The 144,179-nt window shown below is 39.9% G+C and overlaps 1 protein-coding gene and 1 pseudogene across 6 annotated transcripts; one reads left to right on the top strand and one right to left on the bottom strand.

Annotated features, from left to right (window-relative positions):
• Positions 1–25,809: 25,809 nt before the first annotated feature.
• FEM1C (fem-1 homolog C) lies at positions 25,810–130,857 on the bottom strand. 6 transcript variants are annotated; one of them, XR_010319296.1, is made up of 6 exons: positions 129,163–130,695; positions 106,338–107,444; positions 94,251–94,330; positions 87,241–87,337; positions 52,914–53,665; positions 25,810–52,180 (listed from the first exon to the last, which is right to left on the bottom strand). XR_010319296.1 is itself a non-coding variant. In XM_064276161.1 (5 exons), the coding sequence occupies exons 1-4, from the start codon at positions 129,704–129,706 to the stop codon at positions 87,281–87,283; spliced, it is 1,788 nt and encodes a 595-aa protein (XP_064132231.1). In that variant the 5' UTR covers positions 129,707–130,695; the 3' UTR covers positions 25,810–53,665; positions 87,241–87,280. The 6 variants fall into 6 exon arrangements, 4 of the variants coding, with proteins under 4 accessions (XP_064132231.1, XP_023404770.1, XP_003404535.1 ...); XR_010319295.1 differs by having other exon boundaries at positions 25,810–53,202; positions 53,613–53,665; XM_064276161.1 differs by having other exon boundaries at positions 25,810–53,665.
• On the top strand, positions 65,146–65,266 carry LOC111751853 (U6 spliceosomal RNA; annotated as a pseudogene).
• Positions 130,858–144,179: the final 13,322 nt, after the last annotated feature.

Here is a 144,179-nt window from a genome sequence, read left to right as displayed (position 1 = left end):
ATTTTGCAGGAAAGTAGAAGGCTTGTCAAGAAAGGTCATTGTGGTGTCAGAGCCACATCACATGAAAGTGCTACCAGTGAAAATCAGACCAATCTACATCTTGCCAATAAAGTGTACCTACCAGTTTCTCTGCCATCTCCTGAAAGCAAATTGACCTTAAAGTAGCCACCAGAAAGGTCTGCAGGACAGCCAATTTGTCAGCATTCATGTTGGGCTTGTTTGCCAGCAACCTCAGCTGGGTTTGACCTCCAGAAGATGAATGGGAGCACATTGTCTGAACGACTCAAGGGGACTGAGATAAAGAGCCAAGTCTTAGGGGTCCTCCAGTTGACAAGGAGAGAAATCCAATGTAAAGTAGCTCAAGGTAAAAAACCAAGTGGAATTTATGGATCACCTAACTGGGAAGTCCAGGATTTTCAGAGAAATCCAGAGAACTTCAGGCAAGGCTGATCAGAGCTCTGCTCCTCTCTCTCTCAACTCTGGTGCCCGGAGTGTTGCAGTCACTCTGCAGACTGGAACCTCTCTTTCACGGCTCTTGTAAGTCTTGGGGATGTCCCTGTTGGGCTTGGCTTACACCACTTGTCCTTCCCTTAGTCTCAGGTTATTTTGGCTAAGTCTGGGGCTCATAACCAGCCCATTATAATACTTCATTCTAAAATTTTCTATGTGGGGCTGCCCACATATACATATGAACTGGGAGTAAGACAGGAATAGTTCTCCAAAGATGCTGACTAAACAAGACAAGATGTCTACTATGATATCTTATTCCTCATCTATATCACATGTTGATTGAAGGCAGAAACCATGTCATGCATCTTCATGTTTAAAGCAGCCAGATAAGTCCTCATTTCTAGTAGGTGCTCATTTCCACTTGGTGATCAATTAATTGACTTATACAGAACAATAACAAACTAGGGGATTTCCTCTGAACAAAGGCCATGCAATGGCAACCTGTGGAGTGAAGACAAAGGACCTCATCAAAGGGTGTTACCAACTCACATAGGTTATTAATGAATCTTCTATAGCTATCTGCATATTTTGGAAAGAATTTTAACTTCAGATATGAAGCTCAAAGGTAGAGGGGCTTGGACATCTGATTCTATCTAGATCTAGATACACAACCACCCAGAAAAACATTTTTGAACGGTGAACTTGTGGCTGAGTATGTACATAGATGCAGTGTATAGCTACTTACACAATATTTTGACAACTTTCACAAGCACTTTTGAGTCCCTAATTTCTCTCCAACCAACTAACCAAAGCCTATGTGATTGATTATTACAGAAAAAACATTGGAATGGGTTCTAGTCGCTGTTCCGATATGTGTGACTTTAAGCAAATCACTTGGTCTCTCTGAGAATCGGTTGTCTATATAAAGTAAGGAATTAGTTCTCTTTGAGTTCTGCATTCTGTAATCCATGACTTACTGAGCTTTCCAACAGAGTAGTGACTCCCAGCATTGGCTGCACATTAGAATCAGCTCACAGGTTTAAAAATAACCCTAATGCCTAGGCTACAACCCAGACCAATTAAATAAAAATTTCTGGCAATACCACCCAGGCATCAGTATATATTTTAAACTTCCCCAGGTAATTCCAATGCATAGCCAAGGTTGAGAACCATTATAATACTTCATTCTGCGATTTTCTAGAAGAGCAACCCAAACAGGGTCAAAAAAAAGCTCTAGCCAGTCAACATCATTCTAAATGGAGAGAGCCTGAAAGCATTCCCCTTGAGATCAGGAACCAGACAAGGATGCCCTTTATCACCACTCTTATTCAACATTGTATTGGAGGTCCTAGCTGGAGCAATTAGGCTAGATAAAGAAATAAAGGGCATCCAGATTTGTAAGGAAGAAGTAAAAGTATCTCTCTTTGCTGATGATATGATCTTATACACAGAAAACCCTGAATAATCCACAAGAAAACTACTGGAACTAATAGACAATTTCAGCAAAGTATCAGGATACAAGATAAACATACAAAAATCAGTTGGACTCCTCTACACCAACAAAGAGAACATCGGGGAAGAAATCACAAAATCAATACCATTTACAATAGACCCCAAGAAAATAAAATACTTAGAAATAAATCTACCCAGAGACGTAAAAGACCTATACAAAGAAATCTCAAGACACTACTGCAAGAAACCAAAAGAGACCTACATAAATGGAAAAACATATCTTGCTCATGGATAGGAAGACTCAACATTGTGAAAATGTCAATTCTACCCAAAGCGATCTAAAGATACAATCCAATCTTGATTCAAATTACAACAGCATTTTTTAATGAGATGGAGAAACAAATCACCAACTTCATACGGAAAGGGAAGAGGCACCAGATGAGTAAGGCATTATTGAAAAAGAAGAACAAAGTGGGAAGCCTCACGCTACCTGATTTTAGAACCTATTATACCACCACAGTAGTCAAAACAGCCTGGCACTGGTATAACAACAGATGCATAGACCATTGGAACAGAATTGAGAATCCAGACATAAATTCACCCACCTATGAGCAGCTGTTATTTGATAAAGGCCCAAAGTCAGTTAAATGGGGAAAAGACAGTCTCTTTAACAAATGGTGCTGACACAACTGGATATCTATCTGCAAAAAAATGAAACAAAACCCATACCTCACACCATGCACAAAAACTAACTCAGAATGAAGCAAAGACCCAAGTATAAGTGTAAAATCTAAAATGATAAACATCATGGAAGAAAAAATGGGGACAACACTAGGAGCCCTAATACATGGCATAAACAGTATATAAAACATTACTAACAATGCACAAACACCAGAAAAGAAACTAGATAACTGGGAGCTCCTAAAAATCAAACACCTATGCTCATCCAAAGACTTCACCAAAAGAGTAAAAAGACAACTTACAGACTGGGAAAAAAAATTTGGCTACAACAAATCTGATCAGTATCTAATCTCTAAAATCTACAAGATACTGCAAAACCTTAACAACAAAAAGACAAATAATCCAATTAAAAAATGGGCAAAGGATATGAACAGACACTTCACCAAAGAAGACATTCAGGCAGCTAACAGATACATGAGGAAATGCTCACGATCATTAGCCATTAGAGAAATGCAAATTAAAACTACAACGAGATACCACCTCGCCCTAACAAGGCCGGTATTGATCCAAAAAACACAAAATAATAAATGTTGGAGAGGTTGTGGAGAGATTGGAACACTTATACATTACTTTTGGGAATGTAAAATGGTATAACTACCTTGGAAATCAATTTGGTGCTTCCTTAAAAAGCTAGAAATAAAACTACCATACAACCCAGCAATCCTACTCCTTGGAATGTATCCTAGAGAAATAAGGGCCTTCACACGAATAGATACATGCACACCCATGTTCATTACAACACTGTTTACAATAGCAAAAAGATGAAAACAACCAAGGTGCCCATCAACAGATGAATGGATAAACAAATTATGGTATATTCACACAACGGAATACTACACAACGATAAAGAACAATGGTGAATCCGTGAAACATCCGACAACATGGAGGAATCTGGAAGGCATTATGCTGAGTGAAATTAGTTGCAAAAGAACAAGTATTGTATGAGACCACTATTGTAAGAGCTCAATAAAAGGTTTAAACACAGAAGAAAACATTCTTTGATGGTTATGAGGGTAGGAAGGGAGTGAGAAGGATATTCACCAATTAGATAGTAGACAAGAATTATTTTAGGTGAAGGGAAGGACGACATACAATACAGGGGGAGTCAGCACAACTGGACTAATCCAAAAGCTAAGAAATTTCCTGAATACAACCAAACACTTTGAGACACACAGTTGCAGGGGTGGGTGTTTGGGGACCATGGTTTCAGGGGATATTTAGGTCAACTGGCATGACAAAGTAAATGTTCTGCATCCCACTTTGGTGAGTGGCATCTAGGGTATTAAACACTAGCAAGTGGTCATCTAAGATGCATCAATTGGGCTCAACCCACCTGAAGCAAAGGAGAATGAAGACTATCAAAGACACAAAGAAAACATGAGCCCAAGAGAAAGAAAGGGTCATATAAACCAGAGACTCCATCAGCCTGAGACCTGAAGAACTAGATGGTGCCTGGCTACCACCAATGACTGCCCTGACAAGGAACACAACAGAGAATGTCCGATGGAGCAGGAAAAAAGTGGGATGCAAACCTCAAATTCTCATAAAAACACCAGACTTAATGGTCTGACTGAGACTGGAGGGACCCCAGAGATCATGGTCCCTGAACTGTCTCTTAGCCCAAAACTAAAACCATTCTCAAAGCCAACTCTTCAGACAAAGATTAGACTGGACTATAAGATATAAAATGATACTGGTGAGGAGTGTGCTTCTTAGCTCAAGTAGACACATGCGACTATGTGGGCAGCTTCTATCCGGAGGTGAGATGAGAAGGCAGAGGGGGACAGGAGCTGGTTGAATGGACACAGGAAATACAGGGTGGAGAGAAGGAGTGTGTTGCCACATTGTAGGGAGAGCAACTAGGGTCACATAACAATGTGTGTATAACTTTTGCATGAGAAAATGACTTTGACTTGTAAACTTTCACTTACAGCACAATTAAAAAAAAAAAAAAAAAAGCCCTGGCAAAGCGCACCTTCTGGAGACACCCCTGAGTGGCCAATGTGGCCTTGCAGCTAGTGGCAACTGCCATGAGCACCTCACTTGCTGAATTAGAAATTATTTTATCTTATTGATACCCCTAGTGCCATCTGGCACTCAGCATATTCAAGGCAAGCTTCCAGAATTAGGGTGTTATTATATTTGGTGCCGAATTCTTAGTACAAATGATTTACCTAATGCCATTTCAGCCAAAGGATATTTTTCACAGTTACGAGAATAGAAAACTTCAAGGTATCCCACATGTTGCATAATGAATTAGGAAATGAAAGGCACCGAACTAATAGTTTAATCATTTCCCTCTTCTTATGTAATAACACATATTTTTGTTCAATTATATGAATCATCAAATTCTAACAGCAGAATGCATTGAAAACCAGGGAGAAATATATCCTTGGCAATTAGCTGCTTTTAAAAAGAAAAAAAATCATAATAAGTTGAGCTTTCTGTGGTTCGATAATCCTAGCCAGCATATCATTTTCAATGATAGGTTGGTCTGTCTCATTGAACCTTTTTTCCTAGGGAAAAAAAATTGGTATACAATTTCGTGATTCATATCCATACCTCCTGCCTCATAATCACACGTTCCACTCACGCCTGCCTCCTACATACAACGGCTTGCTTTTTACCTTGGTTGTTTGTTCCTTGTCTTTGCTTTTGTGAGCTGATAACCTTTGAAAGTAGCAAGGCAGAAATAACTTGGGTTGAAGTTTCAGGAAGTTACCTTGTCTTCATGAAACCCCATTCATTTAAAGGCTTCCAAAAATATATCTGGCAGGATTCAAAGACATGATATAAATGAAGTCAATGGAAAGATGAGTCCTCTTCACTCCTTTTATCCCAAGCATTGACTACCAAGGAAACATTGCTGTGATTAAACAAACTAAATGTCTCTTGGTTAAACAAAGTTAATATCATGAAATATATTTTCCTCTTTGTATAGGGAGATTCCTGGGTATAAGGGGATCCTGAGCCTACTTAAATGGCTTGAAACCCAGTATTTTCTATACTTCATTGTAGGTTTCACTTCTATAAATCCAAACCAAGCCCATTGCCATTGAGTCAATTTGGACTCATAGCGACCCTATACAGCAGGATAGAACTGCCCCATAGGGTTTCCAAGGAGTGGCTTGTGGATTCAAACTACTGACCTCTTGGTTAGCATTCGAGTTCTTAACCACTTCATGACCAGGGCTAGGAATGATCCAAGTCTATCTCTTCTACAAAGCCCCCCTTTCTTATAGTGATTTCACATAATAATGTGGATTTTGGCTTCTCTTAATTAATCACATTATCTAGTAAAATCAGACCCAACACTCATGTGGCAACACCTTTCTGGAGTTGAGTAGTAGCTGCCCCTTTTATCACTTCCCTATACTGTCTCCTGTTCTCTCCCAGCCCTAAACAACCACAAATCTACTTTCTGTCTCTATAGATTTGCCTATTTCAAACTTTCATATGAAAGGAATCATACAGTATGTGGTCTTTTGTGACTGGCTTCTTTCACTCAGCGAAATATTTTTCAAGGTTCAGCCATGTTGAAACTTTATTTGTTTTTGTGGCCGAATAATATTACATCTTATGAATACATCACATTTTGTTTATCCGTTTCAATTGTTACTGGACATTTGAGTTTTTCCCCTTCCTAAGGTTCCAAATATTTTTAAATTTGTTGTCCAACATTAGAAAAATCAGCAGATTGCATACAAAAATCTGGATTTCCAACTTCTCTTGAAAACAATGACATTTAGCAACATGGGGCCCATACTCACACGAGGCAACAGTTGGTTGGAGCTGATTTGGGTGCCCCCTGGGACAGGGCTTCTAGTCTCCAATTTGCCACAATTCCTTCTCAGCCTATTTAGAATACCAGCCTGATCCCAATACACACTGGAGCTTGGGACTCCTAATCTAAGATACTCAGGGCACTAATTTTGCTTTGTAGCTAGTCAGGCTCTTCCTATGAACACATGCTCATGAGTATTCAAAATTTCATACTGACCCCCATCTTTCAGACTGACAAATGAAGGCCCATCTGATAGGCCTATGGAGCCATTCTCTACACAAATTACTGCCTATGACCTCATTTCATTTTCCTTCTGCCTTCTTCTCATCTGTTTAAAGTGAAAGCAAGCCAAAACCCTAAAAAAAACAAGCTTTTATCCTCACTCTCTTCAAAGAAGAGATTAGAGAAGGTCCCTGGGTGGTGCAAACTGTTGGAGCTCAGCTAGTAGCCAAAAGGTTGGCAGTTCAAACCCAATTAGTGGCACCTTAGAAGAAATAGGCCTGGTGATCTGCTTCTGTAAAGATTAAGCCAAGAAAATCCTCTGGAGCAGTTCTACTCTGTAACGCATGGGGTCTCCTAAGTTACAAATCAACAACAAAAAACAAATTAGAGCCTAAATCGTAAGAACGACTATTGCCAAACCATCTCAAATTGGAGTATCTCCTCAGGACAAACACCCAGCTGTGATTTTACTTGGCCCAACAACCCCCAGGATCACCCGGGGAAAACTAAGGGAATTTCCCAGGTTAAGCAAGGATTTAGCACTTCTGGTTCTGAAAGAGCTTTTAGATAAAATGCAAGTTTCAGAAGCCCTCTGAATATTTTGTTTGGAAAACAAATATTGAGGGACCTCCGGGATCATTCAGATAATTAATTGAATCTACCCCCTTTCCACGCAGTTACCTTATTTAGCGTAGACTGGCCTCTATAACTGAGCAAGACAGGATGAACTGTAAACTGACTGAACTCTCCTTGACCCTTTAGGTAGCAAAAACACTAATGATAAATTTGAAATGCAAATTGTTGGATGGGGCCTAACCTACGATAAGAGAACAGGGTCAGTTTCTTCAAGTGGAAGTGTGTGCCTAATTAATATGTCATCAGATTCCTCAGGTCTTAAAGTCATCTGATTTTCCTCAGATAGTCTTTTCTGAGAGAAAACTGAAAATACATATATAATTGCACAGACATTGGTTACGGTTTGACTGTACTCTTCTTCTTGAACTTTTGAGAAACACTATTAGATGCACTAGGAGCTTGAGGCTTCCTAGTTTGTTTTTAATACAAATGAGTAAGATGCTGTCCCTTTACAAGGTACCTCTTTAAACAAGCAGAGGCTTCTCTTTTCAACAATCCCATGAACTATCTGGTTAAAACTATCTCCTTAGCCTGATTCATGACTAGAATTTCACCTAATACAGTTACCTAGACTTTGTGTGTGTGTGTGTGTGTGTGTTATTATGAGGAACTAAAAGCATCCAGCTGAACAGGCATTGGAGGAGCAAAAGGTTAATGTTTTAATTCGTCAGTGCCGCCTTCTCCCAAAGCGCACAGAAAGCAGCCCACACCAGCGGCTGAGTGAGGGACATATGGGAGGTTAGGGCGCTGGGCACAGACTCAGGTGGGCCTGTCCAAGGGACTGGCACAGGATAGGTAAGCTGCTCTGGGCGTGGGGCGTGGGTGGGCTCCGGCAGACCCAGACAAAGGCCCTGCTCCCACGTGCTGTTACCTAGTGACTGTAACGACGATAATACAAAATAATAAGAGCTTCTAGGGTTGCAGTCCTTTGAGGAACCGAGAATGCTTCTCAGCTGGGGTTCCTTGCTTTAGAGACAGATTAGTTAATTACTAACTTGAGTGGAGGAGTCCCTGGGTGGTACAAACAGTTAACACGCTTGGCTGCTAACCAAGAGGCTGGAGGTTTGAGTCCATCAGGAGACACCTCAGAAGAAAGGCCTGGTGATGTACTTCCGAAAAATCAACCATTAAAAACCCTCCGGAGCACAGTTCTATTCTGACACATGTGGGGGTCGCCATGAGCCAGAATCTACTCCAAGGCAGCTGGGACTGGGAACCCAAGCTGGGGGCTGCTCACAACTCACCCCCTCCTTCCAAGGGCACACGCCCCACACACATCTACTACTCACCTCACTCTTCTCTCCATCAGGGAAGTCTTGGCTCCTGTCATTTCTTCCGCCCCAACTTGCTAGGCCTCTTCAGGTCCTATAGTCCAGATGTTGCAAGCTCATGGCTTAGGCGCTGAGTCCTGCCTGCAGAAGATTTTGTTCATCTAGCAAAGTGTTTTGATTTATTTGTCTTTTTTCTGAAGTTCTTCACTCTGGCAGACCTCCTCCTGCTCATTGTCTTGTACTCGAAGCCACTTCACATGTTCCTCTCTGGTCCTAAAGGTGAGTGTGGCCCCCAGGCCTTTATCACCTGGCTCCAAGGTCCTAACTCTGCACCTTCCAGGTACCCACTCTCACCACTCTTCCTTATGGTATCCTGGGCACAGGTACTCACTGTCCTATCACCTGACTTTAGTCTTGTTGACAGTATAAACCAAAAAAAGAAAAACCAAACCTGCTGCTATCCAGTGGATTCTGACTCATACTGACCCTATAGGACAGAGTAGAACTCTGTTTCCAAGGCTATAAATCATTACAGAAGCAGACGGCCACATCTTTCTCCTGCAGAGTGGCTGGTGGATTCAAACCACTGACCTTTCTATTAGCAGCCTAGTGCCCAACCACTGGAGCCCTGGTGGCGTAGTGGTTAAAAGTTCAGTTTGCTAGTCAAAGATTGGCAGTTCGAACCCACCAGCTGCCCTTTGGAAACCCTATGGAAACTCTGTCCTATAGGGTCACTATGAGTCAGAATCGACTCAATGGCAATGGGTTTTAGGCCTAACCACTGCATAACCAGGGCTCCTGTTAATGGTACAGTGTATGCTTGTTCTCAGTACTTTTTGTCTGTATGTGCTTTGTTTCCTCTTGGAGACAGTGAGAGCCTTGAAGACATACATGGACTTCAGTTTTTTTTTAGATGGAGTGTTCTTAGGGGGCATGGAGAAGAAGGAGATGAAAGAGAAGACAAGAAGTAAGAGGGTAGAGGTAACAAAGAGCCAGCTCATGTCTTTCTATAACACCCTTCGAGACATACAAAAGAGATCCATTATCCCCATTCCACAGAGTGAATCATTGAGGTCCACAAATTATGATAAAATCCATCATACACCATCAGTGGGTGGGGCCTGGATCTGAGCTTAGATTTTCAACTCAGAGCTCTTATTACTAAGTTGTCTTTTCTCCCTTTGAAATATCTAGATATTTCCCTAGAAGCAAGACAAAGAAATGGAAATATTTCTACTATCTGTGTAAGGGGAGAAAACAGCGAAAGCCATTAAAACTTCCCTTTCAATCAGTCATGATAGAGGCAAATAAACAGAGTGGAGCAGACTTGCCAAATTAAGCCACTTGGCTCAGCAAACTCCTACCATTGTTTTCTGTGCTTGTCTTACACCTGCAGAAAAGTCCAGACGTTCCTGAGTGCCTCACTCAGTACCCAAGTATTTACTGAACACTCCTGGGTGTTTTGAGTATGCTTGGTTCAAAATTCCTAGCAGACGAAGTCAACCTGGAGATGTTCTAAGCTGTGGAATACAAGCTGCCTTTGTTTAGGAGGAACAAATCTGTTATTTTCTGTCTTATTCTCAGGGCTCTAGGAAAACTATAAGAATGGCAAAGTCCCTCTCACACCTGCTCTCCCTCCGCCAGTCCCTGGAGGTGGGGCAGGATAACAATTCAGAACTTCCTGCCAGACTGCTGATGGAGGCTGGGCTAATTTTAATTTCATCTAGCAAAATAAACAAAAAAAAAAACCAAACCCACCACCATCAAGTGGATTCCTACTCATAGCGACGCTATAGGACAGAGTAGAACTGCCCCATAAAGTTTTCAAGGAGCGCCTGGCGGATTCAAACTGCCGACTTCTTGGTTAGCAGCCATAGCATTTACCCACTACGCCACCAGGGTTCCCAGCAAAATAAGGACATATAATCTTTCTCAAACTTAGCAATTCCAGCATCAAGTGGAGAGGGACTTATTTGGGAAAGGACAGAGTCTGTGTTTGGAGTGAGGGGAGCTAGGGTGCAGCTGAACCCTTTAATCTTCCCTGAGCAGAGTCAGAGCAGGCAGACCTTTGGTGGCCACCAGGTGGGAAAGCTCTTGGGGTGGCTTACGGTCTCCAGCATCACCCTGATAGTGCGGTGAAGCTGTTGGTGCCAAGACCTCAATCCTGGAAGCTATGTCAAACCTTCCAGGGGAGGTCAGGCAACAGGTAGCCCACCTACTGAGAGCTTTGTGCCTCCCTCCCTCTTACATTGTGTGGCCCTGCTCTCAATAATTGTCCAAGTAAGAGCCTCTGATGTTTGTGTAATGAGCCCTGGTGGTGCAGTGGTTATGCACTCAACTGCTAACCCCAAGGTCAGCAGTTCAGACCCACTAGCTGTTCCATGAGAGAAAGATGTGGCAGCCTGCTTCCATAAAAATTACAGATTTGGAAACCCTATGGGGCAGTTCTACTCTGCTCTATAGGGTCGCTATGAGTCAGAATCAACTCGATGGCAGTAGTTTGGGTTTTGGTTTGGTTGACATTTGTATAGACTTTTGGTTATAGGGTCACATTTGGGCCAAACCCATCTCTCTGAGGTGAGTCTAAACAAGGAGGCTGAGGCTCAGAGAAGTTGAACAGAGTCCAAGGTCACACAGAGGCAGTGTGGGCAGTAGAACGCTTACTGATTCTAAGAGCAGTGTTATGTCAGTGCCATAGGACTCAGGCAAAGCATAACAACAAGATGAACGGGGAATTCACCTGAGCTCCAAAGCGGGAGGCCCTGAATTCCAAAATTCCAAATAATTAAAGCCACCTTGGACAGTTTCTTAATCCTGCCAGGCAATCACTACTCCTGCCAAGCCTCAAGACACAGCCTTACTTTTTCCCATGTCTACATTTAGGGTGACACATTCTCTCCTGACTGTGTCCTATTAGGTGACAGTGTGTTCTGATAACTTAATGAGATCCCTGAGTGATGGGTCAAAGGTTAAGATTTGGGTTCCATTTAAATGCGCATACCTCTAGGAAGCCTCCGAGGTAGGAATTCAATGGCGGCATGTCAAAACACCTGGGCTGGCTGATAAGGGGCAAGTTTGTTGAATTTAATTATTTGAATAGATACTTTATTAAAATACTTCAAAACTCAAAATATGTCAAAGTACACATTGAAAAGTTAACCCCATTTCCCCCACCATTACCATCCAACCTGTTTTCCATCTCCCAAAAATAACTGTTTCTCAAGTATCCTTCCAGTGTTTCTTTATGCAAATATGCATATATACTCTTCGCCATTCCTTACACAAAATGTAGTAAACTATATACACTGTTCTTTCGCATTTAAACACAAACAGAAACCTGCCTCACTCATAATTATAACTGCATACATTTTTTTTTTAATGTTTCATTATGTGCTTCCTTCACAATTCATGTAATCAGTCCCCTATAGATGGACCCTTAGGATGTTTCCAGTCTTTGCTATTACAAAACAAAGTTGCAATAGAAAGTCTTGTACATATACCACGTGACATGTATAACCCACTGAAGTCCAGTCGATTCTGACTCGTAGTGACAGAGTAGAACTGCCCTTTAGACTTTCCAAGGAGCGCCTGGCAGATTTGAACTGCCGACCTCTTGGTTAGCAGCTGTAGCACTTAACCACTATGCCACCAGGGTTTCCTGTTACATGTATACAGGTATATACACAGGAAATTTCCCAGAAATGAGGGTGCTGGGTCCAAGAGTAGGTGCATTTGCAATTTTGAAGAACATAATCCAATTCCTAGGAAACCCTATTTTTTTAATCCAATTGAGCTCCATAAGACTGGTCTGTTTGCTTCCAAACAGGCACTGTAGGAGAGTGTCTATTTGGCAGGAGAAATGTTTCAGGATAGATAGGTTCCTATGCCAGGGGCAGCCCTGAGGACACCATGGGAGAAAGAGGCAAAAATGGGGCAGAGATTTTTCCGTGCTGTACTAAGTGGCACCCACAAGAACAGTGGAATGAGTCTGAGATATAACATCCACTCAAGTTATTAAAGATCCTAGAAACTGTTCCGTAGCACGATTTCCCTTTGGGAGACTTCTGTCAGAACAGAACTTGAACAGCTTGCTACCTAGGCCCTTAGATTAAGAACTCAAAATGATTTGAGGTCGAAAAGACCAGTGTTTAAGTTTATGAGAGTTTCAGGGTCAAGGCCAGACACTGTTTTGGCTCAAAGCCTGGTTAATGGTGGGAGGGCAGTGGGGCCAAGCAGAGGGGAGTCCTGGGAGTCAAGACTCTTGTGTTCTAAAACCATCTCTGCCTTTCTGTGACATGTCTTGTAAAATGATCCTTGCTTTGCCTCCTCTTGCAATCATTGAGGGACTCAGGCAATGAGAATGGAAGCGCCTCACAAACTGTAATGTACTCTTCAGATATTGGAGTTATTATTAATGAAAGGCACTGTCTAGTAAGAATGCTGAGAACTGTGGATCTGGCAAGGTAAATGAATGAAAAGTAGGCTATGAGAGGCCGAGTCACGCGGGTCCATGGAGGTTAATCTGGGTCTTTTGTGTAGAACACACATGCCAGACTACTGTACACATTGCAGACAAGTGCCCTGATTAGAAACTCTCTGACTCCTTCCCCCAACTTTAGTGGCCTTTGATAAGTTTATCACCAACAGGAGAAGGCCATTCTGTTTCTTCCATATCAAAGGCTGACTCATTTCCCTCTTCTCCGAAATAAGCACAAAGACTGAAGCCAGCCTACCAAGAAACAACAAATCCCTCAGAGAGTGGCATCCTTCTGGATTGTTGGTGGGCAAAAGGTATCTATGAATATTCATTTACCACTCATTTATGAGTCTTCTGTGTAAAGACCCTTTGAAAGCTGATGAGAATTGGAATAAAAGGGTTTGATTAATTTCCGAGTCAGCTGGCCCCTACCCCAGAACACATGCAGTGGTTGTCATAGTGAGCTGGTTTACAATGAAAATGTTTCTGCAGATGTGTGGGCTTTGCACTGCAACAGCCTCCCACTCTCCAACAAGAATAAAACAGACTCTAGGGTTGGGCTGGGCCCTTAAGGGTTTAGCGACCGATCTAAAAATCCAAATTAAACTTCAGCCCCTTGAGGGGACATCATCAACAGTCACATTTTCTAAGATCACAAGGCCTGAGTATAGGGAACATCTACTTGCAATTCTGCCCTTCTTCTGTGCTTATTTCGCTTCCGTCCATCCTTTGCAGACTGTTTCAGACCCTGTACCTCCCGGTGAGGTCTTCCTCGACTGCTCCATCTCACAGGAATGTTCACTGCTCTCCAATCAATGGTACCTCCCATTAGGGAAATAATTGCACACCTCGCCACCTGTCATGCCTCTCTGAATTGTTGGTCTGCTTTAATACTGCGTTTCATTATCATTTTTTGACTTGTTATATATGTTCTTTCTTTGTTGCCTCATTTATTTTCTCATTGCCTCACTCATTTTCATTCAACACACATATATTGAACATGTAACATGTGCCTTGACTAAGTGCTGAGAATTCAAAGATCATAATGATGATGATATGAAAACACAGAAACAATAATAACAATAACAATATTTATTGAATACTATACCCCAGCTTCTAAGTTAAGTAATCTCCATGCTCTCCCTCATTTAATTCTCACAACAATCCTTGGAAGGAAGGTTTATTATTATTGTCCTCTATGGATGAGAAAATGAAGCTCAGAGAGTTTAAGTAATTTGCCTGAAGCCACGCAACTACTTTATGGTGAAAAGTGACTGGTAAATCCTCAAGAAGCCGCTGGCTTAGTGGGGAGAAACACAAGCCTGTCGGAGAGCTGCTTTGGTCAAGGGCGGGTGCTCTGGGAGTACAGAGGAGCACAGATTGTGGTGAGGAGGTAAAGCCTGAGCTGAGTCATGAAGGATGAGTAGGAGTGAGCAAAAGAGGGGAGCCAGCTTCTTCAGAAAAAAGGTCTTCCCGTGCCTCTTGCTGAGCCAAGCTACCCTCCTCAGTCCTCCTAACTCCTCACCTTCAATCCTAGCCTCTCTAGACCCTTTCTAAATCAGGCCTGTCCTTTGGGGTGGGGGCAGCTGGGATGACCACCCAGAATCCTGAGTTTGATGGTGGATAGGTAGAAGGAGTGCCATAGGACATTGCATTTTACTAAAATATCCTAAGTGTCCTAAACACTTATTTTTTATAACTATTATTTTATAACACAAAAACACACACACTTTCATATGTGTGGTAGATATGCTGGCTAGGTTGTTCTGGGCTCTGCACCTTTTGATAGTTCATCTCCTTGGAATTCTTCCCCAAGATCCTCCACGGTCTCCCTCAGACTAAACTTTGGTGAAACTCTTTCAATTCTGGTTCCAGACTGTGGAAAACAGGCACAGACCCAACTGTAGCCGACCTGAAATCCTTCAGAGGTAGCTCAAGGAGATTTTCACTCTCATTTCCGTCAGTGGTTTTCATAAGACTGTGTCTGAGGGGTAGAGTATATTTTCTTTAAATTATAAATAACTAGAACATGGAGGGGAGGTGGCACTGGGAAATGTGGGCAGCGATGGGTAAATTTAAAAAAAAAAAAAGAACTGTAGCAAAAATGTAAAACCTCTGTGGCTTCAAAATGTTATATAAATTTGTTTTAAAGCGATAACATAGAGGAAAAGGTGGTCCCTTTTATTCTCAGGTGGCCTGTGCTATACACATGGGTCATGATTAGCTTGTGCTCTATGCACATCTTCTGAGGAACCTCTGGATTCCTGCCAATGTGGACATTAAACATGGATCCTACCAAAATCATGGTGGCTGTCAGAGCTCTGTTAACCAGACCAAACCCAATGGCGACTCACAGTGACCCTATAGGACAAAGTAGAACTGCCTCATAGGGTTTTGAAGGAGCCACTGGTGGATTCAAACTTCTGATGAGCTTTTAGCCACTGTGCCACTAGGGCTCCAGAGGTCTGTTAGGAAGGCACAAACTCTGGTGAACAACCTGTTACTTGAAGAGACAGCTAGGTGCTTCCCTTATTCATGGTTTTAGGCCCCTTTCAGGTTTACAAAAAAAATAAAAAACCAACAACAACAAACCCACTGCTGTCAAGTCAATTACAACTCATAGTGACTCAGAAAGGATAGAGTAGAACTGCCCCATAGAGTTTCCAAGGCTGTAATCTTTACGGAAGCAGACTGCCCCATCTTTCTCCAGTGGAGCAACCATTTGGTTTGAACCACCAACCTTTAAGTTAGCAGCTGAGCACTTTAACCACTGCATCACCAGGGCTTCTTTTTCCTTATGAAGCAGACCCTATTAAGTCTTACCCAACAGCCATTCGCCTGCCCGCCTCCTTTCTAACAGAACCCACATTTTGTTCACCCTCCTCCAAGTATCCATGCATCTTTGAGGAGGTGGCTCTAGCCCCTGGGGTGAACCATGATTGGTCTAAGCCTGCCGGCTCCCTCTTTCTGGTTCCCAGGCTTGCCCTCAGATGCCTGAGGATGACAAGCAGACATCTGATCACCTGAGCCCTGGCTTCTCTCCAGCCTGGAGCTGTGAGTCCTCTCTGGAAGGCTCCAGATGACCCAATCCTCTTGCTCTCTGGGTCACTCAGAGAACATGGTGGGGAGGGGGCAGTGCCTGGTGACAATGCTGAGAAAATGGTAAAAATATGAATCCAGGATTGAACAGAGAAAAATTTCACATCAACAGTGAGGAAGTCTCAGGGAAAAGGGAAATAAGAGACTTTCTAACAGTGTCTGAGACAACAAACTCTCCTTACAGATTTGCAGGGACAGAAGACTAAAGCATGGGAAGGAGGAAGAGGATGAAATTATAAGGTTCATTTGTTTTGTAAAAGATACCATATACTGAACATTACTACAACCCAAGCACTGTGCTAAGGAATTTATAGAGATTATCTCATTTTCTCCTTACAGCAACCCTCTGAGATAGATATTTCATTGTCTCTGTTCCACAGAGGAGAGTCAAAGAGGTTATATAATTTTCCCAACTCTATGCTCCTGGTAAGTGGCAGAGCCAGGATTCAAATGGCGTTCAGCTGACTCAAAAGCCCATGCTTCCTTGAAAGCAGAGACTCAAACAGGTATTTTTACACCTATGCTCAATGCAGCAGTACTCACAATAGCCAAAAGTGGAAGCAACCTAAATGCCCATCAGTGGATGAATGAATAAATGAAATGTGGTACATACATACAATGAAATACTACTCAGTCAGTAAGAGAAATTACGTCTTGATACATACTACTACCGTATGGATGGACCTTGAAGACATTATGTTGACTAAAATAAATCAACCACAAAAGGACAAATATTGTATGACCTCACTTATATTAAAAAAAAAAAACAGGCATATGTATAGTGACTGAAGTTTCTTAGTGGTTACCAGAGGCAGGAGGCAGGGCAGGCAGGACTGACTGTTGGCAGCTGAGACCTCGCAGTAGCAGAGGGTAGTGGATATAGCATTGTGGTTCAGGCTCTGGAGCCAGACTGCCTGGGCTTGAACCTCTAAACCTCAGAAATTTCCCCAGTTATTGAAGATCTTTGTTCTCTATGATGGCTCCAGGCATACCTACCTAACAGGCTAGGCTAATGAAGTGACTCTTAAATGGGCACTGGCCAAGCCAGAAAGACTGACCATGTGATATCAGCCCAACCTTGGGGGGGGTGGTCATGGTTGGGTTTAACTATATGGGCAATGATTCAACCAATCATGTTTACATAATGAGGCCGCAATATGAAAGCTCTGGACACTGACCTCTTCATGAGCTTTCTGGATAGTGATAGACATTGATATACAGGGGGAGGTAACATATCCTTTGGAATATGGAAGCTCTGCATTGGGAATCCTCCTAGATCTCACCCTAGGCTTCTCTTCATTTGTATCCTTTTTGCTATAATAAAACTGTAATGATAAATATAGTGCTTCCCTGAGTTCTATGAGTCATCATAGCAGATTATCACACCCAAGGGAGCAGTGGGAGTCAAAAGGTCTGAAGTGAAGGAGACTTGGTGACTCCTGAGCTTATGCCTGGCACCCTGAGAGAGAAGTGGGAATCCCCAAATTTGTAGCCACCAGGTCAGAAGTGAGGGTATTGTGGAGAACACCATGCTTGCACCTGGTGTTTGAAGTTTTGGGTTAATTTGGCAATCTGGAAGACCGTATCCTTTAGCTTGTGAAACCTGACCTAGCCCTGGTGGTTAGGGTCAAAGAAATAATTACTGCATTTACAGTTGGTATTGGAGGGGATATTTAGATTTAAAGTTAGTTGGTATGTGTGGGAGAAGGCACTCACAGAGAGACACCCTTTTAGTTGGGATCAGAACAGAAATAAATTGATTCATTCACATGGTGCCTGGCTTCTCCTAAAGTGAGCATCCATGGGCAGGCATTCCAAAAGACTATTTGGAACTGGCACAGTATCACTTCTGCTGCATTCTGTTAGTCAAAGCAGTCACAGAGCCGGCTCAGATTCAAGGGGAATCGTCAGAGACCCCACTTCTTAATGGGAGAAGTATCAAAAATTTCTTTAATCCACCTCAGTGTTTATAGAGATTAAATGTGTTAGTACACGTAAAAGACTTAGAACAGTCCCAGCACGTAACAAGCACTATATATGTGTTTGCCCTTGTTGCTATCATTTTATTAGTAGTAGTACCTAGGAGGAAACCCTGGTGGCGTAGTGGTTAAGTGCTACGGCTGCTAACCAAAATGTCAGCAGTTCGAATCTGCCAGGTGCCCCTTGGACTCTCTACGGGGCAGTTCTACTCTGTCCTATAGGGTTGCTATGAGTCAGAATCGATTTGACGGCAGTTGGTTTGGTTTTGGGTTTGGGGCACCTAGAAAAGCCTTGCTGGCAAGATCAGGGAACCAGGACCTTTCGCAGTTGACTGTTGGCCTTTCTTAACAACCTTTCCCAATAAACGGGTGGTTCATGCCTGAAAGAGGAAGATGTAACTCCGGACTGATATCTCATCCTAGCACAGCAATCCTGGCTTAGAGCAGCCCTATGACTTTATGTGGCTCTCTGCGAGTGACTTTTAGGTAGAGGTGAGAGCTGCACCCTTGCCTGGAGCCGCCATATAACACCAGCTGGCTTGCCCATCTGCTGCCCTGACTTATCACCGACTCATGTTGACACATCTGACTCTGGTCACCTCCTTCACAGGACATTCTGCTCCACAGTTTCCAGGTAAAGCCCTCAAGAAAAAGGAAGATTGCATTTTCTGTCTCTGTTGTATTTTATGGTAAATATTTTCTCTTTCTTTCTTCAATTCAAGATCAAACTATGGAGATTTGAGCACGTATGCATGCATTCATTCATATATTCAATTAACATTTATTGAGCACCAACTGTATAGCAGGCACTGGTCTGGATCCTGGGAACATAAATATGGCTTTGAACAAGACAGAAAAGTCTGCCTACATGAAGCTAATGTTGTAATGGAGGAAGCAGATAATGAGCAAGTATAGAAAGAATAAGGTTCTGATCACTGCTCTAAAGAAAATAAGCAAGGTGATATGGTATTAGTGAACTATGAGAGTCTCCTTAATTTAGGTGGGTGGTTGTGGGAGCCCTCTTTGAGGAGGTGATATTTGAGCTTATGCCTAAGAAGCGAGGGTGTGCCAGTCTCATAAAAATCCAGAGAAGAGAATTCTCAGCAACACGGGCATCAAGGGTAAATACACTGAGGTGAGAAAGGCCTTGATGTGCCACAGATCTGAGGCTTAGAGTCCAGGGGAGGAAGGTTTGTGAAAAGACTCAAATCTAGGCAGGTGAGATCCTGCAGGACAAATTACCCTGAAAGCCCAACTCAAATGAGAACAAGAGAATTTGTTGGCTCATATAACTGAGAAGTGGAGGTAGGACATGGGGAGGGAATATTCATCTGCACTCAGAGTCATTAGAACTCGGTCTTCTTCCAGCTCTCAGCTCTCCTTTGTTCTGAGTTGGTGTCAGGCTCAGGAAGCCTCTCCCTAGAAGTGGATCCCTTATATGTAGCTCCAAGTACATATCTTTACAGCCAACAAGCTTTCCTGCTCTAGCAAAAATCCTGGGCTTGAGTCTTATTGGATGAACTTAGGAGACATGTCTAACTCTGAGCCAGTTGCTGTGACATGCAGAAAGAATATGCTGATTGGTAATGCTGGGGTTACATTTTGACCCCTGAAACAGCATGGGGTGGGGTAAGGTGACCACTTGAAGTAAGAATCAAGGAGGATAATTCCCCAAAGGAAAATGGAGAAGAAGCTATCAGAAGAAGAGGGCATGGATGGTGAATATGCAAGGTCTTGTAGATCATGGTAAGGAGTTAGAATTTTATTCTAAGGGCAATAGGAAGCCAACAAAAGGTTTTAAGCAATGGAATAATCTGCCAACATTTGGTCTGGTGATATTTCAAAAAGAATATTTGGATAGCTGGGTAGAGAAGAGACTGCAGGAAGATAGGCTTGGAAGCATTGAAATCAGGTGGCTATTGCAGAATGAAAGGCCTCCAGGCAGTGGCTTGAACCTTGATAATACCAAGAGTCAGAGAAACATGATCAGATTTGAGATACTTTTGTGGTACAGTTGACATCACTTGCTGATGGTCTGGAGGTGGGGAAGTCAGTGAAAGAATTCAAGCATAATTCCCAGGGCTTTGATTTGAGCATCTGGGTGAATCATGATGCCATTCGCCCAGAGGGGAAAGACATAGGAGGTGGGAGGACAGGAACATGTCAGGAGGGTAACAACCAAGAGTTACATTGTGGATGTGTTCAGTTTGAGATTCCTGTAGGATTACCAAGTAGAGATGTGAAGTAGGTGGTTGGGTGAACAAGTCTGGAAGACAGGAGAAAGTTCTGTGCTGAAGTTGTAAATCCAAAAATCATCACTATACAGACATTATTTAAATGTGAAAGACTGAATAAGGGGGGGGCATGTAGAAAGAGAAGAGAAGAGAGCAACAAATTCTACCCCCAAAAATTACTACTATCTCAACAACTCTCTAATCTGCCCAAACTCATCTACTTAAGCTTTAAGAAGATATGGGCTCTTCCACCTCAGTACTTTTTTCTTGTGCTGTTCCCTCTGCCTGGTATGTTCTCCTCTCTCTTCTCAGTATCCCTGCATACTCTTTCTTTAAGGATCAGCTCAAGCCACCCTCGCTAGGAATACTTCCCTCATTAGCCCTGTTAAAAATGTCAGCCTTCTCGCTTCCATGATATATTATTTGTCTATTCATAGTCTATTCGTTGCCATCTATCTGGCATTTGTGGAATACTGTCTTGTGCTATGTGTTTGTATCGTATTCCTCCAAATGGATAATAAACACTTAGAAGGCAGCTTACAAGTTTTGCATTCCCCCACTGCTGGCAGGTTGCCCAGGAAAAAAAGTTAAAGCAAAGATCTTTTGATCAATGTCAATATTTCACTTAACTTTCTTTTGGAGTTTTCATTCCAGAAGCTGGGACCTACATCCTCATAGTCCTAGGCTTGGTGAGACAGCCACTCAGCAATTGTTCAATGCTTTGAAATGCTTATGGCAAATAGATGCTTGCGATAAATAAAAAGAATATGACTCAATCCGTATTGAAAAGAACCAGATGAAAGTAGCTTCCCACAGAGAAAAATCACAAAATTAAAATGAATGATTATAAACCACTTAAGCTATTTCTGCATCTATCCATGAATAATATTTCACTTAATGGAAACACATCTCAGTGTATTCCCGCCGATTTAATACTTCCTCTTCCCTTCCTAGCCCAGGTTCTGTAACTTATAATAGCCCAAAGTCATTCAAAAATGTTTCTGGATAGTTAACCTGGATTCCTAAGCCCCGGAGGGCTCAACCAGCAAAGGAGATTCTGGACAGGCCACGTTCACTTTTTTCCAGTTGTACCACTACAGACCACTCCCCATTCCACCTCTCCCCCAAACTACCTCTATGTTCTCTAGTTGCATTTATCTGAACCTTGAACCCCAATAGTCCTTATCTGTCCCAGATGCTCCCCTTGCTGGGCTCCCGACAATAGTTTCCCAATTAGGCAAATCACCCTTTGATCCCCAATTCTCTTGTAAACTTCAGGATGTACACCCACAAGTTTGTGGACTCTGCAGGCGGTGACAATCTTGAATAAAATTCAGTTGCTCTGATTCAGTTTTCCAAAGTTCATCGAGGCATGTCTGTCTTTTCTCCAGAGGTCATATTATTTTCCTCTTTTGACTCATGTTCCGTTTTAAAACTAATGCAATTTGAACCTATCAGTTGAATGTGACCTTGCTTTTTACCCAGATCCCCAGCACCACCCAGCAGCTGGGACCTAGCTTACAGAAGCTGCACAGGGCAGTGCAGGGGAAAAGGACCCATCCTGAAACAGGGATTCTGGTTCTACTACTTGCCATTGCTGTGTGATCTCCACCTAGTTCATCTGAGCCTCAGTTCACTCATATGAAAAATGGAGATAAAAATACTTTGAAGTGCCATTGTGAGGATTAAATAAAATAACATGAGGAAAGTGCCTCAAATCAAATCTTGCACCTAAGTAAGGGGTCACCAAATATTAGGTTGGATCTGATGAAACTGTCATTTGTATAGATGAAAAAAGGCCAAATATTATCAATTTCATATGGTCCAGCCTGCCATTAGCCTGCTAGTCAAGCACAGAAAAGATCAACATCCACTTGGCTGGGATATTGGGTAAAAAGGAGTTGGGACCACAGAGGTAGAACCTCACAATTGGCTTCTAGGGTGTAGAACATTAACTTTATGAACTAAATTTTGCCAATTGACCTAGTTGTTCCATGAGACTATGGTCTTGAGCCTTAAAACTCAGTAAATCAATCCCACAAGGTATTTGGGTATGTCCAGGAAGCATCCAAGAAGTCCTTTGGCCTAAGTTTGTCTGTGCATATAGATTCCCACTTTCCTACTACCGTCGAGTCCATTCCAACTCCTAGTGACCGCATAGGACAGAGTGGAGCTGCCCCATAGGGTTTCCAAGGGGCGCCTGGTGGGTTCGAACTGCCGACCTTTTGGGTAGCAGCCATAGCTCTTAACCACTATGTCACCAGGCGCTCCTTGGAGACTCTATGGGGCAGTTCTACTCTGTCCTATAGGGTCGCTATGAGTCAGAATCGATTCGACAGCAATGGGTTTGGTTTTTTGGAGGGGGGAAGTATCCATAACTGTGCCCACTATGAGCTTTACTGTATATATGAATATGTACACAGCACATACAAACATGTAAACACATATGGCCACAAATGTACCTATATATGCACATACATGTACTCCCCTATGCCCTCCCACACACATACAGCCTACATATCTCCCTATGTAACCACTCACGTATTTTTTAATTGTTATTACTGTTGTTGCAAAATTGATACGTGTTATACCGTTTACGTAGTTGTCCTTTAATTTTGCATACCTCTCAGTGTCTTCATTTACCTTGGTTACATTGTGCTGATTTTCCCCATATGGTGTCTTGCCTTTCCCATCACCTGTTTTCTACCTAATAAGTGATTCCACCTCCCTCTCCCTTCCATCCTTGGTAACCACCAAAGAATATTGCTTTCTGTGTGTATACCTACTCATGACTTTTTATAAAAGTGGTATCATGCGATATCTGTCCTTTTGTGTTTGACTTATTTCACTCAGCATCAAGTCCTCCAGATTCATCTATGTTATGTTTCATGTATTCATCGTTATTCTTTATCATTGCATAGTATCCCATTGTATGTATATACCACGTATTTGGTTGTTTCCATCTTTTTGCTAGTGTGAATAATGCTGCAATGAACTTCAGTGGACATATGTCTATTCATGTCACTGTTCTTATATCTCTAGGATATATATCTAGGAGTGGGATTGCTAGTTCATAACTTATTTATATTTCTAGCTTTTTGAGGAAGTGCCATACAGTTATCCTTAATGATTGCACCGTTTTATAATCCCACCAGCAGTGTTTAAGAGTTCCAATCTCCTCACAACCTGGCCAGCATTTGTTTTTTTCTGGGGTTTTTTTTTTTTTTTTGGATCAGTGCCATTTTTGCAGGAGTGAGATGGTATCTTACTGTAGTTTTGATTATAAACCCTGGTGGCACAGTGGTTAAGAGCTACAGCTGCTAAACAGAAGGTCAGCAGTTAGAATTCACCAAGCACTCCTTGGAAACCCTATGTGGGTCGCTATGAGTCGGAATCGACTCGGTGGCAATGGGTTTTCTGAATGGAAACCCTGGTGGTGTAGTGGTTAAAGAGTTCGGCTGCTAATCACAAGGTTGGCAGTTTGAATCCACCAGGCGCGCTCCTTGGAAACCCAATGGGGCAGTTCTACTTGTTCTATAGGGTTGGTATGAGTCGGAATTGACTCCCCGGCAGCGAGTTTTTTTTTTAATGGCTAATGATCTTGAGCATCCCTTCATCTGTTTGTTAGCCATCCGAATGTTCCCTTTGGTGAAGTGTCTGATCATGTCCTTTGCCCATTTTTTGATTGGATTGTTTCTCTTTTTGTTGAGTTGTTGAAGTTTTCTTTATATTTTAGAGATTAGACCCTTGTCAGATATTTCGTTACAATTTTTTTCCCAGTCTGTAGGTTCTCTTTCTACCCTTTTGGTAAATCATTTTGATAAGCATAAGTATTTAATTTTTAGGAGGTTCCAGTAATCTAGCTTATCTTCTGTTGTTCATGCATTTTTAGTTGTTTTTGATAATGTATTTATGCCCCAAATTAGGACCCCTAGCTTTGTCTCTATGTTATTTTCCATCCAGGAACTTTATAGTTTTAGGTTTAATGTTTAGGTCTTTGATCCGTTTTGAGTTAGTTTTTGTGGATGGTGTGAGGCATGAATCCTGTTTCACTTTTCTGCAAATGAATATCCAGATGTTCCAGCAGCATTTGTTAAAGAGACAGTCCTTTCCCCACTGAATGGACTTCGACCCTTTGTTGAAGATCAGATGTTCATGGATGGGATGGATTTACTTCTGGGTTCTCAATTCTGTTCCATTGGTCTATGTGTCTGTTATTGCGCCAGTACCAGACTGTTTTGATTACTATGGCTGTATAGTAAGTTCTGAGATTGGGAAGTGTGAGGCCTTCTACTTTGTTCTTCTTCTTTAATGTTGCTTTAGCTATTCGGGCCTCTTTTCTTTCCATATAAAGTCGGAGATTACAATTTCCATTTTGTTAAAGACTGTTGTTGGGATTTGGATCAGGATTGCATTAGATTTATAGATTGCTTTGGGTAGTATTGACATTTTTACAGTGTTAAGTCTTCCATTTCATGAGCATGGGAAGTTTTTCAGCTTATGTAGGTCTCTTTGTTTCTTGCAGTAGTGTTTTGTAGTTTTCCTTGTATGAGTCTTTTGTGTCCCTGGTTAGGTTTATTCCTAGGTATTTCATCCTTTGGGGGACTATTGTACATGGTATTGTTTTCTTGAATTCCTTTTTGGAGTTCTCCTTGTTAATATAGAGACACCCAACTGATTTTTGTATGTTGGTCTTGTACCTTGCCATTTTGCTGAACACTTTTATTAGCTTCAGTAACTTTCTTGTGGAACCTCTGGTATTTTCTGTGTATAGGATAATGTCATCTGTAAATAGGCATAGTTTTACTTCTGCCTTACCAGTTTGGATATCCTTTATTTCCCTTTCTTGCTTTATTGCTCTGGGTAGGACTTCCTGTACAATATTAAATAAGAATGGTGATGATGGGCATCTCTGTCTCATTTCCATTCTCAGAGGGAATGCTTTCAGTCTCGGTTGAGAATAATGTTGGCTGTTGGTACATATATGCCCTTGATTATGTTGAGAACTTTCCCTTCTATTCTTATTTTGCTGAGAGTTTTCATCAGGAAACAGCGTGGGACTTTATCAAATGCCTTTTCTGCATCAAATGAGATGGTCATGTGATTCTTCTCCTTTGTTTTATTTATGTGGTGAATTATGTTGATTGATTTTCTAGTGTTGAACCACCCTTGCATCCCTGGTATAAATCCTACTTGATCATGATTTATTATTTTTTTGGTATGTTGTATTCTGTTGGCTACGATTGTGTTGAGAATTTTTGCATGTATATTCATGAGGGATATTTGTCTGTAATTTTTTTTTGTGGTATCTTTGCCTGGCTTTAGTATCAGGGTTATACTGGCATCATAGAATGAATTAGGGAGTGTTCCTTCCATTTTTATGTACTGGAATAGTTCGAGTAGAATTGGTGTCAACTATTCTCTGAGTGTTTGGTGGAATTCTCCAGTGAAGCCATGTAGGCTAGGGCTTTTTGTTGTTGTTAGGAGTTTTGTTTTTTTTTTTTTTAAGACATCTTTAGTTTCTTCTTTTGTTATGGGTCCGTTTAGATTTTCTACCTCTATTTGTGTTAGCTTAAATAGGTAATGTGTTTCCAGAAATTTATTTCTTCTAGGTTTTCAAATTTGTTGGAGCACAATTTTCCATAATATTCTGTTATGATCCTCTTTATCTCAGTTGGTTCTGTTATAACGTTGCTCATTTCATTTCTTCCACTTTGGTTATTTCCATCTCTTTTTTTTCTTTGTCAGTTTGATCAGTGGTTTGTCAAGTTTATTGATCCCCTCAAAGAACCAGTTTCTAGTCTTGTTGATTCTACTGTTTTTCCATTTCACTCATTTTTGCTCTGATCTTTATTATTTCCTTTCTTCTGGAGACTGTGAACTTCTTTTGCTGTTCCTTTTCCAATTGTTCAAGTTGTCAGGTTAAGCTATTGATTTGGGGCCTTTCTTCTTTTTTGATGTGTGCATTTATTGCTGTAAACTTTCCTCTGAGGCTTGCTTTTGCTGTGTCCCAGAGGTTTTGGTATGTTTGATTCTAAGAATTTTTAAATTTCATTTTTAATTTCTCCTATGACCCAATTATTTTTTAAGAAATGTGTTATTCAGTTTCCATGTTTTGTTTTGTTTTGTTTCCTTGCTCTTTCTGTTATTGATTTCTAGTGTTATGGTCAGAGAAAAATGCTTTGTATTATGTTGATTTTTAAAAAAATTATTGGTGCTTACTTTGTGGCCTAGAATTTGGTCTATTTTGAAGAATGATCCACGTGCACTGGAGAAGAATCTGTACTGTGCTAATGTTGGGTAGTGGATTCTGTATATGTCTATGAGGTCAAGTTGGCTGACTGTGCTATTTAGATGTTCCGTATCTTTATAAGGTCGCTATGAGTCGGAATCGACTCAATGGCAATGGGTCTTTTTGTTGTATCTTTATTAAATTTCTTTCTAGTCGTTCTGTCCATTGTTGAAAGTGGTGTGTTAAAGTCTTCTATTATTGTAGAGCTATCTATTTCTCTTTTTGATTCTGTTAGTTTGTTTTATATATTTTGGAGCTCAGTCATTCGCTCCATAAATATTTATTATGGTTATGTCCTCTTGGTGAATTGACCCTTTGATCATTATATAGTGCCCTTCTTTGTCTTTATAATGGATTTTAACTTATCCAAAATTATTGCCTCTCCTGCTCTCTTTGAGTTACCGTTTCCTTGATATATTTTTCCATCTTTTGATTTTTAACTTATTTATTTCTTTGGGTCTCTTGAGGCAACATATTGATGAGTCATTTTTTTTTTTTTTTAATACATTCTGCCACTCTGTCTCTTGACTGGTGCATTTAATTCATTTACATACAGTGTGATCAACAATATGTATAAATTCATTGCTGTCATTTGTTATACTTTTCTTTGTGATGTTAATGGCTTTTTTGTTCCTTTTACTTTTCTTGGAAGAGGAACTGTGCTGAGTTCCTTTTGTATATGGGTTTTCTGTTCCTATCGGTTGTTGCTGTTGTTTTTGTGTTTACTGAGTCTTTTTCATTTTCTTCTTTATTTTGGCGAGTAGATTTATTAATTTTCTTTGTGGTTACCCTGAAATTTACCTTCATCCTCTTAAATATATAACTTTCTGGTTATATCTTGGAAGCAACTTGACTTCCTCTCCATGTAGAAGTTCTGTAACTACACCTTTTATACCCCATTTTTGTTTTGAAGCTGTCTTCATTTACAGCTTAACACCTCTGGTTTCCTATAGTCAGTTTTGTAGCTTTGTTTTAATTTTGTGAAATCTTTATCTGGTTGGTATCTCAATGATTCTGTCATGTGTTTTTGTCTCAGGTTTTTGTCTGATTTTGTTGGTTCTCTCTCGGAAGGATTCCCTTTAATATTTCTTGTAAAACTGGTCTGTTTTTTTTACAAATTCCTTAATTGCTACTTATCTGAAAGACAATTTTTCTGGATATATGATTCTTGGTTGGCAATTCTTTTCTTTCAGGGCTTTATGTATGTCATTCCATTGCCTTCTCGCCTGCATGGTTTCTGATGAGAAATTGGTGCTTAGTCTTATTGGTGTCCCTTTGTAAAAGATATTTCCTTTTTCATGAGCTGCTTTCGGGATTCTTTGTTTGTCTTTGGTTTTGTCAAGTTTGATTATATGTTTCGGTGAATTTCTTCTGGGGTCTATCCTGTATGGGGTTCGTTGGGCTTCTTGGATGGAAACCTTCTCGTCTTTCATGGTATTTGGGAAGTTTTCTGACAATATACCTTAAAAAATTCTCAATGTATTTTTTTCTCTCTTCTTCTGGAATTCATATTATGTGTAAATTATTCTTCTTGATGGCATCCCACATAACTCTTATGTGTTCTTCATTTTTCTTCACTCTTTTTTCTGATTGATCTTCAAACAAATTAGTATCAAGGGTTTATTCCTCTATTTCACTGATTCTTTCTTCCATTGATTCCATTCTACTGCTATGTCCTTCCATTGTGCTGTTGATTTCTGATATTTTATTGTTAATCTTCTGAATTTCTAGCTGTTGTTTTTGTATGGTTCCTCACTGTCTATTGAGGTCTGTCGTTTTGTTCTGGTATTGTTTTCCTAAATTCTTCTAGAGTTTTTTCTGTGTCTTCCTTTGAGGTTCTATTTGAGTATCGTAAATATAAGTCTTTTGAATTTCTTCTCAGGTATTATCACTTCTTCAGGAAGGTTTTCTTTTCCTATATTTTGCTCATTTATCTGAGCCATCTTATCCTGTTTCTTCATATGATTTGTTATTTCTTGCTGTCTCCAAAGCACTAAAGTGTTATTTTATTCATTTATATATTTATTGATTGATTGTATGTTTGTTTGTTTTGTCCTGATTTTTTTTTTTTTGTTTTGTTTTGATATATCAGGGGAGGTGGAGTGGGTGTGCTTGGATGGTTGCCAGTCTAGTAGCAAAGGATCACTCACCACCTATCACTGGGTGGGTAGGATGGCAGCAGGCAGAGGGCAGGGTGGGAATGTGCTGCCACTGGTTGTGCATCTGGCAGCTCAGGAGTGGGTATTGCAGCTTGCCAGTTGGGTGGGCAGCAGGGGGGTGATGGCAGCTGGGGTGGGTGCATGTCACCATTCACAAGTGGGGCAGGGCTAGGGGGAAAGGGAAGTTTGTACCATGATCCCTGGGTGGGCAAGGCGGCAGGGGCAGGGGGCTCATGCCACTGGTCACCAGAAGGGCAGGGGGAAGGGGAACATGTTCCCCTGGTCACTGTGTACAGGTGTCAGGGCTCTCCCCGTAGGCTGCAGTCAGCAACTGGGACCTAGTGCCAACCAATGCAAGGGGGCACTGCTCGGAGTCTGGCCTGGTTGGGGACCTCCTGCTGATACTCTTTGGATCTTTTATTCTCTGTGCACCACCCACCCTAATGGTCAGGGACCACCACTGGTGAGTGTTCCTGTCTGGTTCCTGGCTCCCCTCCTGCTATATGGTCACCAGGATTCCTGGAGCTCTCATCTACCTTCCTGTATTTTCCCATCTTAGATCTGGTTCATGTCCTGCTCACCTTGCTTCTCTCCAGGTTTGTCTACACAATTTCTCTGACTCCTATTCAGAATTATGTGAAGTTGCCTTCCTGTGCTCCTCACCTAGGGTCACTCCTCACTTTGTCTCAAAATGGCCACTCTGTGCCAAGCCAGCTGTTAGGATACCTCCAGTATGTAACTCTCCTTGTTCACAGTTTTTGTTGAGTTTTTCCTTCCAGTTGGTGTTTGATCTAATTCTTCATCCTTCCTTTTGATGTTCAGAGTTCCGGGATTGTCATCTGTATCTGTTTCACTTGGTTTCTCGGGTCTTTTTTGTTGGGGGACAGCATGGTATGTCTGACTAAACTGCTATCTTGGTCTCCACCTATTAGGTACTTTAAATGCTGGGAGATTTTCTTGACTGTTAACTAGTTAAGCATAGAAAATTTAAGAGACAGGGTAGTAATGTGGTTAACAAACTAGACTGTGGGGACAGATGGCCTGGGATCAAATCCTGGCTCTACTACTCGCCAGCTATATGACCTTGAGTACGTTTATTGAGCTCTCTGAGTCTCATTTTTTTTTCCCTCCATGGCATGGGATAATACAAGTTTGTTATGAGGATTAAATAAGTTAATATATGTAAAATTCTTAGAACACTGAAGTGTTAATATCACTATTTTGATTTAAAATAGGCAATCTGGCCAGATTACCTAGTGAAACCCCTTTCACAATAGAGCCATCCACTGGGTAGAAATCAGAATGCCATCAATGGAAAATCAGCCTCCAGCTCTTGAGAATCCCTAATATAGCAACTGGGACTTCCCATAGGAAGGTTAAAGGTGGTGGATGTCACCAGTCAGGAGTGCTCAGTGAGGATCCACCCAGCCAGCAGCATTGCATCTCTCCTTAGCATTTTAAGGACAGATGGGACTCGCATATCCACAGCAGAAGTGATTTGCACACTCCCTGCAGAACACCGTGGAAAAGAGATAGCAAGAGATGAGAAAGAAGGGGTATACAACAACCACAAGTCAAGAAGAAGCTCATTCTGGTAGAAGATGAAAGCATTATTTGAATTCAACATTTATTTAGAAATTCAAGTTAATTAGGACAGAAACGTCATATAGAAAAAATAATTATGTCCTATGGGTTTTCCCATAGCTACTTTCATATATATTATGTGACTAGTTTTACACAAAGGACTTGTGAGTCAGATAGGCAAATCTAGCATTATTTCCATTTAAAGATGAACTGAAGAAGTAGGGAGCTTAAATGACTTACAAGAACCTACCAGGGCAGTAGGTAACGAGCAGGAATGTGAGCCCATTATAGGCAAGCCTATTTCATCTTTCTCTTCTAAGCACCAGGCAATAGACCTGGTGTAGAGGTGGGCTTCATTTCACAGTAATTGAGCAATTGAATGAATAAACGGAATACACCTAGAGCATACAATCATGATGCCTAATCCAGGACTCTGATGCTCATGCTTTGTGGGGGCCTAAACCTGCAGTTGACAGGCTGTAACTCAGAGGCGTCTGAAAAGGAAGGGTTTCAGCAGTTTGTGCTAGAACAGATTAGGTGTCTCATACATATAATTGGCATGAAAACTCCCCTACCCCTGTCAGCCTTACTGACAAGTGGAACTGTCCATTCACACTTATCAAGCTGCTGTTTGTAACCCATTTGTTCCTCTGTAAAATGAGGAATAAAGCTTGCCTTTTAGGTGGTTTCAAGGTATCCTTCCTAAGCAAAAATATGTATGTGCACGTATATGGGTATACATATTTTTCTAGTAGGTACACCACTTTATTAGTCCACATCTCACTACGCACAATTCAGGACAGAGCACTTCAAAAATGAGGATTTTGCACTGAACACATTTTCTTCTTGGACATTTGAGGAAAAAGAAAGAAAATGTGAGGTTGGGACCTAAGTGTCCCAAAACTTCAGCAGCCTCAGGCATTGCTTTGGACTTTCCTTTTATGCGAAGGGTGTTCTTTCTCTATTCCAGCGGAGCAGGGATTTTGAATTCTAAGTGTCTAAGCCCCGCCTTCTCTTCCAAAGGGTTCTTTTTTTGGGGGGGGTGGTGTTCAAAGCCAATGGAAGTGTGAGGAGAGAGGGTGGTTCTCCAAATGGAGTGAGTTGGATGTTGGATGAGTGGCTGGGAACTCTGGAGGCATCAAAACTGCCCGGAAGAGAAGTAGGTCCTGTGCAATCTGCTGTTAATTGGTGGTCCTCAATGGTTGCCAACAACAACTCAAACATAGTAACACAGTCTTGACAAGACTTCCACAGGGCCTCTTGTTACTGGTGACACACAATGCTTGCTCCAGAGACAAGTATTTGCAGTCAGTGATTCCAGTCTGTCTATCATGAGAAGTGAAGAAAGTTCTTCAATTGAATCCTTGAGAATTTTCTCTTTAATTTTGAAATTTCACCTCAGTATGGAGGAGGGTTTTATTTTTTTGTTTTTTTCATTTTGCAACTTTAGGAAATTTTATTCTTTAATTTCTTTGATGGTTTCTTCCTATTATTCACTCTGTTCTCTCTTGGAACACTTAAGAGAAGGATGTTGGAATTTCTGGATCTGCTTGCCAAGTCCCTTAGCTTTTCTCATACTTTATGTCTTTGTCCTTTGCACCGTTGTCTTGGTTATCTACTGCTGCTATAAAAGAAATGTCAAAAGTGGATGGTTTGAATAAACAGAAATTTATGTTCTTACAGTTTAGGAGGTAAGAAGTCTGAGTTCAGGGTGCTGGCTCTAGGTGAAGACTTTCTCTGTTGGCTCTGGAGGAGGGTCTTTGTCTCTTTGAGCTTCTGCTCCTGGGCAGCCTTCGCATGGCTTGGCATCTCTATTCCCCTAAAGATATCTCCAAGCTGCTCCAGGAATGACAACAGATGTAGCTCCTTTGGCCTGTTTCCTGCCTATAGAATTCCAAGAGGCAGACAGCCTTTTCTCCCTTCATTCTTTCTCTGTCCCCTTTAGTCTAAACTGGTGGATTTTCTGCTGTCGTAGCTGGTTAGACTCATCAGTCACAGGCTTAATCCCTTTAACAAAAGATTGTGTAGCCATGCCCTTGTTGAAAATTCTAGGACACATGTCCTTAGTTTGTACAACAAAATTTTCCAAATCTTTAAGTTTCACGTTCATTTTGCACAGTTCATTTTTAAGTCCATCTTTTTCCTCTCACATCTTAGTATAAGCAGCAAGGAGAAATCATGCAGCCCTTTAAGATCTTGCTTAGAAATCTCCTCAGCTAAATATACAAGCTAATCGCTTATAAGTTCTACCTTCTACCAAACATTTGAACATAATTCAGACAAGTTCTTTGCCACTGCATAAAAATCATTTCCCTTCTTCCACTGTCCAATCACATGTTCATCATTTTCCTTTAAAGTCTCACCAGAAGCACATTTATAGTCTGCATTTCTAACGACATTCTGTTGCTGGCGCAATATATAATCTATAGGACAATAGAGACTCTCTATAGCTCTCACTTCCTTGTGAGGCCTCATCAGACCTGTCTTTGATATCCATAATTCTACCAACAGTTTCTTCAAGGTAATCTAGGCTTTCTATTATCCCATTCCTCATTGCTCTAAACTCATTACGACCCATAGCAACCCTATAGGACATAAAACTACCCCAGAGGGTTTCCAAGGCTATAATCTTTATGGAAGCAGACTGCCACATCTTTCTTTCTTGGAGTGGCTGGTGGGTTCGAGCAGCTGACTTTTTGGTTGGCAGCCAAGCACTTAACCAGTGCACCACCAAGATTCCTTGGCTTTACTATTAAAAGAAAATTACTATTAGGCACCTTAAAACTCTTCCAACCTCTACCCATTACCCAGCTCCAAAACTACTTCCACATTTTAGATATCTGTTAGAGCACCATGCCATTCTGTTAGTACCATATTCTGTCTTAGTTATCTAGTGCTGCTATAACAAAAGTACCACAAATGGGTGGCTTTAACAAACAGAAATTTGTTTTCTCACACTCTAGGAGGCTAGAAGTCCAAATTAAGGGTGCTGGCTCTAAGGGAAGGCTTTCTTTCTCTGTCAGTTATAGAAGAAGGTCCTTATCTCTTTTAGCTTCCACTCCTGGGTGATCTTCATGTGGCTTGGCATCTCTCTTTCCCCATCTCTGCTTCTCTTACTTGCTTCTTTAATCTCTTTTGTTTCTCAAAAAAGATTGATTTAATGGGAAAAAGATAGTCTCTTTAACAAATGGTGCTGCCATAACTGGATATCCATCTGCAGAAAAATGAAAAAAGACCTATACCTCACACCATGCACAAAAACTAACTCAAGATGGATCAAAGACCTAAATATAAAATCTAAAATGATAAAGATCATGGAAGAAAAAGTAGGGACAATGCTGGGATTCATAATACAAGGCATAAATAGTATACAAAACATTACTAACAATGCACAAACACAAGAAGAGAAATTAGATAACTGGGACCTCCTAAAAACCAAACACCTATGTTCATCCAAAGACTTCTCCAAAAGAGTAAAAAGACTACCTACAGATTGGGAAAAAGATTTTAGCTATGACATTTCCAATCAGTGTCTGATTGCTAAAATCCACAGGATCCTGCAAAAACCCAAAACAAAAAGACAAATAACCCAATTAAAAACTGGGTAAAGGATATGAGCGGCACTTCACTAAAGAAGACATTCAGGTAGCTAACAGATGCATGAGGAAATGCTCATGATCATTAGCCATTAGAGAAATGCAAATCAAAGATACTATGAGATTCCATCTCACTCCAACAAGGCTGGCATTAATCCAAAAAACACAAAATAATAAATGTCGGAGAGGCTGTGGAGAGATTGGAAAACTTCTATACTGCTGGTGGGAATGTCAAATGGTACAACCACTTTGGAAATGGACTTGGCGCTTCCTTAAAAAGCTAGAAATAGAACTATCATATGATCCAGCAATCCCACTCCTTGGAATATATCCTAGAGAAATAAGAGCCTTTACACAAACAAATATATGCACACCCATGTTCATTGCAGCACTGTTTACAAAAGCAAAAAGATGGAAGCAATCAAGGTGCGCATCAATGGATGAATGGATAAATTATGGTATATTCACACAATGGAATACTGTGCATCGATAAAGAACAGTGATGAATCTGAAACATTTCATAACATGGGGGAATCTGGAAGGCATTATGCTGAGTGAAATTAGCCAGCTGCAAAAGGACGAACATTGTATGAGACCACTATTATAAGAACTCAAGAAATAGTTTAAACAGAGAAGAAAATATTCTTTGAAGGTTACGAGAGTGGGGAGGGAGGAGGGGAGAAGGGCATTCATTAATTACATAGTAGACAAGAACTATTTTAGGTGAAGGGAAAAACAACATACAATACAGGAGAGGTCAGCACAGCTGGAATAAACCAAAACCAGTTTCCTGAATAAACTGAACACTTCAAAGGCCAGAGTAGAAGGGCCAGGGGTTTGGGGACCATGGTTTCAGGGGACATCTAGGTCAATTGGCATAATAAAATCTATTGAGAAAACATTTTATATTCCACTTTGGTGAGTGGCATCTAGAGTCTTAAATGCTAGCAAGCGGCCATCTAAAATGCATCAATTGGTCTCAATCACCTGGAGCAAAGGAGAATGAAGAATACCAAAGGCACAAGGTAATTATGAGTCCAAGAGACAGAAAGGGCCACATAAACCAGAGACCACTTCAGCCTGAGACCAGAATAACTAGATGATGCCCAGCTACAACCGATGATTGCCCTGACAGGGAACACAACAGAGAATCCCTGATGGAGCAGGACAGCAGTGGGTTGCAGAGCTCAAATTCTCATAAAAAGACCAGACTTAATGGTCTGACTGAGACTAGAAGGACCCCAGAGGTCATGGTCCCCAGATCTTCTGTTAACCCAAGACTGGAACCATTCCCAAAGCCAAATCTTCAGATAGGGATTGGACTGGACTATAAAATAGAAAATGATACTGGTGAGGAGTAAGCTCCTTGGATCAAGTAGACACATGAGACTATGTGGGAAGCTCCTGTCTGGAGGGTAGATGAGAAGGCAGAGGGGGACAGAAGCTGGTTGAATGGACATGGGAATACAGGGTAGAGAGAAGTGGTGTGCTGTCTCATTAGGGGGAGAGCAACTAGGAGTATATAGCAAAGTGTATATAAATTTTTGTATATGAGACTGACTTGATTTGTAAACTTTCGCTCAAAGCACAATAAAAATTAAAAAAATTAAAAAAACAGAAATAGCATAATCCAAAAAAAAGAGAGATCGATTTAAGACACATCCTACACTAATCCTCTCTCATTAACACAACAAAGACAACCCATTCCCAAATGGGATTATAACTACAGGCACAGAAGTTAGGATTTTACAACACATATTTTTGAGGGACACAATTCAATCCATAACAATTTGGGATTATAACTACAGGCACAGAAGTTAGGATTTACAACACATATTTTTGAGGGACACAATTCAATCCATAACACTGTGTTCTGGGACAATTCCTTAGCTCATTCTTCAAGCTTACAGATTTGTTTTTCAATTGTGTCCCTTATCCTATTCATTTCTTTAGATGAATATTTTTAGCAGTAAACCTCACATGAAGAGAGTTATGAAGAAAAATTTTTTTTTAATTTATAAGTTAATTATGATCAAAATAAATTGAGAGATTTGCCATGTTCTTGAGTAGAAAAAAACCCAGTTAGATAATTGAAAATTCTTCTTAAATTCACTAATAAATCCAAAGCACTCCAAATAAAACCACAAAAGAATTGTTTTTAGTAGATGAGTTATCTAAAATTAACCTGGGGATGTTTTAAGATGGTAGTTTTTTAAATCTCTCCAGTTTGAAATGACACTAAATGGATAGTAAACGAAAACACACACACACACAGGTGGAAACCCATAAAAAATTAAGAGAATAAAGAAGAAAATGAAAACAGATAAGAGATTTCAACACAATTTTGGAAGACAGGACCATACAGAGCAGAGGTGAGTGATTTAGCAGGGAGGAGAAAGTGTTTATCTCGATCACATGGAGAGGGTTACCAACAGAAAACCTGAGATGATCAGAATTTGGACATAGCAGATACAGTGAATGGCTGATATGAGACGGGGAGTTAAAAATAGTGGGTTGTTGAAAGTTTGTTTATGGAGTAGCCAACCAGTCTCTTATACCTTTTGCTTCATCTCACACAGTCAGGCTACTAATTTCCCAGGCTATAAACTAAAAGCTTTTTTTCTGTATTATTTGAATTGGAAAGCTTAAACTCAAAGAATGGAGGTAGCAGAGGGGGGAAAAAAAAACACCAAAAAACCAAACCCGTTGCCATCGAGTTGATTCTGACTCATAGTGACCCTATAGGACAGAGTAGAACTGTCCCATAGAGTCTCCAAGGAGAGCCTGGTGGATTCGAACTGCTTAGGTTAGCAGTGGTAGCACTTAACCACTACACCACCAGGGTTTCCAGCAAAGGGAAGGTACATGGGAATCTGCAGAGAAAATAGAAGGGCCTTACAGTCATCTTTCCCCAGTATGCAGAGAACCAGGCATGTTAAAAAAAAAAAAAATCAGAAGACAAACAACCCAATTAAAAAATGGGCGAAGGACTTGAATAGACATTTCTCCAAAGGAGATATACAAATAACCAATAAGTACATGAAAAGGTGTTTAGCATCATTACCTGTCTTAGTTTCTAGTACTGCTATAACAGAAATACTACAAATGGATGGCTTTAACAAAGAGAAATTTATTCTCTCACAGTCTAGTAGATTCAGGGTCAATTCAGGGTGTCAGCACCAGGGGAAGGCTTTCTCTCTCTGTCAGTTCTGGGGGAAGGGCCTTGTCATCAATCTTCCCTTGGTCTAGGAGCTTCTCCAAGCGGGAACCATGGGTCCAAAGGACACACTCTGTTCCTGGTTCTGCTTTCTTGGTGGTATGAGGTCTTCATGTCTCTCTACTTGATTCTCTCTTTTATATTCAAAAGAGATTAACTTAAGACACAACCTAATCTTGTAGATTGAGCCTTGCCTCATCAATATAACTGCCATAAATCTCATCACACTAACATCATAGACAGAGGATTTACAACACAAAAGAAAATCACATCAGATGACAAAATGGTGGACAATCACACAACACTAGGAATCAAGGCCTAGGCAAATTGACACACATTTTGGGGGGACACATTTCAATCCATAACAATGGCTATTATTAAACAACAACAACAACAACAAAAGTGTCAGTGAGATGTAGAGAAATTGGACCCCTAATTGATCACTGGTGGGAATGTAAAATGGGGCAGCCAATGTGGACCCTCAAAAAAGTTAAATATAGAATTATTATAAACCCATTGCCATCAAGCTGATTCCAACTCATAGCAACCCTATCTGACAGAGTAGAACTGCCCCATGGAGTTTCCAAGGAGCGCCTGGTGGATTCGAATATGACACAGCAGTTCCCCTCCTGGGTATATATCCAAAAGAATTGAAAACAGTGACACAAACAGACTCATATACACCAGTGTGCTTTGCAGAACTGTTCTCAATAGCCAAAAAGTGGAAACAACCCAAACGTCCATTAACAGATGAATTGATAAACAGAATGTGGTATACACATGCTAAAAAACAAACTTGTTGCAGCAAAGTCAATACTGGCTTATAGCGGCCCTATAGGACAGAATAGAACTGCCACATAGGGTTTTTGAGGAGCAGCTGGTGGATTTCAACTTCTGACCCTTTGGTAGCAGCCAAGCTCTTAACCACTGTACCACTAGAGCTAATATACATGCAAGGGCATATTATTCAGCCATAAAGAGAAATGAAGTTCTGATAATGCTACAACATGGATGAACCTTGAAAACTTTGTTAAGTGAAATAAACTATATAGAAAGAACAAATATTATATGATCCCACTTGTATGAACTATCTAGAAGAGGCAAATGCATAGAGACAGACAAGAGATTAAGTGTTGCCAGGGGCTGAGGGAAGGGAAGAATGGGGAATTATTGCTTAATGGGTACAGGGTTTCTGTTTGAAGTGATGAAAATTTTTTGCAAGAGTGGTGATGGTTAAACACACACACACACACACACAAGAATTTCAGAAAATTCTTTTTGGGAAACTAAATGGTCTTAGAGAGAAAGCTTCCACATACTGACTCCCTGCTCAGTCAATCCTAAAAGAAGTCCACAAGTCAACAAGTGCTGCCCCCAATACAAAAAAAAAAAAAAAAAGCCCATTGCTGCCAAGTTGATTCTGACTCATAAAAACCCTATAGGACAGACTAGAACTGCACGTATACTTTCCAAGGAGCACCTGTTGGATTCGAACTGCTGATCTTTTGGTTAGCAGCCATAGGTCTTAACCACTATGCCACGCCCCAACACAGGTCCTCCTTGTTTAGAGGCTCACTCTTAAATATGAACAGAGAGCCAAAGCACCACAAATGGCTGAGAAAAACCTCTAGCATGAAGAAGACCAACACAAGGACAAAAAAGAAGAAAATAATCTAGAGGAAACAACTAATACAAAGAAATATGGAAAAAAAATTTAAATAATCTTTAGGCAAATAAATGAAGATATTATATCCTTATACTCAGAAATAAATGTCAGAAACAAGGGTAAATCAAAGAACGAGAGATAACTCTTGGAAATAAAAACTTAATCAAAATGGAACATTCAATAGAAAGGTTGGAGAATAAAGTTAAGGAAACCTTCCAAGAACTAGCACACACACACACACAAAAAGACATAGCATTAAAAAAAATAGGAAAGAAAAGATAAGTAACATAGAGGATGACTTCAAGAAGGCCAACATCTAACCAAAATGATTTCTGGAGAAAGAAAAGAGAAAATAGGAGGAGGAAGGCATGAGGTAATATGGCAAGAAAATTTCCCAACACTATGTAAAGCAAAAATCTCTAGATTGAAAGTGTTCATAAAAGGATCCAATGAAATAATTGTAAGATTTCAGAATTCCTGGGAAAAATAGAAGATCTTAACAGTGCCCAAAGTGGTGGTGTAGGGGGAGTCATTTACAAAGAATCAGGCAATGAGAAGAATTGAATAATTCAACAGCTACAATTAATATTAGAGATAATTAAGAGAGTACCTTCAAATATTTGAAGGAAAATTAGTTTCAACCTAGGCTTCAAAACCTTGTCAAAGTATGATTCCACAGAATGGATAAAATAAAAAAAATTTGGAAGCATGAGTGAAATTAGTCAGATGCAAAAGGACAAATATCGTATGAGACCACTATTATAAGAACTCAAGAAATAGTGTAAACAGAGAAGAACATATTCTTTGATGGTTACAAGAAGGGGGAGGGAGAGAGGGAGGGAGAGGGGGACTCACTAGATAGTAGAGAAGAACTAATTTAGGTGAAGGGATGGACACACACACAATACAGGAGAAGTCAGCACAACTGGACTATACCAAAAGAAAAGAAGTTCCCTGAATAAACCGAACACTTCAAAGGCCAGAGTAGCGGGGGCCGGGGTTTGGGGACCATGGTTTCAGGGGACATCTATGTCAATTGGCATAATAAAATCTATTAAGAAAACATTCTGCATCCCATTTTGGAGAGTGGCATCTGGGGTCTTAAATGCTAGCAAGCGGCCATCTAAGATGCATCAATTGGTCTCAACCCACCTGGAACAAAGGAGAATGAAGAACACCAAAAACGCAAAGTAAGTATGAGCCCAAGAGTCAGAATGGGCCATATAAATCAAAGACTACATCCACCTGAGACCAGAAGAACTAGATGGTGCCTGGCTACAACTGATGACTGCCCTAACAGGGAACACAACAGAGAATCTCTGATGGAGCAGGAGAGCAGTGGGATGCAGACCCCAAATTCTAGAAAAAAGGCCTGACTTAATGGTCTGACTGAGACCAGAGAATCCCGGAGGTCATGGTCCCCAGACCTTCTGTTAACTCAAGACAGGAAACATTCTCGAAGCCAACTCTCCAGACAAGGATTGGACTGGACTACAAGACAAAAAATGATACTGATGAAGAGTGGGCTTCTTGGATAAAGTACACACATGAGACTATCTGGGCAGCTCCTCTCCAGAGGGGAGATGTGAAGACTGAGGGGGTCAGAAGCTGGCTGAATGAACACAGAAACACAGGGTGGAGGGAAGGAATGTGCTGTCTCATTAGGGGGAGAGCAACAAGGAGTATATAAAAAATAGCAAGGTGTATATAAGGTTTTTATATAAGGTTTCGTATGAGAGACTGACTTGATGTGTAAACTTGCACTGAGGGAAAAAAAAACTATTTCAGAAGGGTAAGAAGTCTGAAATACCACCTCTGTTTCCTCTTTTAAAAAGCAACTGCAAGATTTAACAATTGTCTTACGACAAACGCTCTGTTGATGTCAACTAAAACAGCTGTATAATATAATAAATATATGATATTATACATATATGTATATATATAGTCATGGATTGAATTGTGTCCCCCCAAAATATCTGTCAACTTGGTTAGGCCATGATTCCCAGTATTGTGTGATTGTCCTCTATTTTGTGACTGGTGTAATTTTCCTATGTGTTGTAAATCGCAATCTCTGCCTGTGGTTAATAAGGCAGATCAGATTATGTTAAAGGGATTAGGGTGGGATGTAACACCCTTGCTCAGGTCACATCCATGATCCAATGTAAACAGAGTTTCCCCAGGGTGTGGCCTGCATCACCTTTTGTCTTACAAGAGACAAAAGGAAAGGGAAGTGAGCAGAGAATTGGGGGACCTCATACCACCAAGAAAGAAGAGCAAGAGTGTGCATCCTTTGGACCCAGGGTCCCTATGCTGAGAAACTCTTCTACTAGGGGAAGATTGATGACAAGGCCTTCCTCCAGAGCAGACAGGGAGAGAAAGCCTTCCCCTAGAGCTGACGCCCTGAATTTGGACTCATAGTCCACTAGACTGTGAAAGAATAAATTTCTGTTTGTTAAAGCTATCCAGTTGTGTTATTTCTGTTATAGCAACACTAGATAACAGATACACACACACACACACACACACACACACACGCTCCCCACTTATTGACATGGTTAGGTTCTAAAGACCTGTAAAAATCAGCCTCATGTGACAATGGCGTTAAAAGGCAGAGACCATCACTACACCACAGCCTGAGTTCAAGCAGGTCATTAAGCCACACCACAAGGTGGCATTCCACTCTGGAGAGGCCCACAACTGGGCTAACAATGCTGAGCTACACACCTCCAGCCAGCTGTCCCAAGGCCCCACCATGATACCCCACAGTGTCCTGCGCACCTTGAGCCAGTTGCCCAAACTGCAGAACACAGTTGTGTTCCTCATGGCCAGGACCAGCAAGTATTCCAAGAGAGGCATGGGTACCAGCAAGGGCAGCACCAGCCTTGATTGTAAGAAGGTGGCTCTGAGTGCAGGTGGGACCCTCGCCTTCGTCATCCTGGGCCTGGTGGTGCTCAAGCATCCTTGGCCATTGACCACCAGCATCAACACCTCTTAGACACCATTCCACTGTGCTCCATCCCCCATTCAGCTACATGGAAATAGTGGAGAACCACCTCTCTCCTCTTTTTCCCTACAAGGCTGCATCTGCCAAGAAGGGCTGCTCTGACCTGCCCTCCTCATGCTGCTGCTGAATACCTTCGCCAAGCAAATGACATGAGAGACTGTGTAAAATCTCAGCATTTGTTACTCCCAGATTTACATCATTAATGCACAAAATAGTCAGATAGTAGTTTTTTACTACTGTTGTAAATGCAAAATGTAGAATAACAAGATAGTTGGTGAGGAGTAGATATATATATATATTTTGCTTCGTTTTCTTAAAAGCTTCAAAGAGCCAATAAGATAGTGAAAGTTTACCAAGCCAAAATTTGGAAAAATATTAGAAGTAAACACTCAAAGTTGCTTTTGCTCCAACCAGGAAGAAACAACTGCAATATGAAACTGTTGTATTTGGCAGCCTCACTAGGCAAAACAGACAAAAGGGCCTGTGAAGTGGACAGCCTGATAAATACCCACATATTAAGTTGGATCCCCTTGTGTGGTGCAATGAATTACTTAATTGGCCTTCCTCTTTGTGACTCATACACAATGAATGTGTAGGCCTATGCAAATAAGGCATACAAAACCCTAACGAAGGGATTGGTCAGTTTTGCCACCCTGCTAGGATTAAAATGAGCCATCCCAGTGGCAGGAGGAAAGGATCTCACCACCATGAAGAAAGAAGAGCTAGGAGTGGAGCACATCCTTTGAACCTGGGATCCCTGCACTGAGAAGTTCCTGGAACCAGAAAATCAAGAGAGAGAACTGTAAAACGAAGATGGTAAGAAGTGGCAGCACAGAAACGGTGGCAGCAGAGGCAGGAGACTAGCTGGAGAAGGCATGGTGGGCTTCCTGGTCCACAGAGCAAGAAAGCTGAGTCTTTGTTCTGAGTCTTACTGGTAGAGTGGGGTGCCTCTGGGTATTTATTGACAGAGCTAAAAGAGCTTTGTAACACTTGCCCAAGTAGAGCAGAGGCCAGGCCAAGGGCCAGAGAGAGACCTGCCTGCGGGCACGCCTAAGAAGAGGCTGTCCTGAACAAAGAACTGTAATATGAGCGCTCCTGAACCTGAACTGTAACCTGCTACTTCATTTGACCTTCATTTGCTGATGTGGCATGACTCAAAATGAAAAGAAACAGCTGCAAACATCCATTAATAATCAGGTAGAATGTATGAAGTATGAATTGAGGAAAATTGGAAGTCTTCGAAAATGAAGTACCCACTGCGGTCGAGTCGATTCTGACCCATAGCAACTCTATAGGACAGAGTAGAACTGTAGAATGCATAAATGTCAATATCCTAGGCGTTGGTGAGCTGAAATGGACTGATATTGCCCATTTTGAATCAGACAATCATATGGCCTATTATGCTGGGAATGATAAATTAAGGAGGAATGGCATTGTGTGCATCATCAAAAAGAACATTTCAAGATCTATCCTGAAGTATAATGCTGTCAGTGATATGATAATATCCATAAGCCTACAAGGACGACCAGTTAATATGACTATTATTCAAATTTACGCACCAACCACTAAGGCCAGAGATGAAGAAATTGAAGATTTTTACCAACTTCTACAGTCTTAAATTGATCGAACATTCAATCAAGGTGCATTGATAATTACTAGTAATTGGGATGTGAAAGTTGGAAACAAACAGGAAAGATCTGGAGTCAGAAAATACGACCTTTGTGATCAAAACGATGCCAGAGATCAAATGATAGAATTTTGCAAGATCAAAGACTTCTTCACTGCAAATAACATTTTTCACCAACATAAATGGTTAGTATTCATGTGGACCTCACCAGATGGATTACACAGGAATCGAATTGACTACAGCTGTGGAACGAGGCAATGGAAAAGCTCAATATCATCAGTCACAAAAAGGCCAGCAGCTGACTGTGGAACAGACCACCAATTGCTCATATGCAACTTCAAGTTGAAGCTGAAGAAAATTAGAATAAATCCATGAGAGCCAAAGTATGAGCTTGAGTATATCCCACCTGAATTTAGAGACCATCTCAAGAATAGATTTGACACATTTAACACTAATAACTGAAGACCAGACGAGTTGGGGGTTGACATCAAGGATATCATACATGAAGAGATCATTAAAAACACAGGAAAGAAATAAAAGACCAAAATGGATGCCAGAAAAGACTCTGAAAGTTGCTTTTGAACGTAGAGTGGCTAAAGCTAACGGAAGAAACGATGAAGTGAAAGAGTTGAACAGAAGATTTCAAAGGGTGGCTGGAGAAGAAAAAATAAGGTATTATAACAAAATGTACAAACACCTGGAGATAGAAAACCAAAAGGAAATAATAGTCTCAAGCTGAAAGAATTGAAGAAAAAATTCAAGCCTTGAGTTGCAATAGTGAAGAATTCTATGGGGAAAATATTAAATGATGCAGGAAAGCATTGAAAGAAGACGGAAGGAATACACAGAGTCATTATACCAAAAAGAACTGGTCGACATTCAACCATTTCAGGAGGTGGCATATGATCAAGAACTGATGGTATTGAAGCAAGGGGTCCAAGCTATACTGAAGGCATTTGTGAAAAACAAGTCTCCAGAAATTGAAGAAATACCAATTGAGATGTTTCAACGGGTGGATACAGCACTGGAAGTGCTCATTTGTCTGTGCCAAGAAATTTGGAAGACAGCTACCTGGCCAAATGACTGGAAAGATCTGTATTTGTACCCATTCCAAAGAAATGTGATCCAAGAAAATGTGAAAATTATCAAACAATATCATTAATACCGCGCACAAGTAAAATTTTGCTGAAGGTCATTCAAAAGCAGTTGTAGCAGTATATTGAAAGGGAACTGCCGGAAATTCAAACTGGATTCAGAAGAGAACGTGGAACAAAGGATATCATTGCTGATGTCAGATTAATCATGGCTGAAAGCAAAGAATACTAGAACGATGCTTACCTGTGTTTTGTTGACTATGCAAAGGCATTCAACTGTGTGGATCATAACAAATAATGGGTAACATTGCAAAGAACGGGAATTCCAGAACACTTAATCGTGCTCATGAGGAACATGTACATAGACCAAGAGGGAATTGTTCAAATAGAACAAGGGGATACTGTGTGGTTGAAAGTCAAGAAAGGTGTGTGTCAGCGTTGTATCTTTTCACCACACCTATTCAATGTGTATGCTGAGCAAATAATTCAAGAAGCTGGACTATATGAAGAAGAACATGACATCAGGATTGGAGGAAGACTCAACAACAACCTGCAAGATGCAGATGACACAACGTTGCTTGCTGAAAGTGAGAGGATGTGAAAAACTTCACTGATGAAAATCAAAGACCACAGCCTTCGGTATGGATTACATCTCAGCATAAAGAAAACAAAAATCCTCATAACTGGACCAATAAGCAACATCATGATAAATGGAGAAAATATTGAAGTTGTCAAGGATGTCATTTTACTTCAATCCACAATCAACACCCATGGAAGCAGCAGTCAATAAATCAAAAGATGCATTGGATTGGGCAAATCTGCTACAAAAAACCTCTTTAAAGTATTAAAAGGAAAGATGTCACTTTCAGGACTCACAAGTGCCTGACCCAAGCCATGGTGTTTTCAGTCGCCTCATATGCATGCAAAAGCTTGACAATGAATAAGAAAGAGTGAAGAGTTGATGCCTTTGAATTATGGTGTTGATGAAGAATATTGAATATACCGTGGACTACCAGAAGAATGAACAAACCTGTCTTGGGAGAAGTACAACCAGAATGCTCCTTAGAAGTAAGAATGGCGAGACTATGTCTCACATACTTTGGACATGTTATCAGGAGGGACCAGTTCTTAGAGAAGGACATCATGCTTGGTAAAATAGAGAGTCAGTGAAAAAGAGGAATACCCTCAGTGAGAGGGATTGACACAGTGGCTGCAACAATGGTCTCAAGCACATCAACGACTGTGAGGATGGCATAGGATCGGGCAGTATTTTGTACTGTTGTACCTAGTGTTGCTATGATTTGGAACCAATTTGATCTCATCTAACAAGTACACTTCCCTAATAAACCTTATAACTGTATGGTCTGTGAGTTCTGTGTGGCCATTGCAATGAACTATCGAACCCAGCAGAGAAGTAGAGAATGCCATGGGAGTCATAATCAGTGAAAAATTTGGAGGGTAGAAGCATGTCTGACCTCTACCTCAGGAATCAGCCTTGGGCTGTTAATCTTGATTCTCCTTCCCTCCTGTTATGTTATAGGTGGTCGGACGCCCACACCACGCCATTTTTACACCTTCTTTCATGCCTTTCAGGTATATGAGTCACCTGTCCACAAGAGAGTTGGTACTGTTCACCTTCAATTACAAGAGACCCATATGTTACAGGACTAAGCAATTTTAGCAGATTACAAGCAACAAAATGTACAAATAAACCTCAGGCCTAGCTACCATCTATTAAGAGGGCAAGGCAAAACTCAGCTCAGAAGTAAGAAGCTTTGTCTTCAGCAGCTGGATGTGAATGGCCATATCCAAGGCTATCTGATTAGCACCACCGTCCTTCAGTCATGGCTTGCGAGTTGCTATGGTGCTGGAAGCTATGCCACCAATATCTCAAATACCAGTAGGGTCACTCATGATGGATAGGCTTCAGTGGAGCTTCCAGACGAAGACAAACTAGGAGGAAAGGCTTGGCAGTCTACTTCTGAAAATTAGTCAATGAAACCCCTATGGATCACAACAGAATATTATAGTGCTGGAAGATGAGTCCCCTATGTTGGAAGTCACTCAAAATATACAGTAGCCACAACAGTGGACTCACTGTTTCATCCTGTTGTACGTGGGGTTGCCATGAATGGGAGCTGACTTGACGGCAACTAACAACAACAACATCTGATAGGCAAGCTTATGCTGTTTGCATGGAGATGATGGAAAACAGGTCCGTGAGGAAATCAGATCTTTGCATTCCCATTCACCCTCAAACCCAGTCAAGATGAATCAGGATGTGGCAGGTGGGAGCAGTTAATGAGCAGACCCAGGTGCTCAGCTGACCTGGGTCTATTCAGCTTTTTTTTTCCCCCATTCACTTCTCGTTTCAATGTTTATACTGCAACTGTTGATGTTGCTTCTGCTTTCAAAACCTCCTGGCACGTGAGACAATGACTGCGTAAGGGAACATTGGTTATGTCTGGGCTGCCTGAGTGCTTCACAGGCTGGGAGTGGCTAAGTTTTCAAGACAACACAGCACTCAGCTCATGCCAGAGCTGAAAACTGCAATGCCAGCCTACAGTGGCTTGCAGATACTCAGTGGGCGTGAAACACACCAACTTTCCCCATATGTCTCAATCTATATGGAGGTTCTCGTTTTCCCAGTTGGGCTGAGTCAGAAAATTTAGACCTGAGTTCTAATTCTAGTTTTTCTTCTACATAGCTCACTTGAACTCTCTAGGCCTCAGTATCCTCAGCTGGAACCTCTAGTGATTCGCTAACATCCCTATCATTCTGTGTGGCTGCACTTTTGGTGTCAGTTGCTATCTGGTTGTTGGACCTTGGAAAATATTCTCTCTGGGTCTCTCTCCATTTCATCATTTGTAAAAGTGGGACCAATACAATAAGCATCTCACAAGGAGGTTGTGTGTTTTATGTGAGACAATGCCATGGAAGCGCAAAGAACAGTGAGTACATACAATAGGAACTTAATAAATGTTAGTTTCCAATACCTCCAATATTCTCCATCTGTGAAAGAGGAATGACAGCTGCCTACCTAGCTTATGAAAATTCAGATAAGTTATGGAATGGTCTGGAAAGTGCTTGGAATTAAGAAAAGGATATGCAAATGACAGGAATTATTGTTACGCAAAAATGGACTGAAATTAGAGCTTAAGGCAGAGTGGTAGCAGATTTGATGTGCCTGACTAATTCATTAAACAGAATAAAACTACAAACAGAGAAATCTGTTCAAACCCCTGGACTTGCCTCAGATGAGAATGAGAAAGGGAAGGCAAAGGAGGAATCCCAGATGGTTCCCTGGCTCACTCAGCCCAGAACACAGACCTTGGGGAGGGAGGGGCAGGGGAGAAAAAGTGCCTGTTGGAGGAGGGGGAGCCACCGAAGCCAATGGTGAGCTGGGAAGAGAGGTGACGATGGTTAAAGAAGGGGGTTATTTCAGACCTGCTTACTGGGGCTTAAAGAGGGTTTTGGCTCTTGATAAAATGAGGGGAAGGAGCTAGAGGGAATTTCGCTTCACTTGTTATGAAAAAAGGGTGAAGAAGGGAATCACCGCATAAGATATTGTGCCTGTTTCATCTTAGAGGTCCTACAGAAAACAGACACTTGTTTATACAATGGGGTCTTCTCCTGGGGACCCAGGGGAAGCAGGAGTCCCAGGCTGGACAGAGACCAAGCTGTTGGGCAGAAATTGGACTTGGCTACAGATGTTCTTCTCCTACATTATAAAAAATCTCACACATACAGCACAGTTGAAAGAACTTTCCAGTGAACGCGGATATAACCCCACCTAGATTCTCTCATTTACTGTACTTTCTTCATCCCATACCTATACATCCCTCTATCCATCCATTACTCCATCTTACTTTTTGTGCATTTCAAAACCAAATTGCAGACAATACACTTCCCCCTAAATACTTCAGTATGTGTATCATTAACTAGAGCTCAGTATTAGTTTATAGAAATCTCCTTTAGATGTAAAAATTTCATACAATGAAATGCACGTATATTGAGTCTACAGGCGCTAAGTTTTAACAAATGCATGCACTTGTGTAAACCAAACCCTTAAAAAAATATAGAACTTCCAATCACAGCAGGCTTGGCTACAGACTTGCCACAGCTAGGTGACCTTGGACAAGTCCCTGCTTAACTTTGATCCCAGCAAGTCCCAAGCTTTTCTGATCACAGAACCTTTTTTCCAAGTGGCATGTCCATAAATGCTGTCTTAGAAAATTAAGCCAAAATGGAATATTAAACACCATTTAGATCAAGCCCCCATATTACAATTGAAGAAACCTGGGGACTGGAAGTCTTTTATCCTAGGTCACGAAGCTTGTGGAACCGTAGTGACAAAAAGCTAAGATTTATGAAGTAATCCCTCTGGACAGGAAATAAGCTAGGTGTTATATGTATGCTTGAAGTTGTCAAGGATCGCATTGCATTGGGCAAATCTGCTGCAAAGGACCTCTTTAAAGTGCTGAAAAGCAAAGACGTCACCTTGAAGACTAAGGTGCACCTGACCCAAGCCATGATATTTTCAATAGCATCATATGCATAAGAAAGCTGGATAATGAATACTGAATAATACTGGATAAGGAAGACTGAAGAAGAATTGTTGACTTTGAATTGTGGTGGTGGCAAAGAATGTTGACTATACCATGGACTGCCAAAAGAATGAACAAATCTGTCCTGGAAGAAGTACAGCCAAAATGCTCCTTAGAAGCAAGGATGGCAAGACTGCATCTTACATACTTTGGACATCCTCAGGATGGATCGTTCCCTGGAAAAGGACATCATGCTCGGTAAAGTAAAGGTTCAGCGGAAAAGAGGAAGACCCTCAACAAGATGGACTGGCACAGTGGCTGCAACAATGGGCTCAAGCATAACAATGATTGTGAGCATGGCGCAGGTCCAGGTACTGTTTTGTTCTGTGGCACATAGGGTCGCTATGAGTCAGAACTGACTCGACAGCACCTAACAACAAAACATGACAGAAAGGAAGCCCTGGTGGTGTACTGTTTAAGAGCTATGGCGGCTAACCAAAAGGCTGGCAGTTTGAATCCACCAGGCTCTCCTTGGAAACCATATGGGGGAGTTCTACTCTGCCGTATAAGGTCTCTATGAGTTGGAACTGATTCAACAGAAACAGGGTTTTGGGTTTGGTAAGACAGAAAATTCTGGTAGTGATCTAACTTTAGGCATTGCATTTCTCGAGTCAGGGTTTCATGTGATGTTGCCAGGGAATCTGGAGAACATGGGTCATTCTCCCCTTCTCCAGCCCATTTCTTCTTGTCTTGACTCCCTTCTCAGGCAGCATTCAGCCTCACGGAGATGACCACCAGCAGATCCTGGTTTATACCCATCCAGGTCAGCAATTTCAGAAAATGAGATTGAAATCATCTGGCAAAAATCCAAAGCTTGGGTTGTATTGAACCAGTTTATTTCAGTATTTGAAGAAAGATGGAATCTATTGACTGGCCACAATGGGTTATGGGCCACCACTATAACCAAGTACGGGTCAGCTCCTCCAGAACTCCATGGCCTAAAAGGAAGAGAGGTATGGTACCCCTAGGAAAATCAAGGTGCCATATTTAGAGGAAAGGGGAAGTGGATGCTGAACAGCAAAAACTAGTTAACAAAAACAAGATTAACAAAATCAGTTGGTGATGTGAATTGATTTGAATTGTTGAAAGTGAGTTTCCTAGAATAGTAGCTGCCAGATGTGGTTGATCATTTAAATTTCTTACCTAGTTGTTTCAATACAGATTTCACAGCCACACCCAGAACTACTGAGTCAGAAACCTGGCTGTCAGGGATCTATATTTGAAAGTCCTTGGGTGATTCCAATGGATAGTTTTTGAGAGCAATTGTCCAAGAAAGTAAAATTGTTCAGGAAGAGGTCTGGTCATGGGTAAAGCCCACCTGTAGAAAGGGCTAAAGCCCCAGGTTCCCAACCTTGGTTGCATTTTAAAATCACCTGGAGAAGTTTTCAAAGTTATGGACCCTGTATTCCCCATTCCCCATTGCCATCGAGTCAACAATTAAGTCAGAATCTCTGTGGTTGATGCCCAAGCATCATTCTTTATCACAAGCTCCCCCAAGTGATTCTAGCGTGTATTGGTGTTAAGAAACCTTGGCTTAAGTTCTAATGAGAGACTTAGAATTCATACGCAGGAGAGGAAGCTCAAACTAATATCCATTAGGACAAAGTTCCACTGAAGCTCCCAATGTCTCGTATAACCACTAAGAAAATGCCAGTTCCCCAGTTCCCTAATTTAATAAAGGATTTGGATTTAAAAGGCCAGTTCATTTATGTATTGCACTTCTCAGAAAACATACTTGATTTCTCAAAGGAACTGTCACTACTTAAACCCAGGGATCCAACAGGAAGGTCCCCAAGTAACTATAGTCCATTCCCCCTTCCCCAAGGATGCCAGGTGCTGTGTCCTGCACCTTGCAACACTACTTCACTTCTCTCAGAGATTTTCTGGTATCAGTGAAATTTTTAATAATGCTTCTATTTTTTCCCCCCATAGGAAACCCTGTAATGGTGGTCATTCTGATGCCAGGCCATGAGGGAGCTACCTCTGTTCACATGGGCCTTGTGGTCATCATTCCCTACTGTGGTGGGGCATAAGAGGTAGGATGTGAAAGATCACTTGCCCACATGACTAGCCTCTGCCTAACTCCCCAACTATTTGTCTTATCACTCTCACTCCTGCCTACTAAGCTCAGGCTACCAAGGCCTGCTTTTGTTTTCTTGAAGTAGCAGGAAACTACCCCAAGATCTTGTCTCATGCTGTCACTGCTGCCTGGAGAACTCTCCCTCACACCAACTCCTGTTAATCTCAAGGACCTCAGAGTCTTCTGTTGATGTCCTCCCCACTAATCTAAATTATGTCCCCCCCTGTTATTCTATCTCGTGGCTCCCTGTACTTCCATTTGCATATTACATCTAAATATGTATGTTTATTCATATAAAGTCTGTCTTCCAAACTAGGCTAGAAGCATCATTAAGACTAGGACTATATTGTGTTTGCTCATTATCATATACTAGTTCTAAGCACATGTCTGACACAGAGGTACATACAAACACTTGTTGGATGGTTATAAATGACTAAACTGCTACGTACTCATCACTCCATGGACCTATTCTACCAACTGCGTTTGAGGCATCTGGATTTCTTCTTTCTCCCATCACAAGTCATGTCCCCTCTCTTGAAGTCTCATAGCCAGCTTTCTGGGCTTCTCCTAAGACACAAACTAATCTCTCCCAAGTATCATGGTTATTTTTTCCTTTCCGCATTAGACTGTAAACTCCTAAAAGGCATGGGTATATTTGCTCATCTTTTTGCATACTCTGTAATATCTTTCACAGTGCTTACACTTTATACATGGTCTAAAGAATTTCTGAATGAAAAGAATAAAAAAAGCAAGCATTCAAACTCACGCACACACACTCCCAAAAAATGATCAGACTTACTGGTCTGACAGAGACTAGAGAAACCCCAAGAGCAAGGCCCCCGGACATCCTTTTAACTCAGTACTGAAGTCACTCCTGAGGTTCACCCTTCAGCCAAAGATTAGACAGGCCTATAAAACAAACAATAACACATGTAGCTCAACCACGTATGTGAGACTAAATGGGCACACCAGCCCAAGAGCAAGGATGACAAGGGGCAGGAAAGCTTGACGAATGGAAATGGAGAATCCAAGATGGAGAAGGGGAGAGTGTTGACACCTCTCAGTGTTGGCAACCAATGTCACAAAGCAATATATATATTAATTGTTTAATGAGAAACTAATTTGCTCCGTAAACTTTCACCTAAAGCACAATTTAAAAAATCAGCTCACTGAAATATAAAAATAAAGAAAAAAAAGCAAGCAAAGTGGTTGTCTTCTAGCTTACCTATCTTACTTTTCCATGTGCCTATATTGTTAAATTGCATCTTCAGATTCCTCATTGAGCAAAGAATAGTGGGACAGAAGAAGGAAGGGAGGGTGGAGGAGGGAGGCAGGAAAGGGAGGGAGGGAGAGGGGAGGGAAAGAGGGAAGGGGAGGGAGGGAGTGAGGGAGGGAGAAAGGAAGGGAGGAAGGAAGGAAGAAGAAAGAAGGAGAGACAAACAGAGGGGAAAGAAAAAAAGGAAAGGAGAAAAAAGAGGGGGAGGTAAGAGATGGGGTACAACATTTTATCATGATTATTGAAATCAAATTGAAGGCCCAGTAATTAAAAATAGCATAGGCTTTTTTCTCCACCCTCCCTTCTCTGCCATAATTGCATTTGATTACTTCTGCTGCGTGGCCTTTTTGCTAAAAATTGATGGACCTGATAGTGGTACTTCGTATATTAATTTTCGCAGCTCTTGCTCATGACTCCTCCTGATAAGTCCTGGAGGTGGTACAGAGTTGACATTGATGAAAATAACCCTATTTCACAGATGAGAAAGCTGATGCTTGCAGTGGTTGGCCAGTTCAGAGTGAAGTGCTAGCAAGCTCGACATCGAATCATGAATGGAATCAGCTCCAAGGGCTTCAAAATCTTTCAGTCAGTTCAGAAGCCTCACAATCTCTGGGTCTAATTGTGTTCTTTTGCTCAGTATGTTCTCAAGATATGTCTGAAAAAAAAATTTTTTTTTTCTTTCATGAATGTCTCTGCCTCTTCTGTGAGTTAAATATGAGATCTTAATGGTCAACCATTGTTTCATTCCATTTGACCCAATGCATAAATGGATTTCCAAACTATGTACCGAGAAATATTCAGTTAAAATGGCTGTCAGATAAAGTCAAAGTTTAAGTGGAGAATAGGTTAGAACTCTATTAATATATTCTGAATAAGATTGTAGGTATTTGTAGAAATGGGAGAATTCAATTGATTGATGAGAAGGAATAGCCTAAGGATAAAACCCAAAAGTCTAAGGATAAGTAGATGTTTAACCTTGGCAGCATTAATTTACTTCATAATAGTCTACAGAGAGTAAGTCATTCAAGTCCAACCAGCTTTTCCTCCATTTTCCCATTCACTTACCTGATCCTCTTGAGGGAAATACAGCATCAAAGAAGCTGAGGTTTATATGGAACCTTAAAGGGAAGAATGGCATGTAGTGAGAAGCCAGAAATTAGAAATCTAGTATCCTCTCTTCCAGGAATTAGTGTGAACTGGAGTAAGTGAAATCCCGATCCTGTAAAATAATCTCTACGAGTTCTTCTAGTTTTTATTTTCCGAGAGACAAGACAATCTGGGTTAATTTCCCCCTTAATTCAAAAACTGCTCTGATGTAAAATACTCCTTCTTAGTTTAGACACGTGAATGATAGAGAACTCTGCTTCCCAAGGCATTCACCCCTCATTGGACTAGTTATGGTCATAGAATCTCCTCTCTGTAATTTCTTCCCAATGAATATTGTGCACCAGAATAATCCAGAATGAGGGACCTCATCTGGCCATGTGATAACCATTAAAATATGCAAAGACATTATCCTGGCCTACCTCAATTTTCCACGCAAAACCCGTTCACTTTCTTTCACTCTACGTAAATTATTTCCAGACACCTTAGCACTCTTCTTGCCTTACGCTGGCCCCTCTCTAGTTTATCAATGCCCATCTCGAAATATGGTTCCTAAAATTAAACTGTATATCCCAGATATGATCTCAGAAGATGATTCAGAGAGTATCTTCAGTGATCTAGGAAAAATAGTTCTAGTATTTCAGTTTCATTAGTAATGAAACAAAAGCATGCATTGGCTATTGATAATGGTTACTATGCTATTGTTCTTTTAACCAGTTGCATTATACTCTTGCTTCTTATAGCTGAGCCTGAACTGGGGTTCAGACTCTAAGGATGTTTGATGGACTGGTACACTGATGACCCATAGGCATCGATAGTTCTGCATGAGGTGATTTGCGTAGAGGAAGTAGCTTGTGGGGACAGCTTGGTGCCAGAGTGCCTGAGGATGGAAATGGAAGGTAGGGCGGACAACAACGCATCTCTGTGAAATGTCTGAGATCTGTGGAGAGTGTGGCTAAGAACGATATTAGGGCATACATAGGACTATCTGGGCCCACACGACAACAGCCAACAGGGATTTGAGGAGAGAATACCCACCCCAGTTCTGCAGAGTCCTGATGTGAATACTGAAGGCAACATGGCCTCTGCATGTGTGTGCCCCTAGAAGGGGACTTGGCATTCCCTGGGAACACACTGGCTGGCAGTAAGCAACAGGCAATAAGGGGGGAAGGGACTCTGCTCCCCAGCTAGCATGTCGGTGACCTTGTGAGGATTCCAAAAAAAGCTTGAGGGCACTTTGAGGATGAACTAAGATCCTGTCTTAAACACTGCCAGGGAAATATGAGCCAGTGAATTCAAATTATTATTGATAATGAGAGCTCATTGGACCCAACAAGTTGATGAAGCAAAGGAAATTGGGTTATTTTAATATTATATATTAACAATATCTTAATATTAACAGTTAATGCACTCTCTATCATAATGATCTCAATCTAGGGCATCCAAGACTTTTCTGAAAAGTTCCCAAGTGACACCAAATCTGCCAGTCTGCATATCACACTTTTAGTGAAATGGTATTTGAATATACGGCCATAGACTCTCTAAAAGAATAATATTGATTGAAAAAGTCCTCTGAATTTAAACAGTAATAGTCAGCTTTATTAATCTCTGCTGAATTTTCATCTTTCTGAATGCTGTGAAACTTCCTCCTAGTTGCTAAAAATTAATCTCTGCTCCCAATAGTTTGCCATCTTTGTGCGGAACCTGAAAATAAAGAGAGAAACCCATTTGCAAAGGAAATGCCTGGAAAGCAGAGCTGTCTGCTTTTGAAAAGAAAGGAATCTGCTTTTCTCAAGGACATATTGAAACTAATCATAGAAACAGATTTTGAACTTTCATTATATTTGACCTGACATTTGATTTTCCAGGATGATGACTAGTTACTGAGCAAAGGAGAAAAAAGCTGAGAATTCACTTTAATACGATTCTTTCATGTTTTTAATCCTGACACAAACTGTCTAGGGATCTATGGGGAGTCCCTAGGTGACACAAATGCTTAAGCACTCAACTACTAACCAAAGATTGGCAGTTCAAACTCACCCAGAGGAACCTCAAGAGAAGGGTCTGGTGATCTGCTTCTGAAAGGTCACAGCCTTGAAAACCCTATGGAGCAGTTCTACTCTGAAATACATGGGGTAGTTCTAGTCTGTAACACATGGGGTCACCATAAGTCATAATCAACTTTATGGCAACAGGTTTTTTTGTTTTTTTTTTAATATATATACTTCTGAAATAAAGACAAATTATTGAGCTTGAACTGTCAAATCTAAAAATTAGCATCTCTTAAAATAATTATTTCAATGTTAGGACCCCTTAAGGGAGGAGGATCCATGTTTATTAAATATAGGGTAGCCCAAAAAACCAAACCCACTGCTGTTGAGTCGATTCTAACTCGTAGTGACCCTATAGGTTAGGTGAAGCTTTATTCCTGAAATCCTTCCCTCCTATATCTGCAACCCACCTCTATCCTAGGCCTTCCTAGCCTACAGATATTATTATTTCTGTAGGGAGTTATCTCTATATATCTCTTCAAAAGAGACACATCTTAAGAGGTAATGTTTAACATAAAAGAATGCACAAAAGATTCTTAGAGAAGAGAGACAACGAAACAAAGAACTTGGGTTAAGAAGGTCTTGCTAATATCCTTAATTTCTTTTCCCTCTGCCCTCTTAGAAGTGTGATAGAGGAAACATCAGATTTAGAGTTGCCGTTCTACCACATGTTAGCTTTCAGTCAGTCTCTTTCAGCCTTGATGTCTTTGTCCATAAAATGGGGTAGTATTATTGATTACTGGTGTTGTGTAAATTGTGGCTGTTGTTCTTAGGTGCCCTTGAGTTGGTTCCAACTCACAGAAGCCCTATGTACAACACAAACACTGCCCAGGCCTGAGCCATCCTCACAATCATTGCCATGTTTGAGCCCATTGTTGCAGCCGCTGTATCAATCCATCTCATTGAGGGTCTTCCTTTTTTTCAATGACCATCTACTTTACCAAGCATGATGTCCTTCTCCAGGGATTGGTTTCTCCAGGTCACATGTCCAAAGTACGTGAGACAAAGTCTTGCCATCCATGTTCCTAAGGAATGTTCTGGCTGTACTTCTACTTCAAGATAGATTTGTTCGTTCTTTTGGCAGTCCATAGTTTATTTATCAATAGTTGTTATTCTTAGTTGCTGTTGAGTTAGGTTCAACTCACAGTGACTGTCTTAGTTATCCTGTGCTGCTATAATAGAAATCAGGTGGCTTTAACAAACAGAAATTTATTTCCTCACGGTTTACAAGGCTAAAAGTCCAAATTCAGGGCACCGGCTCCAGGGGTAGGCTTCCTCTCTCTCTCGGCTCTGGGGGAAGGTCCTTGTCTCTTCTGAGCTTCTGCTCCTGGGCAACCTTTATGTGGCTTGGCATCTCTCTATCACATCTCTGCTTCATGCTTGCTTGTTTAATCTCTTTTATATCTCAAAAGAGATTGACTTAAGACACATCCTGTATCATTAACATAACACAGAAAACCCATTCCCACAGGTATAGCGGTTAATATTTACAACACATATTTTGGGGGGACACAATTCAATCCACAACAATGACCTTATATATAACAGAATAAAATATTGCCCAGTCCTGCACTATCTTCAGGAGTGTTGGTATATTTGAGTCCATTGTTGCAACTATTGTGTCAATCTATCTCATTGAGGGTTTCCCTCATTTTTATTGTCCCTCTGCTTTACAAAACATGATGTCTTTTTCTAGTGATTGGTCTTTCTTCATGACGGGCCCAAAGTAAGCAAGCAGAAGTCTTGCCATACTAATTTCTAAGGAGCATACTGGTTGAATTTCTTCTAAGACTGATTTGTTCTTCTGGCAGTTCATGGTATATTTAACACACATCAATTGTTGTTGTTAGGTTTCCACTGAGTCTATTTTGATTCATAGCAACCCATGTGACAGCGTAGAACTGCCGCATAGGGTTCTCTTGGCTATAATCTTTATCTGGAAATGCCTTAATTTTGTTATCATATTTGAGAGACAGTTTTGCTGGATATATAATTCTTGGTTGGCAATTTTTTTTCCTTAAAGTCTTTATATATATATAAAAATATATATATATAATATTTATTTCCAGATAAAGATTATAGCCAAGAGAACCCTATGCGGCAGTTCTACGCTGTCACATGGGTTGCTATGAATCAAAATAGACTCAGTGGAAACCTAACAACAACAATTGATGTGTGTTAAATATACCATGAACTGCCAGAAGAACAAATCAGTCTTAGAAGAAATTCAACCAGTATGCTCCTTAGAATATAAATCCCATTGCCTTCTTGTCTGCATGGTTTCTGCTGAGTAGTCAGAGTTTAGTCTTATTGACTCTTCTTTGTAGATGACTTTTCGTTTACCCCTAGTCACTCTTAAAATTCTCTCTTTATCTTTGGTTTTGGCAAGGTGGATTATAATTATGTCTTAATGACTTTCTTTTGGGATCCTCCCTGTGTGGGGTTCAATGAGCTTCTTATGTAGGTACCTTCTCATCTTTCACAATACCAGGGATGTTTTATGCCAACAAATGTTCAACAATTTTCTTTGTATTTTCTGTTATCCACCCCTGTTCTGGTACTCCAATCACTCATAGGCTATTCCTCTTGATAGAGCCCCGCGTAATTCTTAGGGTTTCTTCATTTTTTTTATAATTCTTTTATCTGATTTTTCCTCAGATAAGGTGCTGTCAAGTGCTTTATCTTTAGTCTCACTAATTCTGACTTCCGTTGCCTTAATTCTTCTACTGTGATTTTCCGTTGAATTGTCTAATTCTGAAATTTTATTGTTAAGCTTTTGGATTTCTGTTTGCTGCCTCTCTGTGGACTCTTGCATCTTGTTAAATTTGTTATTATGCTCTTGTATAACCTTCTTAAGTTCCTCTGTTGCTTTGTCTGTGTGTGGTTCCTTGGCTTGGTCTGTGTTTTGCCTGATTTCCTTCCTAATCTCTTGAAGAGCTCTGTATATTAATCTTTTGAATTCTACCTCCAGTAATTCCAAGAAATTTTCTTCCACTGGGAGGTTTCTTGGTTCTTTGTTTTGGTTGTTTGATGAAGACATCCTGGTCTGTCTCTTTATGTGATTTGATATTGACTGTTGTCTCTGAGCCATCAGGAAGTTATTATATTTATTTATTTTATGTTTACTTACTGTGTCCTAGCTTCTTGTTTTGTTTTGATATGTCCAAATAGGCTGGTCGTGTGAGCTACTTTGATTATTGGCATCTTTGAAACTCTCACAATCTATCACCAGATAGTTAGAGCTGTTACTAGGTATGTGAGCCCAGGAGTCTGTTTACTTTTCTTGTGTGGATTAAGCTCAGGTGTCCAGGTCATTGGTCATTGAGTGTGTGGTGCAGGCTCTCACCTACAGTCCTAGATGGGCAGGGGTGATTGGAGTACGTACAGGTATCTGGCTACAGTAGGGGGTCATGTGTTGAGCCAGGCAGGAGGCTGATAGCTACCTGAGTGCCTAGGTGGAAGGCATGTCCCTGTACCCTAAAGCACATAGATGGGTGGGTTTTGCAGCTGGACTTTGCATACCCAATGCTGTTCGCTGTAAGAAGTGGGAGGTACCACTTATTCTCAGACCCCTATCATGAGTGGCTAGGTAGAGTGGGTGGAGCCACCAGTCCTCAGGCCCCTGATGTGGGTAGGTGAGGACCCTGCTTAATGGACAGGATGGTGTCAAATGTCAAGAATCTGCCACATCCCCTTAGCTGTTGCAGTTGAAAATAGGCTTGAGGTATATACCCTGTTGTACTGTGCTAATGAGGGCCTACACTGTTGAAATGGGCCCACACAGATCTATGCATGGGTGAAAGGCATTCAAAGTCCATGGACCCCTTATGCCTGTGCCTAGGCAAAGGGGCTGTGCCCACCCTGACTTCCCAGCTTAGGGGAGCTGAGAGATTATTGGATATAATATTTTAATAGCTGTGCCTGGCTTTTCTTTCCAAAAGGCTAATATGTTCTGGGGACTCATGGCCATTTTGTTGTTCTACCCTCATTCTTCAGGGTTTCCAGAGACATGTCTTTGCAAGATCTGACAGAGGCTTTCATAAGACAGATAAAGCAAGCATGGTGGCTGCCTTTGGCCAAAGTGGTGCCAAGAGCAGGTGACTAACTTGCAGCCTGGGCATCATTCTGCCCCAAACACTGCCCCAGCAAAGTCACAGCCTGAAAACTTCTTATTCAGCAGGCCTAACAGAGCAACCAGAGCAAGGAAACCATTAAAAACTTCTGCCCCCTCCAACAACAAAAAATTACAAGAATTTTCTCTTTTTTTTCCTGGTACTCCCACACAAAGCTACAATTACAAAAATTCTTATGTGATGAAACAGAGGAAGAACTGGGCTGCAGGTCTGACTTCCTCTATGAACTGCTGTTTCCTTTTCCATAAGACCAGAAGTAACCAAAATCAACCAATTGTATGTGTAGAAATTGTTGAATAGGGGTATGTTTTGCTGTGTGTATTTTCACCAAAAATAAATATTAAAAAAAAGATCAGAAATATTAGAGATGTATATCAACATGTAAATATAAGGATGTTAATAAAGAAAAAATAAAAAGTACTTTCTTCCCCAAGAAAAACAAAAACAAACCTCTTGTCATCGAGTTGATTCCAACTCATAGCGACCCTGTAGGACAGAGTAGAGCTGCCCCATAGGGTTTCCAAGGAGCAGCTGGTGGATTTGAACTGCTAACCTTTTGGTTAGAAGCTGATCTCTGAGCTCTTAACCACTATGCCACCAGAGCTTCCGTCCAACAATACCAAAAAAACCAAACCAATTGCCATCAAGTCAATTCCAACTCATAGCAACTCGATAGGATGGAGTAGAACTGCCCCATAGGGTTTCCAAGGAGCGCCTAGTGGATTTGAACTGCTAACCTTTTGGTCAGTAGCTATAGCGCTTAACCAGTATGCCACCAGGGTTTCCCTGCTCAACATTAGGGACTGGCAAAATAAATTATGTATATCCAGACAATAGAACACGATGCACCCAGTCCTCTAAAGGGATTGTATTGAAGCGTGTTTATTCACAAGGGAAGATGTTCAGGATACGATTTAAAAAAAAAAAAAATTACTAAGCAATAAGCACAGAATAATCCTATCTTTTTAAAAAAGAAAAATTCACTTGTAACAAAATGCTAATGTTGCCTCTGGGTTTATTCTTAATTCTCCATTTTGTTTTTCTAAATTTTCTAATGTTTCTATAATAAGCATAAATTCTTTGTGTAATTTTAAGAAATAATTAACAAAAACAAATAAACAAAAAAGCCCAACATGGCCTCACATATATTTTAAAGAATTTAGGAAGCTTGGAGAACACATAAAAAGCCCTAGAGAACAAAGTCCTATACTTACACGCCATTGAGGCAACTTGAAGGGTAAGGCAGACACTACAAGATACCAAACCAACTTGTCAGTCAACAAATTTTTGTTAAAAGGGTCTTTTGGTTGCAGAAAATGCCAGTAATTTCCATCTGAAGCTTCCCGGGTCTATGCCACGCTAGCCTCCAGCCAGCCTCATTTAGAACCTAACTTGCAACTTCAGTTTTTTTCGCTCCCACTTGAGGTCTGGTGATCTGCACAAACTGAAGTCAGAAAACTTCCATGCTCTGGGTCATTTGGCCAAGTCCCTGGGCTTGAGGTCACTGTGGCTCCTTCTCTTCTACCAGAGGTAAAGGTAAAACAGAGGCATGAGGGCAACGATCCACAGCTAGTCCTCTCTTGCACCAGGAAAAAAGATTGGGGGCCAACACAGAAGGACTGAATTTCTGGGAGTAAATGCATGGACAAATAATTTCCTCTTGCCTGATAACCCTAAAAATAATCTGATGACTCAATTTTTGAACTTTGTAACACTCAAAAAAAAAAGTACTCACCCATTAAGAGCAGCCAAGGAAGTATCAGTTCTGTATTTTTGCAGTTGCTACATTATCCGGTTAAAAATTGCTTCATTATCTACAAATGACCTCCCTGCTTCATCCCTCTAGCTTTCTTGCTTTACCGAGAATCCTGAAATTCCCCATACCAAAGGCATTCTACTACGTGGGTCATAACAAATTATGGGTAATATTGCGAAGAATGGGAATTCCAAAACACTTAATTGTGCCTATGAGGAACCTGTACATAGACCAAGTGGCAGTCGTTTGAACAGAACAAGGGGATACTGCATGGTTTAAAATCAGGAAAGGTATGCATCAGAATTGTATCCTTTCACCATACTTATTCAGTCTGTATGCTGAGCAGATAATCCAAGAAGCTGGGCTATATGAAGAAAAATGAGGCATCAAGGATGGGAAGAATACTCATTAATAGCCTGCGATATGCCGATCATACAACCTCACTTGCTGCAATGAAAGGGACTTGAAGCACTTACTGAGGAATATCAAAAACTACAGCCTTCGGTATGGATTACACCTCAACATAAAGGAAACAAAAATCCTTACAACTGGACTAATAAGCAACATCACGATAAACTGAGAAAATAAAAGTGTTATCAAGGATTTAACTTTACTTGGTTCCACAATCAATACTATGGAAGCAGCAGTTAAGAATCAAATGACATACTGCCTTGGGCAAATTTGCTGCAAAAGACCTCTTTAAAGTGTTAAAAAGCAAAGATATCACCTTGAGTACTAAGGTGTGCCTGACCCAAGCCATGGTATTTTCAATTGCCTCATATGTTCCGAAAGCTGGACAACGAATAAGAAGACTGAAGAAGAATTGATGCCTTTGAATTGTGGTGTTGGCGAAGAATACTGAATACACTCCGGCCTGCCAGAAATATTAACAAATCTGTATTGGACGAAGTACAGCCAGAATGCTCTTTAGAAGCCCAGATGGCAATACTTCGACTCACATACTTTGGATGTGTTATCAGAAGGACCAGTCCCTGGAGAAGGACATCATGTTTGGTAGAGTGTCACTGAAAAAGAGGATGACCCTCAACAAAATGGATTGACCCAGTGGCTGCCAACAATGAGCTCAAACACAGCAAAGGATTATGAGGATGGCGTAGGACCAGGTAGTGTTTCATTCTGTTGTACATAGGGTCACTATGAGTCAGAACCGATCCATGGCACCTAACAACACAGGAAACTCCACTCGTCTGATGGATGAATCTCTTGGGACTCTTTGAGTTCCGAGAGAAATCGCAACTCAAGCAGGCTTAAGTAAAAGAATTTATTGTCTCAAGAAAATGAAAATTTCAAGGGTGAGTCTGGCTGGATACATGATTCAGGTCAAATGATGCCAGAAATTAATATCTCTCTTGCTAACTATTCATCTAATTTTCTGTTTTGGATTTTTCTCATCACACTGTCATGTTGAAGTCCCAAAGAACTCAGACTTCCAACAAATTAGATTGAGGAAAGAGAGCTTCTCTCCTTTATAACAGTTCCAGCAAATGTCCCAGGATGGAATCATATTGGACTAGCCTGGGTCACATGCTTACCTTGAACAAATCACAGTGGTTAGGAGATTGATTATGTTGATTGACCAGTGTTGGCTTAATATGCCCTCCTCCAACTATTCCAAAAGAAAATTGTGGTGATGTTACTAGAAAAAGGGGGGAAAGATGAAGGTCAGGCAAGAACTTTCGATGGTCTTGTGATGGTCTTGGATAGCAATGAGTGCTTAACATACCAGGGAAAGATACCTCAAAGGTCAGCAATTCCAGTGATTGGTAATGCCAATGGCCATAAGATCAAAAAGCTTTAGAAAGAGTAGGGGAACAACTTCCACAAATTGATTGAAGAAGCTGAATCATCACAACTCTTAAACTGCAAGACAGTTCAGGAAAAAAAGATACTCATGTAATCAGGTATGTTTCAAGAAGTCTTCATAGAGAATATGGGACTTGCACTGAGTCTTGAAGAATGCATAAGATTTGGATTGAAAGATACAGCAGGGTTGCAGCAGGAACAGCCCAGACCTGCATGAATAAAGACTAGGAGTCTGGTATACAAGTAGGGGGGCTGTGGTGGGAGAAGAAGGACAGCAGCTTCCTAGTAAGGTCAGCCTATAGGAGAGGAGGCAGCACACTAGATAAGAACGGAAAGGAATTTGAGGGTCCAGGTAACTTCCCATTACAGAGAGTAATGAATAACTTCATTCTGTCCTCTTCCTTTTCTGATTTGTCTCAAAGATTTTAATATTATGAATCTTTCTATTCTACCTTGTTCTAACTACAGGATTTTTTTCCGTAGTCCATTCTAATTGTTCTTACGATCAGTGTTTGAGCTGGCTTAGCCCATGGGCCACACACAGGAAGCCTACTCTCTAGGATGCTAGTGCACAGGGGTTTGAAGGAAGCCAGGGGGCCTGCGTGTTTTGCTTGTTCAGCCTATGGCAAGCCTGAGGCCATCCTTTCATCAGTGAGTAGGAGCTTCCAAGAGACAGGTGCATGTGAACAGAGTTAACCCTTGGCTGACGAGTGATTCGAACTCATAGTGACCCTAAAGGATAGAGTAGAGCTGCCCCATAGAGTTTCCAAGTAGGGAATGGTAGATTCAAACTGCTGGGTTAGCAGTCAAACCAGGGCTCCAAACAGAGTTAAGGCATCCTATTACTAGGATTTCATTTTACTCGGATCACAATCAATACCCATGGAAGTGGCAAATCTACTGCAAAAGACCTCTTTGAAGTCTTAAAAAGCAAAGACGTCACGTTGAGGACTAAGGTGAGCCTAATTCAAGCCATGATGTTTTCAACCACCCATATGCATGTGAAAGCTGGGCAATGAATAAGGAAGGCAGATGAAGAAGAGATGCATTTGAATTATGGTGCTGGTGAAGAATAAAGAATACAGCATGGACTGCCAGAAGAACAAACAAATCTGTCTTGGATGAAGTACAGCCAGAATGCCCCTTAGAAGCAAGGATGGCAAGACTTTGTCTCACATACTTTGGGCATGCGATCACGAGGGATCCGCCTCTGGAGAAGGGCATTATGCTTGGTAAAGTAGAGTCAGTGAAAAGGAGGAAGGCCCTCTAGGAAACGGATTGACACAATGGCTACAACAATGAGCTCAAACATAGCAATGATTGTGAGGATGGTGCAGGACTGGGCAGTATTTGGTTTTGTTATACATACTGTCGCTATAAGTCAGAACCAACTCGATGGCACCTAACAACAACAACATTACTAGCGGATGTAGCAGATTAGTTAGATCACTTATGAACAGAGATTAGCATTTGCTCTCAACCAGGAGAGAGCAAGGGGCTAGAGGATTAGGGCACAAAACAAGTAGAGAGTGGGGAAGGAATAACTAAAGAAAAGACTGAGAACAGGAGTCCTCCCAGCATCTGGGAAGGGCAGTGAAGTGGGAGGCCTGGATACAGTGAAAAAAACACCAACTTGGAGTTAAAGACCTCAGTATAAACCTTGCATTCGCTAGGCGTGTGGCAGAACGTCATCTCTTAAACTGCAGGTCCCTTTTCAATAAATGAGGATAGTGCTCTCTTTGGCAGCACATACACTAAAAATTGAAACGATACGGAGAAGATTAGCATGGAAGATTAGCATGGCCCCTGAGCAAGGATGGCACGCAAATATGTGAAGTGTTCCATATTTTTAAGCAAAGACAAGAAGGCAGAAAGAGACAGGAAAACTGGACAAATGGACACGGGGAACCCAGGGTGGAAAGGGAAAGGGGGAGAGTGCTGACACAATGTGGGGATTGCGCCCAATGTCACAAAACAATTTGTGTATAAATTTTTGAATGAAAAATTAATTTGCACTGTAAACTTTCACCTAAAGCACAGTGAATAAGGATAATAAAACCTGTGTTTTATTGTAAGTATTAATAAAGATGAAGGAAATGTCTGTACTTCAGATCATTGTTCTGCCACTTTCTTGTAGATCCTTGGACAAATTAACCTCTCTAAGCTATAATTTCCTCATCTGTAAATTAGGAATGATAGACATACCCATCTCATAGGGTTGTTCTTAGGATTAAATAAGATAATGCATCTAATATGCCTGGTAACAGTGTTTAATGATAATGATGGTGATGCTGATGATATTAATTGTATCAGTTAAGATACTTGCAACTGTATGTAACAGAAAACCCAAACAGAAATGACTTAAACAGCGAGGAAATGTTATTGTCTCACATGACAAGAAGTCCCAAGGTTGAGAGGTTCCGGAATGGTTAATTCAGGGCTGAAGGATGGCATTGAGGATCCAACCTCTCTCCAGCCTTCACATTTTCTCACCACGTTGGCTTTTTCTTAACTTGTGCTATTCCCTCATGGCTGCAAGATGGTTGCCACCATTCCAGATATCACATCTTCTCCTAACAATGTCCAAAGGTGGAGAAAGGAAGAAAGAGACCACTCCTTTTCCTTTTTAAGGGAAAGAGAAAATATTCTTGAAAGTGCCCTGAACCAGCAGACTTTCCTTCATATCTCATTAGCCAGAATTGCATACACATGCCAGTGCCTAAACCAATCTGTGGCCTGTCAAGAGACAAGTAAATTCATGGTCTATTAGCAAGGAAGAAGGTGGGCATGGCTTTTAGGAAGGCAACTAACATCAGCTACCTCAGTAATGATGAGAGGGGAGAGGGAGTTACACCTGGGAGAAAGGTAAAGTGTACTTTTGCTGTTTAGTGTGGTTCCTAGGAGTCTTTGGAGCCACAAAATTCTAAACCGAATTCTTGGCTCTTCCAGCTTCTGTGTAAACCTGTGCAAGCTACCGTCTATGCCTGTGTTTCCACACCTGTAGAAGGCCAACATTTAAAAGATGCTTGAGAATAAAATTAAGCCACACAGAGTAAGTGATCAACAAACAAGTGAAACTATCATTTAGTACTTCAGGCCTAGCAACAAGAACAGAAACTGGATCGGTTGCTATGCTAACCATCACTGAAGCTATTGAATACAAATGTGTGCCCATATTTGTTACTTCCATTTCTTCTCTGGGGCTGGAAAGCAGAGTCAGAAGGAGATGAAGAGATTAGAAGTGCAGCCGTGGAGCCGAACGAAATGCACTCAAAATCTGCTTCCACTGCTACCATTTAGGAGTTATGTAATTTTGGGAAAGTTGTTGAACCAACCACCTTGTGCCTCAGTTTTCTCATCTGCAAAATGGGTAATAGCTCATTGCATTGTGAAGATTAAACAAGTTAATACTTAAGTGCCTACCACATAAACTCTCAGTAAAGTTCAGCTATTGTTAGCGGTTGTTTCCTTTTCACCAAAAAGAAGTTATTCTTTTCTATATCTTTTATTCACTTTGTAAATTGTCACTAAGGCTCCTACCAAAACCAAACCCATTGCTGCTGAGTTGATTCCGACTCATAGCAAGTCTATAGGACAGAGTAGAACTGCCCCATAGGGTTTCCAAGAAGCAGCTGGTAGATTTGAACTGCTGACCTTTTGGTTAGCAGCCGAGCTCTTAACTGCGGGGCCACCAGGGGCTCCTGTAGCAGCATTCGAAAATCTGGTTTTGACAGTGACGAATGTGTGAAACATTTCATAACATGGGGGAACCTGGAAGGCATTATGCTGAGTGAAATTAGTCAGAGGCAAAAGGACAAATATTGTATAAGACCACTATTATAAGATCTTGAGAAATAGTATAAACTGAGAAGAACACACACTTTTGTGGTTACGAGGTGGGGAGGGAGGGAGGGTGGGAGAGGGTTATTTACTGATTAGTTAGTAGATAAGAACTACTTTAGGTGAAGGGAAGGACAATACTCAATACACGGAAGGTCAGCTCAACTGGACTGGACCAAAAGCAGTTTCTGGGATAAACTGAATGCTTCGAAGGTCAGCGGAGCAAGGGCAGGGGTTTGGGGACTATGGCTTAAGGGGACTTCTAAGTCAATTGGCAAAATAATTCTCTTATGAAAACATTCTGCATCCCACTTTGAAATGTGGCGTCTGGGGTCTTAAATGCTAACAAGCGGCCATCTAAGATGCATCAATTGGTCTCGACGCACCTGGATCAAAGGAGAATGAAGAACACCAAGGTCACAAGATAACTATGAGCCCAAGAGACAGAAAGGGCCACATGAACCAGAGACTTACATCATCCTGAGACCAGAAGAACTAGATGGATGGTGCCAGGCCACGACCGATGACTGCCCTGACAGGGAGCGCAACAGAGAACCCCTGAGGGAGCAGGAGAACAGTGGGATGCAGACCCCAAATTCTCACAAAAAGACCATACTTAATGGTCTGACTGAGACTAGAGGAATCCTGGCGGTCATGGTCCCCAAATTGGTCCCCAAACCTTCTGTTGTCCCAGGACAGGAACCATTCCCGAAGACAACTTATCAGACATGGAAGGGACTGGACAATGGGTTGGAGAGAGATGCTGATGAAGAGTGAGCTACTTGTATCAGGTGGACACTTGAGACTGTGTTGGCATCTCCTGTCTGGAGGGGAGATAGGAGAGTAGAGAGGGTTAGAAACTGGCAAAATCGTCACGAAAGGAGAGACTAGAAGGAGGGAGCAGACTGACTCATTAGGGGGAGAGTCAGTGGGAGTATGGAGTAAGGTGTATATAAGATAATATGTGACAGACTGACTTGATTTGTAAACTTTCACTTAAAGCACAATAAAAATTATTTAAAAAAAAAAATCTGGTTTTGATTTTTGCTATTCTCTTAATGGCCACATGGCCCCTAAGCATCAGGTGCTTCTGCCACAGTGTGATTGGCCAACCTATCTTTCCAGAGGTGAGAGGGTCCACATAAAATGGTTTGAAGACAAAAACTCAACATAGAACTTCACATTATTTATACTATTTCCTACTATTCCAAAGTTTTGTCTTATTCTTTCTTACCACCCATGCTTTTCTTTGGCTTCCTGGCTGGAACTTTTTCCTATACTATGCTGCTACTTATTATAATCTCTGGTATTGATGCTTTTTCTTTTACCTAGATTCTTTCTGCATCATTACTAATAATCTCTTAAATGTGCTACACACCTATTACAGGAGAGTGGTAGAAACGTATATGTTCTTTTTATTTATTAATATTTACTTCTATTTTTCCACAGTCCACAGGGACTCTTAGTGTATCAGCATATATAAAATGTTAAGGACATGGTAGTACTTATTATAAATGCTACATAACAAAATATACGATTTAAACAAATATTTTCTGGGGGCCTACTGTGTGCACTGCATTGCCTACAGAGATGAGTCAGATGCGATCCTTGGCCTCAAAAAGCTGTCATATTCTTGTTTGGGGGTTAAGACTTGTGAATAAGTAAATATTATAAACATAAACACCGCTAAAATAAATACTTAAGTAATAAATTTCTTTTTAAAACAATGATGGACTTATAAGAGTTTGAAGTAAACATCAGTAAATAATCATCAGAAGATGGATTTTTTTTTTTTTAGTAGCCTTTAATATTTTAAATAAAGTCCCTGGGTATTGTAAATGGTTAACACACTTGCTGCTAATCAAAAGTTGGATGTTCGAGTCCACCCAGAGGCACCTCAGAAGAAAGGCCTGGTGACTGACTTCCAAAAAATCATCCATTTATTTAAAATTTATATCTATTTTTCCCACAGGGACTCATGCTGAAAGAGTACAGTTCTATTCTGACACACGCCGGGTCACCATGAACTGGAGCCAATTCCACGCTTGACAGCTGGGTTTTTTGTTTTGTTTTTTTTTTTGTTTGTTTGTTTTAATGGGGCTTTGAGTTCATTTTAGCAGATAGCCCCTTTCTCTCAAAAAAGAAAACTTTCCTGGTGCTCCTGCCCTTCAACATTCCGTAGACAGAAAATGTGGGTATAGAGAAAAGTAGAGAACAAAAATAAAGCAAGTCTAGGGAATAACTTACCGAAGAGCACACCTCATGGAGGGAAAGGGAAGAAAGGAATAGCAACTTTATTTACCGGTGCCCCTGTGTGTGGGTACTATATAAACATTGATTTAATCCTTAAAACAAGTCCCTGAGTAGGTACTGTTATTCACCCTATTTTTCAAACAAGGAAACACGTATCAAGAGGTTAAGTGACTTGCACAAAGCCACTCAGCTTGGGAGAGTGTGGAAGTTGCTGTGTTGGGTGGGAGAAGGGTAGAAAGGAATGCCAGTGGAGGTGGGGCAGCTTACCTCTTCTGCTTGTTCCTAACCTGACTTCTATTGGGGTCAACCTAATTTCACACATGGCCTGTATTCCTTTGTGTTCAAGTTAATTTGTAAGATTGTCCTACATTCTCTTTTAGTCAGTGACTCTATTTGAGGGCACTTCGTCACCAGAGCACAAACATCTTTTCTAAGTGGGTCCTGTTCCTGCTAATTAAGGAAAACTGGGCACTGGAACAAGCCAGGAACACAGTCTCTCTGATTCACCCTCTTTGGCATCATCTATGAAAATGGACCCTGGGGATTCAAAAGAAAAGTGAAGATAGAAGGCATGGCTGGGGTACCACTCTTCAGCTTGTTGAAAAACGTTCAACATGGCTTCTGTCTGACCAGAAACAAGGCGTCTACAACTGAAATCTCTTGGCCCTTATAAAAATATTTCTGCCTTTTTTCTCTCCCAAAGTGCCTCTGGAGCCACAGCAAATCTCAACTAAACTATTCCAGAACACCTCCTCCTGTTGGCAAAGGAGGACCAAAGCTGTCTAATTTTAGGGTCTAACAGTAGGCATGCAATTAAAACTATATTTATTTATGAGCCTCAGAGGAGAATAATTTATTTATGGGTAAATTAGGATCACTGTAATACAAACATGCTCCCACGGATCAGGAATTAGCTATGCTCAATCAGGGACCGTAGGAACTCTGACATTTTTACGATCTAGGACTTTACTGTTTCAAAACAAGCAAGAATCAGCTGCTCCTGGTCCATTTGTCAGCATCAGTCCCATTTCCAGTCCCAGCCGTTTATACTTTAGCGCTGGTAAAGATTTGAGGTATTTGATCAAAAGAAACTATAAACAAAAAAATTTATTTTCCTTCCCAGAAAGAAAAAAAACTATATTAAAGTCCGGAAAAGCAGACTGAGGGTTTTTGTTTTGTTTTCTGAAGGTTGATCTTATTTGCTTTAAAAACTTTGATGACCAGAGAATTGGCCTGGGATAGTTAAGTCTAATTATGCTGGTTTATTTTATGTCATTGGTTTGCTAAAACAGAGTAGAGGAAAATATGCCTTATATTTAAATTACGAGAAATAAAGAAAAATAAAATCGTTTATAGGATGCTACCATTGCCTTCCCAAAAACTGGGCTCCTGTGTCTGCAGATTCATCATCACCTTTAATTTCCTCTTTGAGTATTTTCCAACCTAATCAGAGTATGTCCCCACCTCCACCATAAGCCAAAGCAAAACAAACCTGTTGCCATTGATTCCTACTCATAGCAACCCTATAAGACAGGGTAGAGCTGCCCCATAGAGTTTCCAAGGAGTTCCTGGTGGATTCAAACTGCTGAACTTTTGGTTAGCAGCTGTAGCTCTTAACCACTACACCACCAGGGTTTCCCATGTCCCTTTCAACTCTTCAAAAACTATTTCACAATGTTCTACGTGGGGTAAAGCTTTTTTTTTTTTTTTTTTTTTAACTTATTCTTGTGTTCCGATGTAGAGAAAAATCCAAAGGCTAGACCTAGAATTTAGTTTTGCAGTTCTCTGTTATTTATTTTCTCCGGATTAAGGACTTTAAATTACTGGTAGCCTGTGACTGCTCTCTCTGGGTTGTGTGCTTCTGAGTGTTCTTTTCCTGCTCCACACACTACTGTGTACTGGCCCCATCATAAGTGCTTACACAGGATTTTTAACTTCATGATCAAATCCACTCAGCACAAAGAGACATAGAAAGCTGATAATGACTCCTAAGCACACATCCTATATGAGTTGCGTTAATCCTTAGCACAGTACCTGTTCTCTTTTCATGGAAACATTTATTACTCTATGAAATAATCTTGCGCATCTATTGGTTTACTTGTTTATTGTCTATCTCTTCTCACTAGAACATACAGTCCTTACGAGGTTAGGGAACTTGTCTTTCTAATTCATTCCTGTAACCCCAGCACCTAGAAGAAAGCCTAGCACATAATGGGGATTCAAAAAATGTTTACTAAGGAATGAATTTCCTAATAGCTTTTGGGAGTGCAGACATTAAGGCAAAGGTAACAACCAAACAAACAAAAAAACCCTCCATCATCCAAATAACGGCTTTAGTCATTTGTTTCCTTAAATGCTGAAGTTAAATAGGGTGGAGTCGGAGTTGCTTCTTCTAAGTGATGCACGCTGCCTCTGTATCTCTCAAATCTGAGCAGTGATGCAATGAAGCAACATGCTCCTGAATCTAGAGACGATGCTCTTTAAGTAGAATAAATGAAAGAAATTAGCTTCTTTTTATCTCTTAATAAAAAATTGCTATGAGATGAACTGGAAAACACACAATTATACAAAAAAAATTGACTTATAATGAAAGTTGTTTGATTTGGTAGTTCCATTAGATTTTTTTTTTTTTTTTTATTAGACTAGAGCAATCACACCAAATTTTCAGTAGTGGTTACCTCTGGATAATGGGTTTGTAAAGACATTCATTCTTTTCAATATTTTTTTTTTAAAAAATAAGTATCTACTATGCCTGTTAGGGTTCTCCAGAGAAGTCCCTGGGTGACACAGTTAAACATTCAACTACTAGTCAAAAGGTTGGCAGTTCAAACACACCCAGGGGCTCTCAAAAGTCAGGCCTGGCAATCTGCTTCTGAAAGGCCACAGTCTTAAAAACCCTATGGAGCAGTTCTACTCTGCACAAATGTTGTTGCCATGAGTTGGAATTGACGGCAACTAACAACAACAACAGGAGATATAGATAGATAGATATTTTTCCCCCTGTAGGAATTGGCTTATATGATTATGAGGACTGGCAAGTCTGAAATCCTTAGAGAAGGCCAGCAGGCTGGAAAGTTTCTGGTAGGAGCTGATGTTGTGGTCTTGAAAAAGAATACCTTCTTCCTCAGGGAAATCTGTTTTGCTCTTACGGCCTTTCAACTGGCTGGATGAGGACCGCACACATTATCAAGAATAATCTTCTTTACTTAGTCAACTGATTCTAAATGTTAACCACAGCTAAAAAATATCTCCACAGCCACACCTAAATTAGTGTTTGATTTAAAAAGAGAGCAATTCACTCCCAAACAATATGTGAGTATGCAGGTATAAAGCATTTATTATCTTTACCCCTGCACTGAATACTTATAGTCCATCAAGTGTAGAATGGTATTTAAGACACATGAGCTCTAAGATGTTTGAGATATTATCCCTTTCTCAAGAAATTCACAATCAAATGGGCAACATTTAGTAACAGATAATGTCATTGCAAATACTACAAAAAGCATAAATATTCTTAGAACTATTTATGCTAAGAAAAACTGTTCACTTTTTTAAGGAAACGGGAATGCTGATGCACACATGCAACTCTTGGATTTACAAAGGTTGTTATTTCGTGAGGGAATGGACGGGGCTGGAGAAGAGCTGAAGGAAGAATAGTGCATTGTAGGGAAGAAAAACAAAGAGGTGCACACAGATCAGTTATGCTCGCTGAGGATCTCTGCTCAGTGGTGTTCTTAACTTCTTAAAAGAACTCAGGGATCAAGAATAGCACACATGCGTATTTGTATAACCAGTCCTCTTCGGGATTAAAAAGCAGCCAAAATTAGGGGACACTGGGCTTCTGTTAAGGGTGACAGAAAAATTGGGGAATGGTTAATGGCAATGGCTGGACAACCTGACAAACATAATTAATGTCACTGAACTGTCCATGTGAAGATTGCAGAAATGGCAAGTATTTTGTTACCTATATATTTACCACACACACAAAAAAAGTCATGGCCACGGATTTTTCTAATTAAACAAATCAGGACAAAAGATGTTATGATGCAGTGTTTGCAAACAGCAGGCTAAAAAGAGAGGAAGTTGCCCACCTGGGGTCTGAATGTCAGATCCAGACCCCTCCAGAACTACTTTTTCTATTTAAGTGTTTTCATTTATTAAAGTAAAAAGCAAGACCTTTAACAAGTTGGTCTAAACCCTAGACTAATTCTCTTTCTTTGACTTAACAAGAGTATTCTTTCCTAAAGGACCCCTGGTGGCATAGTAGTTAAGTTCTGGGCTGCTAATCAAAAGGTTGGCAGTTCAAACCCGCCAGCACTTCTGTGGGAGAAAAGACCTGGCATTCTGTTTCCGTAAAGATTCAGCCTAGGAAACCCTATGGGGCAGTACAACTCTGTCCTACAGGGTTGCTGTGAGTGGCAATCGATTCAACGGCAACAAGTTTTATTCTTCCTAGGGCCTGTGGTCAATTTCCAATCAAAGAGTCTTAGCAGAAAGGAGTCTAAACAGTGTAGACACAGCAACATTCGAAATACTCACTGGTGTGTGGCAGCCTGTAGGATGTGGTTTACATTCAGGGATTAATTTACAATGAAATAGTCTTCTTCATCCATGGCTAGGCTTCAACTTAATCACATTTTCATAAAAATGGAGTTAATATTAGGACAAAGCAGAGTTTACTGGTTAGAAGGTGAAAACGAAATGTGTCACCAAGGACAAAACTGGAACCGATGTGTGGTCATTCCAACAGAAGAATCTCTAGGCAGAATGGAGCTAATATTCACATAGGTATTTGGAGTTAGACTACACCCCTTGTTCCTCAGACCTACTTATGTCTACGGACCTAAATGTAGACTGAGAAAAAAAAAAAAGCATGTCCACAGTTGGATTCAGACATGTAGAGACAGGGCTGACAATCTGTAGGGCTCTGACAGAAGCCAGCACGTAGGGTCAGCTAGGCCTCTGAAAAGGAGTTCACCATCTTGAAGCAGCCTGGCAGGGCTTGTCAGGCTTAGCAGTAAGGCTTGAGTGTCAGAGATAGGTGGTTTTAGATAAACAATAATTGAATCTTTCCGAACCCAACCCCAACTACGTGGATGGCAAGTGTGTGCCCTGGGGAGATAAAGCCACGCATCTCGGCTTGACAAAGCTCTCTCCCCACAGTCCACAGAGCTCCAGAACTGACACTTTGCCAGAGTGGTGTGGCCTGGAGTTAGCATGTTCAGGTTAATGTTAATAGGACTCATTCTTACTACACGCTAGGGAAGCTGAGAAAGGTTCAGCCTTGATGGAAAAGAAAATTTTTTTTTTGTTTAGTATAAGGTTAACATTTTAATAAACAGAGGATCACATTAACAGAACTTTTTATCTTGCAAAGTATTGAGCACCCTAGCACTGGAATAGATTTGACGTGTTGAACACTAACAACCGAAGACAAGATGAGTTGTGGAATGACATCAACGACATCATACATGAAGAAACCAAGAGATCAATCAAAAGACAGGAGAGAAAGAAAAGACCTAAATGAATGTCAGAAGAGACTCTAAAACTTGCTCTTGAACGATGAGTAGCTAAAGCAAAAGGAAAAAATGATGTAAAAGAGCTGAACAGAAGATTTCAAAGGGTGGTTCAAGAAGACAAAGTAAAGTATTATGACGACATGTGTGAAGACCTGGAGATAGAAAACCAAAAGGGAAGAGCATGCTCAGCATTTCTCAAACTGAAAGAACTGAAGAAAAGATTCAAGACTCAGGTTGCAATACTGAAGGATTCTACGGGGAAAATATTAAACAACGCAGAAAGTATCAAAAGAAGATGGAAGGAATACACAGAGTCATTATACCAAAAAGAACTGGTTGACATTCAGCCATTTCTGGAGGTAGCACATGATCAGGAACTGATGGTACCAAAGGAAGAAGGCGAAGCTGCAGTGAAGGCACTGGTGAAAAACAAGGCTCTGAGAATTGACAGAATACCAGCTGAGATGTATCAATGAACAGATGCAGCATTGGAAGTACTCAATTCGTCAATGCCATCAAACATGGAAGACAGATACCTGGCCAACCAAATTCATATTTACGCCTATTCCTAAGAAAGATGACCCAAACGAACGCAGAAATTATTGAACAATATTATTAATATCATACACAAGAAAATTTTGCTGAAGATCATTCAAAAGTAGCTGCAGCAGTAAATGGACAGGGAACTGCCAGAAATTCAGTCCAGATTCAGAAGAGGACGTGGAACCAGGGATATCATTGCTGATATCAGATGGATCCTGGCTGAAAGCAGAGAATACCAGAAGGATGTTTACCTGTGTTTTATTGACTATGCTAAGGCAGTTGACTGGGTGGATTATTACAAATTATGGATAACATTGTGGAGAATAATAATTCTGGAACACTTAATTGTGCTCATGAAGAATTTGCACATGGATCAAAAGGCAGTCGTTCAAACAGAACAAGAGGTTGGTTCATGGTTTAAAGTCAGGAAAGGTGTGCGTCAGAGTCGTATCCTTTCACCTTACCTACTGAGTCTGTATGCTGAGCAAATAATCTGAAAAGCTGGACTATATGAAGAAGAACAGGGCATCAGGATTGGAGGAAGACTCATTAACAACCTGTGTCATGCAGATAACACAACCTTGCTTGCTGAAACTGAAGAGGACTTGAAGCACTCACTGATGAAGATCAAAGACCACAGCCTTCAGTATGGATTACACTTCAACATAAAGAAAACAAAAATCCTCACAACTGGACCAATAAGCAACATCATGTTAAATGGAGAAAAGATTGAGATTGTCAAGGATTTCATTTTACTTGAGTCTACAATCAACTCTCACGGAAGCAGCAGTCAAGAAATCAAAAGATGCATTGCATTGGGCGAATCTGCTGCAGAAGACCTCTTTAAAGTGTTGAAAAGCAAAGTTGTCACCTTGATGACTAAGGTACGCCTGACCCAAGCCATGGTGTTTTCAATCACCTCATATGCATGCGAAAGCTGGACCATGAATAAGGAAGACTAAAGAAGAATTGACGCCTTTGAATTGTGGTGTTCGTGAAGAATATTGAATATACCACAGACTGTCAAAAGAATGAGCAAATCTGTCCTGGAAGATGGACAACCAGAATGCTCCTTAGAAGCAAGGATGGTGAGACTACGTCTCACATACTTTGGACATGTTATCAGGAGAGAGGGACATCATGCTTGTTAAAATAGAGGGTCATTGGAAAAGAGGAAGACCCTCAATGAGATGGACTGACACAGTGGCTGCAACAATGGGCATAAGCATATCAACAATTGTGAGGATGGCACAGGACCAGGCAGTGTTCATTCTGTTGTGCTTAGGGTCGCTATGAGTCAGAACTGACTCAACAGCACCTAACGACAGCAACAGCACTGGAAATGTTTAAGCAGAAAGCAAAGGAACTGCATTGGATAGAAAGGTGGCAAAACAACCTCCAAGGTCCCTCCCAGGAGCCTAAGATTCTAGCTATCGAGTGGAATGTGCCATTTTTTTCTTTGCCACCTTTGTTTAACTGACATGCATGTGCATGAAAAAGTGTTAAGAGCATGCTGAGTAGCCAACTTTCCTACCTCACTGTAGTGCTTTCTCAGGCTCCTTTGCTGACTGTCTTCACTTCCTGATCTCTAAATGTTGGGAGTACTCCAAGGCTCAGTCCTCAATTTCTTCTCTACGTACACCTATATGTAGGTGAGATCACTCAGTTCCATGGCTTTAAATATCATCATCTGTATGTTGATAGGGTGAGTCCTGGTGGAGCAGTATTAAGTGTTCGGCTGCTAACCAAAAAGTCAGCAGTTCAAACCCACCAGCCGCTCCACAGGAGAAAGATGTGACAGTCTGCTTCTGTAAAGAATTATAGCCTTGGAAACCCTATGGGGCAGTTCTACTCTGTCATATAAAGTCACTATGAGTCGGAATCAACTGGAGGGCAATGGGTTTGGTTTTGGATACATCGATTGCTTCCAAACATATATGCAGTACCAGCCTCTCGCCAGAGTTGTAGACTGGACTACTCTTGATGTTTGTTCTTGAATGTCCAATAATATCTCAAATGTAACCTATCCCAGACAAAACCCTACCCCTCACCACCACTCCTTCTCCCTCCACTCAAACATCTTAATTGATGGCACCACCATTCCCTCAGTTGCTCAGGCTGAACCTAGGACTCATGCTTAATTCTTTCTTTTTTCTTTATATCCAAAATCAAATCCTCTAACTAGTCCTATCAGTTAGTTGTATCTTCAAAATACAGTAAAACCTGCAAAAGCTGGAACCTTTGTAAGGCAGAAACCTGTCAAAGAAGGAAAACTGACTGGGTGTTTATGAGGTAAGATTCTTAATAGAGAACAACAGAAAAGTGGTAAGCGTCCTGTCAAAGGTGGAAAACTTGCAAGACCTGGAAAAACAAGGCAGTGCCGTTGAGTTCCAGCTCTCACAGGTTTCACTGTACATTCCAAATCTATCCACTTCTCACCACCTCTACCACTGCCACTTCCTGCTTCTACTCTCACCTCCCTATCTCTTCTCCACAGTGAGTGGTCTTTTTTTTTTTTTTTTAATTTATAGACTATTTTTTTAGAGCAGTTTTAGGTTTACAAAAATCGAGCAGAAGGTACAAAGGTTTCCAAATACTCCTTCTCCTCCTGCCCAGAGTTTCTCCTATCTTTAACATCTTACGTTGGTGTGGTGCATTTGTTACATTTAATGAACCAATGTTCATCCATTATTATTAATTAAAGTCCATAGTTTACACTGCTGTTGTTGTGTGCTGTTGGGTCGATTCCAACTCACAGCAGCTCTATATAACAGAGTAGAGCTGCCCCAAATGTTTTCCTAGGCTGTAGTCTTTACAGGAGCACATTGCCAGGCCTTTTCTCCCATGGAGCTGCCGGTGGGTTCAAACCTCCAACCCCTCCATTAGCAGCCCAGGGCTTAACCATTGCACCACCAGGGTTCTTTGGAGTTTACATAAGGGTAATGCAATGTTGTACAGTTCTGTGGGTTTTGACAAATGCATAATGTCATGTATCTACCATTACAGTATCATACAGATTGTTGAGTGATCTTTTTAAAACCCAAATCTGATCACATTACTTCTTTACTCAGTACCTTCCAACAATCTGCCATCTTGCTTAAAATAAAACCCAAAATCTTTACCTGGCCTTCAGATTTTACATGTGACTTTGCCTGTTCCTCTGGCCTTATGTCCTACCACTCTCCCATTCACTATGTTCAAACCACGCTGGCCTTTCTGCTGTTTCTGGTCTTTCTATTTGCTGTTTCTTCTTCCTGATACACTCTGTCTCCAAATCTTCATGATGTCTTTCTCCTTTATAGCAGTCGCGTCTCAGCTAAAATGTTACCTTCTCAGAGAGGCCTTCCCTAATTACACTCTTTGCCCCTTTTCTCCCCTACCTTCCATCCTCTAACACTGCTTTGATTTCTTTGTAGCACTTATGGCTGACTTGATCTCTGCATGGAATCCCTACCACTTTCTTCTTGGGTCTGGACCTTGGTATCCACCACAGAGGAGACTGGGCCTCCAGACCACTCAAAATATATCCAGTCACCCTCAGAAGAAATTACTGCCTCATACATGTTGAGCCCCAATAGCAAGGGCAGAGGGACACAGGTCTCCAGAAGTGCATGCAAAAGGAAGGCTCTGGGCCTGACCCAGGTGTGCTTACCGCATGTGGGACAGGAGTGAAAGGAAAATGCACCTGTTCTGAGGGCAGGGTATCCAGGAGAAACCTGATAGGCTGAACCAACAAGCTCTACAATCAGATAATTACTTCTCCTTCCTTGGCATAAAAAAAAAAAAAAAGTTGTTTTTTTTTTTTGGCATAGGGAGGGAAAAAAGGGCTGGTAGTGGAAGCTCTCTCACGGAAACACAAGAACTGGGGAATAGGGCTGTCCCTAAAATTAAGAGTGATAAAAAAATATTTTCTGAAGTGGTGGGCCTAGAAATAAGTTGACTAGTTTATCTCTTCAAGACACTCCCGTAAACATGGCTCAGTGCTAGAAGGAATGCAATCTCAGTGATGGCATTCAACTCTTTATTATTTTTTACAGAACATTGCTCACACTTTACTGGCACACTGACTTTGGCAAACTAAGCATTTGTTACCTCATCCCCACCCCAACACCTTTTTTGCATGAACTTAGTTGCATAAGTTAATTATCTTCCTACTCTTTCTGTCTTTCATGTCATTTACAAATTAAGTTGCCTTTCTCTTTATTCTCCTTCTGTATCTCTGTGAATATCTTATTTAAATTACGAGTTTTTAATTTTAACCATGGAAGTAACAGGTTTAGTGTGCAGAATGATACATGTTTAAAATGTAAAAAAAAAAAAAAGAGAGAAAAGAAAACAGAGCTAACCACCCTTTCCTTCTTCCATCTTTCATAACAAGCCTTCATCAGCCTCCATATGTTGAACACACTAGGGTAGGCTCTGCTCAAGCCCCCCAAGTCACACATTTTTGCAAGTTTGATCACCCTGTGTGTCCCTTGTGTTTGATCTAGGCTACTACCATTTCTCTTGACGGCAAATCAGAGGTGAAAGAGTGGCATTTTAATAAATTGTGAACACTTTCAAGCACAGTAAAAGCAAAAAAAAAAAAAAAAAAAAAACCCAGAAAAACAACATCAACTGAAATATGGGCCTTCAAAAAAGTATGACGTATAATTGTTGTTTTCAATCATATATAAAGAAAACCTATAGAAATAAGAATAACATTACTTTGAATAAATAGCCATATCACACCAAGTATCTCAATGAAAAAGTCATGGGAACTGATGTGACTTCTAAAGCCATTTCTAAATACAAAGATTCTTAACACCATGACCTTCTGAAGTCTTAACTACGACTAAGGAGTTAAAGAACACAAGATTCTCTTCCAGCATTCTTTTGCCAAACTGTCAAAATCAGTTTTTGTTAAAACCAAGATTTGTTACTAAAAAGGTGTAATTTAACTGCATATCAGTTAGGATTCTTTAGTCATAAGCAACAGAAGCCAACATCAGTAACTTAGGAAACAAACAAAAGGAATTTATTGACAGGATATGGTAGCTGATATCAGCTAAGGAAAAGCTGAAGAACCAACTCTTAACAGGGATAGGAACCAAGCTGCTCTGGGAATCTATTTAGTTGAAACAAACAGGGAGTGTCTTCAAGATTCCATTGTAGAGCTGAATGAGCTTCAACCACTTTTTACTGTTAGTATTAAGTCCAAATTCAAATCCATAGAGAGTGCATCTGATTGCCCTACTTTGGTCAGTGTTGACAGAACAGTCCCACTAAGATGGTAATCTTTTGGAGAGGGGGTTAGTACACCAAACAAAATTATGAAGCTGTTACCAGAAGACAAGAATGGATGATGCTAGTGTGGTTCTGGGGGCGGGGAGGTAGATGTCCATTCTAGACTGCTGGGTAATGTACTGGTGAAAGGAGTTTTCATTTTAATCATGTATTCATTGGTATTAATTTGATGATGTGATTAATTTAATGCACTATTTTAGGAACTAACACTTTATCTGTCAATTCTTCCAACTGTAGTAGCTTTCATGTTGCTGTGATGCCAGAAGCTATGTCATTGGTATTTCAAATATCAACAGGATAACCCATGGTAAACATGGTTCAGTGAAGCTTCCAGACTAAGACAGACTAGGAAGAAGGGCCTGGCAATGTACTTCTAAAAAAATTGGCCAGTGAAACCCTACGAACACGTCTGATGCAGTGCTAGAAGATGAGCCCCTTAGGTTAGAAGGCGCTCAAAAAACGACTGGGAAAGAGCTGCCTCCTCAAAGTAGAGTTGACCTTAATGATATAGATGGACTGAAGCTTCCAGGACCTCCATTTGTTAATGTGACTTAAAATGAGAATAAACAGCTACAAACATCCATTAATTATCAGAATATGGAATGTACGAAGTATGAATCTAGGAAAACTGGAAGTCATCAAAAATGAAATGGAATGCATAAACCTCAGTATCCTAGGCATTAGTGAACAAAACAGACTGGTATTGGCCATTTTGAATCAGCCAATCATATAGTCTACTATGCCAGGAATGATAAATTGAAGAGGAATGGCATTGCATTCATCATAAAAAAAGAACATTTCAGGATCTATCCTGAAGTACAATGCTGTCAGTGATAACGTAATATCCATATGCCTACAAGGGAGACCAGTTAATACAACTATGACACAAATTTATGAACCAACCACTGATGCCAAAGATGAAGAAATTGAAGTTTTTTTTTTTTTTACCAACTTCTGCAGTCTGAAATTGATCAAACATGCAATCAAGATACTTTGATGATTAATGGTGACTGGAATGTGAAAGTTGGAAACAAAGAAGAAGGATCGGCAGTTGGAAAATATGGCCTTGGTGATGGAAACGACTAAGGAGATCACGTGATAGAATTTTGCAAGACGAATGACTTCTCCATTGCAAATACCTTTTTTCAACAACATAAACATCCTCACCAGATGGAATACACAGTAATCAAATTGGCTACATCTGTGGAAGGAGATGATGGAAAAGCTCAATATCATCTGTCAGAACAAGGCCAGGGACTGACTGCGGAACAGAATATCAATTGCTCATATGAAAGTTCACGTTGAAGCTGAAGAAACTTAGAAGTCCATGAGAACCAAAGTACGACCTTGAGTATATCCCACCTGAATTTAGAGCCCATCTCAAGAACAGATCGGACGCCTGGAACACTAATGCCCAAAGACCATATGAGTTGTGGGATGACATCAAGGACATCATATATGAGGAAAACAAAAGATCATTAAACAGACAGGAGAGAAAGAAAAGACCAACATAGATATCAGAAGAGACTCTGAAATTTGCTCTTGAATGAAGAGTAGCTAAGACAAATAGAAGAAATGATGAAGTAAGAGAGTTGAACGGGAGATTTCAAAGAACAGCTCGAGAAGACAAAGTATTATGATGACTCGTGCAAAGACCTGGAGTTATAAAACCAAAAAGGAAGAACACATTCTGCATTTCTCAAGCTGAAAGAACCAAAGAAAAAATTCAAGCCCCGAGTTGCAATACTGAAGGAATCTGTGGGCAAAATTTGGAACTATGCAGGAAGCATCAAGAGAAGATGGAAATAATACACAGAGTCACTGTACCAAAAAAAATTGGTTGACATTCAACCATTTCAGGAGGTAGCATATGATCAAGAACCAACGGTATTGAAGGAAGAAGTACGAGCTGCATTGAAGACACTGGTGAAAAGCAAGGCTCCAGGAAGCCATGGAATACCAATTGAGATGTTTCAACAAATGGATGTAATGCTGGATGCACTCACTCATCTATGCCAAGAAATCTGGAAGACAACTACATGGCCAACTGACTGGAAGAGATCCATATTTGTGCTCATTCCAAAGAAAGGTGGTCCAACAGAATACGGAAATTATCAATGTCATTAGTATTATACACCAGTAAGATTTTGGAGAAGATAATTCAAAAATGGTTGCAGCAGTACATTGACAGGGAACTGCCAGAAATTCAAGCCAGATTCAGAAGAGGATGTGGAAGAAGGGATTCATTGCTGGCGTCAGATGGATCCTGGCTGAAAGAAGAGAATACCAGAAAGATGTTTACCTGTGTTTTATTGATTATGCAAAGGTACCCGACTGTGTGGACAACATTGCATAGCATGGGAATTCCAGAACACTTAATTGTGCTCATGAGGAATCTGTACACAGATCAAGAGGCAGTCATTTGAACAGAACAAGGGGATACAGCATGGTTTAAAACTAGGAAAGGTGTACGTCAGCGTTATATCCTTTCACCGTACTTTTTCAATCTGTATGCTGAGCAAATAATCTGAGAACCTGGACTATATGAAGAAAAACGGGGCATCAGGATTGGAGGAAGACTCATAAATAACCTCCATAATACAGATGACACAACCTTGCCTGCTGAAAGTGAAAAGGACTTGAACTACTTACTGATGAAGAGCAAAAACTTCAGGATGGATAAAAAAAAAAAAACCAAACCCAGTGCCATCGAGTCCATTCAGACTCATAGCGACCCTATATCGGCTTAATATTAAGAAAACAAAAATCCCCGCAACTTGACCAGTAAGCAGCATCAAGATAAACGGAGAAAAGATTGAAGTTGTCAAGGATTTCATTTTACTTGGATCCACAGTCAACGCCCATGGAAGCTGCAGTCAAGAAATCAAAAGATGTGTTGCACTGGGCAAATCAGCTGCGAGAGATCTCTTTAAGGTGTTAAAAAGCAAAAATGTCACCTGGAGGACTAAGGTGCGCCTGACCCAAGACACGGTGTTTTCAATCGCCTCACATGCACGGGAAAGCTGGGCAATGAATAAAGATGTCTTCAAATTATGATGTTGGTGAAGAATATCGAATATATCATGGACTGCCAGAAGAAAGAACAAATCTGTCTTGGAAGAAGGGCAGCAAAATACTCCTTAGAAGCTAGAATGACATGACTTTGTCTCAAGTACTTTGGACATGTTATCAGGAGCGACCTGTCCCTGGAGAAGGATATCATGCTTGGTAAAGTAGAAGGTCAACAGAAGAGAGGAAGGCCCTCAATGAGATGGATTGACATAGTTGCTGCAACAATGGTTTCAAAGATAGCGATGATTATGAGGATGGCGCAGGACCAGGTAGTGTTTCGTTCTGTTGTGCATAAGGTCACTATGAGTTGGAAGCAATTCGACGGCGTTGAACCACAACAATTTTAAGAAAATTCTACCTATACACTGACTTAGTTACCAGAGGCAGCTGCTTTTGATGGTGATTGTATTGAATTTGCACCAGAGGAAATATCCTATGTTCCACTGAAGGTGCTGTCTCCCTTTCTTTCTAACTCACGACAAATCCTATTTCATGTACTTCTCAGTGAGCAAACCATTTTACTTTTTTTTTTCCTGACTCAGGTGTATATAAATTCCTGCACTTTTTGGAGACCCATAATCTAAATATTCTTTTTTTTTTTTTTTTTCACTTTTACACTATTTATTTTAGGGAGAAATATGTACTCCAAACATAGATGCTTAGGCTGCCTTAGTATTTCCTCCCATGAGTCTCCAAATAGACCAAAATTTTTTATAATTGGCTTTTTTGTTTGTTTGTTTATCTTATTTTTGTTGTTGAGAATATACACAGCAGAATATATAACAATTCAACAATTCTTATGAACCATGTAAACCAAAAATCATTTGCAGAGTTTATTTATATCTTTGGCTTTCTTTTTTTCTTTTTAAAGATTCTGACAGCTATTTTCAATAGTCTATGTAAAACAAATATTATCTTGGTGGGCTTCTGGTTTTATTTTTACATATTTGGATTTTTTTTTCTTTTTTTAAGGTTCTGACAGCTAAGGGAATATTTGCTCTTCCCTTTTTGGGACAAGAAAACCCTGGTGGCATAGTGGTTAAGAGCTCGGCTGCTAACCAAAAGGTCGGCAGTTCAAATCCACCAAGTGCTCCTTGGAAACCCTACGGGGTAGTTCTACTCTGTCCTATAGGGTCACTATGAGTTGGAATTGACTCGATGGCACTAGGTTTGGTTTTGGGGACAAAACTAAAATAATTTAAATGAAAACATTTTAAAACTTCAATTTTTAAAATTCCATCAGCATTCACAAGTGTATGTATATACAGCCAGTCACTGCAGCTGAATTTCGGGGAGTGACGGAAATAATTGGGTTATTATCAGCAGGGTAGGTTTTATTTTATAACTATTAAGAAAGTGACAAATTGCCAAGTGTTTGTTTATAGTCCCTGATTTCTCTTCTTTCCCTCACACGCCTCATTCAATTCAACAGCAATCTTTCAGGAGCTACCTCTAAGCACTAACCTATATCCCTCCACTTCTCTCCATTTCCATTGCTAGCACTCTAGTCCCAGTCATTACCATCTTCCAGCTGGACTACAGTAACAGCCTCCTAAAAGTTTCCAAGCTTCCACTCACAACACCCTGTTCTCCAGACAGCAGTCAAAGTTACTTTTTAATAATAGAAAGTACATCAATTCTGGGTCAGGACCTTCCAGCGTCTTCCAATCACACCCAGAATAAAATCCAACTCCTCTATGTGGCCCACAAGGCCTGATATAATGTGTCTCTGTCAACCTCTCTCATTCATGTGCTATGTCCTTAAAAAAAACCATTCTTTAAATAACTACCCTAGAGCCCACCTCAGGGTCTTACACTTGCTATTCTCTCTGCCTCAAACACTCTGCCCCTAGAATATTGCACAGGCTGCTCCTTCCTTTCAGGCCTCAGCTCAAAAGGCAGATCCTTGGAGAAATCTCCAGTGATTACCCTTGCTAAATCTCCACCCCAGTCCCATTCCACTCACCCTCCATTCCTTTACGTTGCTTTATTTTCTGCAGAGCATGTATCACTATCTGAAATTATATATATATCTCTTCCACTACAAGATAAGCTCCATGAGAACAGAGATTTTGTCTTGATTTCTGCTGATTCCCCAGCTCCTACAATACTGCCTATTACATAGAATGCTCTTGATTAATATTCGTTAAATGAATATATTTCCCTGCTTCTGAATACAATGGTTATTCCCACAAGCTGTATATGAACCCAGTTATTATTATAGAGAAAACTGATTTGAGTGCTGAAATGTGAGAGTGGAAGTCTGAAAACCTGGTGGTATAACAGAAACAGATTTGGAAGGGCCCCTAGAGATCCAAATCATTTTAGGTTGTCTCCTACATAGTATCAGATCTTATTGTCACTCAATAGGTCTGTCAGTTATCGAAAGACTGTCAATAATTCCCTGCACTCGGTACCTTAGATATTTTGGGCAAGAATGCATATTCACCTGAGGGTATAGTACCTTGTTGTTGTTGTTAGGTACAGTTGAGTCAGTTCTGACTCATTGCAACCCTATGCGCAACAGAACAAAACACTGCCTGGTCCTATACCATTCTAACAGCTGTTGTTATGCTTGAGCCCATTTTTGCGGCCACTGTGTCAATCCATCTCTTTGAGGATCTGCCTCTTTTTCACTGACCCTCTATTTACCAAGCATGATGTCCCTCTCCAGGGGCTGATCCCACCTGATAACACGTCCAAAGTATGTGAGATCAAGTCTCACCATCCTTGCTTCCAAGGAGCATCCTGGTGTGCCTCTTCGGAGACAGGTTTGTTCATTCTTTTGGCAGTCCACAGTATAGTCAATATTCTTCGCCACCACCATAAATAATTCAAAGTCGTCAATTCTTCTTCAGTCTTCCTTATCCATTGTCCAGCTTTTAATGCATATGAGGCGACTGAAAACACCATGGCTTTGGGCAGGCCTCCTTTAGTCCTTAAAGTGACATCTTTGCTTTTTAACACTTTAAAAAGGTCTTTTGCAGCAGATTTGCCCAATGCAATGTGTTGTTTGATTTCCTGACTGCTGCTTCCCTGGCTGTTGACTATGGATCCTAGTAAAATGAAGTCCTTGACAATCATTTCTCCCTTTATCATGATGTTGCTTATTGGTCCAGTTGTGAGGATTTTTGTCTTCTTTATATTAAGATGTAATCCATACTGAAGGCTGCGGTCTTTGATTTTCACCAGTAAGTGCTTCAAGTCCTCTTCAGAGGATAAAAACGATGAGGAAGGGCCTGCCCTTTAGCAGACAAATGAAACCAGAAATCTAGGCCTTCTTTAAAATCTAGACCTGAATTTTCACATTACCAGATTTGTCCAATCTGCTTTGCAACTGTGGTCTCTTACTTCAGTCTCTGGAAACAGAAGATGACAGATGACAAGTGTAGTGGCAAGAAGTCTGCATCTGGAATCAGAAAACATAGGCTTGAAGTTATGAGCACTGGCGCTTAATAGCCTGTGCCTTTGGTCAAATTGCAAATGAACTTATTTCCTCATTTGTAAAATAAAGCAATGCCACCTACTTCACAGGGTATCAGAGTCAGCAAGATGACGGCCATGACGGTGTTCTGCCCTATGCTCAATACTTACATGTTAGTTTCCTTCCATCTTTCAAACTCCGTAGCTTTTTTCCTTTCATCATTCAAACACCCACAAAAGAATGATTTGGCACGCCATATATGCTTTTAGAGCATCAATAATACGAGCTTTTTAGGTTTGTTTTTTGAGCCTCACATAATCAGATGAGTTATGTCTAATCAGCCAGAGATGCAGTTTTCTTTGGCTGGTAACAGCCTTAGATTTTGAAAATACATTGCCTTCACTTTATTTTATTCTCAGTGCATCACTGAAATGACAAGCTACTTTCCTCCGAATGTATCAGGAATTCTGTTTCTTAGCAACACCCCTCCCACAGGCAATAAAAGACAGAACATAATTCCCTTTGGGCATTAGGAGTCTGTTCATAATACTGAAACTGTGGCCAACTTTTCTTTAGATGCAGAATTAGAAAGCAGTTCTCCACCTTTGAAAGACAATGCAATTGAGACCCTTCGAAGCAAAGCTTTTGAAAAGTTGAACACATTTCTCATCCCAGAACCTGCTACCTCAGGGTTTATTTTTTAAGATATTATAGAATGTTAATGTATTAGATCCCATAGCCTTGTGCAGAATTAAGAATGAAGCTTTTCTAAATCTAAGCTTTCCTCCCACTACCTCTCAAGTTCATCTTTCAAGAAAGTGCATCAACCTGCTAGTTTTGAATCCAAGCCACCCTCTTTAGTTTTATGTTCTAGATTTTAGAAAATACAAATTTTGTTTTTTTGATCAAATGTAAATAAAACAAGTTTACTGTAGTTGTGAAGTTTGGGTAAAGGTTAAAGACAAATAAATCTAGTATTTATAACATTTCATGATCTATCTTTCAACCACATAATAATTTGTTGTTGTTGCTGTGAGCTGTAGAGTCCATTCTGATTCACAGTGACCCTATAGGACAGAGTAGAACTGCCACATAAGGGTTCTTAGGCTGTAATCTTTGTGAGGGTGCTGATCTCCGAGTCTTTTCTCCTGTGGAGCCACTGGCTGGGCTTGAAACACCAGCCTTTTGGTTAGCAGCTCAGGGCCTAACCAGTGCGCCACCATGGCTCCTCACATAATAATAACTACTACTATCGATTAAGAAATTATTTGCTAGGTTCTCTACTTAGTACTTTAAGTGCTTTATTTATTCCCCATAGGTATTATTAATTCTCATTAACCATGGAACCGAGGCTTTAAAAAGTTATGTAAATAGCTTAAGGTCACAAAGCTAGTAAATAGAGAGGTCCACGCACTTAAGTAATATATTAATCTTTACTTTCTAATATTTTATTCATTAGCTCCTTCTTTTTCTTTGTGTTCTGCTTATCACTTCCTTTGACCTAGTTTGTTGAATTTAATTGAATAAATAAATAAAACCGCATGTAACTTTAAATTTCTAGAAAAGGTGGCAGTTGAGTAACTGCCTAAGGAAACCTGAGCACACCCAGAAGTGATACTTGAATACTTAAACACTGCAATTGCATGTTGCAAAGAAGTACGTTAAATGAATTCAATGCAATAAAAAGCTGCAATGAGTTGTGGAGTTATTTTCTGAACAGATAAATTCCTGACTGCCAGAGCCAAACTATTTTTTTCAGCTGTTTGATATCAGGGAAATTTACCACACCTTCTCTGTGTCTGCAATTCTATCATGTCGTGTGGCCTCTGTGAGTAACTAGGCAACTAGCAAGCAAAACAAATGTGGTCACAATTATTTAAAGTGTGTTCCCATCTGATATGGATCTAATTTTTTTTTAGACATCTGACCTTTGAATGGCTAGCATTTTCTATGCCTAAAAACAGTCTTGCCATTATAATTTAATAAGCCACTCCTTAAAACATGCAGTACAGCAAATACACTATCCATTATGCTGTTGGCACAACGCAAGGAAGTGCATTACCATTCAGCTATATATCAAATGGTTTCTTGGAGGGGCCTCTCTCTCTGTTTTTCTGTCTCTCTCCTCTCTCTTTATACATACAGGCAGTCCCTGTGTTATTAACATTCGACTTATAGACAACTCATACTTGCCCTTAAATGTTATGTGAATTTACTCTCACTTTGGAACAATTGAACAGACCCCTATGGGCAACAAAACACTCACCTTCACTTGCTGCACACGCAGTTTTTAAGTCGTTGAAAAGACTTTGAGCCTTTTCTTGAACTAAAGTAAGGTTAAATAAGAACCGTATCACCTGTTCCAGCTTACCTACAAATACTTCAACTTAAAGACACAGGAACGGTCTAGTTCATAACCCGGGGGGCTGCCTGTACGTATATATATGTGTATATATATATATATACACACACACACACACACTTATATATCTTAAGGGTCCTTAAATATATAAACTTATGTATTAAAAAAAAACAAACCCAGTGCCATCAAGTCGATTCTGACTCACACCGACCCTATTGGACAGAGTAGAACTGCCCCACAGAGTTTCCAAGGAGCACCTGGCAGATTCGAACTGCCGACCTTTTGGTTAGCAGTCATAGCACTTAACCACTATATCACCAGGGTTCGCATACTTATGTATATGTAAATAAATATCTTAAGGGTCAGTATATAATATATATTAAATGGAGTGCTTATGGGTGAATGGGTTTATTAAATATACATTTCTCCTTTCAGCTATCTGGAGATATTAGTCCGCCGCTAAAGACAATACATTCTCTAAAAGCACCATTAAACACTAAATAATTCGTACACCAAAATAACCCTTGAGTGAGTTTTTATCAGTGAATCAGAAGAAATGCAGTATGCAAACTCTCACCTTCCCTTTTACCCTGAACATTGCAGGAAGGTTTATTTGAGCTAGGCCTACGGTCTACAGCTTTGAAATGAAGACCGCTCAGTGGCTTAAAGTGTTCTCAGCGCCAAATCTTGGCCTTGTTACAGGTTGCTCTGAGCAACTTTGTTTTCTATTCTGGCAGGAGACAGACAGCGTTCACATCCAGAACTGAGTTCCATGGGTATACCCAAGGTTATATATGATTCTTGGCACAATTATAATTCCTTACTTTTCTGACCCATTAACAAAGTATAACAATTCTAGACAGAATGTCAATAAAAAAAATGACCTTGAATCATCCCTAGTTTATAAAACAGTAAATCTCTTAATAACTCTGGTATTTGTGACCCAGCACAGTTTGAGATGAGAATGGAAAAGTGGCTTAGTGCAGACTACTTTCACATTCTAAACACATGGAAATGCTGGTTGAATACACAAAATAATAATAGTAATTTGTCTTCTTAAATACATAGCTGAACTTGAAAGACAGGAAATTCTTTAAGTTTCAGAAATGGAGAGGGGAATTCAAAGCTAGAGCAGGAAGGGCATGAGCTAACATCAGAATAGAAGGTAGTAGTGGTGCCTAATAACCAGGGACCGAGGATTTAACACCTATAGTAGGCATCTCTTTGAGCCTCGATGTAACAGTAAGCTGGAACTAAATTCCATGCATAAAGTCAGAAATCTGGAACAACTTCCCCTTGAGTAAAGGGGACCAAGAAAAACTTAGACTTGTAGTCCAGAGAAGCAGCAGGGAACCTTTGTTGTCTGCCCATTACTCCAGGAGCAAACAAAAAATGTTTCCAAGAGGAACTGAAACTTTAAGCCTGTATTTCGTGCATGGAATCCAAATCAACTCTATTTCATATAGGATACCCAAGCTAAACATTTAATACGCTAACTGATCCTGTAACCCCTGGGCCCTGGTAACTCAGTAGGAATACTCCCAAAGCCTAGGATACTTAAAAAAAAAAAAATCACCTGCTGATGACAACTACATAAATAAAATTACAAACTACATGAGAAATTGATCCATCAAGAAGTGGGCAGCACTACCAATAGGAGGATTAGCACCTCAAGAACTTGAGGTAGTATAACAATTGAAAAGGGATCAAGGTGAGAATGTTTAAAATGATGAGGGAGAGAAGCTGAAAAAGAACAAGCAAACTCAAAAAGAAACAAATTCTAGAAATAAAAATATATAGTCATTGAAATTCAAAATAATTAAAAAACTGAAACCAACCCCATTGCTGTCGAGTGGATTCTGACTCATAGCAATTCTATAGGACAGAGTAGCACTGCCCCATAGTTTCCAAGGAGCACCTGGTGGATTCAAACTGCCGACTTTTTGCTTAGCAGCGTAGCACTTAACCACTACCACCAGCAGGGTTTACAAAGTCTTGATAGATATGTTAAACAACAGATTAGATAGGAGATAAAAGAATTAATGAATGACGGGAAGATTTAAGAAAATTGCTTAGAAAGTCTAACAATACATCTAACAGGAGTTCCAGAAGTGAACAAGAGAATGAGGGAAAGTCAATAGACAAAGTTATAATGGGTGATAATTTTCTTGAACTAAAGAAAGGCATGAATCCTCGAATTGAAGAAGCATACTGAGTCACAAGCAGGAAAAATATATAAATCCAAACTTAGCCACATCATAATGAAAGTACAGAATGCCAAACAGAGAAAATTCAAAAGGAAATGAGAGCAAAAAAAAAAAAAAATGATTACCCATATGGAACAGAGAATGACAGAATTTCTCCACAACATTAGAGGTCAAAATGGAACAGCACCTTCAAAATGCTGAGGGAAAAGCTGTCAGACTGGGATACACACAGTAACTCCAAGAAAGAATATTAAAAGAAGTACTTTAAAAAAAGAAAAAAGTGTCCAAAGGAAAGAATGGAATGCAAGTAATGAACAGTGTTATCATTGAAACTGGTAAATAAATACGTCTGAGCACAAACTAAAACGACAACAACAAAATGATTAATTTGAATGGGAGGAGAGTTAAAACCAAGGTGAAACAAAAATCTTAGATTTATAATAACCTGAAAGATGAGAAAAAAGTGATTGGAGTTAAAACATTTTAAGGTCCCCACACTACATATGGAAACCCTTGTGGCGTAGTAGTTAAGAACTACGTTGCTAACCAAAAGGATGGCAGTTTGAATCTACCAGGTGCTCCTTAGAAACCCTATGAGGCAGTTCTACACTGTCCTATAGGGTTGCTAATCTACTCGAGGCAATGGGTCTGGTTTTTTTGGTTTTTATACTACATACAATCTCGTCAAGCCAGCACACATATTGTATCAGTTTCCTCTAGCTGCTGTAACAAATTACCACAATCTGAGCAGCTTAAAACAACAGAAATTTCTCTCACAGTTCTGGAGGCCAGAGTCTGAAACCTAGGTGTTGGCAGAGTTGGTTCCTCCTGGAGGCTCTGAGGGAGAATCCTTTCCACGTCTCTCTCCTAGCTTCTGGTGGCTGCCAGCAAATCCCAGCATTTCTAGACTTGTAGCTTCCTATCTCCAATCTCTGCTTCCATCTTCACTTGACCTTCCCTCTGTATGTCTCTGTCTTTACATGGCCTCTCCCCGGGGTCTCTGTGTTTTCTCCTTTTCTATTTCTTATAAGGATACTCATCATTGAATTTAGGGCCTACCCTAATCCTAAATAATCTTATCTTGAGATTCTTACCTTAATTACATGTATGCAAAGACCCTTATTCCAAATAAGGTCACATTTTGAGGTTTCAGGTAGGCATATATTTTGGGGGCAATAATACAGCACATTATACATGTTAAAATGTAAATGTAGCCACTAAAAGTGCTTTTTAAAAAATGGAACGTATAATTTCTAAACAAATAGAAGGAAAAAGGGAGACAGAAATACAGAAAACAATCTTCTTAAAGGTAGGAAAGAAGAAATAAAAGCAACATAAAAGGTCGGTCAAATAAAATGGTAGAAGTAGTCCAAATAAATTAGAAATACTATCAATAAGCCTGTTAAAATGCGATTGTTAAAAGATAAATTCAGATTTGATTAAAAACAAAACCCACACATACCACTGCTGCTCTAAATACCCAGTCTTAGGTCTCATTCTTTTAAATACCTCCCTCAGTGCCTTAGCCTAGCAAGACAGATCTGCATTCTCATTTGACTAATGTCCCGAAATCATTTCACCCCTGACATTAAGAACAGAATGTAAAATGAGCTTGCAGAAATAGAAAAAAAATCACTTCCAAACCAAATTTCACCTGATTCTGGAGGCAGAAGTGATGAATTCATTTTTCTAGGTCAGTTTCAAGATTTTTTTTTTTTTACAGAAGTAATTCTAGATGGCTTAAAAGATCGGTAAAAGATTAAAACTATGGGATTCATTTTTGATTCCTCACACATCTTTATTTTTCCGGCAATTCCATGTCTAAAAAAAAAAACTTTAAAATTCTTAACTACAGAAAACAGATCTTGTTACCAAACCTGGTAGACTATGATTGATTTTCAATCATGCTGAGCACAGGTTCTGAATGCACAGCATGGGTCAGCTTTAACGAGTTCAGAATACAAAAAAGTCACTTGCAAACACACACACGCATTCAAAAGCTAGCTTCTACAATTTTATCTAAGTATAGGTTTCAAAATAAAATATAAAGTACAAACTTTTGAGCACAATAATGATTTCAAAAGATGAAGAAAATTCAGTCAATAGGTTATGCACTTGTCCTCTAAACTTCATTTCAAAACAATAGCCAGTCAGCCCTAACAATATGAACTGTTAATTAAAAAATATATAATAAATAATAAGGTGGAAAATACATAAGCAGTTTTACTTTAAGACCTATTTCAATTCTTATTGAACCTAAAAGTCAGAAAAATCCTCTGCCTGAACCTCTCCCCCATGTACTCCTAATAATCCTTAAACATCAGTTCACCTTTAAGGCTTCATTCAAAATGGCAGGACGACAAATTTCTCCAACTGAAAACTTTGATTCCATTTCAGCAACCACAACTTCTAGATAAAAAAAAAAAGGTAGAAAATCAGCAAAAGCAGTGAAAATATACTAGAGTTAGATTTGTTGAATAATCAGCTGAGACAGAAAAATTTTAAGTGGCAACAGATTAAATGCATATTCTATTTAATGGTCTTTTATACATTTTCTTCCTTTTTTTTTTTTTTTGATGAAGGTGAGCTTGTTGCTTGTAGTCAGAATCGTCCATCATCCAAAGTCATTCTCTTTGATGTCTGTTAAAAAATAGTCATTAAAAAAAAAAAAAAAAGTTTTGTTGCAAACCTAGAGGAAATGGACAAATTTCTGGAAACACGACCTACCCAAAATAATACAAAATGATGTTGAAAATCTGAACAGACCCATAACAAGAGAAGACATTGACAAGGTAATTAAAAAAAAACTCCCGATAAAAAAAAAGCCCTGGCCCAGGTGGCTTCGCCAGAAAATTCTACCAAATTTTTAGAGAAGAGCTTACACCAGTACTACTCAAACTATTTCAGAACATAGAAAAGGAAGGGATACTTTCGAATTCATTCTATGAAGTCAACGTAACCCTGATACCAAAACCAGGCAAAGGCACCACAAAAAAAGAAAGCTATAAATCAGTATCTCTTAGGAATATAGATGCAAAAATTCTCAACAAAATTCTAGCCCATTGAAATTAGCATCATAAAAAAAAAATACACCATGATCAAATAGGATTCATACCAGGTATGCAAGGATGGTTCGACATTAGAAGATCAATCAGCATAAACCACCACATAAATAAAAGAATCACATTGTCATCTCAATTGACAAAGAAAAGGCATTCGACAAAGTCCAACACCCATTCCTGAAAAAAACTCTCAATAAAATAGGTATAGAAGAGAAATTCTTCAACATAATAAAGGGCATCTATACAAAACCAACAGCCAACATAATTCTTAATGGAGACAGGCTGAAAAAACTCCCCTTGAGAACAGGAAAAAGGCAAGGATGCCCCTTATCACCACTCCTATTTAACATTGTGCTGGAAGTCCTAACTAGAGCAATAAGTCAAGAAAAAGAAATATAGGGCATCCAAATTGGTAATGAAGAAATAAAACTATCCCTATTTGTGGATGATATGATACTATACATAGAAAACCCAAAAGACTCCATGAGAAAACTGTTGGAACTAATGGAAAGATTCAGCAGAGTAGCAGGATACAAGAAAACATACAAAAATCAGCTGGATTCCTATACACCAATAAAAATAATAAAAATGAAATCAGGAAAACAATGCCATTTGTAATAGCCCCTAAAAAAAATAAACTACATAGGAATAAATTTAACCAGGGATGTAAAAGACCTATACAAAGAAACTACAAAACACTACTGCAAGAAACCAAAAGAGATCTACATAAATGGAAAAACATACCATGCTTATGGATAGGTAGACTCAACACTGTGAAAATGACAATTCTACCCAAAGCAATCAACAAATTCCATGTAATCCTGATCCAAATACCAACAACATTCTTTAAAGAGATGGAAAAACTAATCATTAACTTTATATGGAAAAGGAAGAGGGCCCGGATAAGTAAAGTACTATTGAAGAAGAACAAAGTACCTGACCTCAGAACCTACTACACAGCTACAGTAGTCAAAACAGCCTGGTACTGGTACAACAACCAATACATTGACCAATGGAACAGAATTGAGAGCCCCGATGAAAATCCATCCACCTATGGTCACCTGATTTTCAACAAGGGTCCAAAGTCCACCAAATGGGGAAAAGACAGTCTTTTTAACAAATGGTGCTGGTAAAACTGGATGTCAATGTTTATTATGGTTGAACATATAAGTAAATAGATTGTAGATGATGGGAGTTAGGTGTATCATTGACAGAGTAAGAAGTTACAAATAAGCAAAGGGAGAAAGCTACAATGAACCCTGAGGCATTGGATTAGACTTGGAGATATTAGAATGAACTCAGGTTTACTTTAAATGTAAACAGACAGGTAGATTTGGAAGTAATTACAGATGTATGTATACATGGATTAGTATACATTGATAAGATTATTACCTCTGTTCACTGAGAAGGCCTAGAAGCAGTGACACTGCAATAGCAACAAGCACAACCAAAGCTCAAATCCTGGATTCTAAATAAATTGCTGTCGGGTTCTGACTCATGGTGACACCCAGATCCCAAATAACATTCCTGAGTTAAAGAAACAAGGCACTTTGGCAAAATGGCTGGTTCTAAGGAGCTTGAAGATCAATATATTAGACATTGTCGTTGTTAGGTGCTATCGAGTCAGTTCCGACTCATAGCGACCCTGTGTACAACAGAACAAAACACTGCCCTGCCCTGCGCCATCCTCACAATCGTTGTTATTCTTGAGCCCATTGTTGCAGCCACTGGGTCAATCCATCTCACTGAGGGTCTTCCTCTTTTTCACTGACCCTCCACTTTACCAAACATGATGTCCTTCTCCAGGGACTGATCCCTCCTTACAATACGTCCAAAGTATATGAGACGTAGTCTTGCCATCCTTGTTTCTAGGGAGCATTCTGACTATGCTTCTTCCAAAACAGATTTGTTTGTTCTTAAGGCAGTCTGTGGTATATTCAATATTCTTCCCCAACACCACAATTCAAAGGTGTCAATTCTTCAGTCGTCTTTATTCATTGCCCAGCTTTCACATGCATAGGAGGCAATTGAAAATGCCATGGCTTGCATCAGGCTCACCTTAGTCTTCAAGGTAACATCTTGCTTTTCAACACTTTAAAGAGGTCCTTTGAAGCAGACTTACCCGACGCAATGCGTCTTTTGATTTCTTGACTGCTGCTTCCATGGGTGTTGATTGTGGATCCAAGTAAAATGAAATCCTTGACAACTTCAATCTTTTTTCCATTTATTATGATGTTGCTTATTGGTCCCGTTGTGAGCATTTTTGTTTTCTTTATGTTGAGGTGTAATCCATAGTGAAGGCTGTGGTCTTTGATCTTCATCAGTTAAGTGCTTCTAGTCCTCTTCATTTTCAGCAAGCAAGGTTGTGTCATATGCATAAAGCAGGTTGTTAATGAGTCTTCCTCCAATCCTGATGCCCCATTCTTCTTCATATAGTCCAGCTTCTCCAATTATTTGCTCAGCATACAGATTGAATAGGTATGGTGAATGGATACAACACTGATGCACACCTTTCCTGACTTTAAATTACACAGTATCCCCTTGTTCTATTGGAATGACTGCCTCTTGGTCTATGTACAGTTTCCTCATGAGCACAGTTGTTTTGGAATTCCCATTCTCCCCAATGTTATCCATAATTTGTTATGACCCTCAAAGCATAGTCAATAAAACATAGGTAAACATCTTTCTGGAATTCTCTGCTTTCAGTGAGGATCCATCTGACATCAGCAATGATATCCCTGGTTCCGTGTCCTCTTCTGAATCCAGCTTGAATTTCTGGTAGTTCCCTGTCAATATACTGCTGCAGCCGTATGATCTTCAGCAAAATTTTACTTGTGTGTGACATTAATGATATTTTTTGATAATTTCTGCTTTCAGTGGGATCACCTTTCTTGGGAATAAGCATAAATATAGATCTCTTTCAGTCAGTTGGCCAGGTATCTGTCTTCCAAATTTCTTGGCATAGACAAGAGAGTACTTCCAGCACTGCCCCTGTTTGTGGAAACATCTCAATTGGTATTCCATCAATTCCTGTAGACTTGTTTTTCCCCCACACCTTCAAAGCAGCTTAGACTTTTTCCTTCAGTACCATTGGTTCCTGCTCAGGCAGTACCTCCTGAAATGGTTGAACGTCAACCAATTCTTTTTGGAATAGTGACCCTGCATTGTCCTTCCACCTTGTTTTGATGCTTCCTGAGTTGTTTAATATTTTCCCTATAGAATCCTTCAATATTGCAACTCGAGGTTTGAATTTTTTCTTCAGTTTTTTCAGCTTGAGAAATGCAGAGTGTGTTCTTCCCTTTTGGTTTTCCATCTCCTGATCTTTGCACATGTCGTTAAAATACTTTGTCCTCTCGAGCCACCCTTTGAAAACTTCAACTCTTTCATCATTTCTTTCTTTTGCTTTAGCTACTTGACATTCAAGAGCAAGTTTCAGAGTCTCTTCTGATATGCATTTTGGTCTTTTCTTTCTCTCCTGTCTTTTTAATGACCTCTTCCTCTCTTCATGTATGATGTCCTTGATGTCATTCCACAACTCGTCTGGTCTTTGGTCATTAGTGTTCAACGTGCCAAATCTATTTTTGAGATGGTCTCTAGATTTAGGTGGGATATACTCAAGGTCATACTTTGGCTCTCGTCAACTTGTTCTAATTTTCTTCAGTTTCAACTTGAACTTGCATATGAGTAATTGATGGTCTGTTCTGCGGCTGACCCCTGGCCCTGTCCTGACTGATGATATTGAGCTTTTCCATCGCCTCTTCCCACAAATGTAGTCAATTTGATTCCTGTGTATTCCATCTGGCGAGGTCCATGTGTATAGTTGCCATTTATGTTGGTGAAAAAAGGTATTTGCAGTGAAGAAGTCGGTCTTGCAAAATTCTATCATGCAATTTTTGGCATCATTTCTATCACCAAGGCCATGCTTTCCAACTACTGATCCTTCTTTGTTTCTAACTTCCACGTTCCAATCCGCAGTAATTATCAATGATCCTGATTGCATGTTCGATCAATTTCAGACTGCAGAAGTTGGTTAAAATCTTCAATTTCTTCATCTTAGGCCTTAGTGATTGGTGCATAAATTTGAATAATAGTCGTATTAACTGGTCTTCCTTATAGGTGTATGAATATTATCTATCACTTACAGCATTATACATCAGGATAGATCTTGAAATGTTCTTTTTGATGATAAATGCAATGCCATTCCTCTTCAATATTTCACTCCCAACACAATTAAAAATGGCCAATACCAGTCCATCTCAGATCACTAATGCCCAGCATATTGATGCTTATGCATTCCATTTCATTTTTGACGATTTCCAATTTTCCTAGATTTATACTTCGTACATTCTACATTCAATTACTGATGCGTGTTTTCAGTTGTTTCTTCTCATTTTGAGTCATGCCACACCAGCAAATGAAGGTCCCAAAAGCTTGACTCCATCCACATCATTGAAGTCGACTCTACTTTGAGGAAGCAGTTGTTCCCCAGTTGTCTTTTGAGTGCCTTCCAACCTGAAGGGCTCATCTTCTAGCTCTATAACAATGTTCTGCTGCTATTCATAAGGTTTTTACTGGCTAATTCTTTTCAGAAGTAGACTGCCAGGTCCTTCTTCCTAGTCTTAGTCTGGAAGCTCAGCTGAAACCTATCTGCCATGGGTGACCCTCCTAGTTTTTGAACACCAGTTGCATAGCTTCCAGCATCATAGCAACATGCAACCCCCCACAGCACAACCTGATAGATGCATGAGGGCACTTCATTCATTTCCATTTACTTGCTATTGTGAATAAAGCAGGAATGAACATATGTGTACATTTGTCTGTTTGTTTCATTATTTTTAGATCCCTAAAGTATGTCCTTTTATCTTCAGTATGTTTGTGTCCTTACGTTTAAGGTGTTTCTTGTAGACAGCAAATTTTTTTTTTTTTTTTTTTTTTGTCCATTCTGCCACTCTCTGCCTTTTGCATGGGGTGTTCAGACCATTTACATTTCAGGGTATTACTGAAAACTGTCTACTTCACTCATTTTGTTATTTGTTTTTTTTTAAGTGTTTCGTATCTTCATTGTTTTTTTATTCTGATTTTTCTGTTTTTGTGTTTGGCTGCTTTCTCGTGATGAGACTTTTTCCCTTTTTCCTTCTTCCCAGTGTTTTTTCTCAGTGGCCCACATATACTACTTTTCACAACTTACAAGTGCAACAACATTTAACATATGAAGAAGTCAACATACAGCCTCAACATATTAAATCTATTGCTGATATGCTTCTCTATCCCTCATTTCTGTTGATGTGCCTCCATTAACATCAATATACAACGTGTATTTGATGTTTACTTTGTATTTATTTCTTACAAACTTGGTATTGTATTGTTCACGGTGTTTAATTATCGAGTTTATACCCTGAAAATATCATACACTTGGGTCATTATGACTGCCCATTTTGTTGCATTTTTTGGAGAGCTTTCTTGCTTTTATTTTTTATTTTTATCCACCCTGCACCCCCTACCCCATGTACAGGTACAAATATTTAATGCTTTGTCTTCCCATTTGGAATGCTCCCTTGAGTAATACTTGCAACGTTGGTCTGGTAGTGGCAAATTCCCACAGCTTCTGTTTCTTTGGGAATGTTTTTGATTTCCCCCTCATTTTTGAATGACAACTTTGCTGGGTAAAGAATTTGTGGTTGGTAGTTGCTTTTGTTTAGTATTTTATATATGTCACTCCATTGCCTTTTGGCCTCTAGGGTTTCTGGGGTCTTATGAAAGACCCTTGGTGTGTAATATTGCATTTTTCTCCTTCTGCTTTTGGAACTCCTTGTCTTTGATTTGCAAAAATGTTATTAGGATATGTTGCAGAGTTGATCTTTTTGTGTTTCTTCTAATTGAGATTTGCGTAGCTTCTTGTATTTGCAGGATTGGTTCTCTGGGTCTGGGAAATTCTCTCTTCCTTGGAAAATTCTTTCCATGCCTTTATTGCTATAATGGTACTCTGGTATTCCAATAATTCTAATGTTCGATTTCTTAATTGAATCCCCTATTTCCATTTGGGTTAGTTTCCTTTTCTTTGTTCTTTTGTTTCTCTTGAGACTTCATAAATTCAGTTTTTTTGTTTTCTAGTTCATTTATCCTACTTTCTGCGTATTCTATTGTTGTTTCTCTTGTTTTTTCTAATTCAGCTGCTTTATTCTTCAGTTCCAGCGGTTTTTTTTTGTTTTGTTTTCAATTTCTTTAAGTCTCTCATTTTATTCTTCCATTTGTTTCCTAATCTCTGCTAGTTTGTTCTCTGTGCTTTTTGCTTTCTTTAGACATATTTAGCAGTATTGTTTGAAAATTATCAGTTTTTTTTTGTTAGTCTTGCTCCTAAAGTAGAAATTTCCACCTCTTCATGTTTTGCTTTTGATTGGCGTTTCTTCTCCTGTGATCTTTTTTTTTTTTTAACTTGGGCCTTTGTTATATTTTTTACTTTAAACTCTGTATTCTGGTTTTTGTGGGAAATTTTTTCTGATTGTGTGTCCCGGTTGCACAGCTGCCAAGCACCTGACTGCCAACTGGTAGGCTGGCAGCCCGCACCCACCAGCCACTCTGCAGGAGAAAGATATGGCAATGTGCCTCCACAAAGACTCATGGCCCTCAGAACCCCACGGGGCAGCTCCATCCCACCCCACAGGGTCACTATGATCCAGAATTGACCCAACGGCACTTGGTTTGGTATCTTGTCCTCAGAGCCTAGAAGGCATTCTTATCCTTATGTTTTTTTCAGTGCTGATTCAGGTGTTCTGGATGATTGATTTCTGGATTTCGACATGTACGTGTGGGGTGGCTCTAGCTGGTTGCAGATGCTGACATAAGCAGTGGTGCTCAACTTTCCTGTGGTAAAGGTGGGGAGCTCTTTTTTCCCCTCACAGGTCCCCGAACAGGCTCTCCCATGATGTCCCACTGTGGGCAGGGAGCCAGCAATTTCCCTCTGTGTTGCCCATCTGATGTATTCCCCACTTGCTGCTCCTTCTAGTCCTAACACCTGTCCATCTCAGGTCTCAGCAAGATTCAACAGCACTCTCTCACAGTACCAGTCTCCTGTCACACCCTCCTAATTGTGAGGAAATCTGTGTTGCCTTAAAAATATCAGGTTATAGCTTCATTTAGCTCTCTTTCTGTGTTCCCTGTTTGGGGTATTGCCCAGCCCTGTCCCAAAAATGGCTGCAATGAGCAAGTGCTCCAGATGTTAGCGGGTAGGTTCTCCCAGCTTCTGTACCATCTGCGCTCCTCCTCTCCTGCTTCTAGACTCATCCAACTCTCCAACACCTCAGTTGCCATCCAGAGGTCTGAGCTCTTGGCCTGTGCTTGTTTTTGTTGTTTAGTGGGTTAGTTGTGGGGGGAGTAAACGGGAATGTTCACTCACTTCACCATCTTGTTCTGATACCCAAGACTACCTAGATTTTACAAAAGTAATGGAAATAAATTTATAAACTTACCTTCATAGTTATATATTTCTGATGTACTTCTAATGACACTTAGTATCAAACTAGTTAAGAAACAAGAACGAGAGTTACAAGCAGCTGTCCTACGTATTTGATAACAAAAGTCTTCCCATATTTTTATTAGATTTTGTGTTCTTTACTGAAGAACATTTAGAATGAACTGTACCTAAATCATCTTTGTTTTTTATACAGAAGTATTAATAATAAATACTATCTCTAAGTTCTAACCGCCCATAAATTACCAATTAGGTGTTTTCTGAGGCAGGAGTCCAGGAGTCCACTATCATATGCACTAAGATAACACCAATCAAGTATCAAGAGTTAATAAGAATATACTTATATTTGGTGCAAATTTAATTTTATTAAACCTTACAATGAATGTTGTGGCATATCATTTTCCACTGTATGACAATTCATTGGCTGGCATCTGAATACAGTACTTCTTTTGAAAGATACACAATGGGAACTGACAAAAGGGAGAGAAACTAGCTGTTTAGTGATATGAGGGTAAAAATAAAAACAAAAGATGATGAGCAATTAATTTTAGTTTCCTTAGTATTTAACTCTAGAATGGTTAAAGTTCCAAACAAATAATGCTGCTGTTACAGTGTACGAGAATATGGTTATTATCTCATCTGGCCTCCACAAGTCTGAGAAAATAAAGAAGGATTATTATACCTATAAGTTCAGCCTAAGGTTTCTTCTGGGCATATGATTTTAAAGAGTTATTTTTCAAATATAATTTAAACAACTTTCCCAAATCACAGTAGATGGGAGTCTCTTTTTTTTTTTTTTAATGTTACACATTAAAGTATCACCTTACTAGTGAGCAAATGCTTAACTTCAAAATCATAAAGAGCATTAAATTATCTTTTGCTGAGTTGGGCTTATGTCCCTGTCAGATTTATGGACAAGAAAATGACTATTTTTAAACTATAATTCACTTATCTTTATAACACAGACTGGAATCCAATCTGAGTGAAATGACTTTTTTTTTTTTTTTTTACAAAAAAGATCAATCGCGGAACATACAAAATCCAGCAGGCCTCAACAGGACATTTTTGTAGTTATGTACTCAAAACTTACACAGTAACTCCAGTCAACACCATGCTACAGTATATACTTTGACTCAAATCAGTACAATTACCTCGGTAAATATTAAATTTACTCATCTGTGGTTTATAAAAATAACAAATTTAAATATTTTATTTTATTCAGTCTCACAATAATTTTGAGAATACTTTCTGAAGGCCTTATCAGTGTTTGAGGTCACATTAACCAACCCCCTTTAAAATAAAATCATGGACAATTTTGAGCTGTTAATCTAACTTCTTTTTCAAGAACTCCCAGTGGTATTTGGGGAAATGGCAAACACAGAAGTGAAAATTATACCCTAATTGACATAAGGCATCTCAGTTACCCAGACTGAAGAACAGTTGTACGTTACCAATTTTTAGCAGTGGAAGAATACTATTTAAAGAAACCCTTATTTTACAGTTGCACAATTCAGGATCACCTGTAAAACAGTGTGAGATGGGCCTTACTATAAGAACATGTAAACTCTCCTCTCCCTCCCCCCAAAATGAAGAAATATTAAATCATGTAAAAATCCAACTGCTCATCTTTTAACCCCAAATTATTGAGATCAGCTAAGGTAAATGTACTGTACTTGTAAAGTTTTCCTTTCTAAAAAAGCAGTTGTGCATATATAATTCTCATACCACAGGTTAGAGGCAGGTGATTCCAAAATACTGATGTCTGATTTCTAGACTATCTACCTAAATAATAAACTATTCTTAATATATGTGGCAGCTCAAATATTTAATCAAATTTGCCCATGGTACATAAGAGATATTAAAATCTCTTCACTAAGAGGTTGGAAAGTACCCATTTATATCCAATTCACCATTTTCAAAGGTGAAATTAAATTTACAACCTAGTAAAATGGGTAAGGATAGCTTTTAAAAAAAAATTAAACCTCAATTGTTTAACCAAAAAGTCTGCTCTTTTATTTATCTACTACTCTTCATTAAAAGTTTTTTTAAATGACTAAAAATGAAGACAAATCTAACTCGACTATTTGCAATGTTGACTACTTAAATACCATTACATCAACCCTCAGAATAAAATGTGAACACAAAAACCCGAGTGAGTGATCCAGCTCATTAAACTCACAGGTAAGCTGAATTTTTCTTAAATCAATAAGAAGCTTTTTATTCAGAACAATTTCATTAAGACATATGCAGGGCAAATATGCCATCAAAAAATTTATTCTGAATAACAATAAAGTGCTGAATGATAATTACCTGAATCTTTTTTAGTCCTTTTCATTTGTCTTTTCTTAAGTTAAAAGAGCCCTTTCTGTGGCATTAGCAAAGCTGTTAAATAAAATAAAACGAAAAATAAAAATGCTAACTTTCAGTAAGGGAATAGGAAGCACTGCAACCTTTTGTGGTTAACTATGGTGACAAATAATTGAGACGAATGTAATTCATGCAAGTTATTTTTAAAGGTATACTTAAGCTTGAAGAAAGAAAGAACACTGTTACTGACCTTTGATACTATGGCAGTAAATCGCGTACTAAAATATTTTAATTATCCTAGACGCCTAGACCTGGCTTGGCAAGCATCATGCCACTGACATGCTTTAGCTCTTTTTGTAACTAAAAGTGATTTGCAGTTTCGTTACTGAATATTTCAACGTGACTCATTATGCTGTGTGATAAACTCTGAGGTTAAATTTAAGCAAATTCTTTACACCTAATCACACCATCAGCACAAGCAGGACAATGCTGGAGCAGCATGAAAGGTGGGTCACTTTATAAAGACTCTTTCTTTTACTGCATGATATATTAAGACGACAGACCTAAATTTAAACTGGGTTAATGAGTTAGAATAGATTTGTTTCCCAAATTTAGCACACAATAATTTCAGTGGATTACAGAAAGAAATCTCGGATGTGAAGGAAAAAAAAAACAAACCTTGGGTTCAGACAGCTAACCCATAGCTCTAAAAACTGTCATGCTACAGTGTACTTTCATAAAATGAGCTTTGTAACAAACGTAAAAAAAGTGTTTTGAGTTGAAGTTGCCCAACTGCTGCATAGAAAATATGCTAACATACAACAGTCAAGTTTAAGCCAGTGCATAGAGAAGATAAAGCACTTATGGTAAATGCAAATGGTAACAAGTCCATAAAGTTTGTACAACCTAGCAAGGGGCCATAAGGGGAAAAAAACTGGTAAGTAGAAATGATTAAGCAAAACTAAAGTGGAAACAGGAGCAAAGCTTGGAGAAGGAAGCAGGGGAGAAAAAGACCTTCGGTTGTATAAAATTCACAAACCAGTAAAGTATACAGACATCACTGAAAAACAGTTAACTCAATCCCCAACACCCAACAGCAAACAAAACCAGAATGGATAGTAAGCCTTTGGCAAACAATTTTAGAAATCTGAATATGACATTACATTTCTCAGTAATTCGCAAACAATATATTATATGGTATATTTATATTAAATACTGGGAAACCAATCCTGTAAATTTGATGCTTATAATGCTTTAGCCAATGACAGCACGATGATATCAAGCTAAATGAATGCTGGTGTTATCACAACAGTGCTCATTTATGAAACAACTGTTACCAATTCGTGCTTTAACAGTGCTAAAACACAGTCAAATTATCATCTATGAAGTGAAACAAAGGTCTCTAGCTTTTCTGGGATATGCCCTTTATAATGTATTCTATGATTCACTATGACACGAGCAGCAAGACACTGCAATGTGGTATGATTTATGGGCTGGATCAAATTTTTAGCTATTTCCTTCTCATCCAACAAGTCACTAGCAGTTTGTTTGTGCAAGTTTGTGGCATCAAAATGTGCACCTGATTTAATAAGAAGATTCATGATGTCTGGATGGTTGTTCAGAGCAGCGATATGTAGGGGACCATTGTCATCGGAGTCTCTGACGTTCACATCAGCACCACATTCTATCAGTATGGCAGTAACTTGCAGAGATGGAAATTTACAAACAGGGTACCGCCCTACACATGTAGTATTCTTGTCCACCGCCAGATGAAGAGGGCTGAAGTTATTCTTTCCCCTTGGATGCAGCTTAAGAAATCTGTATATAGTCTGCTTTTTGAAATGGTCCTGTTCTAGAGTACAAGGAACTTTTTCTAACAAGCAAATCAAGTGCAAAATGATGGAAAGAGCCTTATTTAACTGTAAAGGGTCAGCTGGACACTGAGTTTGTTTGATAGCTCGCTCTATCTCAAGGACACTTTTGCACAGTATGCCCATAAGATCATCAAATGTAACAGTAGTGCCCAGCAGGCCTTTAGCCCTATCCTGTAGCATAAAAGAGAACAGTTCTGCAAAAGATAATAAACTGCTGGCGGTCATTGGACTTAAAGGGTCCAAATTGTTCTGCTGCATATCCAAAGCGTATTTCCACAGGTTGATGCATCTTTTGAAATTTCCAGAGTCTGCATAGACAGCGCCTCTGTATCTAATATAGTAAGAGGTATCAGGGTGAGAAGGACCAAGAATACGTTCTCTAATTAACAGTGCTTGCATTCTCATTTCATCAGGATCAGCAATAAGACCTTCTAGTTCTTCTGCACTGTTTACCTCCTTGGCATAATCATAAGCCATTATTAATGTCTGTGGTACTGGTTTGCTAATTATATTAGTCCTATCACTGTACCTCATGTTCATTGCTTTTTTCCAGTATTTCAAAGCCCCAAGTAGATCTCTTTTTTTGTCTACAAATGTAGCTCCCAGAAGCTCTAGAGCATTGATACGTTCTGTCTTGCTGGTCTGTGCATGGTGTGTCAGGAAATCCACAATATTTGTGTGACCAGTCACACTTGCTGAGAGGAGGGGAGTCATTCCATAGCCATCCTTTTCCATCTTGGCACAATACATAAGGAGCATCTTCATTATGTCCAAACTTCCAGATTCTGCACAGTCATGCAATGCAGTGTTGCCTTAAGGAGAGGAAAAAAAAGAAGTAACATGTTTTGAGAAACCAGGATATAATATAACATACATACATACTTTAGGATCTAAAGAAAAGCAGGCAGCTCCAAGGCACCCTTAAGTGGTACATACTTTAAACTGATTACAAACCAGAGAATTTTATACCCAGCACCTAAAACTAGTATCTGACACATGGCAGAGGTTAAGGGAATAACCTGTTATACTTGTTGAATGAATGAAATGACCAAATTAGGCATGAAAAGGTATCCAAAATCACCAGACCAAACTCGAAATTAATCTATGACAAATCCATATGTATCATTAGAGCTTTGAATTGAAGAGCTGTATGCTCTATGACTAATTACTGATTAAATGAAATTAACCAGCTATTCATAATTTTGCTGAGTCACTTAAACTTTCTGAGTCAGCTTCCACATTTATAAACGAGAGATCTAGTCTATAATATATAAAATTCTATAATATGATTCTAATAGCAGTCAGAAAATGTTTTTTAATATTTTTTATTGCTAAGTGAATGCCAGTTACTTTAGCCAAAATTCTCAGTAATAAAGAATTTTCCCCAAAAAGCTCCATAAGAAAAATAAGCCCACTACAATCTAAAAATATGTGGGTGGTTCAACATGAACTTTAAAAGGAGACATCTGAAGTGTCCTTTCATAGTGGATAATTTCCCATTGTAATTTAATTTTTAAAACACTCTTTTTAGATGAACTAAATGTTCTAACACTGTCCTGTTCTTCCCACACGTGAATTAAAATTGATAACAGCGACTGGCACATTAGTAAAAGTCTGTATAAAACATATTAAGACATTACAACTGCCCAGATATTTTAGCTACCTAAGATAAATAATAAACATTTTGCTAATTATCAAGAGAAATTATCATGCAGTCCTTTGATATTTACGTATGCAGAATATTTCAATGGTGAGTCATTTTAGACATGTGTACAGAAAAGAGTTAACACAGCAGGCTAAGACTGCTATCCCTAGAAAGACTTGCTTCCAAGGTTGGCCCTTGGCTAGCACCTGAGAGCTTGAATGGTAAACAGTTCCTTTACTAATATAAAACTTTACCTAAGTGATATAAGGTTGGCTTACTATGCCTCAACTGCATGCAGAAACAATATAGTTTATGCTGAATACCTGTTTTCCTTCTAGGAGTCTGGAATTTTAGGTACATGTTAGGCAGAGGGTGTTTCTGTGACGAGCCCCAAATAAAAACTTTGGGCACCGAGTTCCTGGGCAGACACATTGCACACATCCATTTGTGTTGCTGGGGAAGTGTGTGCTCTGTGTGACCCCTCATGGGAGGGAGAGAGCATAAAGAAGCCGGCACGCAGATTCCTCCAAACCACACCACACCACACCAGTGCCTTTTCCTCTAGTGCCTTTTCCTCTTATGATCCAGCTGTGTAGTCTTATAACATTGCTGTAATAAATCTTGGCCCTGAGGACAATTATATGCTGAATCACCTCCCAACATGGAGGTGGTCTTGGGGACCTCCTCACACAGCATGTATAGTGCTTTAAACTTGAACACATCACGTAACTAAAGTTAGAAAAATCAAAAGTTACTATACATTAGGACTTTAATCCCAATCCAAGTTTATCCTGTTTAGTCTTCCATGGTATCTACAGTTGACTACATAATTATTCTGGGTGTATTTATTCTGATCTAAGATTTCAGTGATCTACACCGGGATTAGTGTCTGACAGGATATTTTAGTACTGTGAACTCAAGTACTGCCAGAGTCCAGAACTTCTGATCATTGATATCCATTTGTTCAAAATAATTCAAATTAAACACACCTGTTATTGTATGCCTCAGAGTCAATTCTGACTCACATCGACCCTGTAAGATAGGGTAAAACAGCCCCACAGGGTTTCCAAGGCTGTAATCTTTATGGCAGCAGACAGCCACATCTTTCTCCACAGAGTGGCTAGTAGATTCAAACCGCAGACCTTTTGGTTGGCAGCTGAGCACTTAACTACTGAGCCACCAGGGTTCCTTAAGCACCCCTACTACTAATATCATTTTTTGGTAAGAAACAGACAATCTAAATAAAGAGAAATTTGAATAGAAAGGTTTAGATGACATTTTTCTTCATTTAAAAAATCAAGGATAAGAATGCAGCAAGTCAGTTTTTTTAATTAACAAAAGTTCTGTACTGAAAAACTACTGAATATCTACTATTTGAATACACCCACATATCGGAAAAAAAATTGGTGGATAAAAAAAAAGAATAAGGAATTTCACATTTGTAATGCAGTGGTAATGTGACCAAGTATTTAAAAAAAAAAAAACCCATGACAGCATTAATGTGCTAACAAGTGCTCAATGTCCAGGAGAAGAAAGAAAAGGAGAGAAGTAAAACCCATAATTTGGGGGTAGCTTTCCTTCAACCGCCTCTACCAATTCTGAGAGGCAGCTGAGAAATTGGGCAGAACTCGTGACAGTCTTACAGGGCTAGGAGAGAAAACTGGAGTACAGGGCCCACCAAGAAGGAAATTTTGAAAACTCTACACTTTGGGTCAGAACACTGAAGGACTGACTTGGCCCTAGGAATTAAGGTGAACTGTAAACAGACCAGTCACCACAGGGCTGAAAAAAGTCTCAGACTGAAAAACAATTTAAATCAACTCAATGTTGAATTAAAGTAATCCAGGATTGCTAGTGTATGTAATTAAATGCCAGAAGTAAATAAAATACTATTTAGAGGAAGGTATTATCATACTTGAGCCCCGGTGACACAGTGGTTAAGAGCCTGGCTACTAACCAAAAGTCAGCAGTTCAAGTCCGCCAGCTCCTCCTTGGAAACCCTGTGGGGCATTCTACTCTGTCCTATAAGGTCACTGTGAGTTGGAGTCAACTTGATGGCAATGGGCAATGGGCATTATGATACCAGGTTCAGATTAGTTCTTATATTCTTCATATATAATGTCCAGTGTCTAATAAAAAATAACAGAGAAGAAAACAGAGTCATAACACAAAACAAACACAAAGAAGAGCTGACAGAAAAGTCCGACTGGGGATCTAGACAGCAAACTTCTCATCAGGAATAACAGAAGCCAAGAGACAATGGAATGTTACCTTCAAAGCACTAAAATAACTGCCAACTTAGATTTCTATACCCACATAAAGAATAAATGTGAAAAAAAAAATTTTTTTTAATGGCAGAAGGAGGATGAGTCCACATGGAAGCCTGGAAATGTGGGTATAAACATCAACAAAAAAGATAAATTTGTAGGTAAATTTAAACAAATATTCACTTTAAAAGCAATAATCATAATGTCTTACAGGGCTTGAAATACATAGAGAGGTAAAATACCTGAAGGCAACAGCATAAATGGAGGATAACTGGAGCTAAAGTGTTCTAAGCTCTTTGCATTGTCCAGAAACAGGTAAAATTAGAAACTTAGATTAGCCTTTGATAAGTCAAAGAGGCATGTTGTACTATCTAGGGTAGCCACCAAAGTAATAATTAGAAAGCATGCAAACAACTAACCACATTTTCCCTAATGTAAAGAAAGAATAGTAAAAAATAAACAATCCAAAAGAAGGCAAAAAAGGAGAGAAGCAGGAACACAAAGCAGGTAGGACAAGTAAAAATCAAATAGTAAGCTAGGAGATTAAGACCCAAATATATCAGTAATTATATTAAATGCAAGCAAACTAAACGTTCCCATTCAATGCAAAACTCTCAGAGTAAAAGAATAAACACATAAAACTCAACTACATGCTGCTTATTAAGACATGCCTTAATTATAAGGACTGAGAAAGGTTAAAGTGAAAAGATGGAAAATATAGACACCCTATGCAAAAATGAACCATAAGCATGTTGTCTGATGTTAAAATATCAGAGGCAAAATGCATGATTAGAGACAAAGGGAAACATTTTATAATGATATAAAATTTAAAAAGACAAAAATATAGTATTTCTAAATTCATTTTCACTTAAAAACACAGGTTCAAAATATATAAAGCAAAATCAATGGAACTACAAGAAAAATCAGATGTATCCACAATCATAGTACATTTAAACACACCTTTCTTGATGCAGAAGACAAAAACTAGTAAGGATATAGAAGATTTGAACACATTAACAAACTTGGTTTAATTGACATATATAAAAGAACACTGGACTCACCAGTTGCAAAAACCATTGTTTCCAATGACACATAGAGCATACACAAATACTAACTATATTCTGGGCCATAAAGCTAGTCTTAACAAATGTCAAAGGACTGAAATCACTGAGTATGTTCTAAGCCCATAAAGCAATGAAGTCTGACATCTTAGATATCAAGCACAAAAAGACAGCGAGAAAATCCCCAAACATTTGAAATTTTAAAATTTACTTCCAAGTAACCCATGGGTCAATGAGGAAATCCTATCAGAAATTTTAAAACACTTTAAATTGAATGATAATGAAAATACTAAATATTAAACTATGTGGGATGCAGACAAAATTGTGCTTAGAAGTACAGACTTAAGGGTACATACAGGCAGTCCCCGGGTTATAAACAGACCCATTCCCAAGTCTGTCCTTAAGTCAAATTTGCAGGTAAATCGGAACAGATACATACAGTTCTTATTTAGTGTCAGTGAAATATTTGTCTTAGTATATAGTATGTATTTTACCTTTTTATGCATATAAAATACTTTAGAAACACTTCCAAACCGTGCAATGTTTTCAAGAGCATCACAAAGTAGTGCGTGTGTTTGTTATTATGAATGATTGTATTTAATGAATTTGTAATATAACAGCTTTATGGCAGTCTGTTCATAAGTACAAGTTATCCATAAGTTGGATATTCATAATTTGGGGACTGCCTGTATTAGAAAAAAGGCTTAAAACAAGAGGCAAGTTTACATTTCAAGAAGTCCTGATGCATGCTAACAACATGGATGAACCTTAAAAACATTATGCTGAGTGAAATTAGTCACAAAAAATATTTTTATGATCCCAGTTATATGAAATGTCTAGAATTGGCAAGTATATAGAGACCAAAGTTTACCAGTGGTTAATAGGAACAGGCGGGAAGGAGGGGGAAAAGGAAGACTCAAATGTTTAGTGGACACTGAGCTTCTATTAGGGTGTTGGAAAAATCTGAGAACAGAAAAAGGATGATGGTTGAACAACATGATCAACGTAAGTTAATGTCATTGAACTGCACATGCTAAGAATGTTGAACCAGAAAATGTTTTGTTATTTGTATACATTTAACACAATAAGAAAATGTAGTAGTAGTTACAGGGAGGGAAACAGTAAATTAAACTCTAAGAAAGTAGAATAATAAAAAGCAATGAAAAAGCACAGCATTTTTTATTTTCCTAAGTTTTACTTATTAACCATTATCCACACTTAATCTTCTAATAATAACTGCAAGGTAGAGAAGATAACTTATTCCACAAATAAAAAACAGAAATTAGTTATAAAACATAAAATCATGTCTCCCAATTGCCATTTCAGAGGTCATACTTGAAATGCTAGTCATACTAGGCTTCAATGAATAAGTTACAAGTCAAACTTCATGATAAAAGTTCCAATAATCACATCACTTTCCAGCTTAAAAGTTTCCATGCTCCAAGGAAACAGGTGAAAATCTTTATTAAGATGGCTTTAAAAATTCGAAAGCACTGATTCTCGAAGCACCATTTGTGTGTGGGGGGGCGGGGGGTGTGTATGGAGGGGGCGGTGTGGAGGGAGTAATGACGAAGAAATCTATAATTTTAAAAAGCATGTTATTTTTTAAAAGCATGTTAAGTACAGCTTAGTCTTGCAGTTAGTGAGGATACACATAAGAAGATAGACTATATGATATGGATTTTAAAAGACTGAGAAATATTTTCCTACCTACCTGGCCCTATCCTACTTCTCCAGCCTTATATCTGCCTCCAGTATGAATGCCACACCATGATTATTTATGGACACCAAAATTTGACAATCGTGTAATTTTCATGTGTCACAAAATATTCTTTTGATTTTTTTTTTCAACTACTAAAAACTGTAAAAAGCCATTCTTAGCTCTCAGGCAGTACAAAACCTAGAGGCAGAACCAGATTTGACTCTGGACCATAGTTTGCTAAACCCTGCTCTAACCCAAAAGACAAAATCAATACTTTTCATACACAAGGCAGATTCTGCTTACGCTTCACGTTATTCTCTCCTAAGTATCTCCCTCAGCACCAAGAACAGCCCTCCTCTCTTCTACCTCCATGCCTCTAATCTTGATTTTCCTGCCACGCTGTCTTTCTCCTTTTTAAACTACTTGTCCCTCAAGTTTCACCTGAAATTTTGACTGAGGCTTTCTTAGTTATACCGTATCAATTTGTTATTTTGAGAATGCCTGGTATATCACTTATCCTGGTATGCACTCAAATAACATCTAATAATATTATATAATATCTTACAGTATCAATGAAATAGTGTAATGTTACTGCTTTATAAATAAATTTTCATCCCTAAACTGTCTATTCCTAAAGTGTATGGATCGTACATTATTTCTGTACCCCAGACAACAACTAGCACAGTGGTAAAGTTAAAGTAGATTCTCAAATATTTAATACTTGATGTAACAGAAAAAGATTCAAACTTAGCCAGTAAGAATATTTTTCAAAAATCTTAGAAGCAAGGGTCTTCTTAACTACTACAACAGGTCAATTATATAACCACGACACTTTCATGCCCTGGAAAGTCTTGAAAAAAATGTTTGTTTTTTTAATTACAGTCTGTAATATTACTTAAAGTTTGGAAAACAGAGGCTTAAAAAAAGAATTGCAAATCCACTATAATTTTTGTATCATTCTCCCAAGCTTCTTTATATGTATGTTTTGACAAAGTTATAATCAGTATATACACAACTGTTTTCCGTTTTTCACCTGTATCTTAGTCATTTTGTCATGCTGTTACTATATAGTCTCCATAACCATTCTATGGTAAAAGTTTAAGTAAGGGGGTATGCCATAATTTATGTAAATATTTTCCTGTTGATGGGCATGTGCATTGCTTCAACATTTTCCCTATTACAATTAATACCTAAAAAAACTGTAAGGGCAAACAACAGATTAGTGATTGCCAGGGACCGCGTCTAAGAGACTGACTGCAAACGGACAGTCAACTTTTGGGGTTGATAAAACAGTTCCATCTTTATTGCGGCAGTAGTTAAACTACAGTGCTATGTTTGTTAAAACTCACACAACTGTACACTAAAATAAGTGGATATTATTGCATGTAAATTAAACCTCAAAAAGCAAATGATGACAAAAAATTAATGCCTAACTTAAAACAGAATCACAAATGTGTGATGGCTTAAAAACCTATCTTCATTTCCAAAGGGATTCTAATTTTTTAAGTTCCACTTTTATAGTGTCCTTTCTAGAACTGGATTTTTTTCTTATTTAAATTTATATTACTTTGATTCCTAGATAAGTAGAATATTTCCCCATTTCTGTTTACAAACTTCATTTTTCTTCTGTGACATGTCTATTTATGCTCCTGCTTCTGGGATTCGTCTGACTTTCCATGTATAAGTACTTTATAGAACCAATACTCAGTTGTCTGTTATATTTACTGTAAATATTCTGCTCTGCCAGTTGTTTAAGAGTGTTATACATGCTGTATTAAATGTAATTTCTTATGAAAAATTATTACGACAAGCCAAATTTAAGAATCGAGTTAACTACATTCTTGTGCCTAGTTCATGCTAAGCTACATGCCAAAGACCAAAAAAACTTATCTGATTTTTACTGAATAACTTCATTGATTAAAACTTTTAATGTATAACAATATGCGCTAAATACTATAAGATTCAGCTCAGGCATTTCCCCTGGGTTACGTGCCCCTTAAAAATGTTGCCATAATACAATGACTGCACTAAAAGACTGTGTCTCTACCTCATTACATCTTATTTTTATATCCTCAGAGTGAGAAAGGCAATAAAAAATAAAGCAGAATACCAAGTTTAAAATATAAATACTACCACGTAATCTAGATGAAATTAAAGATGATTAACACTGAAATCTAATGAATTTACTTTTAATTAAGGAAAGAAGGAAGAAAAAAAGATAAACATTGTATCATATAGTTTTCAATGCATGACTAAGTTCATTTGGAGAAAAAAAAATTCTGGCACTGAAATCATAATGAAAAAAATTTATGATTTCTCAAAAACATGTTCATTAAATAGACAGTTCTTAAAAATCTGTTAAGCTGATGACACATTGTCTTAATTCAGTTAAAGCATTTCTGCAGAAAGCTAAAATAATATGATCCAAATACGTTAATTTTCAACTACATAACTTACCAGAAATAGAGCTAAGAAAATTTAGAACAGAAAGCACTGTTGGGATGCTTCTGGGATGTATATTAAGGGAAAGAAACTACATGAAGTGTTCATGTATGTTAAAGCATGTTAGCATTCCTCAGGAGTTCCCCCTCCCCCCCCCCAAAAAAACCCAAACCCATTGTCAAGTTGATTCTGGCTCATAGCGACCCTATAGGACAGAGTAGAACTGCCCCATAGAGTTCCCAAGGAGCACTGGTGGATTTGAACTGCCAACCTTTTGGTTAGCAGCTGTAGCACTTAACCACTACACCACCAGGGTTTCCCAGGAGTCCCTGGGTGGCACAAATGGCTAAGTGCTAGACTACTGAGGGAAAGACTGGGGTTCAAATCCACCCAGAAGCACCTCCGTTAAGGCTTGGTGATATGCTTCTGAAAGGTCATAGCCTTGAAAGCCCTATGGAGCAGTTCTACACTGCACACATGGGGTCGCCATGAGCCAGAATCAACTCCGGAGAGCAGCTAACAACAAAAAACAACAGTATTCCTCAAGCAGTATCAGAAGTGCCAATCTTCTATGATGCTAATTTTAAAGGGATTTATAACCTAAAGGAGCCCTGGTGGCACAGTGGTTCAGCGCCGGGCTGTTAACAGAATGGTCAGCCATTTAAACACACCGGCCACTCTATGGGAGAAAGATTACGGCCTTAGAAACCCTATGGGGCAGTTCTACTCTGTCCTATAGGGTCTCTATGAGTCGGAATCGAGTCTACAGCAATAGGTTTCATTTCTTGAGTTTACGATCTCCTAAAATAGGAGTTCATATTCAACTGTGAAAGTTTAGGTTCCTAACAATGGGGTGACTTATTTTCCTCAAAATAAGTAACCCAAAAACATTCTAGTATTTTGAGTAAGAACAAGTTTGAGCACTAAGGCTTCTCTAGGCCCAAACCTGCTCTGGGTTTGAGTGAATGATAAGAGCAAGTGATAGTCAAAGTCAACATAAAAACCAAAAAATAAATAAATAAATAATAAGACTTATAAGTGTCTTAATTTGGGTAAGATTACTAAAACTCATCAGGATTAAGTCCATTTCTAAAACATCTGTAAGTAGTAGATAAACTTATCTTTTTAATGAAATAAAAATGTACATTTAAGGACTGCAAATTATTTAACACAAAATATCTATTATAATTTAAATTGCCTTTTCTATCAATAACAATTCAACAAATTCAGCAGTTTGTAAAGTCCTGACATAGCTCACGATTTGTGTGTATGTGTGTGTTTTAGTATAAGTCAAACAAAGCAGTGCTTCTCACATATTAGTGTACAAAATTAACAGGGGAATCACAGTCAAAAGCCAATTTTGATGCAGTTGGTTTGGAATGGGTCACAATGATGCCTGTGATGCTGGTCCACACACCATACACTAAGTAGTAAGGAAATACAGGAGAAAACTTATTTTCTTGTTTGCTATACATATTTTTCTTTTTTTTATATAGATATTTGCCATACATGGCTAGTAGTTATATCCAGTCATATGAATATAAATTTAAAAGGAGGACTAGGTCACAGCCCTGTTTTACACCAAACGAAAAAATGAAATTTCATCACTTGTTTATTCTATCTTTAAATATTATGTGCCAAAGCAGTAACAGGGTGTGTTTTACAACTAGATTACAGTTTGATCCATGGAAATCTTCCCATCTATATAATGAAGAGTATCAGTAAACCCTGCAGTCTTTTCTTAACAATTTTCTAGTTTATCGATATTATAAATGACCCACGTTGAATTTTTTAAAAAATTAGTTTACAAAACAAAAAACAAAATTACTGCAAATGATACCTTCAAAACATGGAAAAGCAACTCAGAGAATGAAAGAAAATATTTGCAAATCATGTATTTGGTAACGGACTTGTCTCCAGAATATAAAAAGAACTCTTACAAATCAGTAAAAAGAAGGATAATAACAAAAGAGCTAGCAAGAATGTGGAGAAACTGGGGATCTCATACACCATTGACAGGAATGTAAAATGGTGCAGCCACTTTGGAAAGAACAGGTTGGCAGTTTCTCAAAAGGTCAGATACAGGGTTACAATATGGCCCAGTAACTCCACTCCTAGGTATATGCCCCTACCACTCGTCGCGTGTTTGTCATACTCTGGTTACTTGTATGGTGCTGTAATACCAGAAGCTATGCCACTGGTATTTCAAATACCAGCAGGGCCACCCACGGTGGATGTTTCAGTGGAGCTTCCAGATCAAGACAGACGAGGAAGGAGGAACTGGTGATCTACTTCTAAAAAACTTGGCCAGTGAAAAACCTTAGAATAGCAGTGGAACACTGTCTGATAGAGTGCCAGAAGATGACCCCCTCAGGTTGGAAGGCACTCAAAAGAAGAGCAGCCTCCTCAATGTAGAGTTGACCTTCTTAACGAAAAGAATGGAGTAAAGCTTTCGGGATCTTCATTTGCTGATGTGGCATGACTCAAAATGAGAAGAAACAGCTGCAAACATACACTAATAATCATAACATGGAATGTATGAAGTATGAACCTAGGAAAACTGGAAATTGTCAAAAATGAAATGGAATACATAAAGTAAAGATCGATATCCTAGGCATTAGTGAGCTGAAATGGACTGGTATTGGCCATTTTGAGTCAGACAGTCATATGGTCTACTATGGCAGGAATGAAAAACTGAAGAGGAATGGCATCACTTTCTCCGTCAAAAAGAACATTTCAAGATCATCCTGAAGTACAACAGGATAATATCCATACACCTGCAAGGAAGACCAGTTAATATGACTATTCCTCAAATTTATGTGCCAACCACTAATGCCAAAGATAAAGAAATTGAAGACTTTTACCAACTTCTGCAGTCTGAAATTCATCAAACATGCCATCAAGGTGCATTGACAATTACTGGTGATTGGAATGCAAAAGCAAGAAACAAAGAAGGATCGGTAGTTGGAAAACATGGCCTTGGTGACAGAAATCATGTCGGAGATAACATGACAGAATTTTGCTAGACCAATGAATTATTCATTGCAAATCTTCCGGCACCATGTCAAACAATGTTCGACTGCTATTCTTTTTCCAACAACATAAACGGTGACTCTACACATGGATCTCGCCAGATGGAATACACATGAATCAAGTTGACTAAATCTGTGGAAAGAGATGATGGAGAAGCTTGACATCATCAGTCAGAACAAGGCTAGGGACCGAATGTGGAATAGGCCATCAGTTGCTCATATGCAAGTTCAAGTTGAAGCTGGAGAAAATTAAACAAGTCCACGAAAGCCGAAGTACAACCTTGAATATATTGCACCTGAATTTAGAGACCATCTCAAGAATAGATTTGATGCACTGAACACTAATGACTGAAGGGCAGACGAGTTGTGGGATAACACCAAGGACATCATACATGAAGAAAGCAAGAGATCATTATACATACAGAATAGAAAGAAAAGACCGAAATGATTGTCAGAAGAGACTCTGAAACTTACTCTTGAATGTAGGGTAGCTAAAGCAAATAGATGATGAAGTAAAAGAGCTGAACAGAAGATTTCAAAGGGTGGCTTGAGAAGGCAAAGTATTATAATGAAATGTGCAAAGATCTGGAGTTATAAAACCACAAGGAAAGAACATGCTTGGCATTTCCGAAGCTGAAAGGACTGAAGAAAAAATTCAAGCTTCAAGTCGCAATACTGAATTCTATGGGCAAAATATGGAACAATGCAGGAAGCACGAAGAGGAGATGGAAGGAATACAGTCACTGTACCAAAAAGAATTGACCTACGTTCAACCATTTCAGGAGACAGCATATGATCGAGAACCAACAGTACTGAAGGAAAAAGTTCACGCTACACCGAAGGCACTGGCGAAAAACAACGCCCCAGGAATTGATGGAATACCAATTGTGATGTTTCAAGAAAGGGACGAAAAGCTGGGTGCACTCACTTGTTAGGCCAAGAAATTTGGAAAACAGCTACACGCCCATTCAAAGAAAGGTAATACAACAAAATGTGGAAATTATCAAACACTCACTAATATCACAAACAAGTACTACACACAAATAAAATTTAGCTGAAGATAATTCAAAAACAGTTGCAGCAGTACATCTGCAGGGAACTGGGAGAAATTCAAGCCAGATTCAGAAGAGGATGTGGAATGAGAGATAACACTGTTGATGTCAGATGGATCTTGGCTGAAAGCAGAGAATACTAGAAAGATGTCTACCTGTGTTTTACTGACTGTGCAAAGGCATTCAACTGTGTGGATGGTAACAAATTACGGATGACATTGCCGAAAATGGGAATTCCGGAATACTTAACTGTGCTCATTTGAGGAACCTGTACATAGACCAAGGGCATTCGTTCAAACAGAACAAGGGGATACTGCGTGGTTTAAAGTCTGGAAAGGTGTGCATTAGGGTTGTATCTTTTCATCACACCTATTCAATCTGTATGCTGAGCAAATAACCTAAGAAGCTGGACTATATGAAGAAGAACTCAGCATTAGGATTGGAGAAAGACTTATACCCTGTGATATACAGGTGACACAACCTTGCTTGCTGAAAGCGAGTAATATTTGAAGCACTTACTGATGAAGATCAAAGATTAAAGCTTTCGGTATGGATCTTTCCTCTACATAAAGAAAACAAAACTCACAACTGGACCAATAAGCAACATCACGATAAACAGAAAAAACAGTGAAGTTATCAAGAATTTCATTTTACTTGGATCAACAACCGACGCCCATGGAAGCAGCAGTCAAGAAATGAAACAACATAACGTACTGGGCAAATCTGCTGCAAAAGACTCTTTCAAGATGTCACTTTAAGGACTAAGGAGCGCCTGACTCAATCGATGGTATTTTCAATCACCTTACATGCATGGGAAAGCTGGACAATGAATAAGGAAGATCAATGAAGAACTGATGCTTTTGAATTATGATGCTGGTGAAAAATATTCAATGTACCATGGACTGTCAGAAGAACGAAAAAAATTGTTTTGGAAGTACAGCCAGTTTGCTCCTTAGAAGCAAGGATGGCGAGACTTCATCTCATGTGCTTTGGACATGCTATCAGGAGGGATCAGACTCCAGAGAAGGACACTGTTCTTAGTAAAGTAGAGGATCAGCAAAGAAGGGAAGACCTTCAACGAGATGGACTGACACAGTGGTTGCAACAGTGGGCTCAAACATAGCAAGGATTGTGAGGATGGTGCAGGACCGAGCATTGTTTCATTCTGTTGTACCCATAGTCACTATGAGTTGGAACAGACTCGATGGCACCTAACAAAAAGTATATACCCAAGAGAAATGAAAATATACATCCAAAAAAAACTTGCACGTGATTGTTCATAGCAGCATTATTCATGTTCGTAGCAGCATTATTCCAAATACTCCAAAAGTAGAAAACATCCAAATGTCCATCAGTTGATGAATATACAAATGAAATGTGGTATATCCATGGAATATTATTTCGCAACAAAAGGAAATGCTAAGTGAAGGGAAGTCAGTCACAAAAGACCATATATGGTATGATTTCATTCATATAAAATGTCCTGAATAGGCAAATTTTAAGAGACAGAAAGTAATTACTGGTTGCCCAGAACTAGTGGCCTGGAACTAGAATAGCCTGGCAATCTGCTTCTGAAAAAAATCAGCCATTGAAAACCCTATGGAACACAGTTCTATGCTGACATCCATGGGGTTGCAATGGGTAGGAATCTGTTCCATGGCAACTGGTACTGATAGAACTAGTGGGATTGGAGATGGGGGAATGGAAGTGATTGTTAATGGGTACAGGCTTTCTAATAGGGATGATGAAAATGTGCTGAAATAAATTGTAGTGAGCTGCATATCTCTGAATATACTAAAAATCAATGAATTATACACTTTCAGTGAGTGAACTATATGTGAACTGCACTTCAATAAAGTTGTCTAAAAATTCAATTAAAATCAAAGTACTTGAGTTTTTGATAAAAGTGTAAATTTTAACTTATACAAGTAACAATTAAAGGATCTTTTATTGTAATAGGTTTGCCTAGAAATGTATGAAAATAATTCCTATCTTTCCCCCTCAGCTTGGCACCATCCTATTCTCCCCCAACCTTATAGCTGGGCCTGAATAAGGTCTAGAAAAAGTCCACTTCTAAGGATGGGAAAGAGGAGCAGTTCACTGCATAAAAACGCTAATTCCAAGAATTTTATTCACTGAATAATTAATTGGTATGTGTTGAGGGGGAGTCCCTGGGTGGTGCAAACAGTTAATGCACTACACTGCTAACTGAAAAGTTGGAGGTTCCAGTCCCTTCAGAGGCACCTCAGAATAAAGGCCTGGCAATCTACTTCTGAAAAAAAGTCACTGAGAATCCTGTGGAGCACAGTTCTATTCTAATACACATCAGACGGAATCAATTCTATAGCAACTGGTTATACACAGAGGGAGGGGGTAAAATGGGATAGGGGGAAACAATCAATTAAGGATATCAAAGAAACACTAGATGGTTCACCTGCTCAGATTTTTTTTTCCTTTGCTTGGTAGTCTATCATAAAAGATACTCGAGGACAGAAGTTCACAAAAAGGAATCAGATAAAGAATCAAAGACAAACTGTGCCAAGGCTACCATATGCTCTCTCTTCATTCATTCTTTGTGTAAGGCAGTGAGCCTGAAGCATACAGAAACTTAACAACACAGGTCCTTGAGCTCATGACAAAGTTAAATGCTAAAAAAAAAATCTCCATCCACAGAGGAAAGACATATTCTTATGACATCAGGGGGGCCTTTGAAATAGGTCTTGATGTCAACTAGATTTTTCATGGCTAAGAGTACCTGAGCTAAGGGATCAGGACTCCAAACAACTAATACGTGTAAAAAGTTCATCTAAGCCCTGAAAATGTCAACATTACAATTCAGACTTCATTCCAATTCCCTTTCCTAGTCATTCTAGTTCACAGATACCCTATTCAACTGCACCCCTTCCCACAGGTAGGGAAAAAAGAGGAAGAGAGAGATGTTCTGGTCAGATTTGCATCCATGTGACTTCTTTATCCAGGCCTCTCCCCACCTATTCCACTTCCAGTGTCCATCACATATATTCCAGGTATCTCAATAGCACAAATCTCTAGACTGTCAAGAGCTTCCTGAATTTTATTTTAAACAAATGAATTAATCAATCTACTAAAATTTAATAAAGGTGGATTTAGTGAGGGACCACAAACATCCATATGCCAATAAGTATAACATAACCTCGGCCTTAAGTTCATATTGCTGCCACCATCAACTATGAAATAGCAGTAGAGTTCAGGATCTACTCATTCTCACTAACCTTAATTCTGTTCTGTGAGTGAGGATTTACAATCCAAAACCCAATCTCCAGGGATGGAGAGCCACCTGGATATTTCCCTACTGAACTCAATTCACACACATCTACAGTTTAGCTTCTCCAACTAAGGCAAAGTCTCCCTGAGGGTATAGAGGAGTATGCCAGAAGCAGGGCTTTGAAACAGATTCATTCTGGCTCAAACTCCTGCTGAAGAATTTGCATTCATAACATGTTCTACCTGGGGATCTTGTTAAAATGCAGATTCTGATTCAGTATGTCTGGAGTGGAATCATTAAAATCACCTGGGAATCTTGTTAAAATGCAGATTCTGATTGGGTACATGGGGGGTGGAACATTAGCATTGGCTGGGAACTTGTTAGAAATGCAAATTTCTCGGCAGACGTTCAAACCCTAATGAACTGTTTTGAAGCTCTAGCCAGATGATACAAGAGGCAAAAGAATAAGCATGGGACATTGTGCAGGAACAACTTGATGACTTGTTATTATGTCATCAATATTAATGAACTTAAACATTAAGTCATTTTAACATTATTATTATTAAACTAAATGCAGATGTTATGGAGTAGAAACAAATTTTAAACCCCTCCTTTCCCCCCTTTTACTCTTCTCTGCAAATAGGTATGTTCAGGTAACTAAGAGCTGAGAGCAGTTTTCAAAGTCAAGAAGAAAAAAGAGAACTTCAGCTTCCAATTCTCAGATAATACACTGAAATAACCCATCTACCGTGACAACAGCCATGATCTGCACACCAAAAGTTCTTAATTCATTAGGGCAATTTTCTTTTTTGAGATTCTTCTGCATTTATAAGGAGAAAAAAAAAATAGGATTTTCTTTTAAAACATTTCCTTGCTAGACTATACCTGTAACTGAAAATGCCTTTCCTATGAAAGAGAAATAGTTTGCTTTAAACTACTTCAGAAAATGAAAGTGGGGACAAGAGAAATACATTAAAAAAATCTTTGGCAAATGTGGGTAACTGTTGAAGCAAAGTGTTGTGTACACAGTTGTTCAATGTATTCTTCTCTACACTTTTGTACAAGTTAGAAAATTTCCAAAATAAAAAAGTAAATAAACTGCTTGAACTAGCTCTCCCTCAAGCCCTTTCAATACAAGTTATATCTGTCACGTGTCTATATGGATTTCTTCCTTTTCTGAAGTCTATCTGCATGGCTCATTTTTTACAATTCTTATTTTGTTACTTTAAGTCTTCATGTATTATTTATTTCCTTACAGAAAGGACTATAAGACATATTTCTTGCCATCAAAGAGCTTATGATCTTTCCTCTTAAATTCAACACATTCATTTAACAAGCTCATTTACCAAATGCCCGGTATGAGCCAGACACTCTTCCCACTGCACGGAATACAAACACCAGTCTCTAGCCTCAAAGAGCTCACAATGGAACAGAATACAGTTACATGGGTTTCTCTAAAAAAAAAATCCCAATTATTCTTCTGCAGAAAAAATTTCACTGGCTCACCACTGCATAAAAAATAAAATTAAACTCCTTTACCTGGAATCTAATGTTCTTTATAATCTTAGCCCTGAGTCCCCTTTGGTCCAAATACGCCTATTTTCTAATTCTGCATATTTGTAATTTTTCCAATTCCAAGTATATTTCTCACTATGTGCCTTCCCGCATGCCATTTCCTAAGCCTGGAAAACTACCAAATTTCTTCTGTAGATCTGAACCCCAACAATCATTTAAAGGCCCAGCTCAAGTTCTACTTTCTCCATGAAGCATTCCTGGTCAGCATACACTTTGCCTCTAAAATCCTGTAGCTATTCCTTTAAGCAGTTAATAAATGTGATATCCAGTATCTTCTCATGGTATCAACAATGTCCAACACAATGCCTTCCCTACAGAAAAATATCTTATTACCAATTTATTTAATTACCTTTGATATCTAAGGTAATAGACCAAAGAGGGTGAACAGAGTCAGAGTGTCCTCTGGGCCAGTCTCCCAATCCCAACACAGGGCTGAGTTGGTCTATAATACTGAAGCATTCATCTGTAGTACTGAATGAAGCATTTTATCTCCTTAAATCCTGGAAGACTTTGGATGTAAAAGCAGAATTGAAGGCTTAAGTAATTTCATTAGAGATCTGTAAAGTCCTATTCTGAGTCCAAAAAAAGAAGGGGAGGAAGTTGAACATTGGGATAAGTTTTCTATGTATTTTAATTTAAAGCCAAAGATGACTAACAACGAAGTGCTTGAGATCCATGTGATAGCTCTGAGAAGGGCTTCACTAATCACTTCTGATTTGGGGTCTATAGTTTTAAATAGGAACCAACTCCTGCCTCAAAAATCAATTACTGTGAGTGTTAAACTAGAGAAGAATTCCCAAGTAGCTCAAAGTTTTCTCTCCCTTTTTTGAATGCTGTGGGAAAAGAAGAAACTTACTGACCCTTTGTGTAATGAGCTGACTGGAGATAAAGTATTTCCAAGTATCTAACAGAAGAAAATACTACTGTTGCACTTACCATATGGTGGTTTAAGTATCTGCTTATGAACCTGTCTCTTCGATCAAACATTAGCTCCTCAAGAGCAGGGAATCAAGGACTGGATATCTTGTCTTACTCATCTTTGTATATCCTAAGTCTAACAGCCTGGCACACTGAGGGACTCAATAAATGCTCTCTCAGTTAATGAATGAATTCCACCTTAGGTTAAAACATGTTCAAAATGCCACAGCCTGTTAAAAAGTAATGGAAAGAAGTTAAACAATATATTGAAATGCCACAGCCTGTTAAAACGTAATGGAATGTACAAATCATATGCATTTTATTAAGACCACGCACAATCTACTGATATTATCCTCCTTCAGAACAATTTCCAATGAATGACATATAATATTTTCTTAAGAAATTATTCCATTTTATCCCTGGTTTTTTCCAGTCTTTTCTACTTCTTGGATGGGGGGAAAGTGTGGAAAAAAATCCTGTCTTGCTGCTGTATCAGATCTTTCTCCAGTGTCCCCAACTGTTTTAACTGGTTCCTGCTTTTTTATTACCTGATAGCCCATAAAGAATCCAAAGAGTCAGTTGAGAGAATAAATACCAAAGATTGGAAGCTTCAGGATCAGTGGGGAGGAACAGTACATGTGTACCTTAATCTTCCCCCATATTCATTAAGAATCACTGTCGAAATTAAAAGGCACTAACCAAAAAAGAAACTCGCTGCCATCAAGTTGATTCCGACTCAGAGCGACCCTGTAAGGACAGAGTAGAACTGCCCCATAGGGTTTCCAAGGAGTGGCTGGTGGATTCGAACTGCCAACCTTTTGGTTAGCAGCCAAGCTCTTAACCACTGTACCACCAGAGGTCTGTGAAAGATAAAGATACTACACACATATATATTAAATTGAGGCTACCTGGAAACAATTTTTGGTATGAAATTGTTATTTCATGTTACATGTTTTTTTTTAAGGCATAAATATTAGATATTGATACTGGAAAAAAAAAATGACAGAATCAGCAAACCACTTGGCTGAAACAAGGAGCATCACACCCTCACATACAAGGTTATGAGATGATAGTGATAAAGGGAACATTCTGCTGAAATAGCTCAAAGGTAATCAAGTTAAGTACTGCTCACATTTTATCAGAAAAGTGCTGACAAAAATATGAACTATTGACAGTATAGTTCTCTAATATACTGTATCTCCAAAAGTATATAAAGCAACTTTGAAATAAAAAACCAAACACAGTGCTGTCGAGCCGATTCCGACTCATAGCGTCCCTATAGGACAGAGTAGAACTGCCCCATAGAGCTTCCAAGTAGCGCCTGGCGGATTCGAACTGCCGACCCTTTGGTTAGCAGCCATAGCACTTAACCACTATGCCACCAGGGTTTCCGACTTTGAAATACATACCAGTACTCATCTCTACAATGACATAAGAATTTAGGATATACCTCAACTTGACTTAAACATATGAGTTTATCAACAATCTGTACATCATTAGCCCAATGAATGTAAAAAAAAAAAAAAAAAATCCGACAAACCTAAACAAGCAGCCATACTTTTTAATCCTTCTCTTATTTCTTCTAGTTATGATTTCCAAGCATACCCAATTATTAACATGGTCAATTTAGCTACAATTTGTTCACTCTTAAAATGAACATTCTTCAAGAGAATGGTGATTGTTTAAAAAAAAATTTTAAAAGCCATGCTGTCCTTTCACCAATTTATCTCTGAAGATAACTGGAAACAAACAAAACATATATAAGAAACAATGTTTACAGAGATACTTTTTATCATACTGAAAAGCCAGAAGCAACATAAAACTCATCAATTGAAGAACATGCAGCTATTGAAATTAAAGAGGTATAATTAGTGACATTAAAGATAACATTTGTTAACCTTAAAAAGTAGGTTATAGAATAATATATAAAATAAAATTGATACATATTATCTGTATGCAAAATTCCAAAATGTCTTTGGAAGAATTATCTCTGAGTGATGGGGTTTTATGAGATTTTACACTTCCTTTAGCAAAATTTTACAGAAAATCATGAGCTTGTATCATTTTAAAAACAAACCTTTTAAAAATATATATATACGATTTTCAGTAAATATGTTCAGTAACTATACAGTACCCATGATTGGGTGGTTTAACCTCTCAGAAAGGCAATCAGACACTATCACAATTATAAATGCATACTCATTTTGAGTCACCAATCCCATTTCTAGGTATTATACTACAGCTATGTGCAAAGACACATTTTTGTTCAAGAATATTCACAGTGACATTGTATTAGCAAAGTACTGATGTGACCTAAATGTCCATTAATAGGGACTAGACAAATCATGTCTCATATCATGTACATTCATATAATGAAATACTATGCAGCCATTAAACAGAATGAGCTAGTTACAGGTGTTGGTGCTGAACGACATCCAAGGTAAATAAAGGTTAAAAAAAATAAAGACACAGAATGGTATGTATCACCCCAACAGTGGGGGGGGGGGAGGAAGAGGGGGAGATACACAGACATGCATGCTTGTATTCGCATAGGCTATCTCTGGAAGGATACACAAACATCTGTAAATAGTAGTTGCCAGTGAGCTTGAGGTCTAGAAATCAAGAGTATTATGACTTGCTTCTCACTGTAAACACTATAAACCAATTTGTGTTGTTTGAGTTTTTGTATACTACTTTAAATTTTAAGAGTTTTGTAAAATTAGCAAATGAATTTATCTTCTGCTGTATAAATGAATTTGTCAAAGGAAAATAAGCTTTCCAAGTGTCAAAAATTATGCTCTCAAAACAACTGCTTTTACAAGTTCTAAAAAATTCTTTAATCATTTGCTGCTTTTAGTTTATTATAATCAATGAAAATTACACACAATCTTAAACCTGAGCTCTTTTTCTGGACAAAGATGTTTATATTGTTGCTAGCCAACAAATCCATATTTGTTAACCTAGTCTTTGTTTTGCTATCTCAGTACTGAAGCTGTTTTAAAAATCTGTTTTCTTTCTTGCTATATTTAATACATGTTCTTTATAAAGGGATTTTCTACTGACCACACAATAACTATGGAATAAAGAAACAAATTTTCTTCTTTTCTATTTATATTAATGTTTCCAGGTCAGTTTGGCCTAGCCATCCCCCACAGAATAACAAATGAAATTCCTACTTAGGACAAACATTAGGATAACTCATGAAATATAGCAGCTTCTACTCCAAGGTTGTTCTTAAAAAAAAAATGCTGAGAAAAATTATTTTATTTAAGTATATTCCCAGGTAGGCTGAAGACAAGCTAAGGGCTCAGATTAACTCCAAGGCTCTGTAACTTTGGGAAACCCATTTCCCAGATCTTGAAGTTACTCCAAATAAAAGAGAAAATGCTGCTTAATATAGGAATAGATATCTTTTAATGGCACTTGTTCAATGTATTATCAAATATTAGAGAAACACTCAACAAAATTATATTGGAAGGAATACCTAATCAAAACAGGTTTGTCAATATTGGCTTTCTCAATGTTGGCTTATATTATGTATCAAACTTCCTGAAAACAAGCAGTAGAGACTTAATGAAGAAGCGGAACTCACCTTTAACACTTTTTCTATTAACATCTGCCCCCTTTTCAAGTAAATACTGAGCAATCTCTTTATGTCCCTTGTAACATGAAATCATCAAGCACGTATGCCCATGTCGGTTTGAGACTTCCAAATCAGCTTTGTGTTCTATAAGGTACTTCACTATTTCCAGGTGGCCATCGAAACAGGCAGCTCGAAGAGGAGTTGAATTGGTTAAAGTTGTGTTGTTGACAGATGCTCCATGATTTAACAAAGACTGGACTACCTTTAGATGTCCTGCTGCAGAAGCAGCCCATAAAGGGGGAGCCCCCTCAATGGTTTCACCGTCAAAATTCACGGAGCCCCCAACTTCTATGGAGGCACTGCACTGCTCAAGGAGGAACTCTACCATGTCAAGGTGCCCATACCTGGCTGCCATCAAGAGTGGTGTGGCCCCATTTGTTTTCTCAGAGATCAGGGAGGAAACCTCCTCTTTGGATTTGCTTGCCAACAACTTTGTGAGAAGCCGGAGTTTACCATCCCGAGCTGCGTTAAATACTGCTGTCTTTAGATCCATTTATGTCCAGTTGAGAGGCTGTGCTTTATTTATCCTTCAAAGCAAAGCTCCAGCTTAACTCTTAGAGACACAGGCAAGAGTTACAGGAACCAAAGTTCAATGTTAACGACTGCACCCAAAAAGGATATAAAACCACGTAGAGTATGTATGTTCTGTCCTATTGCCTTCCAACATCTGACAACCAGATCACCAAACTAGAAAAAGGAAAAAAAAAATTAGTTTTGAATCTCCCATAGGTAAAGGTAAAAACACTGCTTAGGTTTTCTTAATTTCTACTTCTGAGAGAAGGGGGCGGGGGGAGGTCACACTTTAGGGACTACTACGCCCCCCCAAGAAAGGTGGGAAGGGAAAATACAGAAGGGTACACACAGAGACCCAAATGTTTTGGTGGGACGCAGTCTCTTCCCTGTGTAAGAAAAATTTAAACACTACAGGCAGCTGGTTTTCTCGCCTCCAGCTCCAACCAGTCAAGCTTTGTTCTAGTTTTGCTTTGCATATGCCCAAGGAGAGTACAACCGAAAGAGGCAAGAGGCGCGGCGCGGGTTCAGAAATGTTTTGCTTTCTCGCATCTGCAGAGGAGAGCTGGCCAAGGGCGCGAGGCTGGAAGGCCTCATTGTGGCCAGGATAGGTTTCGAGAAGGAACAAAAGGGCCAGACACATCAAACCTCAGCCAGCTAACGCCAAAGCTCTCACCCGAAAGGTTCTCTTTCCTTTAAAACTCTCAGGAAATCCGGCCGCCTTTTAGACATTAACTTCCCCCGCCCCATTTTGATCTCCCCCAAGGGATCCTTGGGATCCCCAAAGCAGTTGCCCCTACATAACCTTCACCTCCACCTTCTGCAGCCACGGCAGTCCCTCCCCAAGCTCCCCGATAGACCACGAATCTTCCCGACCGGCCGACAAGTCTACGCTTTCCAGTCTGCAGCCCGCCTTCCGCTCCCAGGGGCGCCCTTCCTTCCCGCCCCGGCCTCCCCGCGAACGCCTCAGGCCGCGGCCTGGGCTCGGGCGGGCCGCCGCCGTCACTACCTGCCCGAAGGCTAGTCCTCCTGCCGCCGCTGGCCGCTCGGGCTCGGGCCGCCCCCTTCAAAAGGACGCCGTCGTCCCCGCCGCCGCCCGGGCCGCCCTTCTCCGCCTGCGGTGGCACAGCTCCTCCATACCCCGCGCCCCACAGGAAAGAATCCGGCCGCGCCGCTCGCTCCGCCCCACCACACCGTCTCCTGCCCTCCTAGACTACTCAGGCTGCAGCGGCTGCAGCAGCTGCCGCGGCGAATGGTGTAATGGGGCTGCGGGCTGTGGGCCGGACAAGACTAAGCACCGCTCCACATCAGTGACGCGGCAGCCGCACCATTGGGCCGGTGGAGGGCGGCGGCCGCCGCGAGCAACCGCCTAGGGGCGGGGCGGGGCGGGGCGGGGCGGCTGGGGCGGGGCGATTCGGAACGTAGGGGCGGGGCCGCGAGCTCCGCGGAGGACACGCCTGCGTGCGGCGCGGCTGGGACAGAGAGAGGGGGCGGAGTCGTGGCGCCGTGAGGGGGCGGGGCCGCGCAGCGGAGCGGGGCCGGAGGCTGATGAGCGTACGCGGTTCTCTACGCGTTTCTATTGACTTCTGGCGCTTTTTTCATGAGGCTGCTCTCAGGATTGTTTGGGTCCCATTTCCACATCCCCCAGAAAGGTAGTAATCATTATTACTCTCTCACACACATAAACACGTCCAGAGTAGTCTCTTCTCTCCCTGTAGTAAAAAAAAAAAAAAGCCAAACTCATTGTGGTCGAGTTGATTCCAACTCATAGCGACCCTATTGGACAGAATAGAACAGCCCCATAGGGTTTCCTAGGAGCGGCTGGTGGATTCGAACTAACAACCACTGTACCTCCAGGGCTCCCTTCCTGTAGTAGGTCCTGTACTAATACCAAGTTTGCAATTAGACTTCAAAACAATAAATAAAGCTGCACAAGAAACTCAGAACCTGAGATTCGTTTTGAAGGCTGCCAAACGTGACTAACTTTCTAATAATACAGACTAGAACAGTAAGACTACGGGAAGTGATAAAACCTAAGAGCAGTATAAGGTAAACAAGGTCAAGTTCTTGAATGCCTTGAATAATAAAACCAGGAAATGAAAGGAAGCTGAAAAGTGAATAGAATCATGGCCCCATCTACCCTGAAACCAAAAGAACTAGATGGTGTCTGGCTGCCACTAGCAACCATACTCATCATAGCCGCAATAGATGCATCCTGATACAATGGGAGGAAAATGTGGAACAGGAACCCAAATTTCTAAAACAAAACAATAACAAAAAGAACTAAACTCCTGAGATCACCTCGTAGCTAAACAACACATTGGCTCACAAAACAATATATATCACCAGTAAGTACTGTGCTCCTTTAAAAAAATTGTATGAGACCAAATGGTCAAAAATTGCTTTGAAACAAAGAAAAGAAGGTAAGGGGGCAGGGAAACAACTACCAGAATGGAAATAATGTGAATGGCCATGCTTTGTGAAAAATTTAACCAAGGTCATAGAACAATTTGTGTAGAAGTTGTTGAATGGGAACCTAAATAGCTGTGCAACCCTTCACCCAAAACACAATAAAAAAAAATTTTTTAAGTTAATCTAAGTGAAAGGAATTACTAACTCATGAAGCAAGAAATAAATATCTGGAATCTGTGATGTTAAGACATGGAATGAATTATACTAGGTTGAAGAAGTGCTTCTGTGATGTTAAGACATGTCATTCTCAACTGTGCTTGAGAATGACATGTAAGATGAATCATGATAGGAAAATACAGTTTTTGAAAAACAGATCTTCAGCCCCTTGAATTACTTGATACCATTTGAAGAAAGAATATTGGAGTAGACAATCCAACCCCCAGCATCTTAAATGCAATCACCATCATTATTTTAGAAGCCATACAACATTAAAAGAAATTTTACACAAATCATAATCAGCTTCAGTTTTACATATTCGTTTATAACGTCTGTCCAGAAGGTTATGTTATTTTGCAAAACTGAAATAATGTTCGTATATTTCTTCTTTTTCCTTCCCCTTTCTTGTTGTTAGTTGTGGTGGACTCAGTTCTGGCTTATGGAGATTCCGTGTGTGCAGAGTAGAATTGTTCCACAGGATTTTCAAGGCTGTGACTTTTCAGAAGCAGGTCGCCAAGTCTTTCTTCCGAGATGCCTATGGAAGGGTTTGAAACACCAACCTTTTAGCTAGTAGTCAAGTGCTTAACAGTTGTGCCACCCAGGGACTCCTGTTTTTCCTTACATACTCCAAATATTTCCCATGTTTACAATCTGTGATAGTCAAGGTTCTGTGTCAACTTGCCTGGGCTATGATTCTCAATGGTTTGGCAGTTATGAAATGATGTAATTTGGAGTTATGTAATGTTATGTAATGATGTAGTCATCCTCCATGATGTGATCTGATGTGATCAGCCAATCAGGAGTAAGGAGAATTTCCTTGGGGGGCGTGGCCTGCACCCAACATATATATGGACGTTCTGGCAAATCTCACTAGCTTGCTCCAGATTCTGCATCCAATTCATCATCTGACCTCCGGTTCTTGGACCTTGAGCCAGCAGCCTGCCATCCTACCTGCCGATCTTGAGTTTGTCAGCCCCTGCAGCTATGTGAGTCAAGAAAAGCCTCCAGCCTAACACCTTACCCATGGACTTGGAGCTTGCCGGCAACTAAAACCACATGAGCCATTTTCTTGAGATAAATCTGTGTGTGTGTGTATGTGTGTATACATTTATACATATGCTTCACTGGTTTTGCTTTTCCAGAGAACCGAGCCTAAGGCATTTGACGCTAAGAGTGGCTTTAAAAAAAAAAAAACAGAAGAGAAGTAAAATTGTAAGGATGAGTTTTCCATGTTAGTTCTCAAGTATGACTAGTCGTAAAGGTGCTGTTGACTCTGCCTCCAGTGGTAAAGATGATGCTGCTAATCCATGGCATGATGTGGCAATATTAATATACAAAATATCACTAACAGTAGACCAAGTATTGGGGAGAAGCTAGGCTTATGATGATTGCATGTTTGATACTTTTCTATGATTATATCAGAATGAGCAGTATAGGGAATTTGGTTGGTTGGTCCAACTTTCACTAGTCAAAGTGTTGAAAGAAAGAGATGACCTCTAGGCTTAGGAGTCACAGCTGAAGTGCTGCATAAAAGATTTCAAAGCTGCCACTTGTGCCCTGAAAGAAAGCATATTTCATGTAGTAACAGAGCTGATATTGCCAAAAATCAAATCCACAGTCTTATCATAAAAGTGGCAGAATTACAAAGCCAACTGAATTCCAAACCTCAAATGTTGTGTAAAGTTAAATTGAAGTCACTGATTGGGAAAAACAGGACCCTGAAACTTGGGATGGGGACATATGGGCAAACAATGAAGAAACTGGGGATATTAAGTGTCATGGATTGAATTATAGCCCCCCCAAAATGTGTGTATTAACTTAGTTAGGCTATGATTCCCAGTATTCTATGGTTGCCCTCCATTTGTGATTGTAATTTTATGTTGAGAGGATTAGGGTGGGATTGTGACACCACCCTTACTCAGATCCAATGTAAAGGAAGTTTCCCTGGCGTGTGGCCTGTACCACCTCTTATCTCTCAAGACATAAAAGGAAAGGGAAGCAAGCAGAGAGTTGGGGGCCTCATACCACCAAGAAAGCAGCACCAGGAGCAGAGCATGTCCTTTGGACACAGGGTCCCTGTACCTGCGAAGGTCCTCGACCAGGGGAAGACTGAGGACAAGGACCTTCCTCCAGAGCCGACAGAAAGATAGTCTTCCCCTGGAGCCGATGCCCTGAATTTGAACTTGTAACCTACCAGACTGTGAGAAAATAAATTTATTTTTGTTGAAGCCACCCACTGTGGTATTTCTGTTATGGCAGCACTAGATGACTAGGACATTAAGCCCCTAAATTCCATTGAATTACCACTGCTAACAGAACTAGCCCTCTTGCTGCCATCTGAAGAGATTACTCCATCTTTGTCTGCTAAGTCACCCTCCCCAATAAAATCATTATCCCTTACATACCCATCCGATAAAATTAACCCAACTGTATCTGAAGAGCCTTTGTCTGACATATCAACTAGGACACCACCTTACGAGACATTGTTGAATGTTTCCAGGACCCACCTGCCCACCCATTTTTGTTTCCAGATCTATAACTATAGTCCCAGTGACCTCCAAGAGGTAAAGTACAAAGTGTGACCCAGGAGGAGGTACACTACACTCCAAAAAAACTGCTTGACTTTTCTAATATGTACAAACAGAAACCTGAGGAATATGTGTGGGAATAGCTATTAAGGGGGAGTGATAATGGTGCAAAGAACATAAAGTTGGACTAGTTTGAGTTTATTGATATGGGCCCACTAAACACAGATTCTTCATTCAATATTTCACCTCAGGGTTTGGAGAAGGATCTAATAGTTTATTTGGTTGGTTTACTGATGCATGGATTATGTGGTAGCCTACACTAAATCAAGTTGAAGTAGCAGACCTGCCTTGGTATATGGTAGAAGGAGGTATCCAAAGGCTTATCAGCTTAGATCCATAGACCCACACATGGAGTGCCCAGGACATAACTTTCACTGCAATGGTGAAGGATAAATTTGTGAATTGAACCCCAGGATCCTTGAAGACTGCTGTGATTGTTACTTTAAGTAAGTCAGGTTTGACAATGGGAACTGCCCTAACTGAATTAAGACTCCTAACTACAACAGTGGACTTTGCACCCCATGGTGGTAGGGGCCAAGTAGTGGCACTCAGTCGACAGAGACAATGTGGGCGTGGTTACCATAATGGACCAAAAAACCCACTGCTGCCAAGTCGATTCTGACTTATAGCAACCCTATAAGACAGAGGAGAACTGCTCCATAGAGTTTCCAAGGAGCGCCTGGTGGATGGGAATTGCCAACCCTTTGGTTAACAGCCATAACTCTTGACCATTACGCCACTAGGGTTTCCACCATAACGGACAGTGGAGTGAAAGCAACAATCAGAATAGTCTGATTCATATGGACTTATGGCGTTGGCTACTTAGTCATGGTGTCCCTAGGAGTGAAATAGATGGGAAATCTACTAATATTTACTTGATCTGTACAAGTGAAAGAATTCTAGATCAAGTGAACAGCAGTCTAATTCGAATCACTGGCATAAGTGTCATGGCTCCTCAATCAATTCTCAGATTTAAGCCAGTTTATAGGCCCACAACCCCTTGAATGAAGGGGAGGCTGAGACCCCTTGAGGAAGGACTCCACTACACTGCCAAAAGTTTTAACTGTTAACCTTTCTCTCAGCCCTGCCCAAAGGGATTTACAGCCTTTTATGAGAGTGACTGTTCCTCAAAGAAAAGGAAATAATCATACTTTTTGGGAATTACTGGATACTGGCTTTGAACTGACACTTAATTCCAGGGGACCCAAAACATGACTATGGCCCACCGATCAGAGTGGGGACTTATGGAGGTCAGGTTATTAATGGAGTTTTAGCTCATGTTAATCTCACAGTGGGTCACGTGGGTCTCTGAACCCTTCCTGTAGTGATTTCCCCAGTTCCAGAATGCATAATTGGAATAGATATACTCAGCAACTGGCAGAACACCCACACTGGATCCTTGACATGTGGAGTGAGGGCTGTTATGATAGGAAAGGCCAAATGAAGCCATTAGAACTGACCCTACCTAGGAAAGTAGTAAATAAAAAATAATACCACATTCCTGGAAGAATTGCAGAACTTAGTGCCACCATCAAAGACTTAAAGGATGCAGGGGAGGTGATTCCCACCACATCCCCATTCAACTCGCCTATTTGGCATGTGCAAAAAACAGAATCTTGGAGAATGTCAGTTGATTATCATAAAATTAACCAGGTGGTGACTCCAATTGCAGTTGCTGTTCCAGATGTGCTTTCAATGCTTGAACAAATTAATACATCTCCTGGTGCCTGGTAGGCAGCTATTGATCTGGCCAATGCCTTTTTCTCAATTCCAATTGAGAGAAGGAACACCAGAAGCAGTTTGCCTTCAGCTGGCAAGGCCAGCACTACACCTTCACTGTCCTACCTCAGTGGTGTAGCAAGTCTCCAGCCCTATGTCATACTTTAGTCCAAGAGGACCTTGATCACCTTTCCCTTTTGCAAGTTGTCACACTGGTCTGTTACATTGACAACACGATGCTAATTGGACCTATTAAGGAAGAAGTGTCAATGCTGGACTTATTGGTAAACATTTGCATGCTAGAGGAGGAAAATGAATCCCATAAAAACTCAGGCACCTTCTGCCTCAGTGAAAATTCTAGAAGTCCAGTGGTGTTGGGCATGTAGAGATATTCCTTCTAAAGTGAAGGGTAAATTGTTACATCTAGGCCCTACTACAAGTAATAAGGATGCACAATGCCTGGGAGGTTCTTTGGATTTTGAAGGCAGCATATTCTTCATTTGGGTGTGCTACTCAGGCCTATTTATCAAGTGACTTGAAAATCTGCTTGTTTTGAGTATAGCCCAGAACAAGAGAAGGCTCTGTAATATGTTCAGTCTCTACCAAGTTGGCCATATGATCCGGCTGATCCAATTGTGCTTAAAGTGCCAGTAGCAGATAGAGCTGCTGTTTAGAGTCTTTGGCAGGCCCCTTGTCATGGATTGAATTATGTCCCCCAAAATATGTGTTCATCAATTTGGCTGGGCCATGATTCCCAGTATTGTGTGGTTGTCCTCCATTTTGTGATTGTAATTATATGTTAAGGAAGATTAGAGGTGTGATTGTAACACCCTTACTAAGGTCACATCCTTGATCCAAAGTAAAGGGAGTTTCCCTGGAGTGTGGCCTGCACCACCTTCTATCTTACAAGAGATAAAAGGGAAGGGAAGCAAGCAGAGAGACAGGGGGACCTCATACCACCAAGAAAGCAGTGCCAGGAGCAGAGCACGTCCTTTGGACCTGGGGTCCCTGTGCAGAGAAGCTCCTAGTCTGGGGATAGATTGATGAGAAGGCTGACAGAGGCAAAAAGCTTTCCCCTGAAGCTGATGCCCTGAATTTGGACTTTCAGCCTACTTTACTGTGAATACATAAATTTCTCTTTGTTAAAGCCATCCACTTGTGGTATTTCTGTTAAAGCAGCACTAGATAACTAAGACAGAATTTGGTACCAAGAGTAGGGTCCTTCTCTAAAAGATACCTGACATGCAGAAGTGGTTTTGAAACTGTGAATGGATAGAGCAGCAGCAGTGGCAGAGGACCAGCAGCAGCAGAGAATGTGCAGTGGCACAGAACTGGCAACAGCAGAGAACCGACAGCAGCAGAACCAGAAGACCAATGCCAGACAGCACTGGGGCCAACCCACAGAATGAGAGAGCTGAATGCCTGTGCACAGGAGGCTTCTTGGTGGAGTGGAGTGCCTCTAGGCACTTATTGGTAGAGCTACAAAACTTCGGAACACTTGCCCTAGCAGGGCAGATGCAGGTGTGAGGCCTGAGGGCTGAGAGGCCACAGGAAGCAGAAACTGAAGAAACAAGGAACACAAGAAGCTGAGGTGCGTCAGTCTCAAAAAGTATGGCCAGGACCTCTGGGGTTTCAAAGGTTGGAGCCATGGCCTCTGGTGTTTCTAAAGGTGGAGTCATCACTCAGATGGACTAGGAGAATGGTGCCTAAAGCTGAGGAAGCAGAGTTGCTGTCCCAGTGGGCCTAGAAGGTGGAGCTGAAGCCCAGGTGCAAGAAGCCTACACTCAGAATCCAGAGTGTAGCCAATACCTAGAGCCTGGAGGCTAGGGCCATTGTGTAAATTGTCTCAGAGAACAGGGAATTGTTTTCAGAACCTTGAGGGCTAACGTAATGTGTACTGCTGACTTGCTTGGTGTCTGTTATCCCTTCTTTTCCTCCACTTTCTCCCATTTGTGATGGAAATGTCTAGCTTGTGCCTGTTTTGCCATGTACCTTTGGAAGCAGATAACTTGTATTCTAGATTTCACAGATGAAGAGAAATTTTTTAATCTTGGCCTTGGAGTTAAGACTTTTGCTATGATATGACGGGATGAATACGTTTTGCATGTTGCAAGGATGCAATTGGGGGAGGCAAAGGGTGGAATGTCATGGACTGAATTAAGTCCCCCCAAAAATGTGTGTACCAGTTCAGCTGGGCCATGATTTCCAGTATTGTGTGGTTTTCCTCCATTTTATGATTGTAATTTTATGTTAAAGAGGTTTAGGGTGGGATTGTAATACCCTTACTAAGGTCACATCCCTGATTCAATGTAAAGGGAGTTTCCATAGGGTGTGGCCTGCACCATCTTCTATCTTACAAGAGATAATAGGACAGGAAAGCAAGCAGGGAGTTGGAGACCACATACCACCTAGAAAGCAGTACTGGGTGCAGAGCGCATCCTTTGGACCCCAGGGTCCCTGTGCAGAGAAGCTCCTAGTACAGGGAAAGATTGATAAGAAGGCCGACAGAGACAGAAAGCCTTCCCCTGGAGATGATGCCCTGAATTTGGACTTCCAGCCCGCTTTACTGTGAAGAAATAAATTTCTCTTTGTTAAAGCCATCCACTTGTGGTATTTCTATTATAGCAGCACTAGGTAGCTAAGACACCCCTATGAATGAATCACAGTGCAGACCATTAGGTTTTTGGATCGAAACTCTGCCATCCTCCGCAGATAACTACTCTCATTTTGAAAAACAGCCTTTGGGTTTTTCCTGGACTTTAGTAGAGACTGAGTGCTTAACCGTGGGCCACCAAGTCACCATGCGGCCTGAGTTGCCCATCATGCACTGGGTGTTGTCTGACCCACAGAGCCACAAAGTCAGGCATGCACAGCAGCACTTCATCATTAAATGGAAGTAGTGTGTACAAGATCAGGCCCTAGCAGGGCCCTAAGGCACAAGTAACACTTGCATGAGAAAGTGGCCCAAATGCCCATAGTCTCCATTCCTGTCACATTACCTTTCCTCTCCCAGTCTGCACCTATGGCCTCATGAGGACTTCCTTATGATCAGTTGGCTGAAGAAAAGAAAACTTGTGACTGGTACAAATGGTGCAGGGCAATATTCAGCCACACTCAAAAATGGACAGCAATAGCACTACAGCCTCTTTCGGGGATCTCCCTGAAGGACAGTGGTTAAGGGAAATCCTTCCAATGGGCAGAACTTTGAGCCGTGCACCTGGTTGTTCACCTTGCTTGGAAGGAGAAATAGCCAGATGTGCGATTGTATACTGAATCATGGACTGTGTGGCCAATGGTCTGGGCTGGATCGTCAGGGTCTTGGGAGGAACATGATTGAAAAATTGGCGATAGGGAAGTAGGGTGAAGAGGTATGTGGATAGACCTCTGTGAATGGACCAAAGAAGTGAGGACATTTGTGTCTCATGTGAATGTTCATCAAAGGGTGACCTTGGCAGAGGAGGATTTTATGAATCAAGTGGTTATGATGGTATGTTCTGTGGAAACCAACAATCCTCTTTCCCCATTCACTCTCATCACTGCACAATGGGCTCATGAACAAAGTGGCCATAATGGCAGGGATGGAGGTTATGCATGGGCTCAGCAACATGGAATTCCACTCACCAAAGCTGACTTGGCTACAGCCACTGCTGAGTGCCCAATCTGCCGACAGCAGAGACCAACACTGAGTCTCCAATACAGCACCATTCCTCGAGGTGATCAGCCAGCAACCTTGTGGCAGATTGATTACATTGGACCACTTCCATCATGGAAAGAGCAGCGTTTCATTCTTAGTGGGATAGACACTCTGGATACAGATTTGCTTTCCCTGCACACAATGCTTCTGCCAAAACTGTCATCCATGGGCTTACAGAATGCCTTATCCACTGTCATTGCATCCCACACAGCATTGCTTTGGAGCAAGGGACTCACTTCAGGGCAAATGAAGAGTGTCAGTGTCCTCAAAATTCACTGGTCTTACCATGTTCCCCATTGTCCTGAAGCAGCAGGCTTGATAGAATGATGGAATGACCTCCTAGAGACACAATTACAGTGTCAGCAAGGTGGCAATACTTTGAGGTGTTGGAGCAAAGCTCTCCAAGAGGCTGTACATGCTCTAAACCAGCACCCAATAAAAGGTGCTGTTTCTCCCATAGTCGGGATTCATGGTTTCAGGAATCAAGCGGTGAAAATGGAAGTGGCATCACTCGCTGTTATTCCTAATGGCCCACTCACAACATTTTTCCTTCCTATCCCCGCAGCCCTGTGCTCTGTGGGTCTAGAGGTCTTAGTTCCAAAGAAAGGAATGCTCCCACCTTGAGACACAACATGGGTTCCATTGAACTGGAAGTAAAGAACTCCACCCAGCCACTTTGGGCTCCTTATGCCTCTGGATCAACAAGCAATGAAAGGAGTTACCACATTGGCTGGTGTGATTGATCCACGGGGAAATTAGATTGGCGTTCCATAATGGCAGTTAAGAAGAGTATGTCTGGAATACAGGTGAACCACTAGGGCGTCTCTTAGTACTACCGTGCCCTGTGATTAAAGTCAATGGAAAACTACAGCAACCCAGTTCTGACATGACAATCTATGGCCCAGACTCTTCAGGAATGAAGGTTTGGGTCACCCCCATGAAGAAAAGAACCATGAACAGCTGAGGTGCTTGCTAAAGGTAAAGGGAATACAGAATAGGTAGTGAAATAAGGTAGTTCCAAATACCAGCAATGACCACGTGGCCAGTTGCAGAAATGAGGAATGTAATTGTTATAATTATTTCTTCCTTATGAGTGTGCATCAAATATTTTTTGTTTTCTTCACTTACAAAATATAAGATGTAAACAGGTCTAGTGCATTTTCAGTTGTACATGTTAGTTGTATCATGTTAGGCACGAGTTTGACTTCATATTTGCCTTTATTTAGAGTATGACATAAGCCAAATCCTTGAGATAAATCTCTACATATATATTCTTCACTCATTTCCCTTCTCTAGAAAACACAGCATAAGAAATGTGATACAATTGAATGCAGAAATTATTGAACAATATCATTAATATTACACACAAGTAAAATTTTCTGAAGATAATTCAAACAAGGTTGCAGCACTACATCAATGGGAAACTGCCAGAAATTCAGGATGGATTAAGAAGAGGACATGGAATGAGGGATAGCATTGCTGATGTCAGATAGATCTTGGCTGGAAGCAGAGAATATCAGAAAGATGCTTACCTGTGTTTTATTGACTATGCAAAGGCATTCACCTGTGTGGATCATAAGAAACTATGGATAACATTGCAAAGAATGGGAATTCCAGAAAACTCATTTGTGCTCAAGAGGAACCTGTACATAGACCAAGAGGCAGTCATTCGAACAGAACAAGGGGATACTGTGTGATTTTTAATCAGGAAAGTTTTGCATCAGGGTTGTATTGTTTCACCATATTGATTCAATCTGTATGCTGAGCAGACAAGCCAAGAAACTGGACTATATGAAAAAGAATGAGGCATAAGGACTGGAGAAAGACTCATTATAAACCTGTGATGTGCAGATGACACAAACTTGCTTGCTAAAAGTGAAGAGGATCGAAGCATTTACTGATGAAGATCAAAGACCACAGCCTTCAAATGGAGAAAATATTGAAGTTGTCAAGAATTTCATTTTACTTGGATCCACAATCAACGCCCATGGAAGCAGCAGTCAAGAAATCAAATGATGTATTGCATTGGTAAACCTGCTGCAAAAGAACTCTTTAAAGTCTTAACAGCAAAGATGTCAGTTTGGGGACTAAGGTGAACCCAACCCAAGCCATGGTATTTTCAGTTGCCCTATATGCATGTGGAAACTGGGCAATAAATAAGGAAGACAGTAGAAGAATTTATGGCTTTTAATTATGATATCGACAAAGAATATTGATTACACTGTGGCCTGCCAGAAGAATGAACAAATCTGTCTTGGAAGAAGTACAGCCAAAATGCTCCTTAGAAGCAAGGATGGTGAGACTTCATCTCACATACTTTGGACCTGTCGTCAGGAGGGACAAATCCCTGAAGAAAGACCTCATGCTTGATAAAGTAGAGGGTCAGCGAAAAAGAGGAAGACCCTCAATGAGATGGATTGAAACAGTGGCTGCATCGATGGGCTCAAAGGCAGCAATTATTGTGAGGATAGCACAGGACCCAACGGTATTTCATTCTGTTGTACATAGAATCAGTATGAGTCAGAACTGACTCAAGGGCACCTAACAACAACATATAGATAATAATCTCTAGTAGCGCATTGGTTAAGCACTCAGCTGTTAACCAAAAGTTCAGCTGTTTGAGCCCACCAGCTGCTCCACAATCGAAAGACGTGGCAGCCTGCTTCCATAAAGATTACAGTCTTGGAAACTCTAAGAGTCAGTTCTATGCTGTCAGGTATGGTCACTATTAGTCAGAATTTACTCAACAATCACAGGTTTGGTTTTTGGGTTTTGTAGATGACAGCTCTAGACCTACGGTCTAAACCAGGGTATAGATACCAGTGTGTAGTGTCCCAGGGAAGGCCTGGCCTGAGCTTCCTTGTCTCTCTAATATAATTGCAATGTTGTTCTTAGGTGCCATTGAATCTTTTCTGACTCATGGCAACTTTATGTACAACAGAATGAAACACTGGCCCTGTCATGCGCCGCCCTCACAATTATTGCAGCCACTGTGTCAGTCCATCTCATTGAGGGTCTTCCTGTTTTTTGCTGACCCTCTACTTTACCAAGCATGATGCTTTTCTCCAGGGACCAGTCCTTCCTGATAACATGTTCAAAGTATATGAGACAAAGTCTTGTCATCCTCACTTCTAATTGTAGTAAGTGGATGTAAACATTTACGTCAGTGATCTTCAAACTGAGGTGTGCATCTCTCAAGGGTATGTGAATATTTTTCAAAAGCTAGGTAGACAACCTAGATAGTTCTAAAACCAACAGTTTCTGAATCTTCATCTTGCATCTGAATTCTTCCCTAAAACTGATTTGCTGGTAAAGGAATGCAGTCAAGGTGACTTGCACATTCAATTTCCAACTTTTTCACAATAGCCCTATATCTCACGCTTTACAAAAGGAAGGCATACCTCCTACTCATTGAGAATTTTTTAATGTTACAATGCTCCAAGGTGTAAAAATCTCTCTCTTAGTCATAGAGAGTCATAAAATGGTGGGTTGTTCTGGGATGTAAAAATCTCCAGCAATCTTTGTCAATCTTTTATCATTTTAAAATACTTCTCTGTGTTGAGAAAATGTGTAATTCTAATGATGGGGTAACACATTCTTTTGCAAGTCAGATGATTTCCAAATCATTACCTTCAACAAAGGATAATTTCAAGATCGGTAACATATAAATACAACCAGAATGCTCCATAGAAGAGAGGTTGAAGAGACTTGGCTTACTTATTTTGGACTCATCATCAGAAAAGACCAGTCCCAGAAAAGGGAATCATGTTTGGTAAAATAGAAAACAAGGGAAACCCTCAAGGAGACTGATTGACAAAATAATCATA

The sequence above is a fragment of the Loxodonta africana genome, chromosome 2, assembly GCF_030014295.1.
Source record: "Loxodonta africana isolate mLoxAfr1 chromosome 2, mLoxAfr1.hap2, whole genome shotgun sequence".
Classification (NCBI taxonomy): domain Eukaryota; kingdom Metazoa; phylum Chordata; class Mammalia; order Proboscidea; family Elephantidae; genus Loxodonta; species Loxodonta africana.
Note: the sequence above shows the minus strand (reverse complement) of the source record. Positions and strands in the feature narration are given on the sequence as shown.

What these genes read in the sequence shown, in the direction of transcription:
- FEM1C (XM_003404487.4), bottom strand. Translation starts at nt 129,706, where the DNA reads ATGGATCTAAAGACAGCAGTATTTAACGCAGCTCGGGATGGTAAACTC. An exon ending in TAATAGAAAAAGTGTTAAAG is followed by an intron (nt 107,445 to 129,162) that starts GTGAGTTCCGCT and finishes CCTCTCCTTAAG; the next exon opens with GCAACACTGCATTGCATGAC.